Source organism: Lissotriton vulgaris, chromosome 11 (assembly GCF_964263255.1).
Source record: "Lissotriton vulgaris chromosome 11, aLisVul1.2, whole genome shotgun sequence".
Classification (NCBI taxonomy): Eukaryota; Metazoa; Chordata; class Amphibia; order Caudata; family Salamandridae; genus Lissotriton; species Lissotriton vulgaris.
In genome coordinates, this window is record NC_141699.1 from 928908541 (window position 1) to 929052719 (window position 144179).

The following is a 144179-nucleotide window of genomic DNA, read 5'->3' on the forward strand; positions in this document are numbered from 1 at the left end:
CATTGGAACCGATGCATCGGAGCCACTGCATTGTTGCCACTGCAGATAGATGATTGACGCATCCCATTGACTGTGTATAAAAAAATGGCACATTGGCTGTGGAACCAACGCATCTCAGAACCAGCACTTTATCTTTGGAACTGGTGCATCGCCATTGTAGCAAGGAGAAAATCGGCACATCACCTCGACTGCAGGATCAACACTGACACATCACTCGGCTGCACCCCACATCTAGCTGTTGCGACCACGTTCAAGACACTTTTGTTCAGCAGGCCTTGCGTGGTCCTGTAACCAAATTATGTAGTATAATGCATGCTGCTCTGTCCTTTTTCTAACAAGGGGTGGTGAGGGACAGAGTCTCTGAATTAAGCAGAAAGCTCTCACCCAGTCAAGAGATCAGGGCTAGATCCAACACCGTTTTTTAGCTCACTGCACCATCCCAGTTTCAGAACCTGGCTGTATGCAAATTAGTCTGTTCCTGTCCCAGTGCATGATGGGAACAGGGCAAACCAAACTACAAAAGCCAATTCTTACACTGGGAAGGAAACAAGCTCCCGGGGACCGGTTTCTGGCATTACAGCCGTCTTCGGCCCGGTTTGCTTGAATCCTGATGGTGCAATGAGCAAGGGTCTTACATCTGAGAATACCCTTCCACGCTTAGGGTGGACAAAAATATTTACAACAAGGGGTGGTGAGGGACAGAGTCTCTGAATTAAGCAGAAAGCTCTCACCCAGTCAAGAGATCAGGGCTAGATCCAACACCGTTTTTTAGCTCACTGCACCATCCCAGTTTCAGAACCTGGCTGTATGCAAATTAGTCTGTTCCTGTCCCAGTGCATGATGGGAACAGGGCAAACCAAACTACAAAACCCAATTCTTACACTGGGAAGGAAACAAGCTCCCGGGGACCGGTTTCTGGCATTACAGCCGTCTTCGGCCCGGTTTGCTTGAATCCTGATGGTGCAATGAGCAAGGGTCTCACATCTGAGAATACCCTTCCACGCTTAGGGTGGACAAAAATATTTACAACAAGGGGTGGTGAGGGACAGAGTCTCTGAATTAAGCAGAAAGCTCTCACCCAGTCAAGAGATCAGGGCTAGATCCAACACCGTTTTTTAGCTCACTGCACCATCCCAGTTTCAGAACCTGGCTGTATGCAAATTAGTCTGTTCCTGTCTCAGTGCATGATGGGAACAGGGCAAACCAAACTACAAAAGCCAATTCTTACACTGGGAAGGAAACAAGCTCCCAGGGACCGGTTTCTGGCATTACAGCCGTCTTCGGCCCGGTTTGCTTGAATCCTGATGGTGCAATGAGCAAGGGTCTCACATCTGAGAATACCCTTCCACGCTTAGGGTGGACAAAAATATTTACAACAAGGGGTGGTGAGGGACAGAGTCTCTGAATTAAGCAGAAAGCTCTCACCCAGTCAAGAGATCAGGGCTAGATCCAACACCGTTTTTTAGCTCACTGCACCATCCCAGTTTCAGAACCTGGCTGTATGCAAATTAGACTGGGTAAGAGTGGTCTGTTTAACTCAGACACTCTGTTCATCACCACCCCCTTTTCTAAATCGTTTTTGGCCACTATAGGTGTGGCAGGGTATACTCAGACATGAGTCCCTTTCTCACTGCTCCATCAGGATTCAAGCAAGCCGGGCCGAAGAAGGCTGAAATGCCAGAAACCGGTCCCCGGTAGCTTGTCTCCTTTCTGGTGAAGAATTGGCTTGGTAGTTTAGTCTGCCCTGTTCCCATGATGCACTGGGCCAGGGACAGACTGATTTGCATATAGCCAGGTTCTGAGCTGGGATGGGGCAGTGAGATAAATAACGGTGATGGATCAAGCCCTGATCTTTGGACTGGGTAAGAGTGGTCTGTTTAACTCAGACACTCTGTTCATCACCACCCCCTTTTCTAAATCGCTCTGTCCTTTTTCTAGCATATGTGTCTATCCCTTGTAGTTCTGAAAAGCATCAGAACTGCAAGGGAGTCTGCATCCAGGCCAGTACTCCTGGGAACCAAAGCTTTGTCAAGACCAGGCCCCACGTCTCTGTCTGGCCCCAAAGACACAAAGCTCTTGTACGTGGTCTCTGCTTTTCTCTAGATCACAGAAGGTAATCACGTGTCTGCACTGAGAAGTGAGTTGGCACATTAGAAAGCCAGCATCTTACATCTGAGTCAATCTGGCTATCTGGAGTGTGAGCATTTTCATTGTCAGGCAAGCCCTGTGTCAGGCAAACCATTACAGCTGCCGCTACGGGTGCTCTCTGCTCTTGCTCATAGAGATGGAGTGGGCAAGATCTGGGGCCTGACCCTGGGATGTCGGTGTCTTCTAAATCTTATACTCTCCTGGAGTAAAGACTGGTATGGTCCCATATGCCCACTAGTGTTCTCCCTGTAACATACAGTGCCAACCAGGCCCAAGTGGCATCAGTTTTCGTGAAGAAGTATGCACACTCATTATCCACCTTTTTCAAATCTGCTGGAAAACTGAGTGCAGACTTCAAACCCAGTTCCCTTAATTTCTTGTTTACTTCCATAAAGAATGCCCTGAAGTACTGTACTACTAAGTGTTTTCCGAGAATATTATGACCTTTTGGTCGTTCACCACAAAATAAATGCCCTTCTTTTCATGCAGCCTGCAGAAACATGTAGTTGCAGTAAGTCGGAACTTAGCTACAACTGGCCTTAGAGGGGGTGGGGACAAGTACGATAGAGTTTCACTGGGACCCTATGAGCCATCTTCATTGTAAAGTAAAAAACAAGTCCTGAGAAGCCTATTGCTTAGATAACCAGGCGTCGATGAACTGTGTGAAATTTTATCCTCCTACTCCTTCCGTCATCACAGTAATGCACTAATTGTAATACCTGGCATTCTCCTCAGCATCTTCCATATTTCCCTCAAGGAGTTTGAGCATTCCAATCCAGTTTAAGTTTTAGACTTGTTTATGCCTCTCTGTTGTTGGAGGACATAACTCCTCTATTGGTGTCTCATTCTATCTAACTTTGTCAGCAAGTTTCTGTTTGCCCTTCAGAAATGCCCTAGGTCAGATGCCACAGTGTCAACCTACCCCTCTATGTAGTTGTGGTCTCTATGATTGCCTCCAGGATATGGCCCTGAATCAACTTTTGTGAATCTGTAAGAGCTCCAGCACCCTAGTCTTTGTCTGAACAATTCTAAAGATGCCGCTCGTGGTGATTTATCAATGTTCTTAGTTCTACCCTTTTGGAGAAAATCGGAAAGGAGAAGCATCTCCGGGCAATCAAGTGAATCACGTTCCATCTGACATTGGGTGTTGTTCCCTCCAACATGTCAGTCACTCAAGTTTTAACAATGCGGGGAAGGCTGGTCTGCCTGACCCTTCAGGGCAATCCCTCTGATCTCCTTTCCTTTTGTCAGCATGTACCGTGGTGTGAGAGGCAAGAACCCTCCGTACTTCCTTCGAGAGGTCCTTCAATATTGCTGTGTCCACTGGCACTATTCAGCTGTCTCCCTTCCAGCATCGATTCATGTGCTTTAAGGGGGCTGGGTTCCTTTTGGAAAAGGTGGTGTTGTTTCCGACTACCCGGTAAACCTCGAGCAGTCAGTCATCACAATTTAGGAGAGAAATGTCAACGTGTTCATGCCACTCAGGCTTTCTTCTGCTTCTGCTCCCAAGGAGTAACATTCTAAGATGCAATTAAGGTTCCCACTGTAACCCAATGGGGTCACCCCCATTGCTTAATCCATTGCCCCAAAATTACAGCAGTCAGGCCCATTACTCTCCCCTGATGTAAAGCTCTAACTCCTCATACTGTGCACAACCGGGGTGAGAGAGGTGAGGAGACAGTAGTTATGCCATTATGCATCATGTCTTCCTTCAGAGGGGCCTGGCTGATGGCGTGGAGGGGGATTTACTCCAGTGTCTTGACCACCCATCTCCATTTGCCCCTCCTACCTCCGCCTCTGGAACCATGGCACCAGTCTAGAACTCCTGCATGAGCCACTGTGTCTCCACCAGGGAGACAAGGTATCTGCGCTCTTCACCACATCACAGTGGACGGGCTCTCTCATGGGGCTTAGAGGCAAGGTCAGTTCCCCTCCACAAGTCAGGGACCCCAGTTCCAGTCAATTCCTCTCCTTTATTGCTCTCAAGGGAGCCTCCTGAACAATCTTACAATCTACCCAGGAGAGGGCATTGCCCCCTCGTGCTGGGCCCTTTGCGGCCAGATAAATGTTCCTGGCACCCTTCCACCAACTTAGGCTGCAGCAACACCAGTGCCTTCCGCAAGGCTGTTCTCAGTCTTCAGATACTCATCTCCAGCTGTCAAGTGTCTGGGCACCAACAGAGTCTTGATTCCTCCTTCTTTGTTCCACAATCAGGTACTGACCTTTGCAACTGATGCATGTGCATTTGGAATAAACCGCTGTTTGGAGCTCTCAAGAAGGCGACCATAGAAAGGGACAGCTAAGACCCACCCCTTCAAAGTTAAATCTCATGACCTTGTTTTTGAGGCTCTGTGGGGATTCAAACTCGGCTTGTGTCCACAGATTAGAGCCTACAGAGCCAAAGGCACTTGCGAACTAACAAGTGGCAATCCAGTTAATTTGCCTATCTTCAACTTCTCTGTGGATCTTCTGGAAGGGACAATAAGGTGCAGACTCACAGATCTCAGAAATTCGACGCCCTCTAATGTAATTTGTCTTAAGACCGGACAGACGTCTTCTTGGGCACTGTCTTTGAAGGCTGCTTTGTATTTCTAATTGTAATTTACAATTGTGTCGCCTTTAACATTGTCTGCATAAGTGTTAGCTAGCTTAAACAAACTCAAATATTCAGATTTTTGTCCAATTCATTAAAGCCTGCCTGAAATTTCTTGATCTTTTTCTCTTCCTTTCCAGTTTTCCAATTATTATCAGTTGCTTTGAAGCCAGTGACCCAAGCAATAAGGCTACATCAGTAACTTCTGACAAACCTATTTATTCAATGAAGACATATTTGATCGTATGGCCTTAGGGCCCGATGTAGGTGGCCCAAATACCGGTCGGTAAGGGTGAAATTCGGTAACTGTCACCGTTACCGACCGGTATTGAGGCATTCCTGATGTAGGGAAGGATTCGGTGTTAAGGAATCAGTAAATACTGATTCCTTATTACCGATTCCTAATTGGCCTTGCATTTAAGGAATCGGTAATACCGATTCCTTAAATGCAATGTAGGAAGCACTTTTAAGAGTGCTTTTGGGCCTTAGGAATTCATTAATTACCACCAACTTCAAATTGGTGGTAATTATCGAATTCCTTTAAAAAAGCACATTTTTGCTTTTTTAAAAGTGCCATGTGGCACACATCCATGCCCTTAGGGTATGCATGTGTGCCACATGTACACATGCACTTTTCAGGGGTGCCAGAGGGTGTTCTTTGGACACCCTGGCACCCTTGAAATGCCTCCCACAATTACCAAATCGGTAATACCGATTCGGTAATACTGAATTTCTTCGCATTCATTCCTATGGGCCTCCAAGCCCATAGGAATGAATGGGTAGGTGATTCCTTATTATTCGGTAATAAGGACTATTAAAGATTCTGTATTTTTTACCGAATTATTCCCTACATATGAAATACCGATTCCTAAATACTGAATTGGTAAAATTCGGTATTTAGGAATCGGTATTTCCAACTTACCTGCATATGGCCCTTAATCAATCAATCAATCATCAGAATTTGTATAGCGCGCTACTCACCCGTAGGGTCTCAAGGCGCTGAGGGGGGGGGGGGGGGGTCGCTACTGCTTGAACAGCCAGGTTTTGAGTTGTTTCCTGAAGGAGAGATGGTCCAGGGTCAGCCGTAGGTGAGTGGGGATGGAGTTCCATGTCTTGGCTGCCAGGTAGGAGAAGGATCTTCCTCCGTCGGTGGATTTGCGGATTCTTGGGACGGAGGCGAGGGCGAGGCTGGCGGATCGGAGCTGACGGGTGGGTGTGTAGAATGTAAGGCGGCTGTTGAGGTACTTCGAGCCCGTGTCGTGGAGAGCCTTGTGTGCGTGGGTGAGGAGTCTGAACATGATCCTCTTGTTGATGGGGAGCCAGTGTAGGTCTTTCAGGTGGGCAGAGATGTGGCTGTGGCGAGGGATGTCCAAGATGAGTCGTGCTGAGCCGTTCTGAATGTGCTGGAGTCTATTCTGGAGTTTGGCTGTGTTTCCAGCGTAGAGGGTGTTCCTGTAGTCCAGACGGCTGGAGACGAGGGCCTGGGTGACCGTCTTCCTGCTTTCGGTGGGGATCCATCGGAAGATCTTTCGGAGCATGCGCAGGGAGACGAGACGGCGTTGACTTGCTTGGTCATCGTGAGTGAGGAGTCTAGGATGAAGCCCAGGTTGCGTGCGTGGTCCGTTGGCTTGGGTGCAGTGCCCAGGGCAGGGGGCCACCAGGAGTCATCCCAGGCGGATGGAGATGGTCCGAGGATGAGGACTTCCGTCTTGTCTGAGTTCAGTTTCAGACGGCTGATCTTCATCCATTCCGCAACGTCTTTCATTCCTTCCTGGAGGTTGGCTTTGGTGGTGGCGGGGTCGTTGGTGAGGGAGAGGATCAGCTGGGTGTCGTCGGCGTAGGAGATGATGTTGAGGTTGTGTTGGCGTGCGATGGCTGCGAGAGGGCTAATGTAGATGTTGAAGAGGGTGGGGCTGAGTGAGGATCCTTGCGGAACGCCGCAGATGACTTCGGTGGCCGCGTATCGAAACGGGGGGAGGCGGGATGTGGAAGGGAAACGTCCCCTACCTCCATTGGGCGATGGCTCAGCACGAACTCTCTGGTCTCTAAATCCGACCATACCGCGTCCCTGGCAACACGGACTCCTCCCCTTTCTCTTCCCTTGCAGAAACCTATCACAACAGACCGAAGACCGGAAGCACCCTGTTCTGACCCTGGAAGTCCTGCCCTCGACCCCGACCCGGAACCCGGAAAAGCAGACAGAAGCGAGGAGAGAGCGTTCAAGGCGGCGGACTCGTGGCAGGAGACAGTGTGCGGAGAACCTGAGTTGGAGAACGGAGGTAGCGGGTGCGAAGGAGAAGAGAAGACCGGAGGCGAGGACGAGGACGTTTGGACCGAAGACTGGTGGAGTCCCCAGGTGGTGGCTGGAGATCTTGCGGAGGGGCATGTGAGTACCCTGTCTCCTGGCTCCCAGGTGGACTTGTATATAGGTGTAGATCGAGTGTCCCTGGCGTGGACAAGACACAAATGACATCTGTGTCACTTTAACCTTAGAATCAGCCTTTTGCTAGGATTGGAATAAATGTGGAGCATGTATGAATGTGTCAGTGTGATTGTTGGTTGATGTGTGAATGGCAGGGATATATTGTTTTTGCTTTATATAAATGATTGAAATTCTAACAACTCTGTGAAGATCATGGTACTGTGTACTACAATTTTAAATTGAACTGAATTGAGAATGATATTTATGAACTTGATGTATATACAAAAAATGATGTAAAATATAGAATATAGAATAAAAAAATATATACATCTTTTGATACACTTTAAAAAAAAGAAAAATAAACAAAATATATAAAATGAAATTTTTGTCGTTGCCTTACCTATGCTATTAAGAAGGTGAATAAAATTGCTTGATGATACAAGTTGTGTAAATAGGAACTGGCCAAGGGGGGATTTTTGTATGCTCATATTGTCGTTTTTCTCTCTTTCCCCTGGTCATTAATCTAAACATAGAGAGGGTCCCATCTTTCATGCGATCGAGTGTCCCCTCACCTTCTTGAACACTAATGGCACTGTATATATATATTATAGACCACGTCACGAGCCGGTAGTTTAGAGAACCCCTCACTTGAACCCTCACCACTTCCACCTTCTTCCTGCCCGTTCTTCCGTATCCCTAACCCTACCGTCCCGTTCCTCACGCTCGCTTTGTCCTCCACACAACCCTGTGTCGGTGACAGTACTCAGTTCTCAGACAGTCCTGCGTTTTGAGGACTAATTGCCCTGATCTCTCTCTCCCCATATACCTCCGAGGAACACCGGAACCGACGTGGAGAAGAAGGATCTACCTAAATAACAACAAAGCCTGTAGGTCGAGTGGAGCTGAGATGTGCCCATTAACACTGGTAAGAAATGCACGGGAAAATTTGAGAAAAGACTATCAACTGTTGCTGATTAAGTCCTATCAGCCCACCTGATGGCGGAGCCTCATCATCTAGGACTTCCAAAACCAGGTCTGTGTGCAATCACCCAGTTAGATATCAGCAATGCATCACAAGACCAAGGTATGGTTACCACAGTTGTAAGTCCTGATAGTGGGACTGATATGTGCAGTGCAAGAAATACAAAAAAGTGTGAAGTGCGTTAAAATGGCTATCAAGGCAAACAAAGACCTTTAATAGTGTTTGCCTGGACGTCAGGTTAAAAAACAGTGGAATGACAGTGTGAAAGAATCACTGTCTAACTTGCTTGGTAGAAGTCAAGACAAAGATCGAAGAAAGGGCCAACATGTTTCTGCCTTATTGTGAGGTATCACTGGCATTCGTCAGGGCCAAGCTATACTCTGCTACTGCAAGGGCACTGTAGTATGTGCTCAACTAAGAAATAAAAAAAAAAATAGTGATCAATTGGGAACCATCCTACCACATCTTCTCAGTTAGTGCTGTTGATGCGATAGGTCTTTCCTGTGTGAGAACAAAACGGAAAAAGGGCATTGTAGACATTGCATATGTATCATCCTCACAATTGAATCTGCAGCAAGAAAACATTAGAAGTTGCTGTAACACGTGCACACCCAGTGGAAATATGGCATTCTCTCAGACTAGACCATCACATCTCTGTGATAGTCACATATAAATGTTTAGTACATCACGAAAAGAATATACATTCAAGGGTTTGACACTTACCCATCAATTTATGGGAAGTGGACCTCACCTCACCCGGCAACTGCTCGGACGAATAAGGCACCGCTCTAAACGTACAAAGACAAACTCAATGATAGATGCGTGTCTTGAGGATATGGCCTCAGTGTACTGTTTCATAAACCCACCTATTTTCTAATCTGTCTATAACAGGTAACCCACCGGTGTCTCTGATGGCTGCATCGGACGAATGAGGTATCTATTCCCCTTCGATTATATCCCAAGGGGTACTATATAGTTGTCCCTCTCATCTGATGATGCCTATATAAACAGCTGGTTGATATTGCTGTTTAAAAATGGAGGGAAAAAGAAGGGAGGGGGGGAATGTTAGTTATGGGGTCCCCCCTGTACTTGAGCTATTCCTCAAATAGGAAAGCCACACTTTTGATTTGTTGGTCTGTTAATCCTGAAAACCGGTACCCTAAGCATGCCAGGTATCAGGTCCCTTTCAGTGTATTCATAAGGGGGTTTGAAAGACAGCATTGTACCAGGGCCAGAGGTAATGTCTAAAGAGACAGCAGTTTGTTGTTGTTACCTCATAACTAGTGGAGCAATGTCCCCTCAGTCTTAACTACATGGAGTGGCAAAACTATAAACCAATTCCTTACACCCCCTAAGGTCTAAGATAACCCGGTCCCAACTTACCTGTCCGTCGGTACCTTTCGGCGGAATCACGAGCCGAAGGGGAGGCACCGACGGGCAGGACATGCGTCTATTTATAGCGCAGACGATTGAGTGATTGGATCCACCTGTGCCATATTACTACAGCGCTACCATTGCGCTGTGTAGGACAGTGGTCCCGCGCGCATGCGCACGATCACTCGTGCAAAAGAGCGCGCATGCGTGATGACGAGTACGCCCTCCTAAGTACACAGCGCATGCCCATTAGCGGTGTACTGTCTCAAGATTTTTGCCGAAGGCGAGACACTGCCTAAATATGTATCGCGCTTGCGTAAACGATGTTCTTGCTCAGCACTGCCTACCGCATCAATGCGGGGAATGCGAGAGCGGTATTGTTGTTGTAAAACCTGGCACCATGGCGCAGTAGTTAGCTGGATTGTAACAATAAAACATTTCTATGTTAGTACCAGTGGGCGAAATGTAATTACTGGAGTCACTGGGTGATTGCCAATCATTGGTAGCGTGAAGGACGCTATACAATCTACACCAACAGACTGGATATAAATAAGGGGAAAGGTATGCTTAACCTGCTTCCCTGGACCGCTAGACGCTATCAACGGATAATAATCAGGGGTGGGACATCAGGATGCAGGTCAACGTTGAATATGATCAATGTGCCTACTGTGTAGATAAGACTGGAAGTGGGTAAGTCAGTGGACGCCCAAGTTTTTGAACCTGAAAAGTGATTAAATTGGTGCCTGATACAGTGAGCGCCCCAAACATTGTGGGAGGCTCGATGTAAAATGGTCAGCGCACCAAGTGTGATATCGAAGAGCACCCACAGGCAAGTGTTCTACTCAGATGGATAACCATGGAATGCTGTCATTCAGTCCGTTAACATCAGATTTCAATCTGAAAATCCAGCGTTGCTCCTTAACAAAGAGGAAGTGGGAGACATCTGTAATATGTGGTGGAATATGTGGCTGTTCCAGCACAACCCAAGACAAATCCTCAACTTTGTGTTTCGCTTCCAGAAAATGATTAGTGAGGCCTGTGGATTGCTTCCTGCAACGGATTGTACTTTTGTGTTCGCTAATGCGAGACTTGATCATCCGAGTTGTATGACCCTGTCTCCTAGCTCCCAGGTGGACTTGTATATAGGTGTAGATAGAGTGTCCCCTCACCTTGTTGAACACTAATTGCACTGTATATATATATTATAGACCACGTCACGAGCCCGGTACTATAGAGAACCCCTCACTTGAACCCTCACCACTTCCACCTTCTTCCTTCCTGTTCTTCCGTATTCCTATCCCTAACCCTACCGTCCCGTTCCTCACGCTCGCTTGGTCCTCCACACAACCCTAGTGTCGGTGACAGTACTCAGACAGTCCTGCCTTTTGAGGACTAATCGCCCTGTTCTCTCTCTCTCCCATATACCTCTGAGGAACACCGGAACCGACGTGGAGAAGAAGGATCTACTCCAGAGACGTCCAAGCCTACCGAACCCTTCTTGGAACTTCCCTCTCCTGACGGCTCTACATTCAGGAACATTTCCGCATCTCTACCCTCTGCTTCTTTACCTCCCACACCCCTGACTTTGTGTACAACAATAAAACAAGCTACGAGATAGCTCACTATATACGGCCTCCACGCCTGTTATTCCGGTCCGCCTGAACCCCTAGCCCACACGGACTCTCTGGGTTCTTCCGTCGAGGAACGAGATGATCCACTCCAGGGCCGCTCCTTGGTTTCCGGTGTTGCTGAGGCGCTGTATCAGGGTGCGGTGGCATACGGTGTCGAAGGCTGCTGAGAGCTCCAGGAGGATGAGGGCAGCAGTTTCCCCGTTGTTGAGCAGGGACCTGATGTCGTCGGTGGCAGCAATGAGGGCGGTCTCAGGGCTGTGGTTTGCTCGGAAACCGGAATGTGAGGGGTCGAGGGATCGTTGGTCTCGGGGAAGGCGGAGAGTTGTCTGTTGACGGTCTACTCATTGACTTTGGCTGGAAAGGGGAGGAGCGAGATAGGGCAGAAGTTCTTTTGGTCTGTGGGGTCCGCAGTGGGTTTCTTCAGGAGGGCGCTCAGCTCGGCATGTTTCCAACTCTTCTGGAAGGTGGCGGATGCGAAGGAGGTGTTGCTGATGTTCCGGAGTTTGGGTGCGATGATGGAGTCAGCTTTGTTAAATATGTGGTGTGGGCAGGGGTCGGTAGGGGAGCCGGCGTGGATGGTGTTCATCAGGTGGGTGGTGTCTTCGGTGCTGACAGGGTCCAGGTGCAAAGGGTGGTAGTGGGGTGCGCTGGTTCGGTGGTTGGGTGCGTGGTCAGCGTGCCGAAGCTGTTGCGTATGTCAGCGATCTTGCGGTGGATGAACGAGGCAAGTGAGTCGCAGAGGTCTTGCGAGGGTGTGATGTCGTTGTTGCAGGCGCTGGGGTTGGAGAGCTCTTTAACGATGCTGAAGAGTTCCTTGCTGTTGTGGGTGTTGTTGTCCAGTCGTTCTTTGAATGTTGTCTTCTTGGTGGTGGGGATCAGCTGGTTGTGTTTGCGGGTGGCGTTCTTGAGGGCGGTCATGTATTCTGATGTCTGGTCGTGGCACCAGGCTTTCTCGAGGGTGCAGCAGGTTTTCTTGGAGTTTTTGAGGTCGTTGGTAAACCACGAGGTTTTCCTGCTGCCGGGGTCTGCTGGGAGGATTCTTCAGTGGTGCGAGTTCGTCGGCGCAGTTGGTGAGCCACTGTGTGAGGTTGCGAGCTGCTTCGTTGGGGTCCGTCGTGTTGGTGGGAGGGTTCTGGCAGAGGGCGGTGGTGAGCTGGTCGGCGGTGATCTTGCTCTAGCTTCTGCGGGGAACCTGTTGCGGCTGGTGGTCGGTCGTGGTTCTCCTGAAGTTGAAGTGGATGCAGCTGTGGTCTGTCCAGTGTAGTCCGGTTGAGTGGCTGAAGGAGATGTGCTTGCTGGAGGAGAAGATGGGGTCGAGCGTGTGGCCGGCGTAGTGGGTGGGGGTGTTCACAGTTGCTTGAGTCTGAGGTTGGCGAGGTTGTCCAGCAGGGTGGCGGTGTTGCAGTCCTTCTTGTTCTCCAGGTGGAAGTTGAGGTCCCCTAGGAGGATGTAGTCTGTGGACAGACGAAGTCTGCGATGGCTTCGCTGAATTGTGTGCATGGTCCCGGGGGTCTGTAGATGAGGGTGCCTCTGAAGGTGGTCTTGGGGTTGGTGTAAATCTGGAAGTGAAGGTGCTCGGCTGCGGTGAGGGTGTCGTCGGAGTTGGTCGTGATGCGGATGGTGTTTCTGTGAACGATGGCGATGCCTCCTCCGATTTGGTTGACGCGGTCCCTCCGGGTGATCTTATAGCCATCCGGGATGGCTATGGTGATGCCGGGGGCTGAGGAGGCGTTCATCCATGTTTCTGTGAGGAAGGCGACGTCTGGTGATGTTGTGTCGAGGAGGTTCCAGAGTTCGACGGCGTGCCTGTGGACGGAGCGGGTGTTGAGCAGGATGCACTTAAGGTGGTTGTTGCCGGAGCTCGGCTTGGCGGGTGCGGTGCAGGTTCGGAGGCAGATGAATTTGCAGGCTTGGCAGTTGAATGGTCCGTGGGTGCGTTTCGGGGTGGCTCGGTAGCAGGCGGGGTTCCGGCTGGCGTTGAGTGCGTGGAGGGTGGCGGCGTCGTAAGTTCGACGTGTGCTTTGGCATCGTTGAGGGCCAGGGGTCCTGGCGCTGGGCACAGTCCAGGCGCAGACGGGCGCAGACGGGCTTGCCTTTGGCGCGCCTTGGGCGCACAATCGGCGCGCCCGCTGCACGCGGTCGCTTCGTGGTCTCCAAAAGTAAGGAGCTGGGAGGGAGGAGCAGCTGGGTGGCGGGAGCGGGGCGGCGAATGGGCTGGAGGGGGGCGGGGCCGCAGGGAGGCAGCGGCGGGAAAATCAGGTGGTGGGCGGCTCAGCGGCGGCTGGGTCGTCCAAGGCGGCAGTGGCGGCGGGATCAGCTGGGCGAGGAGGCAGGCTGGGAGACAGCAGCGCTTGGAGGCAGGGTCAACAGTCGCTCTTGTGGGGTAGGTGTTTGATTTTGGCATTCTTACTTCAGATAATAGTGGTAAGGGGAGATACATGTCTACTTCAAAAATGCTAAGTTATTTGTGCTGAACAACTTATCATGAATACATTTTCCGACGCAGTGTGCTAAAATACTGCACTTTCTGTACATCGGAGTATTTTATCACACTGATTGCCAACCTTGACATTTTTTTCTGATATTCTGGTACAGATATTGCTAAGAGGAGACTTCCATGCCACTAAGTGCTTGTGGGCACCACTGTTTTTTTTAGCTTTTTGTATGTTAACCAATAGAACAATAAGAAATAAACATTAAAATAACTTTCATTGAGCTTGTAGTTCTTGAGAACAGAATCAGGCCAGGGACCCCACCTATTTCCAACATTTTTTTACTGGCATTTGTGAAGTTTCAGCACAGGTTCCTCAAATAACATGGACATTTCACATCTTCTGGCATGGTCCATTCATACAACAATGTGTTTCAATAATCATGGTCTTTCATGTCTGCTAGTTACACATGTATTCAAGGTCAGGCAACTGCTTTGCTTGGAGCATATGATACTCAGGTGGCATTTAAGGATTTCAAATGCTTTGCGTGGTTTCGTGATCTCTCTTACCGCTAAGCTGCCTGTTGCTGCTGGCACATGTAACGTGCAAATTAATCAATACCTATCTTGCTGGTCTTCCTCACTCTTATTGGCTGATCATGTGCTGCAAAGATCCCACTGTAGCTGCTAAACACACACACACCTTACGGGGCATACGTTCAAGGAAATATGGCAGCGCAGAGCTGTGCCAAAATTGGCAGTGCCATGCTCTGACATTTATAAAATGCAGGGATGCTTGGCATTTACAACAATACAGCGCATTCCTGTGTTTTCCCTAGCGCTGCCGATAAAATTAGCTGCCTAGCGCCAATGCCGACACCCCTGCACCACAGTGGAAGAGTGCCTGCAATGCATTGCAGGGAATGATTGTTTATGTGCTGGACGGTGTCCCTTCCTGCAAATAAACAATCAATAATGGTGATTTGTTACTTCTAAAGAATTAGCAAATCATCATTATTTAATGATTGTGCCAATAACACCACTTGTACGCCTGCATTCTAAAATGATATGCTCTCATCCCTTAATTCTACACACATGTATGATGGTTCCTTGTGTGAGATGTTTACTCAGATGTTCTGCAATGCCCCCATGCCTCCTGCTACCCACTGTTTCATACAAATGGTCCAAATGCCAAAGATCATCATTTTTGTCTGCGATTCCTAACAGATCTACTTGATTTTAGGTGCATTGAGGTGCAGTGATGGGGCACAGCGGCATAGCTTGTTTGACTAGACCCTGGGTTTTGTTGCATTTATTTGTTTACACAACTTTCCAGTCTTCTATTATAGGTTTTATTGCCAGTTTGATCCTACCGCAAAATGGTCCAGGATAATCATTGTGGTGAACCATTTGGTGACGACTTGCATACTGGCACTCGTGTGGTCTTCTTGATCATTGCAATCCTCTAGACATTTTCATCAAAATAATAAGGTATTGTGCAGTTGTTGGTACGGTTCATTATTTCTTCTCTACTTGAGAGGAGGATGCTTCCAGTTGCAATGGTGGCAATCTCTGTTTGATTGGCTTGGGCTTACTTGCTTTCAGTTACACAAGAACCAGAGTGGTGCCTCGCAGCTCGTTCTTTGTGTCAGTGATTAAAGTGATCCACTTGACTTATTTAGCTTTACCATCATGGAGTACTTCACTGAATGTGAAGACTGCTCTCACCGGTTGGAGTTCCTGGTAGTGGACATCATACTGTTGGGTTTCAACATTGCTTATTGTAGCACAGAAAGAAAGGGTCCAATAATATAACAAACATAGCACATAGCAAGAGACAAGAATACTAGTGGTAAAACTCAAACATGCTTCCAGTGGCAGCTAGATTAAAAAAGAAATGGTGGGGTTTAACGCACAACTCACCATTCTAGCAGGAGCTCCACCCGTGCAGCTCTGTCCAAGAGCAGAAAAAGGAAGAACCTCCTTCCTGCTTTGGGAAAGCAACTCCAACCAATTCTGTGGCTGCTTTCATGCTGTGAAAGCAGTTCCCAGGTTGGGGAGCAGGCTCATCCACCGCTCATTTTGAGGCTGGCGACCCGTGCGAGCAATTCCCAGGCTGTTACGCAGCCTTTGGATTGCTGGGTTTACAGTGCGCATGACGGGCTGCCTGTCGCAAGACGGCCCGCCGATCCATCATGCACACTGTAGACCAGTACTGTAATCCTGCATTTGCAAAATTCTGCCCACTCCAATCTTCATGCTGAACACAGCGCAAGCCGGTGCAGTGGCAAATAAATACAACTGCATTGACATGCCATTTTATGTATTTGTTTGCCTACTGTGCTCACAGCAGGCGGGCGATGCTCATCCGCTCCTAAGGAGAAGCTGTCCCTGCATCCTTCTGAACTTCATGTGCATCACAGGGAAGTGGACTCTCTGCTTCTGGGTCATATTTGGCTCGCAAGGACTTCTAGAAGTAGGAAATGTAAGTTTTTAAAACAGTAGAGCCCCCACAGATTTACATAACAGAGAGATACAATCAGCTAATGGCTCGATGTTCATTTTTAGTCACAGCACCACTATGGTAGTTTCAAGAGGTATGTTCAGTTCTGTCCCCTTGAAGCAAAAGAAAGTACCTCCAGTCCATAGACCTTAGTCCACAGACCATTGTAATGTATTTCTCCCTAAGAACAAAGCTTTGCTGCTGTTTTACCCCTACTTGTAGTCCAATTCATAGGTCTGAGTGAACATAAACTCTGTCTTATAGGGAAGAGTTAGCCAAATATTGAGTAAGATCTACATATGTCAGAATAAATTTGCAAGCACAAACTCCACAGTTCACCCTCCAGAGGAGAAAGAGGCGTTAAGGAGGGGAATGTAGTATCTACCATGGCCAATGGTGAAAGCATGGAATAGTGTCCATTTCTGTTGTAGGGTCAGATGCTGAAGCCTAATTTTAACTAAACATTAAACAGCAATGTTTAATTATTTGACATTGTATAAGCCAGAAACACAAATACTGTGGAGTTGATACCTCAATGGGACAAAACGAGAGATCCAGAGGGTAGTGCATGAGTTCCATAGCATTATGTTTATGGGCCAAGTTGTAACTCATGGGAATACATACTACCAGTATCTACCTATACGTTTCTAGTATTATGGCCATTCACTGTGGATGGAACCGTCAGTGGATATGTTATGTGGATTGGGGATGGTGTGGACTTTGGTTGCAATTAGAACCCTCTCTGGGCTTGGATGGCAGCCCCCAGCCTTTCTTCTTCTCCCCAGAGCACTAAATCCCTGAGTACAAAACAACACTAATCACATTTCAGAAATAAATAGGAAGCCAAATTAGGTGTAAATTGTGCATCCCACGCTATTTGTCCTCCAGATTTGTAGTTGATAAAACACAGAGAAAATCAAATTACTGTACAGCACAAATTCAATATTTCAGATCTGAAAAAATGAATGCACAACGTTTGTTCCACCCACAGTTTCAAGGCAAAGAAATCACCTTACCTTTCCATGTGGGTATCTAGTGGTTGCGAAATTTGTGCTTGAAATTGTGCATATGTGGAATTAGAGACTAGAGAGTACATGTTTCAAGCATTTTTGCCTTTGCAAACCGGCCGAGTAGCAAAATCGGCTCGTTTGCGAATGCAAAAAATGCTTTTCAGATGCAGCAAACCCTATTTTGTAAACCTGTTACCGAATCGCAACATGGGCTTGAGATTCGCTATTAGGAAGGGGCGGGTTTAGGGCACACCTTTCTAATACCAAATTGCATCAGTGTGTACGAATGTCCTTTTATTTACCGGTAATCTTCATTACTCCTGGTCCCGTTGTCCTCGTCCCATTCCTTACTAATTGGAGATGACCATCTCCACGACAGAAAAAAAGAAAAGGAGCATGCTGGGATACCCAACCCACTCCCTCCCACTGGGAGTACATAAGCGGCACCAGCCCAGCATGCAGCCTAAAAACACCAAGCCAACAACCGGAAGGCCGTCCACCAGGGAGGGAGGGAGGGGTGTAATGAGTGGGATGAGGACAACGCGACCATGAGTAATTAAGATTACCGGTAAGTAATAGGACATTACCCCAGGTCCCTCCTGTCCTCGTCCCATTCCTTACTAATTGGAGAATACCAAAGCAGAGAAACCAGCCTTCCACAACCCCACCAATGCCAAGGGCACCAGACCAAAATAAAAGCACCCCACAGGAGCAACAAGAGCCCACAAGAAGGAGAAAAAATGCAGGAAGGAGCACACAACCAAGCACGCACCCAACCAAGCGGACAAAGCCGAGACCCCCAAAACCAGCAGGGGCTGACCAGAGAAAAAAGCACAAGAACCCCCCTAGGCAAGCCAGAAGGGGGACCCCGCAGATCCAAGCTCCCAAGGGAGCAACCAGAGGGGCCAAAACCAAGGCCCCACCAAACGACCAAAGGAAGTTCAGGAGAAGCAGGCACGCCCCAACGGAGAAACAGAGCCAGAAAGGGCTACCGACCAGGGAGAAACCCACAAGGGCAAAGCCCCCGGACCCAGCCACCACCAGGCAGCCACCCAACCAGGGACCAAACAGACCAACCCAGCCCAACGGCCGAGAGCAGAGGAGAACAGACCACACAGGGCGACAGTTCCGAAGGCCGAGGAAGGAACAAAGCAGAGGCAAAACAAGACCTATCAAAGGACCACCCCAACACACCAGGGGAATCCACCAGCAGAGACAAAAAGAGGGCAGAAACGGACAAGCAAACAGACACCCACCCAGAGGAACAACCAGGAAGAGAAGGGGCAGGGAACTCAGGCAAGGCCCCCCCATCGACAACAGCAGCAACAGGGAACCTGGAGGCCATAAAACCTACAGAAGGACCAGGCCACAGGCAGGACCTACAGGTGGCCAACCCCAGCCGAGACACCGAAGAGCCACAGGAACCAAAAGGCCACCCCACTGGGAGAAGAACCCAGGTACAAGAATAGGCCAGGCCCAAGGTACACCCCCAAATCAGGAGATACAGGGACAAGAAGCCCAGCATTCCGCCCCAACAGAGGCCAGGGAGAGCAAAGAAGCACCACCCAAAACAGACTCAGCAAAAACTAGGGCATAACCAAGAAAGACAACAACAGAGGCCCCACACGGAACCGGGGAACCCAAAACCCCAGAACCGGAAAGGATGAAACCACACCAACCAGATCTGCTAAACCGCCAGGAGGAGAAATGAGGACCCCAAGGAACCACTGAAGGCGAACCTCAAGAGGCACAAGGCCAAAACAGGAAAGATCAACAAAGAGGCCAACAGCCCAACCGCAAGAACCGCAAGAAGCCAGCCGGAGAACCGGCAGGCCAGCCAGCCAGGAGGCACAAAACACAGCACCACCAGGATCCGGAAGGAGAGGAAAAGAGAACCCCCAACCAAGAAGGGGCACAGGGAAAAGCACTGCAGCCAACCACAGCCAGGCCAGCCAGAGAGTGGAGAAGCCGAGGGAGGGAGCCCAGAGCCCACACAATGGACCCAGTGCCACAGCCAGCCGAAGGGAGCGGCACCGGAAAGGACAGAAGACCAGCCCAGGACTGCGACAAAGCCCAGGAGAAAGAGCTGCCAAAAAAGGACCCAAACAGGGACCAAAAGAGGTCTCCAAGCAAACAAGGGCCCCACAGCCCAAAGCCCGACACAACCAAGCCGGAGGCGCACCAGTGACCCAAACGCACAAGCGAACAGGAGGCCAAACACAGGGACCGCAAGGGCAAAACCAACAGAGGCAGAGCCCAGGCCCCCAGAGCACACCGGAACAACCCAGGCACCAAAAACCAAAGGAGAGGAGCCCGAAGAAGCAAAAGACACACCATCCAACAAGGGAGCGGGAACAGACCCAAACAAGAGGAGAAGGAACACCCCAGAGCCAACAAGAGAGCAAGAGCCACTGACACCACAGGCCGAAAACAGCTCGCGCGGGAGCACAGGACCAATGACAGGCCCCCAAAGGGAAAAGGCCAGAGCCCAAGACTGGAGGCAAAGCCAAGCGCAACCCAAAGCAGAGCGAGAGGGGTGGGAAGCAGCAAAGCAAGCCACACACCAGGGGAGACTGCCACCCAACACCCACAAGCAGGGAAAGGGCACAGCAAACAGGGCAGGGCACAAGAGCTGGACACCCGAAGAACAAGAGGCCACCCAAGGCAGAGGCCAAGGAAGACCAACGAATCCCAGCTCCCACAGGAGGCAAACAGAGTGGCAGGCAAAAGAGCAAGCCCAAACCCCAACAAGCCAGCAAGGAAAACACAAGAGGGGGGAAGGAAACCACAACCAGAAACCAACCCCAGCAACCGAGGCAGCAGGCGAGAAGCAAATTAACACCAGCCAGAATTCACTAGAGCCACAACTAGCACTGCACCGGAGCCAACAGCCCAACAAGCCCAAGGCCCACCAGGACAGAGGGAGGACACAACCCTTCCCCACGGAAAACAAGGGGGAGAACCCAGGGGAAGGCAGACACCCCAAGCAAAAGCCCTCGGAATGAAGCAAGAAGCGCTCAACAGTGAAAACTGCAGGCAGGTACCCAGACAGGCACGCACCTGGCCCGAACCTACAAAAGGGCAGGAACCAAGGGGCGGAAGGGCTGCAGGCAGCCAGGCACACCCCAAACCAGGCCCCCACCAGGACCGACCAGGGACAACAGAAGCCCGCAGGGCAGGATGGCTGGAGGTCCAGAGGACAGAGCAAAGAGGCCACAAGAAGAAGCCAACAAACCCCGGGAGAGACCGCCAAAAGCGAGTGATGGCCCAGCAAGCAGACACCCACCCAGGGAGGAACCAAAGCCGACCAGGCCAAACCACAGGGCGGGCAGCAGGTGCAACAGAAGCCAAGGCCGCAGGCCAGCACAGGCATGCAAGAAACCACCAGGTGGCAAGCAACAAGGGGACAGGCCAAAAGCAGACCCACAGGGACCACCCTCTAGCCTAGACGCCGACCAGTAACAAGCGCCAAGCAAGGGAGAAGCCAGAAGGCCAGGGAATACACAATCCATGGAGGAAATCCCAAAGGACCCCACCCCGGCAGAAACCACCCCAAAAAAAGGTCAGCAACCCAGAGCAAACCATGGCCCAAGAAAGGATAGCGAAGGCAGGGGAGCCAATGGCGCAGCCAGCTGAAGACGCTGAAGGACGGCCAGGAGCCCGGGAGTAGGGGGCAGCGGAGGCAGAGAACCAGGCCAGAGACACCAAGGGCCCCGGACCGAGACAGCAAACGGACCGCATGCAACCAGGCAAGCACACAGGTCCTGCACGCAGAAACAGGAGCCAGAAAAGAGAAGCCCCAGCAGGAACCCACCAGCACCTGGAGAGACCAGGGGATGACAGGAGCCAACAGCACCGGAAGAAAACAAGGAACCCAGAAGGCAAGGGAACAGGGAGATCAGCCAAACCCTGCACCAGAGCAGAGAGCAAGCAGCGCAAGGAGGAAGCCCCAGGACCAAACCCCGACCACCCCCAGTGGTCCAGGCGCACAAGGTGGCAGCAAACAGAAGCAATGGGGAAGACATACAAGCCAGGACCACAAGCGAACACCCAACCAGGAAATAACCAGACCTTAACCCCGCCCACCAGCAAAAGCAGATAAGACCAGGGGCACACAGGGAGGCAAGGCTGGAGCCAAGACAGCCCGACAACCATGGAAGCACCCAGACAACCACAACACCAGGTACCCCAAAGCGGTCCCCCAGCCAGACACTACCCAGGCCAGATACTCCACAATGACGGAGACCAGACAAGAGCAAGAGTGCACAGGCCAGAAGGTTGCAAGTCGAACACGGTACCTGTAGAGGAAGAGGCAGAAACAACAACCAGCAGGCCGTACCAAAATGGAAGCGCGCATAGCAGCGGGGGAAGGGTGCTGTGCCGAACCTGGCAGCCCCCTAGAACGTCCAAATCACTGGTGATGGAACACACAGCACTTCTGAGGCATGCAATAAACAAATGCAGAGAGTACATACGAGAGTAGGGGGTTGCAACAGATAACCCCCAACACGTAATCACAGACGGCAGAGAAAAAAAGGAAACTGCCATGCGGTACTCACCAAGGGGGTAGGAAGAGCGCACAACAAGCGCACTCCCCCCCCAGCCACCCCAGGCACGCACCATGAAACCAGCACCGGGAGGAGAAGCCCATCAGAAATGGCCACCGAGGCCACTGCCTGGACCTCCAGCAGAGAGAATCTCCGTTCCACAATGCATGCCGTTTGAGCCATCCAAACCTAGAAGAAAGCCAGGCAGCACGTCCGCTAAGGCCAGCAAGGCAAGGCACAAAGTAGCAAGAAAGAAAAAACGCTGTGTGGTACTCACGCCTCGGCCGGCAACCAGCCATTGTACCACCGCCAGCCACACTGCACCCAAATGCCAGCCATCCAACACCAAATCCCAGAAAGGCAGGCAACGAACAGGATCCAAACTCCAGGCAGGAGGACCAGGAGCAGCACCCAGCTGAGCCCCAAGACCCACCAAACAGCCGCTGCAGCGCGTCCCCCAGATGGGCCAAGCCACAGGGAGACGCGCACTGCAACCCAGAAGAGACCAGGTGGAACGGCGCCCCAGCCGCAAAGTGCCGGCCGCCAAGCAACGCGGCTCCTGGCAAGCCTGGCAGGCCAGGAGAACACGGAAGAGGACGGCGAGGACAGCTCAGCAGCCTCGATGAGATGTCCAGAGAAGAATCCAGCAGGTAAGTCCCAAACACGTCTTATTCTGTCGGAAGACAGAAAAAAAGAACAGGCTGCATGCTGGGCTGGTACCGCTTATGTACTCCCAGTGGGAGGGAGTGGGTTGGGTATCCCAGCATGCTCCTTTTCTTTTTTCCCGTCATGGAGATGGTCATCTCCAATTAGTAAAGAATGGGACGAGGACAGGAGGGACCTAGGGGTAATGTTTTGTGACCGAAATACGGTTGCAAAACATTTGCATTTTACCTCCTACTTCAAGTAGTTGGTAACCCATTCACAAATGGAAAGGGGTCCACAGGGGACCCCTTCCCCTTTGTGAATGTTTGTAAAAGCAAAATGAAAGGAAAACTTTTAATTTTTGTTTTTGTAAAGCATCCCGTTTTCTTTTAGGAAAATGGGCTGCTTTACAAAAGGAAAGATTGCTTTTTTTAAAAGCAATCATGGACATGGTGGTCCCCTGACCCCAGCTGGTCACCATCCCTGTGATTTTTTACAATTCCTAGGGATTGCAAATTGCGACCTACCTTATTAATATTCATGAGATAGGTCATTTGCGATCCTTAGGAATCGCAGAAAGTGTTCAACACTTTCATCCATGCAGTTTTGCTATTTCCTAATTGCAAATGGCAATGATTCACAATTAGGGAATGGCAAAACGGTGTGTCGATGCATCTGGCCCAAAGTGTTATATTACCTAAAAAGAAGAGCCGCAAATGCCATGTGTGGCATAGATATTACAGAAGCTGATTCTCTAAACACTAATGTGTGCATGTGCAGTAGGAACCAAAATAGAAGCAAATTGCACTTTCCTCTCCTTCCTAATCTGTTAAACTTAAACTTGGCTTCAAACATGATACATGTCAAATGAAGAAAAAGAATTTGAAAGAAGCATAACGATGCGAATATTTATCTAGGTCATTTTAGGTTTCCCTAATTTAACTTATTTGAAAGTAGAAGAGATGTCGGTGGAAATTTATGCTTATTAATACTATCTTCATTTTCTTTTAGATGCATTTTAACATATATATGACGTCTTCTACATCAAGCCAATTTAAAAGGACATTTAATTAGTTGGCTTAATTTTAAACAATCAAATTTCCTTTTATTGACAGTGACAATGAAATGAAATGTAATATAATGGAGGCTTTATAATATGCCCAGCATGGTTTCATGAAAGCCTTCAAGCAAATGATGAGACATGAATATTCTTTTTCGAAATTAAGACTAAGGGCCAGATGTAGGTAAATTTTATTTTCCGACCTCTTAAATACCGAGTCATACCGACTCAGTATTTCAGAGGTCGGAAAATAAAAGTACCGAGATGTAGGTAAATGCAGATGTGCAATTACCGATTCGGAAACAGTCGGTATTTTCCGATGCGGGAAATACCGACCAGTTAATGCCCATTCATTTCTATGGGCTTTGAAGCCCATAGGATTGATTGGGCATTTACCGGTCGGTATTTACCACATCGGAAAATACCGACTGTCACAAGGGTGCAGGGGGTGTCACTTTGACACCCTCTGGCACCCCCAAAAGAGGCTCGGGTGCCATGTGGCAGGCATACATGCCCTAAGGGCAGGTCTGCCTGTCATATGGCATAGGTGTGCATGCACACATGTGCATGCACACCAGAAACGGTATTTTACCATCAAGTAGTATTTGATGGTAAAATACCGATTTTGTACTGCTTGTGGGACTCAGAAGAGTCCCACCTACATACCAATTTACCGGTATCCGTAATGATACCGACTCGGTATTTTACATACTCGGTAAATTTACTTATCGGTAAATTTACCGAGTCTGTAAAATACAGGGACCTACATGTCAAATTGCTCTTACCGGATCGGTAACGGCCGAATTCGGCCGTTACCACCCGGTAAACGCCTACCTACATCTGGCCCTAGATGTTTAATTGAGGAAGAAGGATAATATACATATAAACAATTAGGACTGAGTTTAATTTGTTGTAATGGTCAGTTCTTTTCAGGCACATGCATCATTGTCAATTGCATTCGCAAATGGTGCGACTCGCAATTTTCGGCCGTTTGCGAATGCAATTGACAGAATTGGGATGCATCATGTTTTTCGCAATTTTAGAAATCGCAATCATGTTGCGATTTCTAAAATTACGATTGCATTTAAGAAATCGCAATTTGAGATTTCTAAAATGCAATGCAAGAACATTTTAAATTTGCGAATTCGCAAATAGAGAGGGGTAAATTACCATGAAGTTGACCTTCATGGTAATTTGCGAAAACTTTCAAAAAAGCACAAAAGTGCATTTTTGAAAGTTTCATTTTACACACACACATGCCTTTGGGGCATGTGTGTGTGAAAAAAGGACTTAAAGTTATATTTCAGGGGTGCAGGGGGGGTCCTTTGGACCACCCCCTGCACCCTTGAAATTGCATTTTCAATTTGCGATTCGCAATTTGCGAATCGCAAATTGTACATGACTTCCCATTCATTCCTATGGGCCTCTAGGCCCATAGGAATCAATGGGAAGGGATTCCTTAATTGCGATTCGCAAATTGTGAATCGCAATTAAGGAATTTTTAGAAATCACAAAAAAAATTGTGATTTCTTGATGCATAGCCTTTTGCGATTTCTTAATTGCGATTCCTTAATTTTCGCAATTAAGAAATCGCAAACGGCAACAATGATGCATGTGGCCGTTTGTCCCTACTTTGAAATTTTAGTTCTGTATATCAACCAGACATCAAAATAACAGGTTAGTCTAGTTTCTGCGATGTCACTTAATGTTACGCAGGGGTGTTTTGGGTCTGCCAGACAATGTACAGCCTTTTTTTCCTATAACATAGAACAAATTATGTCAAGAAAGGGAATTCAATTCTAGAAAATAAACTTACCTAAACTTTCTGACACTGTCACATTGTGGTAGCAGGTTGGATATGTGGTGTTCAGACAGACGAAATACGGAATATGATGAAGCCAGTGTAGTAGTGTGGTAAATGAAATCATGAAAACAGAAGGTACTGTATGTAAACTGAAGACACCTGTATGTATTTAATCCAGAGCAGTAGTTCATACTACATATCCAGTTTCAGAGAAATCACTGCCCTATTCATTAAGGTAAATTGACATGTGTTGGTTTACTCGCAAGTAAATTTGCATACAACAGTAAGTTTATAATTTTTGGCTCTTAACCATTATAAGTGTAAATATACTACTTGGTGCAGACTTACATGTCTCCACCCCTTCAGTCCTGAGGGTGGAGCATGCCAGAACAGGATGTATGAGTGTAAAGTTACCACTAGTAACTTCTAACATATAGGCAGAGGTCTCTGCCACTAAGGGAGATCTCAGTGGGGTAAAGTACAGAGGGAAAAAATAAAGTTTAATAGTTTTAAGAAAAACTAAATAAAAATAATGTAAATGTAAAACATGTAGATTACTTTGACGGTTTGTCATTCAACTATCATTTGAAAAAATAAAAAGTAAATATTGCAGCACATCAGTTCATTAAATTATCTATCTATCTATCTATCTATCTATCTATCTATCTATCTATCTATCTATCTATCTATCTATCTATCTATCTATCTATCTATCTATCTATCTATCTATCTATCTATCTATCTATCTATCTATCGCCACTGGATAGTTATAATTAGTATCATGTTTCCATTAGAAGTGGGCGGAACTCATGAAATTTTACTCCAGGGAATTCCGCGGCATTACATAAAAACTCTGCAAGGTCCTGAGGAGTTCAGCAAACAACGGAATTCGCATGTTGCGCTGATTTTTAAAGCCAGCAGCTTGTTCTGCACAGCAAAATCAGCACAAACTGCACCATGTGGCATGCCAGAGCGCTCTACTTCTTTGCTGCAGCTCGAGTAGATTTTTTACTCGAGCAGCAGTTTTCTCAATGCGAACGGGCAGCTTCTCAACGCGAGCGGTCGCGAGCATACGCGACCATTAGCAATGAGAAACCTGACCCCCCGCATTGAGAAATCTCACCGGGAGTTTTATTTTCCACGCTCGCCAACTTGATGTTGACGATCATGAACAAGAAAACAACTTGCCGGGAGGTGGATTTTACTTGCTCGCGCTCGCGAACTTGACGTTGGTGAATGCGTGCGAGGAAAAAAACTACGCTCAGCTGTGCGAAGCAGAGTTTTCAGAAATCTGCGAGCTCTGTGTAAAGCAGAGTGCGGAAAACTACGCAAACTCCGTGAGCGGAGCGGAGTTCACCGCCCAGGGTTAAATATAAGAGACCTATGCAACCCTAGTTCCCACATGATATACACATAGTGCTATTTTTTCCGACACAATGGTTTATAAGCACAGTCTGCCTAATTTTTCAGATAAATACAGGGCACTTTTGTACTTATAGCATCAATCGCTCAGCATTTCTGTGTCCGTATGTCCCAAATGTAATAAAAGAGGCTAGTACGAACTCAGGTGACGATTATAAGACACCAATACAGAAACAAGGGGTACAATCAGTGAATTATGAACATTAATTGCTTGGCACTTCAATGTCTGTATCTGATATCTGATTTGTATATGATAGACTTAGCCAGCACAAATTTTGAAGACCATGATATGACCCTAATTAACTCTCAGAGTAATTCTCTAAGAAACCATTGTGATGCATGGCCACCAAACAAAGAAAAAACTAAATGTAAATATAATTTCACTCTTACGTGTCTGTATGTCCTGTTTGTTTTTGGAAGAATCTGACAGTATGTTTGGACTGCTGTTAAAAAACAATGTTAAAAAACAATGATTCTTATATTTGGAAAAAACTTATAAATGGCACTAATAAACATAATTACATGAAATATGTATTAATTATGTATTGACACAGTGCTGATTTCAGGACCCAGGAGGTTTTTCCCCCTATCGAAGTCCAGTATTCATTTTACCACTGCCTACATGTTTATATGCCATTAAGGTAATTGCACCCACTATATCATCTCAGAAATAAAGGCAACACAGTGATTTCCCGGTGGGTTGTCAGTACAATCCACACATGAGCTACATACCTTAGCAAGCATGCCGGGGTCTATTGGTTCAGACTAAAGCCATTTAACCCTGAGTGGCACATGAGAATATGGCTAAAACACGTAGACCTCACACAGGATAAAAAGTGTCACATTAACATCCTTCACATATTCTTCACTCTTTTAATGTTGACCAATACTCTGACTTATAAAATGTAGGTCAGAGTGAGTGAGAGTATCTGAGCCAAATGTTTCAAAAATGCACTGCGCTTGAGCACCTTTCATTCACTACCACTGCTCCACCCTCTAAAACAGTCAGCTCCTCTGTAATAAGGCATCGTAGCACACCCTTGAAACATTTGGGGACCAGGGAGGGGAACCCAATGATGAAGCATGTCACCTACTAGGTAGGTGAGTGAGGTTTCTTTTACAAAACCTTAGGGTTTCCTAGGCAGTACACCCACCTGATACATCCACCCAAAATTTAGGGACAGTGATAGCTATATGTCTAATACCTAAAAAAGACCTGTTCTTGTTTGTTTCTATACTATTACCTGGAAAGAGGAACTTCACTTGTCTCCCGACTTCTCACTCTCTTATTGTTGTTAAGACTAAACAAAATTGTACACATCACACCGCTGAGGATCCATGGAGCACACAGATCTCATTCTGAGATCTGATTGGCTGCCACCACCTCAACCACGAAATGGTGGCAGCCATCTTAGGACTCCAGACTCGGACCCAAATGTCCACAGAAAAGCCATAAAAAAGACATAGGAGGCAGGGTAGGGATACCCAGATTGACCCCGCCTAGTCCAAAACCTTTTTTTAGTCATGGATTCGTGGAGGATCCCTGAATCTGTGGATATTCATTTTAAATAATGACCTTCTGTGCTTTCAAAAAAAGCCCTGCTTGACCAGTGCTTAAGGGGGGGAGGTATGGCGTATATTTTTAAGGGGGAGGGGCGTACATGGGCCTCCTCCCAAGCCTCCAAGAAGCCCAGGTGATCCCATCCCTTGGGACTGTGTAACAAATGAAGGGGAATGGCACACAACCCCCTTCCAAAACCTCCCTGGGGCTGGTTTAAATAAAGGAGAGGGGACATGTTGGCCCCACCCTGAGCCATGAGATTCCTCAGAGGCCGCATCCCCAGGGATATTTTTTAAATAATTGGAGGGGGCTGCAAGACTCCCCTTCCAGAGCCAAACAATGGCCCCATGGACACCATTCCCCGGGGCTGGATCATTGATAGTGTTCCGGGGTCCCCAACCCGAGGACACCATCTATTTCTGTGCCCACTGGCACAGGCAGAGAAAGTAAAACTGTTCTCCCACTGGGAAGGAGCGCAAAGCTGCTCCCGCCCGGTGAGAGAACAAAACTTTTTCCTGCCATCTTAAGCAGGGAAAGACTTTCAATTGTTCCCGCCCCACAAGAGCAAAAGAAAGCTGCTCTTACAGTGTTGAGGCAATGACGACTTCCGCTGCACTTGCAATGGGTGCATGTAGGGCAGCTGATAGGCCTGCAGAGTCCTTGGGGCTCAATCTGAAGCCTCCAGCAAGGGACTATCTGTGGGGTGCCCCGTTTGTGCAGTGGGGCATCCCAATAAAAAAAAAACAGGACTAGTTGTGGCATGCCCTGGTGTGCATTGGGGCACACCACTTCATTATATAAAAAAAAATGCCCTGGGCCTCCCCTATGGCCCCAAAAATATTAATGGTGTAGTGTGCATAGTGTAAGGCCTTCAGACATGCAAGGTAGGGGGGTTGGCTTGTGGCCATCCCCAACGCTGCAAACAGCCTTTGGCCATGCATAGTTACAAAGACAGCAAAACCATGCTCTGTTGAGCTTTGGACGTGCAAGGGGGGAGTTGGCCACATGGCCTGGCCTGCAGGCAGGCCCTTTGACCAGCCTCCTGCAGGCAAGCAACCCAATACCGTGCACAGCCTTTGACAATCTGTGGCAGGGAGTTGATGATTGGCCAGGTGGTGTAGGATTGGTCTTTGGGACAAATATAATTTAATGGCTAAATAGCCCCCCTACCGATGTCTTATTAGGCCCTGTGCCCACATCCCAGTGCCTTTTTTTTATTTTTAATGAAGGTGGCTGCGTGGCCCTTCCTGCTGGAGCCATTATGCCCTTGGACCCCATCCCCTAGAGCTGCATCTATTTTGAAGGGGAGGAGGAGCCACATAGCCTCCCTTCCCAAGCCTTTTTAGGCCCAGTGGACTCAATTCCGCAAGGGTTTTTATTTGTTAAAGGGGAGAGGGCTGCTGGGTCCCGCTCCACAAGCCAACTGAGGCCCTGGGGACCCTATTCTACCAGGGCCATTTTTTTATTTTAAATGGGAGGGGGCCACGTGGCTGCTCTCCCTGAGACTATTATGACCCTGGGAGCTCCATCCCCCAGGGTCATATACATTTTTAAGGGGAGGGGGTCCGCATGGCCCACTCCGCAAGCCTCATTAGGCCCTTGGGACCCCATCTTCCAGGGTTTAATTTATTTTAAACGGTAGGGGGCCTGCATTGTCCCCTCCCTGAGTTGCTTACAGCTCCGAGGACCCCATCCCATGGGCCCCAGCTTTAATTAGAGGTTGGTGCCCCAGTGCCTACCCAGGGCGCCCACTTTGTTTGCACTTGTTGGGGGCCATGAGGGAAGCCCCAGGGCCCTGCGGCCTCAGCCAGCTCTCCACATTCTGTGGAAGCCAGCTACTTATTATGTTTTCTGTACACAGGAGCAGCATTTGATTACATCAGTGTGGGCAGGGAAACAGATCAAAAGTCTGCTCCTAGTTGGCGGGAATATTTTCAAATCTCCTGCCCGCTGGGAGCAGACTTTGTTTTTGCTCTTGCATGGCTAGAGATTCAAAAAGGCTCCCACGAGGCAGAAGCAAACACAGATATCACTACCCGCGCTGGTGCAGGCAGGTAGAAAGCTGTGTCCCAGGGGCAGGCTCCCCGAGACATAGCAAGTGAGCTGGCCTCGGTAGATGGGGTCCCTGAGACCATAAATGGCTCAGAGAGGGGGCCGCACAGCCTTACTCCCTTTTAATAGGATTAGTGGCATCGGAGTGGTGTAGGCAGGGAAACTACTGTGACCCAGGGGTTGGCTCCCTGAGACAGAGCTAGTGAGCTGGCCCCGGTGGATGGGCCAGTAGAGCCATTAATGGCTCAGAGAAGGGGGTCCTGCACAGCCTTTTTCCTTTTTAATCAGATTAGTGGCCCTCATAGAATGGGCTCCCCTTAAAAATACTGCAGGTTGGGAGATGGGGGCTCTGGGACTGAAAGAGTCCTTGGAAGGGGGACAGCACCAGACTCCTCTTAAAAATACTGTAGACCCTGGGGCCCCAGGGCTAAAAACTGCTTGGGGAGGAAGCTGTGCTGGCTTTCCTCATAAAAATAACTTCAGGTCCTGGGATATGGAGTCCTTGGGACTGATAAATGCCTAGGGAGGAGATGGGGACCACATGCCCCATCCCTTATAAAATGCTTTGGGTCCGGGGGGATGGGGTCCCCATGTCTGAGAAGAACCTGATAAGGGTAGCCATTCTCCTCCCTACCCATTATAAACAATTATTGCATAATTCCCATAAGCCCTGGCCCTCCCAGCGCATTTTAAAAACAAAGCACAGAAGTATGTGCCTCTTTTATTCTCAATTTTGACACGTATTTCAGGATCCCCATCGTCAGGCGTAGGGGTCAGGGTATATCCCTAACTTGCCTCCTTAAGTCTTTTTTTAGCATTTTATTAAGACTTAGGACTGACAAAAAAAGTTTTGGGCCCAGGCAGGGTCCCTCTGGGACTCCTCCACCAGACTTATGGGACAAGGGTATACCTGCCCTACCCTGCTTCCTATGTCTTTTTTGCGATTTTCCTTAGGAATATGGACTAAGTCCCGAGTCCCTTGATGGCTGCCACAGCTTCCTTGTTGATCTCAGCAGGAGATCTGTCGACTCTGCAGATCCCTTGTGTCCCTAGATATACAAAGGATTCTAGCATTAATTGCTCAAAAACTACTTAACAGATTTGCCAAATTACAAAATGCACTCTTTCTGGATCAAGCTCTAGCTTTTTGCCAAATCTGGAGTAAATCTGTTCAGCTGTTTGAGCTGTAGCTACGTCTAAAGTTCCTATGGAAAAATGAACGGTGAACACAAGCCATTGCGATTGCGAGCAGAGATCGGCACAGGATTTACTCCACGACCGCCCTTCAACCAAACACTGCCATAGCGCCATTGAACGCAACCCACGCCGGACGTATTTTGATCACGGCTGACGGAGTAAACATACTATCGATGACAAAACGGACCTTGTAGAATCAGAAGACACCACGCTTTCAAATTCATTCTTGATACCAACCCTGAACCCTCATCCATTCGGGTCCGGTGTATACCACTTCTGTGGTCACGTGTCCCCTACTCCCCCGTCCTGAGGAAGACCCCACAGCAAGATTAACACTCACATCTGCGAGCACGAGGGTCGAAACGTCGACAACAGATTGTTCTTCGCCGTCAACTCCATACCTCATTGTTCTCATTTACTGTACATCTGGAGTATGATTTATGTGTAAAAGAATTCATATGAACCTGTTGGTCCGGTTTTTTGTACACTAATATGTAACTTTGTGAAATAAGTTTTTATTCGTTGATTTTACTGTCACCTAAGAATCCTTCTCCTTCACCTAACTCCCAACACTATCACACCTCCTTCCCTATCTCCCACCATTAGGGCACTGTAAATAATTACAGACTAATGATCGTGTGAATTAGCATAACATATGCAACGTATCACCACATTGCGAATAAAACAATGTGGATTGAAGCTATGTCTGTTTGATTGTTTGTATATTTTTGGTTATTGTCTTCACCTTACTGGGACCCCTTCCAATACTTTCCTTGTTGATCTCAGGAGGAGATCTGTCGACTCTGCAGATCCCTTGTGTCCCTAGATATACAAAGGATTCTAGCATTAATTGCTCAAAAACTACTTAACAGATTTGCCAAATTACAAAATGCACTCTTTCTGGATCAAGCTCTAGCTTTTTGCCAAATGTGGAGTAAATCTGTTCAGCTGTTTGAGCTGTAGCTACGTCTAAAGTTCCTATGGAAAAATGAACGGTGAACACAAGTCTTGGGACCACCTATTTTTCTCATCACCTGCTTGATGGATTACCCTAAAGCTTTCCATGCTCAAAAAAGTAAAGAAAGTTCCACTTTCTTGGAAAGTTTGGTGGAGATTCGCTAAACAAGGCCAAAGTAATTAGCAACATAAAATATGAATTTCTTATTAAAACTCAATCCTAACTATAACTACCCAGTGGTGACCACCACTTAGTAATATATAATAGCTATAGATAGGACATGTTTTCCATTAAAAAGCTGTATTTGATTTGCCGATATCTTTGACGTTGTTTAACAAATCTTCACAAAAGTTTCAATACTAATGTAATGCCTAATTCAGCTCCTGTCTTAAAAGTTCGGGGTGATCCGTTAAGCGGGGACTGAGAAAAAGGTGTGTCCCAATTTTTTTCTCCCCGTTAATTTCCATAGGAAACTTTAGACACGGCTACAGCCCGAACTACTGAACGGATTGCCCCAAATATGGCAAAAAGGTAGTTCTTGGTCCAGAAAGCACTCTTTTATTAAATGTTGTAAAGCCGTTCAGTAGCTCCTGAGACATTTAAAGATTTCTTAGACATACAAATGTGTCCGCGGTGGATTCGCGACCCCTGCCAATCTTGTGCCTGAGATCTTATTGGGTGCCAACACTTCAAACCAACAATGGGCCTGTTCACACAGAATTCCACCCAAAACTGCGATTCCAACACTAGAGGGGTTTCATAAATGTTTTACTCCCTCACAAACTTATTTAAGTCACCGTGTTGTGGTGTATCTTAATTGAAATAATCCACCATCATCGACCCACCCATGCACAGGCAAAAGGGTGTGGAGCAGAGACAAAGTACCTCACAGTAGCAACACCAAGGGGACCGTTGGCTGGTACTCGCCAGCAGGTCCACTTATCATCATTGGTTACATTCTCTCTGGAAAAAGAAATGTATGTGTTATTGTAAACTAAATCTCAACCCCATGAAATCAACAAAAAATAGAAAAACCTAAATGTGAATGTGCTATCTATGCATGCTACTGAAGTGCATGCCCTTTGACCCCGTGAGAATATAAAAAAATAATCCTCACCGTTAAAAATTGGTAAAGATAACTGGCTCGAAGTAATTTTAGTCAGTGCTGTAAGCTTTTCAAATTAAAAATGGTTCCCATAGATTAATGATCAATCATTATGAGCCAACATGTTTTGTTGCCAAGAATCAATTCGGGCAACTTTGTCAGGGCTACTGTGGTTCCAAATTAATGCTTAATGGGAGGCTCACATCAAAACCTATGATGGTATAAAATACAAGAAAGAAAATGCCATCTGTAAAAACCACAGCGCAATAGTGATATACTCAGTCTTCACTTTAGATACATAAACTCCCGTACCATTTGGTTGCATCTATACTGCATACCTGCAACCATTATCAGGGAGAATCACGCATCAGCTGATTGCGTTCACTGCCAGCAAATCCTATCACCTGTAAGGATCAATGAGATAGTCACACATCAACAACTTACATTGTCCCATTTACCAACATACAGTGTTCTTCATTCTCTTTCCGCATCACGCATTTTCGTGAATGGGCAGACCATAAAACAAATATAGCTATTTTTATCGTAATGCAATCTACCGCGCTGCGCCATTATCTGCCTCCTCACGTTATCACAACCTTTGGGCTTTTTCTGGGTTGAGCTTAAAAATGAATAGTTACAGCTGTCTGTTTCCATTGTGACTAAAATGAAACTGGCACGGGAGCCCCCGCGCCGACAACAGCAGGTGGTGGCCCACGTTTAACACCACCCTACCTCACAAGTCCACCTGATCAAACCTCCTGCTTACCGCTACCGGTCGTGTCCGGTGGCCGAATCATCCAGCACAGAGCCCGCCGGGAGCGTACTCGGGTAAATACACCATCACGGCTCAAATCACATGGATCCTCCCCAAAGCGGCGGCCATCTTATAACGGATTAAAAACCCCTTATAAACTCTGTATAAAGTCTTATACATGGGAAATGTTGGTAAATGGGACAATGTAAGTTGTTGATGTGTGACTATCTCATTGATCCTTACAGGTGGTAGGATTTGCTGGCAGTCACCGCAGGGGACCGCGATCAGCTGATGCGTGATTCTCCCTGATGATGGTTGCAGGTATGCAGAATAGATGCAACCAAATGGTACGGGAGTTTATGTATCTAAAGTGAAGACTGAGTATATCACTGTTGCACAGTGGTTTTTACAGATGGCGTTTTCTTTCTTGTATTTTATACCCTCATAGGTGTTGATGTGAACCTCCCATGAAGCATTAATTTGGAACCCCAGTAGCCCTGACGAAGTTGCCCGAATTATTGCTTGGCAACGAAACATGTTGGCTCGTAATGATTGATCATGGTTCTATGGGAACCATTTTTAATTTGGAAAGCTTACAGGCCTGAATAAAATTACTTCGAGCCAGTTAGCTTTTCCAATTTTTAACGTTGAGGATTATTTGTTTATATTCTCACGGGGTCCAAGGGACAGGCACTTCAGTAGCATGCATAGATAGCACACTCACATTTAGGTTTTTCTATCTTTTGTTGATTTCATGGAGTTGAGATTTCGTTTACAATTAACACACACATTTCTTTTTCCAGAGAGAAGTTAACCAATGATGATAAGTGGACCTGCTGGCGAGTACCAGCCAACGGTCCCCTTGGTGTTGCTTCGGTGAGGTGCTTTCTCTCTGCTCCATGCCTTTTTGCCTGTGTATGGGTGGGTCTATGATGGTAGATTATTTTAATTTAGATACACCACAACACCGTGACTTAAATAAGTTTGTGAGGGAGTCAAACATTTATGAGACCCCTCTAGTGTTGGAATCGCAGTTTTGGGTGTCATTCTGTGTGGACAGGCCCATTGTTGGTTTGTAATGCGTTGAGTGGGGGGCGGCCTGTCTTTTTTACCCCCCTATGGCTCCTAGTGTGTTGATGCCAACACTTCAAACCAGGAAGTGTTGGCAGCATTCTTGTGACTCGGTTGAACCGAGTCACAAGCAAAAACTTTAAAAAAAGAAATGGATGCAGGGTAGAAACACCTTGACACTCTAGGCCTGGTCAGGGAGTCCCACAGGGACCCCCAGGGCCTAAAAAAGCATTTATTTTTAATCTTTTAGCAAGAGTAGTGTTGGATCCGCAAATCACACCAAAAATCTTTAAAAATCGAAGCATGTGTTGCTGCGCTTCATTTAATTAGGCCTTTTGGGCTGTCCAAAAGCAATGCCGGCTTCCGCAGAAGGTGGGGAGCTAGCAGGGACCCTGCGAGTCTTGAGGCTCCCCTTGCGGTTTCCAACAAGAGGCCATGCCCTGGGGGATGGGGTCCCCGTGGCAATAATGGCCCGAGTTGGGGGGCATCACGGCCCCCCTTCCTTTATTTTGATTATTTTTGAAAAAAATGAAAAGGCCTGGCCTTGGGAGATGGGGTTTCCAAGGTTGAAAAAGGCCTGGGGAGGGGGGTCACATGCCCCCTCTCCGTTTAAAAAAAATATATATATATGAAGGCATGGCGGGGATGGGGTCCCAGAGCTGAAATTGGGCTAAGGAGGGGGCTGCATGGCCCCTCTCCCTTTATTCAGCATTAAAAAAAATGGGTCAGGCCCCGGGGGATGGAGTCCCCAGGGCCCAAAATGGTTCTGGGAAGGAGGGGCCACACAGCCCCATTCCGAAAAAAAATAGGAAAAAAAAAACAGCCGGCAAATCTCAGATTCCCTGCCCACTCTCTCCACCAATCTGCAAATGCGCCTTCTGGGGTGCTGCTGAGTGGGGGTTGAAGTATCCTTGGCTGGATAAGGTCCTTATGGTCTAACAAGACCTCCTGTTACCTCCAGTAAGTCTCACACAGTGGGATTGAAGAGAGGTGGCCAGAGGCTATGCCCCTTTCTTCTCCACACTGCAAACGCACCTCTTGGCGCACTGCTGATGGGGAGATGAGGTCCCCCTGCCCCTGAGGGCCTCAGGACTAAAGGGGATTTCATCCCCCGAGCAGCAGTGCGCCAGGAGGCACATTTGGAGAGTGGTGGAGAAAGGAGGCATGGCCTCTTACCTTGGGGGCCAACTACCCCTCCTGTTACCTCAAGTAAGTCCCACACAGCAGGATTGCTGAGAAGTTGTCAGCGGCCATGCCCCCTTTCTCCACCACTCTGCAAACGTGCCTTCTGGCACACTACTACATGGGAGATAAAGTCCCCTTGGCTCCAGAGGGACCTTGGGGGCCAAGAAGCCTTTTTGGTACCTCCTGTAAGACCTACACAGTAGAATTTCTGAGAGATGGTTGGAGGCCCAGCCCCCTTTTTCCACCACCCTGAAAACTTGAATGCTAATTAAAAAACCTCAGAAATTCACTAAGAAAATCAATGTTACAGGGACATTGTAGTTAGGAATTAGCATTTAAAAAAACATTAAAAATTCACTTAAAAAAAACAAAGGTTACAAGGAAGTTATAGTTAACAAACAGAATAAAAAAAACTCAGAAATTCACCAAAAAAAACAAAGTTACAGGGACGTTATAGTTGGGGTCAGATTTTACTCATACAAAACCAGAGAAATTCAGCCGTTATAGTTATCTGAGTTAACAATAACCCACGCCCCTGCAAAGCACTGCTTGTGACTCACATATTACATCACCCATGACATGGTCAGTGACATCACTTATGACATCTCAAATGACATAACAGATGACATCTGTGATGACATCATCTACAGCATCTCTGATGCACTCACTCACGCCACTAAAGAATCTTTTATACACCCACAGCCACTCCCACACAACCATTCACAAACCCATTCACAGAGCCATACCAGTACTTAAACACCCATTCACTGATTCATTGATATACCCACACATTCACATGCTCACTCATACTGCCACTCATACAGCCACTCACTCACTAATACAGCCATTGACATATCTACTCATATACCCATAAAGGGACTCACTCACTGAGTCAGCCACAGAACTACCCACACACCTAGACACTCACCCATACAGTTACTCACCCAAACAGTTACACACACACACACACACACACACACTTACTTACTCATACAAATACTAACACATACACACTCACCTACACAGTTAGTGACAAAAGCATGCACTCATCCATATAGCCAATCTCCTGTTCACTCACTCACGCATACAGTCACTCATATACACCGTCATTCACTATATTGCCTTTCACACACAAAGTTACTCACCCACACTGACAAATACACTCAATCACTGATGCAGCCCTGCAGACACTCACTCAATACATACAGCTCCTGAGACAGGCACACAGTCCCCCATACAGCCACTGATTCACCCACTCACTCATCCATACAGGCAGTCACACAACTCCTCACTGACACACCCAGACAACCATAGAGGTAGTCAGAACCAATCACCCATATAGCTATTCATGTATCTACTAACATGCTCATACACCCAATTAGGCATCAACTGACAGACAGATACACTCATTTATACAACCAGTCACTCACCTATACGTTCACTGAGACAACTAATCACTCACTTATACAGTCAGTCATGCACCTACTGAGTCATCCATGCAGACACTCATACACCCACCAATGCACCATAGTATATATATTTAACACTCATAAAGTTTTTAAAAACAGTCACTAAATGATATCATCAGTGATGTCATTTGAGATGTGCTCAGTGATGTCACTTACCATGTCATGAGTAATGTAACATGTGAGGTAATAAGCAGTGCATTGCGCGGTCGCGAGTTATAGTTGACTCAGGTAACTATAACAGCTGAATATCTCTGGTTTTGTATGAGTAAAATCTAACCCTAACTATAATGTCCTGTAACCTTTGTTTTTTTAGTGAATATATCTAAAACAATAAAATACCCATCAGGCTTAGAGTGCCAAATAAGTTATGCAAAATAGGAAGCATAGAACTCTGGGTAGTTTCCAAATTTAGGCGGCGAGCAGCTCTAATATGGAGCACCCTGCAACACCAGTCCATCCACGCTGAGCTACAAAGGGACAAAGTCTTCTGCCATTTACACAGTAAAAGCTTTAAGCATAGGATTAGCAAAGTGCTATCCATGCCGAGTTGTAAAATGACAAAAGCCTTTTACCACTCCAGGCACAGTTTTAAAGCTTTGGATTGGTAAAATACCATCCAAGTCAACATGAAATGCATAAAAGCATCCCCTGACACGTTTTTGCTCTCATTAGAGCTCTTCAAAGGGGTATAGCTTTGTCCAGACAAAAGGGACCACCCAGTATAACTCAAAACAATACCCTATCAGACTTAGAGTGATGAATTCGTTATGAAAATAGGAAGCAGAGAACTCTGGGTAATATCCAAATTTAGGTGGAGAGCAGATTCTATGTAGAGCATCCTGCAACACCAGTGACACTCACCTCAAATGTCTGTTTTTCTAGCAAAGTTTTTTAAGCAATCCTATGCTTAAAATCTTTGCTAGAAAAACAGACATTTGAGTTGCTTCTTTTATCATTATTTCCCCAGATTTTCAAAATCAAGATCAAAAAAGTAAAGTTATGCCGAAGCACTAAATTCACATGCAAATGTTTAAAGTAACACTGGTAAATAAGATCTTGAAAATTCCAAGGTAACACATAAATGGTCCAATGTGTGTTGAAATACCCAATGAGTCAAAGAACATCTGGGTTCAAAGGATAAGCACTGAAAGGAGATTTATGCCAGCTGTTAGTTTGCCATAAGATACATCAACAAATGCTCATAGCATATATACATAAATATAGCAGTGGACAAAAGCTACCTGAAAACAAATATTTCCGTTGTATTTCTATACAATACAGCCAGTGTGGGCACATACTGTGATCAAAAGATATCATAACACTAGTGCAGTATTCCCTTTAGGACTCCAGCACTATGCCCCTTCTTGTTATACCAAGAGTAAATAATAATCTTTTTTTCTCTTAGTATAATAAACAACATTCTGTCAAACAGCAGCCTGAGACAGCTAGTGAGAATGTCTGATGTCTGGCGCAGGTGCACAAAGACCCCAGTCATCAGAGACTGGGGAAATACCCAGGGATTATAAAGGGCTTGTAAAATCCTCAGCCCTGGCCTCGGTCCCTAACAAGCCTCAGTGCCTTGCAATCTGTGACATGCTAAAGCGTTATAGCTGATGGTAGCCATAGTTGCTGCAAGCTTAAGCCTTGCAGTGCCTGTGGCAAAATGTCAATCAGCCAGTGTGCAAAGTGTGAGGTTAAAGAGTAGAGATTAAAACCTCGAAACTGTGACTGCACAGGTTTGAGGTTCCAAATGAGAAAGAAGCAGCAGGAGTCCACATGGGACCTCAGCAGACAGCAAGAGAAGTAAGAATGCTTTTAAAGGCTGTGACTGTATGTGTGAGACTGTATCCATGAGAGAGCGAGTGTACGTGTGAGCATGTCTCTGTGCATATGAGAGTGAAAGTAAGAGTGTCTAGGAAGGAGTGATTCAAAGTGAGTGACAATGACTTACAGTAAAGTGAGTGTAAGTGTGAAGGAATGAGTGAGAAAGAATGACATTGAGTGTAAGTGAGCGTTACTTTGTGTGAGACTGAGAAAGTCAAGTCTGAGTGAGTCTTAGTGAGTCAGAAAATGAGTCCAACATTGAGTAAATGTGAGAATGATTGAGACTGACTGAGTCGGACTGAGAGAAAAAGATTGAGTATGGGTAAGTCAGAGTGACATTGAGTCAGAATGAGTGTGAATGAGTGAGACTGAGTGTGTATTACTGAGTCAGAATGATACTGAGTGAATCAGAATCAGTTTTATTGAGTGAATCGGTGAGAGTAAGTGAGACTGAGTCAGAATGACTTACTGCGAATGTGTCAGAATGAGACTTAGTTACTCAGTATAAGTGAGGCTGAATGGCACTGAATGAGAATGAGTGAGGTTGATTAAGTAGGAGTGAGTCATAGTGAGATTTAGTGAATTGAAATTAGTGGGACTAGGTGAATCAGGAAGAATGACTGATCATGGGGAGGCTCTGGGAAACAAGGTAAGAATGAGTGAGACTAAGCTGGAATGAGTGAGTCAACGTAAGACTGAGTGAAACTTAGTGGGATTAGTGAGATTGAGTGAGAGTGCGATTGAGGGAGAATGAACAAGATTGAGTGGAACTGATTGCAGATGAGAGAAACTGACTTAGTATGAATGAGTCACATTGGGTGAATCTGAATTAATGGATCTAAGTAAATCAGGGAAAATGAGTGAGTCATGGGAAGACTCATAGAAACTAGATGAGCATGAGTGAGTCTGAGCAAGAATGAGTGAGTCAGAGTCAGCCTGACTGTAAATGAGTGCGACTGAACGAAATTGAGTGGGAATGAGTGAAGATGAGTGAGACTGGTTGAGAATGAGTGAATCATAGTGAGATTGAGTAAATCAGAATTAATTGGACTAAATTAATCAGGGCTGAGGGCTGATGAGTGAGTGATGGTGAGAATCAAGGAAATTAGATGAGAATGAGTGGAACTGAGCAGGAATGCGTGAGTCCGAGAGAGTTTGATTGGAACAGAATGAGAGTAAGTGAGACTGCGTGAGTTAAAGTGAGGTGAGATTGAGTGAATCAGAAGGAGTGAGAATGAGTGGGGCTAAGTGAGAGCAACTGACAATTACTGAGTGGGTCAGAGTGAGAATGAGTAATACTGTGTGTGTCATTGAGACAGCATGAGTCAAACTAGGTAATAGTGTGTGTGCAAGTTCAAATGAGAGTAAGTGAATGAAACAGAATGAGACTGAGCGATTAACCCCTTCCATGCTGATGACGGCCCCCATCCGTCATGCATTACAGTGCTCGTGTGCTGATGACGGCTGGGGGCCGTCATAAAGCCATTGTTTCTTTAAAAGCCTAGCACACGAGGAAAATCGGCCCAGCATGGAAGGGGTTAAGATTAATTCCAAGCAAGTGTGAACAACCACTCCAAACCCTCCAAAGAAGTGAGTCAGGTTTGCTTACTAGAATTCACGCCAAGGATGGTCACCAGTTGCCACTGTATAATACACATCTGATTGCAAAACAATAAACAATAATAAATACTACCGCCATAATGATGCAGGCTCTGGTCAAATGATGACATCATAATTTGAGATAATCCACTTGTGCAGCCCAAGCACAGACATTCTTGCCTGAAGATTAAATAAGTCCAGAATGTACAAAAACATTTCACTGCCCATGCCTTGTTTCCTTTGAGACACCTGTACTCGACAGACAACACCTGTTACAAACAATCCACAGTTAAAAACTCTTACACATTAACAAAAATTGTAAAAGAGCAAATAGGAACATCAAATGTAAAAAGAGTTAAAAGTGCACAAAAGCTCATCCTAGATGAATATTCAATTACTGTTCAGTATTAAGGCCCTCCCAGGAGTGATGGTTTCTAATTCAATGATAAATCTAGTTTTGAGACATCTCAATATTAGTACAAGGTCTCTGATTTTACCTTGCATCTATTTTACAAGGTGACATCATGTCTATGTTCTAAAATCATAATAAGTCTCCAATTATGATTAACATCAGTGATGGGCAACTGGATCTTGAGTACCATTATGATACGTTACACGCATATGTTGTAGTACTTGCTTCTTCACAGGATGAATTCTACTTTTTATATTGTCTGTTACATGGACACAGTGACACCTATAGTGCATAGTGTAAAAAAGTGGATTGCCCACCTCAAGCAATAATAACAGCAACTTGTCCGGGTGAACTCTTAAAGTCACTAAATTAGCTGAGCTAAACCCTCTGGTAGCTATAACACACAGCAGACAGGCTTAACTTAGGGCAACATCTAAAATATAAATATAAATTAAATAAACAGAATGACACTAAAATGACAAAACTGCAATAAGGGGAACCAGAGTTATGATTTTAAAAATATTTAAGTGGAAATAGAGCCAAAAAGCACCAAGCACCAATTATAGAATATGGAAGCGGTAGAATGCATCTATTGAAGATGCATTAAAATCAGATAGTTTTGTCGTAAGGTCATGCAGAACCTTCGGAGGTCTTGGAAGTCTAAAAAAATCCCAACTTTTTATGGTTTAGGGGGAGTTCCTCTGGGTCAGTTCTTGGACTCACAGGACCACAGGGACAATCTCTTAGGAGGCCACGACTCACTTCAGTAGAAGCCATCATCAGGGTCCAGTTGGGACTGGCCTTTTGCAGCTTGTTGTGTCCCTATAGCCATACAGAATGTCAGCTAACTGACTCTTGGAATCCACTTCTTTCTCCTAGGTACGAGAAGGAGCAAATCCAGTCCTTCAATACTCCTCTCAGATTACAACAAGCATGGTCCAGTCCTCTTGTGATCTTTCCCGGGAGCAGTAAGTGTTCTGAGAATGGTTCCTTCGGGTGAATTTTTATAGTTTGAATTAGCCAGTGTGTGAAAAATTGGGTTGTTGGTTCAACATGCTGTGAGCCCTTCTCAAGCAACAGCCACAATCCTCGTCAGGGTGACCCACAAAAAGTCAATAAATTAATGTATGCTTAAGACTCAGTTAGATTGCCACAAAAGTAGTCAGGCTTAACTTAGAGGCAATTTGTAAAGTATTTATGCAGCACATGAACAGCAATAAAGTGAAAAAACACAACACAAGACAAACCACACACCAATTTAAAAAAATTAAAACTGTTTTATTTGACACCAAAACAAAATAAAATCCAACCGGTAGAGCTGGAGATATGCAATGTCAAAGATTTAAGGTAAGTATAGTGCCTAAAACGTGTAACTCAAGGTTATCTAGTTATCTGGTCGAAGTCAACATGTTTCGCGCCTCTATCGCCCGTAGGTCATTGGCGCTTCACGGCGAGCTTTTGGACAGGGGTAGGTGTACTAGAGGCTACACCCGCATTACTTACCCGACTTTTCGCGGGCGTCCATCCCCTTGACCACTGGAGGAGCGCTCCAATTAATATTTGGTATCATCCAGGAGCAGCTTCTATGTAACAGCTACAACCACATAGCGGGGACACAGGTTCCCTGATCTGCCCTGGATGAGATAAGAGGGTTCTCATTTTAACTTTTATGTATTTTATTCACGTGCACTTCACTTTGTTTTTGGTCCTGACGAAGCGCCAATGACCTACGGGCGATAGAGGCGCGAAACATGTTGACCTCGACTAGTGACACCCAGGCATAGTGGGCCTTGTGGGGTCAGTCATTTTTAAGCAGTACTTTTAACTGCCAAGGGTTACCTAGACAATCTTGTCGCTGCTTCCATACCCTTGATTTTATTACACTATCATGTTTGCACGTAATTGATTTACCCTCCCTTACCCTTCCCCACACACCCGCATGCAGCGCTGGCCCTACGAGGAGCAAAATTGCCCGATGATGAAGCATGACATCCTCCGGGGTGTGTGAGGGCAGCAGAGGATGTATAATGTCTTTCTATCTCCCATTAGGGTACTTTTTACCTAGGATTACTTTCCCCCATTCTCCCCTGTTTTAATGCATGGGTGACTATTTGCACTCAGATACGTGGGTAACTTTTGTACCCTGGTATAGGATCTTTGTCCTCTTATTGTGAACAGAACTGTTTTGCTGAATCCCTTGTTTTTTGTTGATTAAGTAAATATTAGACCTCTGTCCGGCTGGACATGTCCTCTGAATATAGTAACAATTGAGTCTATATTTATTGAATACCTATTCTCCGTTCTAGGGACCGTTGTTGTTTAAAAGACCTTCTATGGTACAGCACAAAGACTTCCATCCATGGTGGATGAGGCACAGAGGAGCAGGAAGAGTGTTACCGATGTTTATCGATATAGCGCAAAAAGCAGCTTGGGTGTCATGCATGGTCCATGTAGCTCGAAGATCCTGATGGGCGTTGCAGATATTCATTGCTGGAGCTTCACATTGGTCGTCACTGCAGCTGTAGATATTGTAGCACAAAATGCATATCTTGTGTTGCCAGTCATTGCTGGCGGTTGCTATAGTGCGAAGAGTCAGGTTCACAGGTGTTTCAGGGAGAAGACAACATATTACAGGGTATGAGGCAGTTATGCTGCACTTATCACAATAGTAATGTCAGAAATTAAATGTATAGTGTATGGGACCTGAGGCTCAATACCCCAAGCCTCCTAGGATTAGAAAACCCCACAATAGCAAAACAACAATTTGGTTCTGCACTCCTTATTGTAGCATCTCAAATAACATCACATGATTAAGAACAACATCAATTCAGCAGGTGTGTTTTAACCCCAGGCATCGTATTCCGCTTCGCCAGCGGAGTTGGCAGAGTTTTACCAACTCCGCGCTCCACTGGGAATGCAAAGTTGGGCAAAGCTCCGCCTCAGTGGCGGAGCGGAGTACGAGGCCAGCCCCATACATTTCTTTTTTAAAACACCACTTACTTTGTCTTCTGCCTTCCCTCCTCCTTGCCGCAGTGTCTTCCTTCTTCCGCCATTTTCCTCCTTGCGTCCCTGTAGGTATTACGTCATGTGTAAACTGCGTGAACACTGCGCATGCGCAGTCCACAGAAGACATTATTCCTACATGAACGTGAGGAGGACGATGAGGGAAAAAGGGAGACACCGCCGCGAGGAGCAGGGCAGGCAGAAGACAAGGTAAGTGGTGTTTAGTATTTTTGTATTCCGATTTGTGGTCCCGGGATAGTCCCACTGGGCTTTTTTTTATAGTCCATGGAACTACGTGGAGCAGCAATTACGCACACTTCCCCCAGGGTTAGTGTGTTTTCACTTTTCTTTAATTTGTGACCTCTTCTTCACAACAAGTAAAGTCATAGCCAACATGCATCGTCCTCTCGGGCTTCTTCAGGGCGAAAAGTGTGTTGTGGAAGGATGCGCTGAGCCGCTCTAATACTGAAGTGCGCGCATGCTGCCAGGAATCACTGAAGGTTCGGATGCCCATACATCGGCCCTCAAAGACCAGATAGAAGGAGAAAAGCATAAAAACGAACTGCATTCATTCATTCCCCTACTCTAGCTGAGGAGAGCAGGTAACAATTCTTTCTCAGAGCTGTCGGATCCTCTACTGGGAGAAAATTAGGTGATAGATGCAGGCGGTCTCCTTGATGAAGTAAGTAGGGCACCTGCCCCGAGATCACCACACCTCCAGTGCACATCCACTTTGGTAACAATTTTATATTAACTCCTCCCCCGGGTTTGACAACAGATACCACCCCCCACTGGGGTCCATGAGGTGTCACACAGCCGCGACCGATGTAAGACAAGATAACTTTATTCACGCCTTGATTCTCTTGCCGTTTCAAACCAGAAATTGAGTTTTCTTGTTTTTCCCAATATATTTTTATTTTTCATTTCAAAGAAAAAGCACACATTAAAGTAACAAAAAGTAGACAAAGTTTTCTCATCTTACATTTGTTCACCTCACAATATCAAAGAAAATCCTTAGTCGAAACTAACAAGAGAAAAATAAGACAAATAAAAAAAAAACATATACATTCCATTGAAGGGAGCCAATACATGGACATATCATATTTTGACATTTTAACATTTTACACCCTATCATCCTATTCCTGCCCTCCATTTCTCCAGTGGTCCCCAGATCTTGAGGCCCCGAATCCTCCCGACCCTGCCTTTTCTAGCATATATATGTTTCTCAAGATTATATATAGCAATAAGATTTGCTAACCATGTTTGTATAGATGGAGGACTCTTATCTAGCCATACTCTAGCTAACATTAATCTGAACACAGCAGCTGCCATAAACAAAAACATTACGTCGCCCGAGTCCGTTTGTGCATTTCCCTCATCAACCCCCAACATAATTAAACTTACTGAAAAGGTTATCTGTATCCTTAATGTATTAACTAAAAAGTGTTCAATGTCCTTAATTAATGTATGTAGCTGCGGACATGTAGCAAACATGTGGACAATATCAGCCTCAATGGAATTACATCTGGGACATGTGATACCCTCTGTACCCCCCCACTTCGCAATCCTAGATGGAGTATAATACAATGAAAATAAGGTTTTATAATGTTGGGCTTGCAAGGGGGCAGACAAAGCATGGTCCGACCTAGTTCCAGAGATTCGTTAAAAACTTTCGGGGTAGCCTCTATCCTCTCCTCCCATTTAGCCCTATGCTTATCTAGATCATCTGGTCTATTTTTTGCCAAGGCAGCATATATTAACCTAATGGAATATTCCTCTCCCGCAATTATCCCTTCCATCAGTTCATAAGGTTGAAAACCCAATGGACCCCCTTGCTTATTTCTTAAAAAACTCCTTATCTGAAGATATTTAAAAAATCTCTTCTATTTATGTTGTATATATTCACCAAATCCTCGAATTGTACCATAGTCTCAGAGTTTATTAAGTCCCCAATTTGATGTATCCCTTTATCTTCCCAACCAGCCATTACATGATCAGCAAAAATATCTTCGGGGAAGGATTTATTTTTATAAACTTTGGTATATCTATTAAACCTGCCCATACCTGTTTTCTTCAAAAAAGAACTCCATATTTTAAGTGCCGCCCTAAGAGTCTTATACGTCTGTCTTCTAAGCTGACCCAAGTCAGTGAAATAGAGAAAGCAATTCTCCGCATTCTCTCCTAATACCGCTGTGTAGGCTTCAACTGACATATTAATAGACTTTGATGACCCTCCACCTCCCCCTATTAGTCCCTGCATATACTGAAGAGCAGCAGCCAAATAATACATCCTAAAGTCTGGTGCACCCCAGCCCCCTCTATCCCTTGGCAACGTAATAAATTTATAAGCCCTACGAGTTTTTCCTTGGGCCCATATAAATCTATTAACTACTTTCTCCAACATACTAAACCATTTATTCTCAAAAATTAGAGGTATTGACCTAAATAAATACAAAAGTTTGGGTAAGACCATCATTTTTAACACATTCGTGCAGCCAACCAGTGAAAGGTGCAAGTTGTTTATCCTTTCCAAATCACTTTTTACCTTCGCAATCAATGGCTTGATGTTACACTCGACTACCTCCTCCAGATTTGCGGAAATGTCAATCCCTAAATATATTGCACTGCTAACCACCCTAGTATCCTGACTAATTGCAAACCTATTCAAGATTATTTGAGTCTTTGTTTTGTTTAGACTATAACCTGATACCAGTCCAAATTCCTGTGCCTCTGCTTCTATACCTATCATAGCCCTAACAGGGTTGGGAGTCAGTATAGCAACATCATCCGCATAAGCGAGGGTTTTCACGGTACTGTCATTTATTGTCATAGACTGAATCTCAGGATTTCCCTCTAGTTTGCGAAGTAGTGGCTCTATATATAAGGCAAAAAGCAATGGAGAAGACGGGCAACCCTGTCTGGTCCCTCTTTGTATATGTACTGGATCTGAGTGCCCTCCATTTACTCTTATTTTTGCGACCGGGTTTCTATATAGAGCTTGTATAGCCTGTATGTAACCTGGCCCAATACCACACCACTTCGTGACCTCCCATAGATAGTCCCAGGCGACCCTATCAAATCCCTTCTCGGCGTCTAAGAAGAGAGCCGAAATAGGATCGCCTGCCACCTCTGCCGCATCAAACATAGTGATGACTGTCCTAATATGCTGTGTAGTACCCCTCCCGGGTATGAAACCATGCTGTGATGGGCTCACCAGATGTTCTATACAGCCTGCAAGTCTTTTTGCCAACATCTTCGAGTATACCTTAACATCTGAATTCATCAGAGTAATTGGCCTGTAGGATCCAGGGAGAGTTAAGGGCTTCCCTTTTTTAGCGATAACAATTATATCTGCCCCTCCCCATGAATCCGGTGCCTGCCCCCCTTGTTGTACGTACAACATAACCTCAAACATATAGATCAATAAACACTCCCTAAATACCTTATAAAACTCAATCGGGATTTGATCAGGTCCAGATGCCTTTCCTGACGGTAAACTACTTAATGCATCGGTGAATTCCTCTAGACCTAGGGTAGATTCTAAGATTTCTCTTTCTTCTCCTGAAAGAAGTGATGGGACTACATCTTAAAGGTAATTATTAATTTCCACTACTCCCCCTGTGCCTTCCCGTGTATAGAGTTTTTCATAGAATATTCTGAAAACATCCCTTATCTTATCCGGTTCTGTAACAATGTTATCCAGTGGATCCAGTATTTCCTTTATCTCTGCAGCTGCCCTCTGTTGTCTAACCTTGACTGCTAGTATATGCCCTACTTTTTCACTGCACTCATATGCTTCCTCTTTTTTAGCCATGTATTTTTTCAGCCAGCTTTCTGGACATACTTTCTACAGCTTCTGCTTTCAATACAACCAGGTTTAACAATACGTGCTCCAGGCTAGCTTTAGATTCTATGGCAGCCGCTAACTTCCCTTCCTCTATATACAACTTCTGCCGGATAGCCTCATTCTTCAATCTCTCCTTCTTCCGTCTTGTCACTACATAAGACAATGTTTCTCCTCTCACATCTGCTTTGAAGCAATCCCAAGTCTGTCCTATAGAAGCGGTGCCATGATTGATCTCCCAAAAAACCCTAATCCATCCCTCCATATGCTTCCTATATTCCGCATCCTGAAGGAGGCTCCTCTCAAAAGTCCATGTTGATCTTTTTGGCGTCACTTGCGGAACCTTAATTGTTAATATAAGCGGGCTATGATCAGAGATAATCCTTGGTTGTTTTTCAATCAGTGTCTCCATAACCAAAGATTTTGAGACTAAGAAATAATCTAATCTTACCAAGACCTGATGGGGTGCTGAATAAAAGGTACTACTATCTGTCATTGGATGTTGCATCAGCCATGGATCCACCAGAAGGTTATTATAAACCATATTAGTGATGGCCCTATTTACCTTCTTCTTTCTACCACTATATATCCCTCTTGTACTCATAAATGAGCTTGTAGGGTCGTGTAAATTAAAATCACCACAACAAAGGACAGGTTCGGGCCATTGTGCTAGTTCTGTATCTATAAATTGCCATATCTCCGGATCATCCTCCATGGAGCCATATACAGTCACTAATGTTAGCCTGCGACTTTTGAAACATAATTCTGCTATGACCCATCTCCCCCATTGGTTCTCTTTATTTCTTTTGACTATCACCTCACTTCTTTTCCCAAGAATTGCAACTCCTCTTGTCCTAGACCCTTGCCTACTAGCTGCAAGAACATCAAAGCCCAATTGATTCATCAAATATATCTGTTTTTCCTCAATATGCGTTTCTTGTAAGCATATCAGGTCTACTTGTAAAGTTCTAATATAGGCTGCTACATTTGCCCTTTTCCTTGGATCATTTAATCCACAAACATTTATAGAGACTATTTTACATGACATTGCACTTTTGTAGAAAAAGCCCTTCTTCGTATCCCAGCTATTTCTTTATTCGCTTCTCCCTCCATTCCCATCATTCTCCTCCCTTCTCTTCTTGTAAAAAATACATAGAACAAACTATAAATGCAATCAATGTGTGCTAAAGAACATGGCCAAACTATACATCTCGGTTGGTTTTTTGACCCCCCTCCCCTCCCCCTCCCTTCCTCTTCCCTCCCTGCCCCCCTCCCTACAGGCAAATAGGTCAGCAATGACCTATGTGTGGTCGCTTCCTGGGTGTGTTAGTCGCACCCCTCTCGCATCTTTTTCCATGTCTCTCCTATATTGTTATCTAAACATTTTCCGACAGGACCCTGCTTTTCTTCTCCTTTCCCAACTCCTGAATAAACTCTTGAGCCTTCATTTCCGACATGAACATCCTGACTCTGCCCCTTGTGATCACTTTCAATCTAGCTGGGAACAGCAGATATGCCTCAGACCCCAAGGCCTGAAACTGTGGAATCATTTTCCTAAGCCTCCACCTCCTCTCAACCGTCACGTGACAAAAATCTGGTCTTGTAAAGAAGGTGACACCCTCTACAGTTCTTTTACTATCCGGTCTGGCTTTCTGGATAATTTCTTCCCGGAGCAAAAAGTTCCCAACATAAACTAATAATGCTCTGGGGAGTGGTGCTTTAGAGCCTCCTTCGGCTCCATATGTTTTACGCTGGACAAAGGGGAACCTGTGTGCCCTCTGGATCTCTGCCTCCCACTGCCACTGGGATTCAGGAAATGCACCTTTTAATAGTTTGATCACAAAACCCCTAGGGTCCTGTCCTTCAAGCCCTTCTGCCACCCCCAAAATGCGAATGTTATTGCGTCTTTGACGATTTTCAAAATCCTCCATTTTCCAAAGAAAATCATCCGCCTTCTTTTCCTGCTGTGTTTTAAAATGACTGAAGCTACGAAAGTCATCCTCTATCTTGCCTGTTCTTTCCTCTACTTCAGCTACTCTCCCTGCCAATCCTTCATACAGCTTGTTTGTTTTCCGGAGCGTATTTTGAATCTTCTTAAAGTCTTGTCTTGTTTTACGACTTGTAGATCTTGCTTCAGTCTGTATTTGTTTCAACATATCAAAGACCATTCCTAGTGCCTCATCTCGCCTTGAGCCTGTCTCTTGCTCTTCCTGATATGTCTGTGAGGTTGCCGAATAATCCCAATCTAATTTTCTATCCGCACCTCTTGTGGGCGTTCTTTCATGCCTATAATGTCTCAGCTGTCTCTTTTTTTGTGTAGACTCTTTACCTATGTCTGTTCCTGAGGAAGTAGAGGCAGACCATGAATCCTCTTCCTCCTCAACTTCATCATCGTCTTCATCATCCTCCTTTTCTCCCTCATCTTCTGTAATCTCCCCTTCTTGTCGCCCAGAGTCAGAATCTTCATTAACTGAGTAACAATGATCCCCCTCCAACGAGCATACATCTTCCTTTTCCCTGGGGTAAGCAGCATCTACTTTCTCAGCCACCAGATTAACAGCACTTCCCCATGAGGAGTTAGGGGTTTTAGCCCTTATTTCAGCCTCCACCTGCATGATTGCCCGTAACATCTCTGCATTTTCATTTTCATTTTCTTTTCCGTTTTCCTTTACATGCCCCCTCGACTCCCCCTTACCAGTTTCTGTTCCTCCATTCACAATATCTCCTTCTGCCAACACCGTCATTTGCAGTGTCCCCTTCTCTTGTTTCTTATCGTCCTTTTGTACAACCCTCTGTCCCGCATTCTCCATTGCTTTCTCCATCAAGCCATTTCCAGCGTTCTGCTCGAGAATGAAGTTTGCCGCGAGGGGTTGCCTAGCAACTGCCGTCTCCGCGTCTACCACGCTTCCAGCTCCGGTCTTCGCAGCTACCGCTGCGTCCTCGAGGACGTTCCGATGTCTGACAGGCTCTGCTTCTGCATTGTCCCCTGCTGAGATCGCCAGGCCCGCTGTCCCTAGGCTGGCTGGTCGAGTAAAAGTTTCTGGTAAGGTGGGCTGTCTGAGGGGGGTTCCTTTGTTCTTTCCGCTCGGCTGTTTTTCAACTGGATTAGCGCGACCTTTCGCCGTAGCGCTCTCCTCACCGCTCGGTTTCCCTTTCGGTTCCAGCTTCTTCTTTACCGGAGGGATCACCACTTTCCTTATGGCGCCTGGGTTCTTTGCTGCCATCTGCGTCCTCTGTACTGCGGGCGTCTCAGGTTCCATGGGAGTTGATTTACTGCTCTCGCTCCCCTCTTTGACTTTTAATTTATCAGCTTTAGCAGATCTTGGGGGCATTGTTGATCTCCGCATGCAGCTCACCTCTTGGGCTCTGAATAGTGGACGGCTTTTTACTTGCCACAGCAGTCTGGTTGTAAGCCTTCTCAAGCTTTTAAAAAATCTTCTGAAATCGGCGAGCAAATTAATAGTTGGCTGTACGGCACTGTAAACTATGCTAGTAACATGGTCGATGTCGGTAGCCATCCGCAGGGCCTGACACCATCACTATAAGTCCAGCTCTATCATAGTGTAGCCACCAGATAGGAGAGAGGTTTGGTGCGACTGCTCACAGCACCCCACCGCGGCCATCTTGCCGTCCCAGAAATTGAGTTTTCAATGTTTTTATAAACCGCGCTATCACATTGTCTCTAAAAAACGTATTGAGTAGAGAGATCCCACAATTAATCGGTGACTCTCCCTCACAATGTTTGGTGGGAATATAATCGACAAGAGATTTCTCAACTAATACACATCACTGGCGTGATATGTGCTACAGAATGCATGTAAAGAATGACGAATTTAGTTCGTCAGACAGGCACATTAAGTGTCCATTATTTGCATCAATGGTGTAATAAAAGCTAAACATGATCCAGGCATGAGGATCCTTGATGGACGTAATTCACACATGACTGCTCTTGGTCAAAGTGATTAAATGTTTGTATCTTGACTAACATGTACAAAATTATCTTTCATAAAATGACGCTTATAGCTGAACTGTAAGTTTTGGTTCAAATTTCACTGAATAAATATACCTTAGCGAGTGCATTTGTTTTTCACTGGTCCTGAAGAAAGCCTACCTATTAAGCAATATAGGCTGAAACATGTAGACCAAACCACAATCATTTCACGGATGTTTGTGATCACTTACATCACACATAGCATCCCTGTTTCTGTTCTTTTTAACCTTGCACTACGAAACCACCAGTAAAAATTCTAGGTGTCCTAGAGGCAATTTTAAGTTTAATCACACTTTCACTGTCCCGCACTGTCCTCACAAACAAACCCGCTCTGCTGTAACTCAGGCGTTGAAGCACACCTGGGAGGCAATCGTCCTCTCAGGTGGGAACCCAATGATGTTGCATGCCACCAACTAGGTTGGTGGATTAGGGTTCTTTTAAAAAAAGGAAATTTTTCCCTTTGAAGCAGTCTTTGAAATCCAAGATTGTTCCTACCTTGTTATTGTTATTCCTGAAGGGGACTAGGATTAGTTCTGCTATATCCTTTCACTCCTGGTGGTGTTTTGTTTTGTGTAATACATGATGTTCATGTTGTGTAGTTATTGTGTGTGTTGCATGCAAATTTTATTTACATACTAAGTATGGGCGAAATTTGCGAATTTGCATTCCGCGAATTTGCGCGAAATCGAATTTGCAATCCGGAAAAATCAGCGAATTCGTGCAAATTTGCGGATTTTTCATTTTTTGCGTGTTGGCGGGGTTTTTTGCGTGTTTGCGGGGTTTTTGCGTGTTCGCTGGGCTTTTTGCGTGTTCGCGGGCCGCTTGCATGGCGAAGTTACCAATGCGGTCGTGTATGGGCACAGCACCCTCTGGTTCACCACTGCCACCCTCTGGTTCATCACTGCCACCCTCTGGTTCACCACTGCCACCCTCTAGTTCACCCCTGCCACCCTCTGGTTCACCACTGCCACCCTCTGGGTCAGCACTGCCACCCTCTGGTTCAGCACTGCCACCCTCTGGTTCAGCACTGCCACTCTCTGGTTCACCCCTGCCACCTTCTGGTTCAGCACTGTCACCCTCTGGTTCACCACTGCCACCCTCTGGTTCACGACTGCCACCCTCTGGTTCATCACAGCACCTCTGGTTCACCACTGCCACCCTCTGGTTAACCACTGTCACCCTCTGGTTTAGCACTGCCACCCTCTGGTTCACCACTGCCACCCTCTGGTTCATGACTGCCACCCTCTCGTTCATCACAGCACCTCTGGTTCACCACTGCCACCCTCTGGTACAGCACTGTCACCCTCTGGTTCACCACTGCCACCCTCTGGTTCACGACTGCCACCCTCTGGTTCGTCACAGCACCTCTGGTTCACCACTGCCACCCTCTGGTTAACCACTGTCACCCTCTGGTTCAGCAGTGCCACCCTTTGGTTCACCACAGCCACCCTCTGGTTCACGACTGCCACCCTCTGGTTCATCACAGCACCTCTGGTTCACCCCTGCCACCCTCTGGTACAGCACTGTCACCCTCTGGTTCACCACTGCCACCCTCTGGTTCACGACTGCCACCCTCTGGTTCGTCACAGCACCTCTGGTTCACCACTGCCACCCTCTGGTTAACCACTGTCACCCTCTGGTTCAGCACTGCCACCTTTTGGTTCACCACAGCCACCCTCTGGTTCACGACTGCCACCCTCTGGTTCATCACAGTACCTCTGGTTCACCACTGCCACCCTCTGGTTAACCACTGTCACCCTCTGGTTCAGCACTGCCACCCTCTGGTTCACCCCTGCCACCCTCTGGTTCACCACTGCCACCCTCTGGTGCATCACAGCACCCTCTGGTTCACCCCTGCCACCCTCTGGTACAGCACTGTCACCCTCTGGTTCACCAATGCCACCCTCCGGTTCACGGCTGCCACCCTCTGGTTCATCACAGCACCTCTGGTTCACCCCTGCCACCCTCTGGTACAGCACTGTCACCCTCTGGTTCACCACTGCCACCCTCTGGTTCACGACTGCCACCCTCTGGTTCATCACAGCACCTCTGGTTCACCCCTGCCACCCTCTGGTTAACCACTGTCACCCTCTGGTTCAGCACTGCCACCCTCTGGTTCACCACTGCCACCCTCTGGTTCATCACAGAACCCTCTGGTTCACCCCTGTCACCCTCTGTTACAGCACTGCCACCCTCTGGTTCACCACTGCCAACCTCTGGTTCACCACTGCCACCCTCTGGTTCATCACAGCACCTCTGGTTCACCACTGCCACCCTCTGGTCAACCACTGTCACCCTCTGGTTCAGCACTACCACCCTCTGGTTCACCACTCCCACCCTCTACCGAGACCTTTTGTGACGCAGCGGCAGCACAAAAGATGCGCCATGGTGCTGGGTATTAACAACGAGACGCATCTGAGAGATGCATCACGTTGTAAAGCCCTGCACCAACAGAAGGCGTTCCGGAGCAGGGGAGGGCGTTCCTGCGCAGGAACGCCTCCTAAAAGTGGCTGAGTGAAATCTACAAGAATTCACTCAGTCACTTTTAGGCCAATGCTGCGTCAAAACCCTGCGCCTGCTTGAAGCAGGCGCAAGGCTTGACGCAGCATTGGGGAGATAGGGCCCCCAGAGCATTGCTGGAGCTGCGTCGCAGCTCCAGCAATGCGCTGCTTTTACAGCACAGATGTGTGACGCTTCTGTGCCGTTTTTGCCACATGGTGCGCCGCATTGTAAATGCGGTGCACCATGGGTGGCGGAGCTGCGGCGCACAATAACTGGGGCATCCCTGGGGATGCGCCAGTTATTGTGAATCTGTCCCTATACATTTAGCCACCGAGGGAGCACTTACTGATTAGACAGTAGAAAGTACTCCAGTTGAGTAGAGGTATTGCACAAAAAGGGGCATCTTCGTGGACAAACACGCAGGGCGGGATTCCTTCTGCCCCCTGTTAGACTCGTTTTTTGTGCCCTTCTGCCCTCTGTTAGACTCGTTTTTCCCTTGTTTTTCTGCCCTTCTGCCCTCTGTTAGACTCGTTTTTCCCTTGTTTTTCTGCCCCCTGTTAGACTCGTTTTTTGTGCCCTTCTGCCCTCTGCTAGACTCTTTTTTTGTGCCCTTCTGCCCTCTGTTATTCCCTTGTTTTTGTGCCCTTCTGCCCTCTGTTAGACTCGTTTTTTGTGCCCTTCTGCCCTCTGTTAGACTCGTTTTTGTGCCTTTCTGCCCCGTTAGACTATTTTTTGTGCCCTTCTGCCCTTTGTTAGACTTGTTTTTCCCTTGTTTTTCTGCCCTTCTGTCCTCTGTTAGACTGTTTTTTTGTGGCCCTCTGTTATACTCATTTTTCGCTTGTTGTTCTGCCCTTCTGCCCTTTGTTAGACTGCTTTTTGCGCCTTTCTGCCCTCTGCATCACCACATCATCACTCAGCACTATCCCAGCCCAGCATCACTCAGCACCACCACATTATCACTCAGCATCACCACATTATCACTCAGCACCACCACAGCACCACTCAGCACCACCACAGCATCATTCAGCGCCACCACTGCATCACTCAGTGCCACCACATTATCACTCAGCACCACCACAGCACCACTCAGCACCACCACAGCATCACTCAGCACCACCACAGCATCACTCACCACCACCACAGCACCGATCATCACCACCACAGCACCAATCAGCACCACCACAGCACCACTCAGCGCCACCACAACATCACTCAGCACCACCACAACATCACTCAGCACCACCACAGCATCACTCAGCACCACCACATTATCACTCAGCACCACCACAGCACCACTCAGCACCACCACAGCATCACTCAGCACCACCAAAGCACCACTCAGCACCGCAACAGCACCACTCAGCACCACCCCAGCATCACTCAGCACCATCCCAGTATCACTCAGCACCACCACAGCACCACTCAGCATCACCACAGCACCACTCAGCACACCACAGCACCACTCAGCGCCACCCCAGCATCAATCTGCACAACCATTCAACAACAACTGGTTCAAATATGTTCTCTCAATGTTTCAAACTTTATTACAAATGTCACAAAAAGATGTTAATATTTCACTTCTGTTCTTGGATTTTCGTCACAATAAAATATACTGAACATAATCTTCACAAAAGTTATTTACAAAAGTTTAAGCTATTGCCATTATAAGTTAAAATCACTTTTATTTAAGTATTAATTATTTTAAAAAATTCAAAGCCATTGTAATTTGTAATATCAATACAGCTAAGTCACGTAAATACAAAACATGTTGCATTACAAATGCTATAGGTGTCACATTTGAGAAAGTTATAGCTATTGGCATTGTAAATGACAAAGCTATTAATTTAGCTATTTTCAAAACCAACACATAAATAAAAAAAATTGTCATTTACAAGACCAATAGCTCAAACTTTCCTAATGCGAGACCTATTGCATTGCAAATGCTTGTTTTTATATCTGTCAGTGCTTCCTGTTGAGGTTTAATTTTCGTGACAGGCGCCTCATTGCCTACTTGTAACTATTCTCTGACCCTGCTTCAAGGGTTAGAGCAGGGTCAGAGAAAAGTTGCAAGTAGGCAACGAGGCGCCAGGAAGCACTTACAGGCTTACAGCAGCAGGTGCCCAAGTTGAAGTTAATTTCTTTGTAACCCTTTTGTAAAAGGTTACAAAAAATTAGCTTCAACTTTTGCACCTGCTGCTGTAACCCTGTAAGTGCTTGGCTGAAAATTCGCTCCCGCTGATTTGCGGATTTTACCGCGATTCCGCGATTTTTGCAGATCGCGAAATCGCGGAAAATCCGCAAATTCCGCGAGCAGAACAAATTTTCAGCCCATGCTTATTACATACACTTAGGACCTGATTCCGATGAGGTTAGGAAGGCCTCCTAACAGCATTTGCTCCGTCCGAATCAGATCGGGAACATGTCTTTCCGACCGACTTGGAAAGGTTTCCCGCTGACCAAGTATGATGTGAGTTAGGTGCCAGGAATATCCCAATCCAAACCCAACAGCATTCAGAATGACCGAGCCATACGGAGCAGAATCATATGTCTCTACAGGCTGCGTTTCCGAACGACTGAGTACGATGGTGGATTTGGACAGCCTTTCCAAATATTGCCCTTCAACACAAATCAGCTGTCGAATTCAGACCTCGGTGGCCCGTAGTGGCCTCCCAGCACCTGGAGCCTTCCCAATCAGGCCCATAGGTGTACCCATGGATCCCCCGTACTAGCCATGCACAGTGTGGCAGGCACCAGGGGGTGCCCGACATTGGGTACCTGATTTTCCCCAGCAACCTCTTTCTTCAATGGGAGCCAATGCATTTGGTTGGAACAAAGGCTCCTGTTGAAGTCAATGGGAGTCCAACCGAATCATATCTGGAAGCATCCGGATGCATCGTACTCGGTCGGTTGGACTTTCCCGATCTGATTCGGTTGGAAACCATTCCTAAACCCATTCGGTTGGGCACCTTTCGAAACAGCATCAGAATCGGGCCCACTGTGTGAAGCCTTTTTTGTGACACTCAGTGTATGTATTTTGTAAGAGTGCTGTGCCAATGCTTTACACATTGCCTCTGTGATAAGCCTGACTGCACAGTGCCAAGCTACTCAAGGGTGAGTGCAGAGTATACAGTGAGTGCAATCACCCACCCCTGATGGGATTGGTGGGTTCTGCCTGTCTAGTATCTCACTTCAGCCAACCAGAACTTGCAGGTTCCAAAACGTACTCACTAATGTTTTGACTCTAGATAGAAATGAAAGTAATAAGGATTTATATTTTTTCGGTTTTCGACTGTAATGCCCTTAACGTAGAGACTGGTTAATGTACTACTACTGTTTTTTATTTAGAGACCTTGTGTTCTCATACTCTCTTAATAATGTCTCATTGGTGACAGAAATTCTACACATTCTGGGGACAGTCTTCCTCACAGAAGAATCTGTGTAAATTAGAAGCGCCCTACAACTGTGTCATATATCAGGAAACTGAAAAATGGCTGGCCCTTCTCCAGAAAATATAAATGTGATCCGAAATTTCTCATCACAATTGTGTCTGAGAACATACAGTCTTTTCAAAAGAGCTTCTAACTCTTCAATCATGGTGCAGATAGATCTTTTTAAACCCCCCACCTTTGATATCAAAGTGGGAAGACTTCATTGGTTCCCAAATCTAGCCTATTTAGTGTCGAACCAGAGACCATATAAGTCTGGCCACTCAGTTGAAATAGGGTAATAAGGGCATCTTTTATTTAAGGTGGCCTGATGAGGATGCAAAGGGACTTTCCTAAACACAAATGACCCTAGTCTCTTGAACAAAGAAATGGGAAAAGGAAGACAAGAGGTGGGGCAGACAACCATTTCTCAGTGAGGCAGTTCCCCATACCATAGTTATTTCTATAGCAATACTTTTATACACAACCCCTCTCATTTTTAAACTTATTTCCCAAACTGGCATTGGGAATTGTGTGCATAAATCCATCCACCATGCGCAAAGTCCTAACAAGAAAAGTACAGTACAGAAACAAGAACAGTAGTCTAAAATACAAAATAACCAGCTAAGGAAAAAGATAAAACCAGAGACCATTTACGTCTGGGCCACTCAGTTGAAATAGGGTATTAAGGAGGACATCTTTTATTTAAGGTGGCCTAACTAGGATGCAAAGGGACTTTCCTAAACACAAATGACCCTAGTCTCTTGAACAAAGAAATGGGAAAAGGGAGACAAGAGGTGGGGCAGACAACCATTTTTCAGTGAGGCAGTTCCCCATACCATAGTTATTTCTTTAGCAATACTTTTATACTCAACCCCTCTCATATTTAAACTTATTTCCCAAACTGGCATTGGGAATTGTGTGCATAAGTCCATCCACCATGCACAAAGTCCTAACAAGAACAGTACAGTACTGAAACAAGAACAGTAGTCTAAAATACAAAATAACCAGCTAAGGAAAAAAATAAAATACATTGATCTTGATAGAATTGTACAAGCTCAAATTGGAAAGAAAACTATGCACAAACACTGAGATTCACTGACGAAAACACAATTAAAATTACATTACAGTTCTGAAACAAAATCAAAAACCTCTGAAATTCACTTGTCATGCATTGCTACATGAGTCATAACTTTTATCTCCACACACTTTCGTGCAAATGACCTTGAATACCACGTACTACTTAAGTTTATGCTGATTTGGTGTTCAAGTTCTTCAAAACAGTATAAGATATTGTCAAAGATAATTGTCTTAGGTAAGGATTCCGTTTGAAGGGTGGATATAAGCCAAAGTCAAAACAATGTACGTCATCAATGTAGACCTTATTGTGTGTTTGTTAACAACATAGGAGCTTATTTATGAGCTCCTGTATCACTTTTGTGCCTCCTTTGCGTCACTTTTAGAGATGCAATGGTGCTGTAAATAATGCGCTATGTTGTGCCATATTTACGAAGTGACGCATCTAGGCAGATGCGCACTTCATAACCCCTGCGCTACATTATACCTGCATCAGTAATAATGTATGCAGGGTGGGCATTACCCCGCAAGAGAGGGTCGTAGAACTGGCAAAGTGAAATCTATAAGATTCCACTGCTCCACTTCTAGGACACCAATGCGTCAAAACCTTACGCCTGCCCCATGGCTGGCGTAAAGGTGGCGCAGGCCCTTTCACATGGGGCTCATCTCATGTGAAAGGAACTTTGCCGGAGTTACGTCACGCTTCCAACACAACTCCAGCAACGCACCACTTTTGCGCCAACTTACATGTCAGTAATGATGACACATCAGTAACTCCTTGTGACATGAAGCGTCATACAGTAAATATGACGCATCCTAGATGTTGCAAGGAGTGCAGAATGAAAAGTGTTGCATCACTACTTTCATGCAGCGATGCACCACTTCTCATAAATGAGGCCCATCATTTCCTCATGTGTTGGTACTAAACAGTGGAGTGAGAGGATTAAATCTGTCAATTGTGCTTTAAAAGTGCTTGAAATGTATAAGGTAATATTTAGTGTTGCATCATTTTAATTATTTATATTCTCAGGCCCAGATTTACTAATATTTTGCATCAGGGTCGCATCACTTTTTTGGCACAGCTCTAACACAAAATCAATTTTGGGGTTTCCAAAGTCTGATTTGTGTGATTTTGCTCAACAATGGAGTCGTATGTACTGATTTCCATTACTTTGCATCAAGTAGTCGTTCCCATGTATCCACCCATGTATTCTCACTCATACCCATATTTACAAACACTTTAAAAAATGGGTTTATGCCAAAGTAATGCGTCTATCTGAACATGTCCCAAATGCAAGGGTGCTTCAGAAGAGTAGCTGCTAGTTAACGTTCTCATCGAAGCTACCTACACCCTTGCAATGATAGCTTTAGTTGTTAGGTGAATTCAAATGCAGTTTATTTCAGTCATTCATATCGTACATAATACATCTGGCAAACAGCGTGCTGCTCACTCTTCTAAATAATTATTTCTAAGCACTGCGTCCTACAGAAATAATACAAATTAAAAATAAAAATGCACACCCTACTATGTGTAAAACAAGGCATTTAAGCAGAGCTTGCACCCACAAAATACTGTTCGATGAGCGAAACACTGTTAGATTGGCTTTAAATATACAGTGTACTACGTTTATTTTATTTTCTAGGTACTGCTCACAGCACGAAAGTGTGACTATTACAATTAATTAGGCATTCTGAACTACCTCACTAAAGCTAACAGACTGTACTGACGTCTGCGTGCATTGTTAAATAAAACACCACACTAAAATTCGAGAGGCGATACTGTAAATTAAGATGTAACACCTGAGGCAATCCGATTGTGTAGACAATGTTTGCTGTCCAGTTTGCGAGCAGCAAACCAACAAAATTTCCTCCTGGTGGTATGTAAAGCTGCAAAGTCACCTGCCTTACAACCTGACATTTTTAAAAATGTGTAAGCTTTGCAGAGCACAATTTTTCTTCTGAAAAACGCAGCTTCAGCAGCGATTACCGGCAGCCGGAAAGAAACCCTGCTGTGAGGGGCTCAATGGGCAGCAGATGGACTGGTGCCCCTTGGCCACTGTCACTCTTCAGACCACCCCAGCCAGCCCCCTCACTGGCTTCTGTCTTTTATCACAGCAATACCAGTGCTTAATTTGTAAACGAATAGGCGCCAGGGCCCAATTATTCGCACAGAAGATCGCGACTGGCACTATCAAAAGTCGGAATGCTAAATACCAATGCATATCCATCTCATGCCCCTTTAAACCAACATCAGACACTCACCAATTCTGTATCTTACCACCTGACAGTCCTCACCTCTTTGATTCTTGTTTTCTCTCTTTTTCACTGTTTTTTTCTCTTCCTCCTTCTTTTGCTCTTTTCTTCTTTTCTCTCTCTTGCTGTGGATCAAAGTCTGTAGAGGACAAATAAGTATCAGTCCCCAAAATTGAGTGTCAGTGGTCCCCACCCGCAACCACCAGCTCAAACTAACCACTGAACAACACTGATACGTTTATGGTGTGTTAGGGTGTAGCGTGACTACATCACCTCTCAGCTGCATTGCTCTCAAGAGGTAGCTGCAGCTAACAGTTCCCAGACTGCTTTTCTTCTTGATAGTAGTGGATTGATTTCTTTAAAGCTCCACAAAGCCAAAGGCGAACCTCTGTGCTTTACACCCCTTTGATTGAGGTTATGACAAACATTTTTCACATTATCTGAAGCAGCACTATTTTATGCTTCTATTTTTTGTCATGAAACAAAGAACATTTGTGAAATACGAGGCATGACATGGGGTATCCTAGTTTGTGAATCCATTAACCACATTTTTTGCTTCTTTGCAACCATTTTTCTTTGGAAAATGTTTACCAGGCTTTTCCTGGCAAATTATGCCTAAAGAAAATTGGAGCTGTGTGGGAATTGAAGAAATCCCAGAATCCTGATGCAGGCGTATATATTCACTGGTGCTAGAGTTGGTACTTACACAGCGCTCGGTTTAATGGTCTTTTCCGAAATTGCAGAGCACAATCATATTACAGAATATACCAGGGTTTTTCGTATCTTTTCTGTAATGAGAACTATTTTAGATTAATGAAAATCATCCTGAGCTACTAATATTATTAGTGTTGTAATAGTGACAACGGGCACAGGTGAAACGGTGCTGAAAACTACAGCCAAAATAAACAAAATAGGCTTGACAAAGTTGTTTTTCAGTATGTTTTAGTTTTCAAATATATTCATTCCACATATTCCTTCAATGCATATTCAAAAATGTTCCATAATGCATCTTATCTGCAATTTGTCACATTTAAACTCACAACACTACATGGTGGTGGTTAAATATGAAGTGGAAAATCCCCATGATTAAAAGCCATTATCTTTGTTTATTCTAGACATTCCCCTGATGAATGCTATACGCCGAAACGCATAGGGAAAAATTGTGACAAATTGTAGATATGATGCGTTATGGAACATTTATGAATATGCATTGAAGAAATGTGGAATGAACATATTTGAAAACTAAAACATACGGAAGAACAACTTTGTCAAGCGTATTTTGTTTATTTTGGCTGTAGTTTTCAGCACATTTTCACCTGTGCCCGGAGAGACACCCCACAAGGGTGGGGTTGCAACCCTATCTCAGTATACTTACGCTCCCGAGCAGGGAATGATTTTCTGGAGCACGGTCAACCAGCATAACCACGTTGAAACTACGCAGTTCACGACCTAACACCAATTTAGTAATAGTGACAACATCAGACAAGGTTACATTAGTGGCAACCATTTGCAAGATAACTCGCTGTGATCACTTCAGTTAATCAGGAACGGGTTCAAGCAGTAATGTAAAAAAGGGTTGTTAATGCTGTGATTGTGAGGAGACATCACCCTAAATTGGGATTCTCTTCTCTTCTGCAATGTGACAGAACTAATGGTGGTTAGGCAGGGTACTATCCAAAGGTGGATGAGTGCACAGCCCGCAGTGCTGGGCCACTGGGAAGTCAACATGAACTGGTTAACGCGTGCTGAGGTGCAAGACTATAAAGCACGCACTTGTCCCCCAAAAATTCACCAAAATCTGAGGTTCATGGAGAAATCTGGCGGCTGAGATGGCGTAGGGGGTTGAGCACTGGGCCTGACATTCGATCAATAATTGATGCCCGTGAAACAATGATATGGTTCAATGACGACAGGAATAACATTTTATATTTAATAGAGAGAAAATACCAAGAAACCGGAGGAGAAGATAAGGCGAGCTTATACTGTGGGAATGTTCTCCTGCTTTAAGGATTGCACATGTCTGCTGTCATGGGGGTGGGGATGAGCACTATTTTGATGTTCAGGTGTGAAATAATACAAAATAAAACTGATTTTTAAGAAAGTAATGTTAAAAAGGCTTTGTCATTGTGGAAGTCCTTTTTGTGTGTAATACATAACATAGTTGCAATGTCCTAGACAAATAGGTAATAATATTAGAAATATGCCTCCCAAAAGCCTCATGCTTTATCACTAAAATGTCAGCTTTAAATATATTTTGAAAATACAGGCATTTTTTTCTAAACATCAGCTATTGGGTCCCAAAAATGCACACTTTTTCTCTTGAATTTTGGTATGCATGCATTAATTTAACCAAGCAAAAGACTTTAATTTAATAGGCTGAGCTGCGCACAGGAGAACTACTTACAGATAGCTGGAGAGCCATTAGTAACACACAAACTACTCATTGGAGAAGAATGGAATAGAACTTGCAGTCCCCTTGCTAATAATATATGTGTGAGTAGAAATTAACTGTCATCTATTTGCAATAAGGAATTCACTCAAATCAAATTTCTTAAAATTAAAAATTTGCACTTCGGAAGCAGGACCTGCTGCCTTTTTGCAACTGCACATCACACAGAAGGTGGAAGATAGTACCTCTATAAGGATGGCTTTGACAGACTGCAATGCCAGTAACAGAGACCCATTGGTATGAACCAAAAGTGCCTCACCTTAACCTGTCAAGGACAAACCTCAGGCCGACTGGAAAGTGGGGCATGCATTTGAAACCGTGTATCATTGGGGAAGGTGTTTGTGTGGGTCCTTACAAGATGGCAGTTTGAAGACCAATGTGCTGCCTATAGTTAAGGATTCAGATTTTCTGTATTTACTGATGTTAATAAATAAACACTGGCAGAAAACAATCTGTTGCCCGTCTGCATTTATTTTCAAATAGAGTAAAATATTGACATGGGGGGCCCATTAGGATGTCGGGTGGATCGCCACCGCCATGGGGGCGGTGGTGATCCGCCCGCCATCCTTGTCCGCCCGCCACCTATTTCCCCCCAGCCATTTTACTATGGCCATTTTACTATGGCGGTGGACGGAAACACTGTCCGCCGCTTTTCCGCCCCGGTCGCCTTGAGGCCCGGGCGGAAAAGGGTTTAAATGGTTACGGGTCTATCAGACACCGCCAGCCATATTAGGATGGGCTTTGGGAGATGCCTTTCTGTGGCGGCAATGCTGCCACGGAAAGGCAGACAGTCTTTACTTTGGGGGCCCCCTGCGGGCCCCCATGGTGAAGGCAAGGTGGTGGTGCACATGGGGGTACCTGTGGTACCCCCCTGCATTTGCATACACAATGCGACAGGCACCGTGCGGTGCCTGCTGCTTTGTGTATGCAAATGCATACCATGCATTCATAACATTGCGACGGGTGCCGCTGTGAACACCGCCCCCCGCAATGTTATGAATCCATGATGTGCCCGCCAGTGTGGCAGACGCATCATAATGGCCATGGCGGGACCGCCGTTCAGATCACGGGCGGTCCCGCTTTGCCCGCCCGCCATCCCAATGGGGGCCTATATGTTTTTGAGAGTCTCTTAATGCTGTTACTCATGATTGTCAGGTCAATGGCTGTGCAGATTGAAAAGCAATGGAACAGAAAAAATAACACATTCCCACTTATCTAGCAGAAAATCTCACCATCTCTGATAGTTCTTCATCGAATCGTATGCGAGATACCATCACACTTTAGGCTAAGAAGTGTAAAAAGGTGAAAAACAAGGCTGCACGTTGTTTCCATCTATATACTTGGATTTAGAACATTCCTATATCTATCAGGATCATTACAATGCTGTTCCATTTTAGGAAAGCGTTGAAGACACACCTCTTGATAAGACAGTACATAACAGTGCATTCAACAGTTTACAAACAAACTACCTCTCCTTTCACTTGTTGACAATATGCTATTCTCTGACCCTGTACAGGACTCTGATCGCTTGGGACTAGGGTTGTGCTATAGAAATACCACATACATACATCATACATATATAAATACATACATTCATACATACATGCATAACTTACATAGATGTTGCATGTTCAATGGAGTTGGCTCCTTGACTTCACCCCCTCGAATAAGTCATATAATTCCAAGGTCCATTTTTGATGCACAGTGAGATGAAAGCAATTGATGTCCCTCTTTAACTGTGTGTCGGGATAAGTAGACATAGTGCACAGATGAGGGAGCAGTGTCTTTGCTCGTTGGAGTTGGGTTCTTTATTCTACACATGGAGTATTGTACATGCTAGCACTAATAACATAACATGGCTCAATATTATATGGCATTCATGAATTGAATTCTACTTTTGCTACTTTAATGCTTTCTACCTCCATGTAACCTTGAAACTAAGGGTCACATTGCAAAAATTGATGCACCAAACATACACTATTATAACGCCCATATCAGACCAGGCTATACACATATATGCAATCTCCTGTACCATACAGCTTTGTGGCATGAGACTGTCCCTTTCTTGAATAGCACACCTGTTAGAAATGGGGGTCTCAGTGGATTTGTGTGCTTGGCAAATGCACACAGCTCAGCTACTGTCCATTTTTGCTATTACTACCATGCTAGGAATCCATGGCCTTGGGCTGTGGAGCGTTCAATTATGTAATGTTTTAAGAGTGCTTCCAACTCTTTCTCTACAGCTTTTTGTAGATGAAAAGCAACTCCACTGTGCTGTTGAGCAATAGGGTAAACTTCTTCCTTGATATGAAGCTGTACTTGAATTTACTTCAGTTTTTCCCAGGACACGTAACCACATCGGGAATCAACATGTGTTCTCTGAATGCGCACAGAGGTTGTCGTTGAGGTATATCAACCCCATTTCGGAAGCGATGAGCAAACAGGAGCTTTACAAAGTCCCTTGTAGAGGATGAATGGTGGCTTACACCAAAGTCTTTTTGTGTTGCATTGTCACAGTGCCAAGCCAACCCTTAGAGCGGCAGACTCTGAAGCAGAGATCAGGCCCGGGACCAGGGTTCAAGTCCCGACACGGCAGGGTCTTGGGCTCAATGTCCGCGGACTCGATAATTCTCGCCTCGGCGCCTACTCTAATCAAGGGTCCCACGCTGCAACTCTGGGCAATAGCTTGCTTAATCTCCACAATGGCCCCAACAACACTGGGATGCCTGGCTTCACCTTGGGGGTGCCCAGGAGAAGCACCTCACAGGGAGAGCCAGGAAAGGTTCCACAGCGTTATACAGCGCCGGGACGCTCCGTTGCTGGGGCAGCTGTGTGCTTTACAAGTATATTACTTTACATCAGTGCAGATCCATCTTCTTTATCGTTACTCAATAGTGACATCAAAGAACCTATGTAAAATGAGCTTGACGACTATTGATCTTGTCTGGTTTCTACTTGTCGTAGCTGATGTTGCTTTTTGGCTTTAGGTGCATGGCGATAATGCTTCTGGAATGTTCTCGCATCTATCTTTTCATGCCGACGTGACACATGATTTTCTTTTATCTGAGCACTCAATCATGAGTTGGTTCTCCTTCCCAATCTCTTTGCAGACTTGCCCGATGGCTGAACATTTACCATCATGGAAAAATTAAAATCCACATTGGAAGCATGGCTTTGTTTTCCTTGAAGACATTGACTTGTGTGTATGTTGTTTATGCTTGCTTTTCACAATCCAAGCAGATTCATTGTGTGCTGTTCCGGCTTCTATTTCACCAGCATGTCAGTTTTCTCTTGACTGTGTGCTTCTCTTAGCATGTGCCTTCTGAATGAATCTGATAGGCAGCTGTTAGACCTAAGCAGCAATCAAAGGCTTTGAGGCCCATGGCTTCTTCATTGGTGAAATCACAGAATTTGCAATGTTTAATGAGTGCATCAAGTCTTTTAAAAAATTTGGAAAATATCTTTCGAGACAAATAAAGAGACCCTGAGATTGAAAAAAATGTCTGGACCACTGTTAATAGTTATGAAAAATGTGAGGTTTAGCCTTATCTGAAGTCTCACTTCTCAGCTTGCATGGAGCTTGTAAATAAGCCCCCAAGTTTCTGTGGTTGCGATTTGACAGGTAAACTACAAAGGATGTTATACCGAGGTGGATTCAGAAATGGGCAACATCTTGCTGTAGACTGGGTGGTTATGAAAAAGCGTCTTCATTACACATAATTTGGTTATTGCAGGATTGATGAACCCTGTTAAAATCATTATTTTTATCTGTAGAAGTGAGAATTTGCCATGAAACTGTAAAATTTTGTCTATCAGGCAGGGCAATCTTGGTAACATGCTGCCTGGTGAAGCTTTTGTCTCTCTCTGAGAACCTGTTGAATTCTATTTAAAAATGGGGCCACATATGTATGAGCAGTGTTGCGTGACGGACACTAGAAACATCTTTTCTATATGTATAGATATTATTTGTATGTTCCTGTAGAATATTGTGTATTTTTTATATTTCAACAGAATGATGACATCTATGGCGTAGCCGGCCTAAGTATTCTAATTAAGTTATGAAATTTAAAAACGATTTTAGGATGACAGTTTTAGCCTCAATGTTAGTAAATACAATTGAATTTAAACAGCTGTCTGAAATGATATTCAGTCTGGGTTTGCCCTTTGATTATTTCTTATAATAATGATCAGTCTGTATTAGATTTCTCAAGTATTTTGAGACATCAATTTAACATGCCATTAAAAATAAATGCTACATTACGTTATCTAAATTTAGATCTGCTTTTAATATTTTAAAATTGAAGTACTGTGATATGTGTGCCAACTGTCTTACCAATATATATTTTAATGAGTTTTCAACTGGTTTTAGAGCATATCGCGATGATTTTTAGTAATCAATCCATAAATCTGTTTTTTACTTAAACAAATGTGTCCATTATGTTACCAACCTGTTTTCATGCTTTGTTGTAGATATACCTTTCATAGTCAACATTGGCATTGGGTTGAACTTGGCCTCCAACGCTGCTTCACCTTCTAATATGAAAGCAAAGATTGGTAACGGTTACTAGGAGCGCACAGCAAATATCAAGGTTAATGTAGCAAAACAGATTATCAAATAGGTGCTCAGGAAGAGGTGGGGGGCTGGTTACCACAGTCCCCAAGGCAAACCTAGGTCCAAACAATAGTTGTAGTTCTCCGAGCACTCAATATTATCAAAAAGAGAGTCTTTATGTAGTTTTCATTCTTTTAATGTTCACTCTGCTCCACATCCAATCCAATTTTCCATCAAAAGATTGCTTGCAGCCAACGCGCGTTTCGTCAAGTCCGTATCGGACAATTTGACTTCCTCAGGGCTGCAACCCAAAGGATTACAATCAGTCTCTTTCTTCCAAATAAAATTACAAATGCAAAGCAATTCATATATTGTCTGCATATTAATATAAATCCTACAAAACAAGTACCATTCTAACCTAAGTCCAGGTCCAGTGTACATTAACTGTCTATACATATTATTTTCACAAGAAGGACTATATTAGCCAAAGACATAAACTCAGTATTAATATAGAATCAAAAAAGTATTTAGAACCATCAAATTTTATACAAGTCATGCATATTGCGTAATAGGTTCAAGACTGTGGTTATCGAAACCGCCAATAGTTAACAGGTCATATGTAAATAACTCACCTAACTAATGGTAATTGTCTACCCACGGACCATCCAAACGAAATTCCTTGGAAATTGGGTAAATTTCCTTCTCTACACATTCATGATCTATAATAGAGATTATTACACGTATAGTCTTATTGTCAATACTAAATCAATAAAAATAATAGATGTGTCCACCTATTTAGTTACTATCTTTTCAATATATGTACTCACCATGTAATGGTAGGTTTATTGCATATGTCAACTGCGCATAAATTATTTGTCCAAATCCTCACTTATCATCAAAGTCCCAATGTATTATTCCAATCAATTCCTAAAATGAATTGGTAACTGTATCAATAGTAGTCTCTATAGATTATTTATTTAGCCCAATAAAGTATTTATAATGTCTACTTCACCTTAACTTCCAGTGTCTGCACTTATACGTTTTTTCCTTTCAATGTATCTTCAAAATCCTCCGTGTTATAAAGAAACAGTGACACGAGTCCGTGTCTAATAAAAGAAAAGATACAGGAATAAGCCTCATATTGTCCCTAGCTGTCTGTTACTAAGTTTTGACTATATCCCAGCATTTCATTCGTTTTACTCACCACTTGGTCAGTATCGGTATCCTGTGTCTCACTCTGGCGTTCTGCGTGGGCGCCATCTTATAGTAGCAATTTATAGTAGAAAACATAGGCTCGGAGAACTACAACTACCTTCTAATATGATTTTGCATTAGTCTGTGAAACTTTCTTTAGCACTTCTTTTACTCCATCGCCTGAAATGTTTTTCAAGTATGTGATGATCTTCTTTTCATCTTCTTCTTCTAGTGCATCTATTGTTTCAATCCATGCAGCCCACCTGCCACCAATGTTTCTAAGAAGTGTCGAAAGGTGGTGGTGGCTTTAGGAACATGGCAGCATTGTATTTTGTGCTCTCCCCTGCCACCATTGAGAGAATGTAAAGTTCAGACAATACATGCCAGCATAGACAACTTCTGCAACCATAACCCTTGTGCTTGAACTTGGGTCTCCATGCCCGATCTGAGCTCGTAGAATGATTCACTTGTCTTTTATGGTGAGTATCTTCTTTGTTTCTCATACCTAGTCGCCTCTCTTGCTCTTTTTCTGCTCCATTTGCGTAACTGCTCTGTGTTCGGGGCGTAATGCAGCATTTTTTTTGGTAGCGTTTTATATAGCATGAACTAGACCCGGAGATATCAGGTATCAGAGTGCTTTACATTAGCACCAGTTTCGTTACAGATGGACACATTAAGTTTTTGTTAGGCATTTCCATTGATCACTTTACTTGTGGTTTTGGTGAGCATTTTGAATGTGCTCCACTGTAGGGCCTCCATCTTCTTCTTTTTCAGTTTATGGGCTTTGACTCCACATGTAAAATTTGCTAAGTGCTTTTCATCGATTTGAGGGAACAAGTGGCACGCACAAGTGGCACACACAAGCGGTTTGCAATGTAGTTGCATATTCTCAGGGAGAGCAGCCTTGTTTTCTTCAGGGCATGTATCCCCCACTCATTGCCAGATGTAGCATCTTTCCCCGCCCTGGATCATGCAAATGAAATATGCCCCACGAGAGCTGCAGTAAAATACTTCTTTATTCCTTAGCCTACAATCACACAATGCACATTATCTCATACTCAACATTAACCACACCCTAACAACTCCCTGCATATGACGTAGTTACTGTACTGGGTCCGCTCCTGAACCACGAGGGTCCTAGAGCATAGAACATCAATATGCTACACTTCATGTGTGTCCTTCACTGGCAGATATGTAATGCTAATCATTTGAAAGCATTCACAGTGGTAGCAGCCATATTGCAACTGTAGATTTCCACTGGCAATTGCACCCCCTAACCCTCCTGCTGGTGTTCTCTGTATGAGGAATCTGCCTGTAGGTATAAAGGGGTCCATTAGGATGGCGGGCGGGCTTTGCCCGCCCGCCACCCTAACGGAGAAGAGGACCGCCCGCTAACAGTGCGGGGGTCCCGACATTTGTATTAGGATGCGCCCGCCACACAGGCGGGCGCATCCTGTATGTCTACCATTGCGGCAGGCGGAGCAGGAATCTCCGCCTGCCGCAATAGTAAAAGTGCACGTTTTGCTTGCAACGCGCAACATGACAGGCACCACATGGTGCCTGCCATGTTGCACTCTGACATGCGGGGGGGTACCATAGGTACCCCCCATGTGCACCCCCCAAGCCACGGACTCCCAGGGGGCCCGCAAGGGGCCCCCACAGGGAGTCTCCGCATGCCTTTTTGTGGCGGCATTGCCGCCACGGAAATGCACTGTGTAATGCACATTGTAATATGGCGGGCGGTGTCTACAAGACACCGCCACCATGTTACAGGCTTTCCGCCCCGGCCGCTAGGCGACTGGGGCGGAAAACAGGCGGGCGTTGTTTCCCACCGCTGCGGTCCCCTCCGCCATCGTAATATGGCGGGGGGGAATGCAGGGAAGGATGGCGGGCGGATTGCCTCCGCCAGGGTGGCGGTGGCCACCGCTACCCTGGCGGAGGCAATCCGCTCGCCATCTTAATAGGCCCCTAAGTGTTAGCAAGAGCACCCAAATGTTACTCCAGTAATAGGTTTGAACTTTCAGTTTGGAGATAAGTCATGTAGTACCAGCCACACTTCTTCATAATTTGGCACATTTGAATTCATCTTTCCTGTATCTAGTTCAGCTTGAATGTTTCTTCAATTTTAAGTTGAAATTAGCTTGCAGGCTAGATAAACACTTTATTTATCTTGTGAGCTGCACTGTATTGCAATATTTTCTGTCCAATAAGCCTTATTTGGGTGGGTAGGAGGATGGTCTGACGGTTGTGTGGGAGAAAGATGGCACAATTTTGCACAACGTCTATGTGCCATGACAGACTCCTCCCATGCTCTTTTTTCAGAGACCATGACATGCATCAAACTGACTGTTAACAAATATGGTTAAAGATGGTGTGTTGCTATCCTTTTCCTTTTAAACCAAAGCATGAGTTCTTTAAGCATCATCCTCTATTGATACTCGATAACGAACATCCTTTCTTCACCTGACAGGTCGTGGTTCACTTTAACATACCTGCCATTCTGTTGTTCCTTATAATTTCACTATGTCTGGAGCAAAGCATCAAGAACCCCACATAGGCCCTACTGTGAGAAGCAAAGTATACCATTTCAAAACGATGTCACACCTCTGTTGATGGGAACGCCTCTAGGCACTGGTGGGCCTGAGAAACAATTTCACTTTCTCTTGGATGCCAAGTACGTTCAAGGAGAGCATTGTGGGGTCTGTCTGGAAGGTACTTGAAGTGGAGAAGGATTTGTAAGAGGATATTTATATGTAACATGGAATCCCTGTGCTGATGATCTTACTGTGGTTCAGGCACAGACAACAAAAGACAATGGATTAGCACAGCAAAGTCCCCTTCTCCAAACCAGCTAGGTAACTGCACTCTTACATGCAATGTACGCAGCGGTAAAAGGCACTCATACATGCAGCAGGACTTGTAAAATCATCGACCCAAATAATACAGACTATATACTTTAATGATGATTGGTCCTGAGGTGAAAGTGCAATAGGATTCAGCAATTATGCTATTGTCCTACATTTGGAAATACTGGGCTAAAAGATGAAATTTGGCATGCAAAACCTTTTGATGTAACTGAGGCTTAAGGGAACCCAGGGTGGGTGTCGACTATGGTGTGATGTCGTGAGACAATGCAAGGATCTTTTCAATTACAACTACACTCCAAAACGATAATCTCACAGCAGCCTTTACTAGTGCAGAAGCCTGGTCTGAAAGTGAAACAGGCAAGTTGTGTCAAACTAGGACAATTCATCTAGCTGGGAAATATACATCGTTTCCAAGCTTGCAATCAGAATTTTAGGCTGTCTGTAAGGGACAGCAAAGGGTCACATCAGAACATTGATTATTATTAGGTAAACAACATGTGAAACATACCCAAAGTGTAGATTTTGCTTTCCATTTATGGACTGGATGACAAAGTGTCAGTAGCAATTAAACTCTCGCTGGAGTTGTTGATACGTATATCATACTGAGATAATGGCCTAAAAATTGTGGACCTCATGATAAGGCCCTAGGTCGCTTCCGCTGGTATCTGTATTCCGACCTATGTGTAACGCTGTGCTTGAAATATGTCCAGGTTTATGATATCATTGGGCTTTTAAAAGATAAGTCAACTAGTCTAATTGACAATTAGGATGCACCAGAACGTTATTATGTGTGGGGTGCAAGGAAAAGTTGTAAAGGTAGTACAAAAATTGCCTGAAAGTGAATTACGCATCACACCAACAACCCACAGTAAGATTGAAAAAAGGAACTTATGGATTGATTTTGGGGGCTCTATATCTGTTAGAATTGTTTCCAGAGGGAGAGGTGTACTTAGAAATCAGATCAATTCAGTTCTATCTTGTAAGTTTGGAGCCCACACATATTTAACATTTGTGTGTGATTTGTTCAGAAAAATGAATGTGAAACTGCTATATAGTGTTTATGTTGCATGCTAACTACATTGCCATAAAAAAAAGATTCATGGGCGCAAGGTGATGATTGCAATAATATTCACTTTATGAAGTATCCTTGCATGCTTTATTTTTAGTCTCTTTATGTAGGGCTGATGTCTTTACTGTAAATTCTACTTAGGGCAAGATTTAGATCTCGATTGTAAAGCCCTCCGTACGACTAAGATCCGTAGGGCTTTACGAGTGAATAATGCACCTGGAGTAGGAGCGAGCGAGTACGATGCATTCACATGCTTACGGTTTGCTCGGACTCCCATTGATCTCTATGGGAGCCTGAATACTGGACGCGTAGACAGGCTCCCATAGCAAAGAGGTGTGGGTGGGGACAAGCATACACACTGTGGCGGGCACCCCATGGTTTCTGCCACAGTGTGCATGCATGGGAAAGGGGGACCACAGGTCCGAATCAGATGGCTCCAGATGATGGCGGGCAAGTCTTCATGCCACATCAAACTTCAACTTTACCTCCAGACATGGCAGATAAAATGTTACTTTTAAAACCTGTTTTTCTACTATGCGCAAGAGGACAATGGAGCTACATACTGAATGCTAATTTAGCAATTAAAGATCAGAAGACCATTTTATGCAGGTGGTCTAGGAAATGGGGTAAATTACATCTCAAATGTATAGTTATGCTTGCTGGCAAACCAAGTATTCTACCTTTTGGAAGTAGTCCTTTCTGCAGAGTCACCCACAAACTGTTTTATTTGCCTTCCTCCTCCCCTTTTTCCTGAAATTGTTTCTGTTGGCTGTAGAACTTTGGGCACTTTACCATTGCTAACCAGTGCTAAAGAGCATGTGCTATTTCCTTAAACATGGTAATATTTGCTTATACCCAATTGGCATATTTAATTTACTTATAAGTCCCTAGTAAAGTGCTATAAATTTGCCTGAGTCCTGTAAATTAAATGCTACTCATTGGCCTGCAGCACTAAAACTGCCACCAATTTAAATAGCTGTTTAAACACGTCTCAGTCCTGCCATTGCAGAGCCTGTGTGTGAAGTTTTAATCTGCAGTGTTGGCCTGGGTAAAATAACCCATACCTTCTGTTTTAATGCATATACGTCATCTCTAGTGTTGGCCCTGTACAGCCCAGAGGGCAGGGTGCAATATATTTAAAAAAACAGAGCATGTACTTTAAAGCTGTACACATTCTGGTAATGAAAAACTCTTAAGTTTATTTTTCACAACTGTAAAGCCTATCTCTTCCATAGGATAACATTGGAGTTACCCTGTAACATTTTATAAGTGTAACTTCCAAATAGTATGAGATGACCCCTTAAAGTTTGGTGTCTCTGGAATCTCAATTTAGAATCCTGACATATGATGAAGTAGGATTTTAAAGAGTTGTTTTGAAAATACCGCTTTTAGAAAGACGAAACCAAATCATAGACAGTTGAACAACACACATAAAAAGCATTATATAAAATTAATCAGTGCTGGTAACCCACAATATATTTGTCAAAAAATATCGCTACTAAATATACATTTATCCAAACGCAACAATGCATACTTTATGCAATCAGAAAAATAAAACATGTACCCTGTTTCTGAATTTTATCATCCACTGGGAGATACGACAAGTTGTTTCATTCAATTTGGTCCTGCCTGTTGTACTTTAACCAGAGGTGCTCACAAAAAGTTGTATACAGTCTAGTTATTAGCAAGGACCTTTCTTTTCAATCATTTATTTGGATTCCCTGTGTGCCAGTGACCTCTCTCTATTGCGCTCTCTGGTGTTCAACTCTGGTGACGCGTTTCAAACCCAATATGATTTGGGGTGTTCTCCTCAGGACTCAGAACAGCAGGATACTCAATGTGGATGCATGGACAAGTAGTCAGATGTCACAATTCTCCTTTACATGAGGGAATGTATTCATAATGGATGGGAACCACCTTACATCTTCGTATAATCAGTCTTGCTCATTGAAAAAGTCTTGTATGGCAGAGCCTTCTTCCCAAGGATGTTAGTTCCCAATGTAAATGTGACTCAGTCAAATCCCCATCTACCAAAGAAGGTGGACTGATTGTCTGGGAAGAGTTTTTACCGAGTGGCAAGCTCACTGAAGCCATGAACACCCAGTCTAAAAATTTTAAAGCAATAAGAAAAATCACTTCCCCCTCGGTTCACTGAACCAGATTGAATATGATGGCTCTCTTTCTCCCCTCATCAGTCATGTGCCTTAAAAGCATGAAAAACATTTGGAAATACAATGGATAACTTACAAGGAGTATCCCTGTAATATTATGTATAATATAACACTGTTCAACTCAATCAGTTTCCCAGGCTTCATAGGTGTGTGCTTCTGCACGTAAAAATGAGAGAGGACTGCTGGACTCCTTGATGATAAAGCAATTGAGTTCTTTGTAAAGTACTGGATTTAAATGCATGCATTTAGACTATCACAATGTAAGAAATAGGAGTGTTGTGTTTTATGGCAGGATATTTATTTTTTTAGGCATCCATATGCACAGTGATCTTTATTGCCGAAGGGTTCTGATACCTGAGGTTTCAAAAACCAAATCTCGATCCTGCTCATGTTATGGAGGATGAAGTCAGGGAGATGCTTGTTTCCCTAGAATGAAACCCTGCTCAGAGTTCAGCTGTGAACCTACCGGCTACTGCACTGCAACATGCAGTGAACAGTGAGCTGAAGTGATTTGTTGGAAGCCATGCTCCTAAACCAGGAAATAATGTACCTCCTAGGGATCCAGGGGCCTTATAGATGTCAGCAATGGTGTATTCAGTGGCATGTTTTGAACCAAGTGGGTCAAAGTGGGTCAATGTAAGAATGCATACAGGTGAGTAACTAAAAGAAATTATTCTTTGAGCAGTAAACCTATGTCCCCTTTTCCTGGGCCTTGCAGTGCTTGACCAAGTCTGAGAGTTCCAGAGGAGGGAGGGCCCTTCCCTTGCCTCAAAGTCAAGGAGTAATGCTGGAGGCCAGGTAAGGTCCTCCCTCTTGTGATCCTCGCAACTCTTAACTATGCCTTTGAGGATAACCCCTGAGTTTCACAGTCATGGTCAAATACTGTGGTGTCCAAAGAGGATGACCCTTCCTTAAGCCTCACAGCACTGTCTGAGAACCACATGTGAGTGGCTTAGTGGCATAGGAATGGGTCTAGAGCCCTAGTGCAAAAAAAGTAAATTGCCCCCATGCCCACTGGCTAGACAGTGAAATACAGCCAAAATTTGAGTGCACTGGTCCCACAACCCCACAGGAGCATGGTGTCACTGCACTTGTGGTACTGTTGAAGGCTATGCAGCGCATGGGGGCCTCATTTCATGTACCCCGGGGAGGATGGACCTATCCTGGACTTTGAAGTTCTACTCTCATGGCTGCAAGGCCTATGGTAGAGGGGTCAGTGCCTTAGCTATGGTGAAATGGACAAATAACACAGTGAACTGAGTACCCACCGATTTGATGCTCAGTAAAACAGATTTATTTTTTGGATGCATTGAGCCCCTTACATCCCTGAACACTGGTGCATGTGCACCCACTACAGTATTGAAACGTACATCCCTAGAGCAGCTCTGTCTGATGGGCTTTGCCGCCATGGTCCAGCACTACAAACCTGTGAAAGGGCACTACCTTTCTGGGCTATGCAGTGCCCCGTCCCATGGGCCCCTGCGCTGCACCTCGCCACCATGATCTAATGTTGGCGAGTTGGAAAGTGAACCCTCAATCCTGGGGCTCACAGCCATGCTCTGTTGCTGCAATGCCCAGGGGAAGGGGCCCCATACACCTGTGTCTCACAGCTATGGTCTAGTACTGGGGGGCACAGGAAAGGGAAGCCCCATCCCCTGGGCCTCAAAGCTATGGCCTAGTGCTTTCAGGCATAGAATAGAGGATCCCCAGCCATGGTCTAGCACTGAGAGGTCCAGGGGAGGGTGGTCCCATCCCCTGGGTTATAGAGGCATGGTCTAGCACAGCAAGGCCCAAGGAAAGGGAGACTAGTCTCTTAGCTATGGTCTACTGCTGTGTGCCAGGGCCAGTCCTCAGGCCTCACAGACATGATCCAGATTTGCAAGGCTCAATGGAATGGACCCCACTGCACCGGAGCACTCAGTAATACCCCAGTGCTCTGGTGCCCAGAGCCAAGTCTGCTAGACCCTGGAGAAAGGGGACCCCTTCCCTGGGTCTCACAGCCATTGTCCAGTGCTATGAGCCCAGGGAAGAGTGCCCCTTACCGTGGGTCTTGCAGTCATTGGATAGCACTGTGAGACAGAGGTGAGGAGAGTCCCTTTTCTTGGGCATTGCAGCAATGACCCAGCTCTGTGAAGCCCAGGGCAGGGGTCTCCCCCATCCCCCAGTTTTAGAACTGCAAGGTGCCGAAGAGTTAGTTCACTCTTCCATGAAGCTGTGATCAGCTATGATCTAGTGCAGGGGAGGGGTCCCCTTTCTCTGTCCTTCTGCTGGGTCTCACAGCACTGGTTGATAGCTGTAAGGTCAAGCGGAGGGCCACCTAGCCATGGGAAGAGCACGCTGAGATGTCTGTGGGTCTTTCAGTGCTGGATCGTAGCTGCGAAACCCAGGGGAGAGGGACGCATCCATTGGGTTTCATGGTGCTATTGTGTGGCTCGAAGGCCATGATCCAGTTTCGCAGACTGTAAAGGAAGAAACCCCACTCCTCTATATTTCACAGCTACGATTCAGCACAGTGAATCCCAGAGTCACCTCTGTGGGCCCAGGGATGCAGGGCCTCCTCCTCTGGGAATCACACAGCCCTGCCCTAGGTCATAGTTGTGAAATCCAAGGGAGAGGGTGCCCCTGCCCTGGGCCTCTCCGCTATAATCTAGTTCTGTGAGAGAGCAGTCGATATTTAAATTATGGTTTACTGGTGCAGGGCCCCATGGTGGTAAACGGAGTTTGGGGGCCTTTCAGCTTCCCATGCTCCTTTTTCCATGACAAAACCAGCTGCCGACGCTAAATTTGGTTGACCAGTTGGACCAACCCTGCATTCTCACTATCTGGACTTTTTCTCAAGGGGAGTGCAGGTTTCCTGACCACCTTTGCTTATTTGTTTTTCTGGATGGTATATAAGTATATTGAACTCTGATATCTATTTCACCACAAATCTAACTGTATACAGTTTGTATACATACTGCTTTGTAGTACATGTAATACACCTCCTAAAGAAACAATGACCATGTTATGACGTAATAGTCACGTTTTCAATTTGCTAGCTCTGATGCATTTCCATCAGGCGTAATTCCCCTTCAACGTGAGCATGTATCTTTTTATTGTTGATTGTGATTCCAAACCGTGCTACTACTTTGCCTTTCCAAAGCATTATTCACCATAAAACTTGATTTTCCTTCCACATTCTCACTATGAGTTTTATGAAAGTATTAATTAAAAACACGTTTAGGATAACTGATTATAATGGGAATATCACACAGATGAATTATTTGCATCTATCTTGGTACTTTCTGGACCTTCCTAATTGAGTATGTAAGAAAATTAGCAAAGTCAATGGAAGCCAAGTGACTTATTTCTGTAAAAAGAGACTTAAACATGGAGGAGGGACACTACGACTTTCAAAGAGAACAGCAGTGTTATTAATTCCCTTCAGGTAAGTAGAGCAGACGTACATGTTTTTGGAAAATAACACGAAATAAACATATTGAATGCACCCAGTTTTATTAAAATATGCTCCTTCAAAATTGCTGTATATTTTGTTCTCGATATATTATTTCGCAATATAACCAGGGCTTCATTTATAAAAATGTTAAGTCAAAACCTTCCTGGTTGTCCTTAACACATATTCAACGGGTCTACTTGCCCTAATTAAAATCGACAAAATATAAGCATTCTAAAAGACTAACAGTACATATTATTTCCTGGGCTAAACCTAAAGTCAATCCACAAGCCTATATTTCAATATTTTATTTCTATACTGTCACACGACAATTCACAGGCAATAATTAAAAGGAGAATATCTTCTTCGAGAAGGCTTTGAAATGGCAATCACCCGAAGAAATTAATCCATTAAAGTAATTTTAAGTAATCAGAAATTCTTCATAAACGACCATTTCTATTCAAGATCACAGGCAGGATTCATCTAATAAAGTCCCCTGAGTGATTGTAGACGTGGCATTGAAGTTTTGAGCACTTGCTGCGTGCATTATGTAGTGCAATTCATTTTACTTCTATAGACTGAATTTAGTGGCTGTCTGTAAAGGAACACGCACATTTTATGTGAGCATTTTTTTTTGTCTTCTGGGGCAAAAATATATTTCCACTAAATAGTTAATTTGTCCTATAAATCTTTTTAGTAAGCAAATTTGGTTTCCGGACATTTTTTCAGACCGCATTTACACTATGGACCTTAATAAGAAAAAACATTTCTTGGATTTTAGACAGGAAGTGTTGATTGAATGAAGATATTTTTCTTTCAAATGCCTTTGAAGATATAATTTTGTCCGGTGATTAAGTGCAGGAAGCATTCCCAACGAGGTTTTCCATTTCTAATTTTTAGGTCGGACACAGAGAAAGCTTTACCTGTCTCCCCTACCTTATGTATTAAGAAGAAAACCATTAATTAAAAAGAAAACATAAATACACACAGTGTGGAATTTTAGTCACCTCAGTTTATCCATTGATCTGCTCTGTCATTCATCTTTTGCTCCCACCCACCACAGCGTACATCATGGGACAATGGGTCGCTCACTTAATCCTGCGACTCTCTTGTACTGGGAGAGATGCCATTTTTCCTGGCATCTAGTGCACATCAGTCTAAAAAGAAGTCCCTGTGAGGACTATAGGCCAATATGTATGTGACCAACACTTATTTCGATACATTCGTTATACTTGCTTTTTTATTTTTTTATTCACCCTTATGTTTCTAAACTAGATCTTCAACGTACAGTAGTAGCACAAAGTCAATCTTACCTTTTTGTGCCTTACAAATAAAAATGGTTTCTAGGCCTGCTCCACACCAGCCTGCTAGGAAGCATCTGCACTGTAAAATTAAAATTATGTGCATTGGTTAATGTATTATTCCATTTGAATAATTTTTGTTGTAAATATTCTTATGTTTATTTTTGTGGCATATGCTTGCAATAAAAAATGCACACACCAGCCAATGTTTGTTATCATGTCTTTGCTTTCTCTCACTTTTTTCATGGAATAAAAAGCGTTAAAATCAAAACTATTCCTATCATGCTCAATGTTGTACAAAGAGAATGTAGCTGACTTTAAAAATTAACATAACACCATTGTATAATCTAAACAAGTAACGGACGGCAGTAAGGATTAAAAGTTGCACTACCCCCAATATACACAAGAGTCAAAGCAAAATCTTGTTTGCCATAGTTGCCCACCTCCTAGGTCCACTGCCAGAGAACCTTAATTATACAAGAAAAGAAAGAACAGAGAGGCAACAAGTAAAATACGATACATCAATAGAGTTTTTTTCAAGAAAAATGTTCATAAGCGTTCAAAAAAAGAGTAGTAGTCCTTCATAGATGTTCTTCAGATAATTTTATTGCAGTCTTCATAAAGTATCTTGAAAGCAAAACAGCCAACGCGTTTCGCCCAGTTCGGGCTTCCTCAGGGCAAATTGTTTGTAAACGCCAACAGCATGAGGGTGAGGCATTCTATGGACGGCGCAAGTGAGTCTTTAATTCAGAATTTCAAGCTATCTGTAAGTTATAATATCCACGAGCTTCCTATTCTCACTACGAACAGCAGTATACTCTGACCAAAAATATAGACGTTGCGCGGAAATGGAGGTTAGGAGAAAAAAGCCTTCAGTAGGTACAGTTGTTCTGATTTTGTAAGTGATTTCAGTGAGCTACCGCTGGTGAACACTATGATAGGTGTCCCTGGATATTATAAATTGCGATGAATAAGCCGCTCCTACATCCAGCACCAGGTCCCGTTTCCTCGTCGGCGTCCGTGTAGAAAAAAAACGCGCGGTTGGGTGGGCTAAGAAAGGGGCGATGTCTGCATTGTGCAACAAATCCTTAAATATTCAAATGTAAATCAAACCGGGTGGAAACAATCAGGCCTTATTTGTCATTAAAATGTTTTACTTTGTTAGTTCTGCAAAGTCTTGTTACATAACAGGCGGAAAAAGCAATTATTTAAATAAGGCACTCAAAGGCATAGATTTACAGAAGTTGGCACTGCGCTGCTTTACACTGTTGTGTAAGGTATATTCCCTGCGCTTCCCCGTATTTACTATATCTAGGGCAGCGCAAGCAGAGTGCCCTGACACAAGCATGTGGCACACAAAACATCGATGCGCCTTGAAAATGTTCCACAAGCATAAAAAACCAATTAAGCTAACATAGCCTGAGTGCCTTGTAATATGACTCAGGAGGGCACGGACCAGGAGGATGTACTCCAGGGATCACGGGAAAGAGAGAGTTGCATTTCATACAGGAGGAGATAGACAGTTTTCATCAGTGAAGTGAGAAGACAAGAAAAATATACCTGTCACATCAAAGCTCCCAGGTTGAAGGATATCTTATGGAGAGGAAACCTTGACAATGTCAATGCTGTTGTTCGAAAGCGCAGGACAGTGGAGGAGTGTAAGAAGAGATGGCATGATTACAAATGAAGAACCAAGGAAACTTTAGCACAGAACCTGAGGTCTATTATAACAAGTGGAGGCCCTGAATCACAAAAAGAGCCGACAAACAGAAGAAGCAGGTTTCAGCATTTTTTTCCTTTGATTTGTTTGGTGAACCTAGGACACAGACACCACTCTTCTGAAGGACATCAGTACATCTCAAGGTAAGTAAAACATTATAGACACATTGAGAATGATGTAGCATTACTTAATTGTGCAATACAAACCACTGCCAAGAGCACACATACTGACTGTGTTTGTCTTTGATATTGTACTTTAATTGTCTATTGTGGTATACTCCATTAATAATAGCACAGGCATATATAATGAAGAGTACAAAGCTGCACTCTTTAGAGTGTTTCTTAGTAACATGTGAAAACGCTTGTGGTCATGGGAGAGAGGATGATTAACCATTTGCTGAGTCCTGGGTCCTATAGTACAATTGTAAAATGTACATGGGAAGGCTGGGTGATGTTTTGTTACCTATAAGAATATTTCTATTGTTGGCAAGGTGCCCTATGCAAAGCTAAAAATCAGTTACACTCATTGAGTAATAACTTGCAACTCCATCCTAAATGAATGCTCACACACTGTCCACTGTGTCACAATCCTACTTGCCAACTGGCCAGACTACTCCTTGTCAAAACTAATCACACAAACTCCATCCAAAGACTGGCCTCTTTGAAAAAAAACATGTCTTTTATCATTCAGCATCAAAAAAGTCCTAAGCCTTATCATGTCTCATGAGTTTTAATACCGAAGAGGACTATGCCCATCGGCTACACACAAATGGAGATTCTATCTCTGTTTTTCCATGGAGAATGGTAAAGCGGTGTCTTGTGCCCCTGTGATAGGTGCCAAGTGTCATAAAATCATGGATCTCTAGATCCACATTTCCCAATGTATTCACCGACATGGTGCATTCTGGTGCTTGAAGAAAAAAAATTAGTATGCCCAAAAACAATTATCCTAACAGCAGCAAACAAAGTATTGTGGATGGACAGGATTGGACATGAGCACCTTACTGCGTCACCAGTGACTTTGACACTCCTAATACTCAAATGATTATTTTTGTTTTTGGAGGATAAATTATTGAGAGTAAGGCTGCTTTCACATTTCGTTAGTTGTCTTGGTACACCAATCTGAAGGTCACATACCAATTTCATGTAGGGAAATTTGACACTCAAGGCAACTTCTGTGTCAGGCTTTACTACTACTACATCCATAGTTTTTATCTTGTGTGCCCATGGTGTAGAGAAGGAATTGAGACATTTCCTAGCATCACGCATATGCTTAAACAAAAAAATCACGAATGCCAAAATATTTTACCATTTACGTGTTAAAATTTTTACTCTAAATAGTGATATTAGTTTATACATTGATGTCCAAATTGAAGAAGTGTAAGCAGATGATAAATAAATAGAATATTACAACTATACTTTAGTGGAGACATACAAATATTAGTTATGCTGAACATGACTCGTCTATACAGGAGTCCAAAGAACTCTGTGACAACTTTGACAACTTCTTCAATGATAAGATCACTAAAATCAAACTCTCACTGGACGTCAACAACACGCACCCCACGAAGAGCATCACGGCCGGGACGCTTGATCTTTTTGCTGGTACCTCTTCCAAATCCTGGCTAAGTATCCACCCCATTCAGGAAACTGAGATAGTCACGATGATCTCCACCTCCAAACCCTCAGCTCAAGTCCTAGACCCCATTCCTCCTTACTGAGCAAAAAACTGAAGCGCACCTTAGTTCCGCTCTGGTGCACAATCATAAATAGCTCCCTGAAAAATGGAGTCCTTCCAGACTGCCTTAAAATGGGACAAGTCACACCCCTGTTAAAAAACCCGGCCTAGACGTTACGGAGCTGAACAACTTTAGACCTGTGTCGAACCTCCCCCTTCTATCAAAAACCCTAGAAAGATGCATAATACAACAACTAACTCCAACACCTAGACAACATCAACTTTCTGGACCCCCACCAGTCTGACTTCAGAAAAGGCTGTAGCACTGAAACCGCTATCCTCAACATCATCGACAATATCCACGGATAACTAGACTCTGACCAATGCTGCCTTCTCATTCTCGTCGACCTCTTGGCAGCACTTGATACGGTAGATCACAAACTTCTCATAAGGGCTCTCCAAGAAAGAGCTGGTCTTGGCGAGGTAGTGCTCCAATGGTTGTCCTCCTTTCTACACATTCGCACACAAAAAATAAAAATCCAAAACTTCACTTCCGACCTCCAACAAGTCAACAAGGGTGTCCCTCAAGGCTCGGTGCTATCACCGCAATTCTTTAACATCTACACGGAACCTCTCTCCAAACTACTCAGAAAAGCCAACATCCGCTTCCATCTCTACACTGATGATACTCAGATTTATTTGGAAACTACCTCTCTCAAAGACATTCAAAGACTCAATGATGTACTGAGAGATGTCCAGCACTGGTTGACATGCAACCACCTTAAACTAAATCCTGCCAAGACTGAGACACTCCTCATCTCGAATAAGGAAGATAACCCCCCAATTGCTGAATGGTTAAAGGCCGTCGATGCGCTCAAAGGGAATCTTTCTCTAGCAGACTCTGTCAAATCACTAGGCATCACTCTAGACCCAAAACTGAACATGAAGAGACACATTAAGAATTCGGCCAAAAGTGCTTTCCTTGACCTCAGACTACTGAACAAAATAAAACCCTTCATTCCGCCCAGTGATCTCAAACAGGTCACCCAATCTCTGGTACTGCCAAGACTGGACTATGGGAACGCAGTCCTCTCAGGAATTCCAAAATCGCATCTGGCTCCCATCAAAACAACGCTGCATGCGGCTGCCAGAATGATCACCGATATCAAGAAATTCGATTATATCTCCCCTGCACTCAGGGAATTTAAGTGCCTTCCAGTCGAAATGCGGATTAGCTTCAGAACAGCCTGCCTCACACATAAAGCCTTTCACAGTGGCAAACTCGAATATTTGGCAAAAAAACTCAAAAAAGCCAGCCAGACCAGGAACCTGAGAAGCTCAAACTCCCTCCTTCTCATCCCACCAAAAACTAGAAGAAAAAAAACTGCGGACCGATCCTTAGCCGGAAGCGCTCCTAAAATCAGGAACTCTATTCCCCCTCCCATCAGAACCCTTACCTCCTTTGTAGAATTAAAAAGCCAACTCAACGGCTCCCTAGGGAGTGGATAGGATTACTCGGGTCAGCTAGCGGACATCGCGCTCTGCTCCAGCTCTAAGACTCCGAAGAATCCTGACGACTAAGACTGTCCTGCACTATAATGTGTCACTCTTTTATTTTGCATTCTTCTGTTAATATGTCGCTCTTCTATTTTGTATCTGGTGATTATCTGCTATGTGTGAGAAGTTAGCCTGGCATATGATGTCCACTAGTTCTAGTGGGCACCTTGCACCAGTCTAATTGACCCTTATTCATGGTGGTTGTAAAGTCAACCTTCTAGAAAGCTATCCTAGTGGTAGCATGAACCAGCAGTCTTCAGGCTAAGACTTCGGTAGGCTAGTTAAGCAAGTTGTTTTACCATATATGATCAGTTGAATACCAAATGAAAGGACACCACACTAGGTATATATCAAATATATATTATTTAATCTAAACACAACACCTCTGCACTCTTTATGAGATCAGAGGTCAAAATACAATACAAGTCACACAGTTAATATACGGTAAGTTGCACAGTATACGTTATGCCCTAGGGGCCTCACAACCCATATGCTAAGAAAGTGGTATAAGTACCACGTGAGAGTTGGAAAGCAGGCCAGGGGCCTGTGAAATCACTGGGGCTACACTAAACAACCAAAGGTTAGGAAGTAGGAGGTCCACGGGAGATGCGTGCAGTGTCTAAACACAGACGGGGGTTACCATTGACTTACTATGGAAACGAAGAAGTTACAAATATGCAATTTAAGGAAATTTCCGGATGGACTCAGATGGAACCCTTTTAAACTAGGACACTTTGAGAGTCAAGACCCACTAGAGCACCGGAGTACTCGTGTTACCTCACCCAGGGAAGCCGGGTGCATAGGTGTCTTTTCATGTCGGGCTTCATCGTTGTTTTCTATGGAGAGCTGCAAAGAAGTGCCACAGGCGACCAGAGGAAAAGTGTCTGGGTGGATCCAAGAGTGGATTGGTGATGTGAAGAAACTGAAAGCAGAGGGGACAGAGTCTGAGTCACTAGCCAGTGACCAGGAAGGTACCAGGAAGGAACCAGGCGATGTTGGGTGCTTGAAGGTGAGGAAGGTGAGTTTGTCTCTTCAGCCACGAGGTCCAGGAGACATTGACGATAACCAAACGCTGGATTAGAGCTGTCCCACAATGGATCTAGATAACTGGAAGATGCATCAAGCTCAAATGCAAAGGCGGGGCCCACGGGACGTTCGCGGAGTCAGTGTGGGAGTCTGGGCTTTGGTGCAAATGGTGCTTGAGGCTGGGGCTTCTTGTACTCTAATGCACAACTTACTGAGTCTTCAGGAAAGGCATGCAGGTAGCAAAATGTAGGACGTCTAAGATGTCTGGTCCCACGTCTCTTGTGTTGGCCACAGGTCTCAGCTTTGCTGTGCGTATGGATCAAAGTCAGAGAAGTCTGTAAATCCAGTTTTTGAGTCGCAGAGTCTTCGGGTTCCAACAGGAGCCTTGAAACTGCAGACCAGCGAAGTTGCTGTTGGTGCCTGTCTGCACAGGGTGGTCACTCCTTGACCTCAAGGGAGATGTCTTCCGTCTTCCATTCAGAATGGAATATCGAAGGTCCAAGATATGTCTTTCAAACATTCGTCCAGGATAATCTAAAGTCCCAGGGACACAGCTCCTATACTTATACAAAGAAAGGGGGCTGGATTACCTGACTATGTCCCTCCTATGGGTATACATGAGAAGGGGGTGGTTACACCCCTTTCCCTTTGTCCAGTTTCGCACCAGAGCAGGGCTGGAGAGCCCCAGCAACTGGTTTGAACTGGGCTATGCATGGAGCACCTTGTGTGCCCCAGGCAGTGTCTAGATGCATTCACTGAATGCAACCCTCCCTGCCTGAATACACAAAACGCCTGTCTGGGGAGGTGCCAGCACCTCTCTGGACAGGAAACCTATTGTCCAGGCCTCCCCTGCCAGAGTTTCGTCCAGCAACAGGAGGTCAGACTTGTGTCTGTGGCAGCAGCATCCATTTTGTTATGTTGAGGCTCTGTTGAACTTTAACCGGGTAAAGCAGTAAGCTACATGTCTTTTCCCTCTAGAAGGTTGGAATGCTACCCCCGCCACCAGAATTGGTGGGGGGGGGGGTTGTATTCCAAAGTGTTTGACACCTTACACGGCATGTTTTGATAAAGCCAAACCAAAGTTAACACTAACCGCAAGGATTATAATGCACTTAAGAGTATATGGTATGGCTATATCATGGAACAGCTATAAGGAGATGGTTACCAAAGCTGCAGAGAGGCTCAGCTCATGCTAAGGCACCCTCTCACATAAACCCAAGCACTCTGTCTCCAGGATTTCCGGGGCCTACCATAGGAGTGGCTTATAGGTGTATATGTGTCTATATGTAAAGGTCGATATAGGTATACTATTTCTAAGTAAGGGGTGATTACACCACCTTACCCAGGCTGTGTGAACAGACCATTTGGTGTCAGTTTGGAAGGCAAACCAGGGGTGGCACAATACATGCTACAGCCCCTGGTAGGCCTAGGGTGCACCTATGCCCTGGGTACCTCTGGTACACTATACAAGGGCTCACAAGGATGACCCAGTAACCAATCTGTTATGTAACTAAAGTACATGGTATCAATTTAGAGAGAGAACAGCTGGGCTGTGGGTCTGATTAGCAGGCCCACAGCCACACTAAAGTCGAAAAACCAGAGAATCACAGAAAAAAGTGGGGGTGACCATATAAAGCAGACCCTACTCTCCTACACTATGCACCTGCTGTAAAGCGCTCCGATAGCCTAGGGTCAGGCCAGCGCTATAGAAAACGTCTTAAATAAATAAATACTTGACATAGATCTACAGAACAATAGGTGTGTTTTTTCATTTGTATGCTGGTTTAATTACTATCACAAACACAATTTGTAACATAAAATTACTTAGAGAATATTGTGTCTTCAAAACTCCATATATTTAATTGACAAGGCAGAGACCATAGAGAGTACAGCATTACTATATATACATTTCTACATGCATTACTTCCTGGTGAGTTAGCACAGACTTTTGGGGTGCAATGTAATCTGTGATCATAAGAGCACCGTTGTAACTGGGCTCAAACGTCAAGAGTCAATGTATGAGCTACCAAAATAAATGAAACACTAAGGGGTCTACAAGGATGGCGGGCTGACTCCTGTCCGCCCGCCACCCTAGTGGTGCTGGAACCGGCTGCCAGTGGTACGGAGGTCCTGCACAACCAATTAGGATGCGATCACCACCATGGGAGTCGCATCCTGTATATTTAACAGTGTGGCTGACGGTGCTGCATTCAGCACCCGCCACAATGTTAAAGGGCATGTGGGGCATTTGCATGCACAAAACATGACAGGCACCGCATGGTGCCTGCCACCTTGTGCATGCAAATGTCGGGGGGTACCATGGGTACCCCCCAAGTGCAGCCACCCACCTCCCAACCCCGTGGGGGCCTGCAACGGGCCACCAAAAGTATTCTCCACATGCCTTTCCATGGTGGAGCCTTCGCCGTGGAAAGGCATGAGACCGCCAACATCGTAATATGGATGGCGGTGCCTGGAAGGCACCGCCACCATATTGCAGGTCTTTTCCGCCCAGTAGGCAACAATTACCTGATTTTTTTTCAGGTAGTCATTTTTTTCAAAATACAAAAGCTGCTAACCACTAGGAACACTATTTAGAGCAGTAGGGGCAGAAAGTTATAACACGCTACACCCAACAAGTGAATACAAATTGATTGTTTCCCCTGGTGGTGAGTATTGCTGACGCGATTCGAGGCCCATTACAATTCTAGGGGTTCTCTTCAGGGCTTAGACTGGGTATAATCTGCAATGAAAGGTCAAGAATATTCAATAATGAATTTCAAGATTCTCCTAAATTTTTTTGGGGGATTTTTACAATGTTATTGTTCTGGTTATGTCATGTGGGGTACCTGTTGTGATTTTGCTTTTCCCTTTGCCGCCTGTGCCTTCAATCATGAGAGTTTTGTGTCCTTATTATTAATCTCTCTATCTAAAATATGGAAGTTAATGAATTACAGTTTAAGTTCCCATGCTTTGGACAAAATATTGAGTGTTTTGTGCTCAAATGAACAAACACACAACTTACTTTCTATTCGCTCAAACTGCTGTCTACTTTGTAACGATTGCTTATAGAAAACAATCTAGATAGTTTCTAGTATGCTTCCAATGGAATTGTTTGGCATTTCTGTTTTCGTTCTGGAATGAAATAGAGCACCAAATATGAGTGTTATGAGCTCCAGAAGACAACCTCGCATGCTCGCTATGTTTGAAGAGTTGCCTTCTTGGATTTTGACTGCATTTTGCATGAAAAGGATTTAACAATACTTTCACAGCTTCATTTGTAGAACAAGGACTAAGTTAGAGGCCTGAACCTGGTTCTTCTGAGGTTAAGCAGAAAGTATACCTCTCGGCAGGAAGTTTTTTTAAGTTCTGCCTATTTCAGACATTTCATTCAGGCTTTTCACTGTGCGGTTGAATTTTAGTGTTAAATAAGCTTCTTTTCACAACAGTGCTACTGTAAAGTTGAATCCACACCAATTAAGTAAAAAGGTAGATTTATTGGAAGGAAGCACAGGAGCAAGGTAGGTCACATCCTACGCAGGACTTCTTTCCCAACAACTGCCTAAACAGAAGCAGGGAAAGGAATCCTGCAGTGATACAGATTGTTAAAAGAAAACAATTCTAAACAATATTTAAAGAGACAACATGACAGCTACCTCAGTATCTCCTCCTCTTGGATTTTGATTTATGACACACAGAACCATCCGTTTAAATTCCTATTCACTATGATTCTTTTCGCTGAAATGACTGACCATCGGGCGGTGACTACCTTTCTTTTAATTCTTGACCAATGTTGCTCAATACGTTGTTTTATTTCTTGATTTGACTTGCCAATATATAGCTTTTGGCATGGGCATATTGAGGAAATATAAATTTTATGGTCAAGTTGTGTTCCCTAGCGCGTACCCCACCGACTCCGTGTACCAGCTTAAAGTGCATGTAACTTCCCTCCTGTGTCAGTTATGAAGACGCAAATACATTTGCGTCCAACGTTAACTTGTCCTCTTTCAGATCCACCCTGAATGGATTAAATAGCCCGTTCCTAAATATGCTATGCCAACGTCTTTTTGTAGTGTACTTTACATGTTTTCCTGCTCTGGCAAAGTAGGCCCTGAATTTCTGCCATCGAGCCTCTTTTCTGGCTTCTGACTCTGACAGCCTCAGCCCAGGCTGCCTCTGTACCCGTGAACTCTGACTTACTTCCAGCGCGGCCCCTCGCGCTCAGCTCAGCCTGCTTTCTGCCAAGACTGACTATAACCTTCGAGTTATCTGTTCCACTCCTCGAAAATGCATTCCTGCCTACTAGTCTCAGTAAACATCCTCCCCAGCTGCAGAGCCAAAGGGCCGACCTGTCTCAGTGCAAGTAATTCATAACTTCTGTTACCATGCTTCCATGAAAGGCCCCGTGCCCCCACGCTTCTCATGCAGACACTTAGGCGCTTATACACGCATCCACAGTTAGTATAGAATAGCTTCTGCCCCAGAGACCTTTCCGCCCAGATAGCTTAGTTCCTACAACATCAGATATCAGATATGATAAAGGTACAAGTTGATCTGACATGCCAGACTTCTGTCTCTTTCCGTCAGTGTAAATGTCAAGTCCCCTGCACCATCCAGCTTCACGTCTATCATACGTCATGCAGCTGCGCGCGCATCCAAGCTTCCGATTTCTGCTGACATTGCAACATTTCTGTTAGTGCCACCCCTTTGTGACACCCATCTGTGACGTTTCTAGCACACATCTCCAGTTCACGCCTAGTCCACGCCTCTTGATTACGTACTAGTAACACGTGTATACTGTTATCTTGTCTTCTCTCAGCTGTTACGCCTACTATACTGTTTCCTATGACATGAATTAAGTATATAAGCTATCTACTGTCAATAAAATGTAGCGCTCTATCCCTTCTTCCACCCCTGCGGTGGGAAGAACATGATACTATGGTCCTGACCATTCCTTTTTGAGGAATAAAACCCCTAAGAACTCTAACACCACGGACTCTGGTTCTTTCTTTCCGATTTGAGTTATTATTGATTAAGTACTTACCTGCATAGAAATTAAGAGAGTAAATTAATTATTTACGTCATTTTGGCGCCCGAATAGGTACCCCTCCCCCACCTCACACGCCGGTTGGTGCGTTGCGAGCTCTGTCCCCTGCCATCAGTTAGATGGAAACTACGCGTACCAGCAGGATTTCCTGCATCTCCCTCTGACCCACGGAGGTGACGAAGACTGCGATCAGTACCCAGACGAGGCGGTGAGGAGTGCGGAGGATCCCGACCAGAGCCTAGCCGAAAGAAGCAAGGTCCGAGGTGTCAAGAGGCCCACCAGGTTTCCGAAGTTTTCCGAAGTTTTTCCGAAGTATCGAGTCGAGTCCAGTCGAGTTTTCCGAGGCCTTCTGTTTCCGTGCTTCCCGGTGAGTACCATTGCTGGGACGTATCTAGACGGGTTTGGGTACACAAGTCCGGTCTGCACTGTTTTTAGGCAGTGTTTCTGTACTGTTTAGCAGTACATCCAGTATAGGGGGTAGTCATCTATGTCTCAAATGTCTTTTCATGTGATTAATGTCGTGGTATGAATGTGACCGTTTTAATGTGCATTATTGTGTTTCTTGTATAAACTAGCTGTATCCAGTATTCAGTAGTTAGAATTGAGCATCCAGTATTAAGTAAACAAGATGCCGTTTTTCAACAAGTTGAAGCAGATAGGAACTAGGAAAGGGATACTAGAGGAAGAAATTCCTATCCCCCCTAGGGGCACTCCAGGTAACTTTATGTATCACAAACATGGCATAGATGCCATATTGTATCTAGACTTATGGGCCGACTATACCAAGCATCTAGACGAAAGACACAGATGGCCCGCTACCGGAACATGGGATGCCGAGTGCATCATGAAGGTAGAAGAAGCATTATGGAAAAAGAAAGCTAGACAATCTCAGAAAGACGCCATAGAATTTTGGCGTAAGGAATCACATAAGCGTGCTGAGAAAGCACTCCGTAGAGAAGACAGACTTAAAGAATCAGAAAAAGCCCAAGAAAACGAATTAGTTACTGAAGGGATCCGAGTAAAAACAGAACAAATAGACCGTGCCCGAAACAATCTCGTAAACGGTATGTATCTCGCGGCCGAGGGTACACCTGAGGCCCTATCAGAAATACCGAAAAATTTACCGCCCCCATTAGTTCCAACTAAAGTAAGACACAAGACTACTAAAGACATATTCCTAAATTCTTATCTAGAGGATGTAGCACCGGCTTACACCAATCTGCCTGTTCGTGCCATGCCTACTGACAGGGACGGGGGTGGCACCCCGCCCCCAGATCATGTTCCGCCGGTACCGCGACAGACCTCCCCCGTTCCGCCAGCCCCGCCACTTCCCGCACCCAAAATTGACCTACCGAAACCACGTCTACCTGATCCTACTAAACGACAAATTCAAGTTCAGATACAGACTCCACAGGGAGATAATGCCCAAGCCTCCGCTTCAGGAGGTGCGACCGCGGGTCTTCGGACCCCGCCATTAACACACAGATTCAATCTCAGGGATATGCAGAGCCCTCTCACGTTCAGGTCACCCCGCCTTGACGCATTAAAAGAAAACCTTTCAGTTTGCAGATATGATCCAGTACCCGGAAAAGACGACCTAATGATATTGGCATCCCTACGGTTAAGATCTGCTACTGATATCTTGCTGTGCTATGTAGGAATGAAGGACCGTCTAGATAGAATATATGAGTTTGTCCAGACAGGGAAAGACCCTGACAGTATCAAGGATGCCATGGAGAAACAGAAAGTTGACGTTCAAGCACAGATACTACGATTTTTCATAAATTGTCTAATAAGAGAACGAGACAGGCCTGGAACAGATCAGAGTGAATTAGATGCACTGAACAAGTGGGGTCAAAATATAGCTGAAGGAAAACATGACAAGGGGACTTGCATAGCCAGTATGTACAAGAAAATTAGAAAAGCAGTGATAGCAGCACACCAAAAAGAACAAGAAAAGGCTTCCTCCGAGGAGGAAGAAGAACTTGAAGAACCAGAAAGGGCTACAGATACTATAGCATATGTAGGTAAGGGAACTTACCTTAGGAAGGGTATCCGTCCGGAAAACAAGAGAGTTTTTCTCTCTGCTTTAACAAACCCGAATTCCTCTGAACATCAGTTCCAGGAGACTGATAAAAGACTACGAGAAAGAATGGGGTACCATGTACTCAATTCGATGGATGAACAAGAACTAGCCCGGTCAGCCATATTATGGGCCGAAAATCCAGACATATATAATGATGACACCTTAGCACAGACGTTTCTGAACCTTTCCCCAGACGAACAGAAATTAGCAGGTGTATACATGATTCAGCACCTCCTCACGAAATACAGAAACCAACATTCTGATCCAGGTCCCTTACACGAAACATTAGAAGCACTACTTATGGATAGATGGAGAGGTTTCAGTACCAAGTTAATACAAATAATTCTAGAACAACGACAGAAATATAACACTTTCATAAGCTCTGAATATGTTCCCGCCCCGCCTCCAGAAAGGAAGATGTACCACATGCAATGCGGGAGTGGCATTGAAAGCCAGAACCCCTTACGAGAAGTACACCCAGTTATGGGTACGGATCACCTCTTGAAACGTGTATATGTACACACGCCACTGACTAAGTTAGAACTGTTAGAAATGAAGAAACTAGTCCCGTTTCATGATAAAGACCCTGCAGGTTTTCACAGAGAGCTTAAAGATATGTTACTAATGGGGGATTACACGTATGAAGATATCATGAAAATGTTGAAGGTGCTGTTGCCCACGGGCATCTACGAGAAATTAAAGGAAAAAGAATGGGAGGTGGGGGACAAAAAGATTGCATGGGCAGAAATAGAAGACGAAGAAAGCAAACGTGTCCCAGGGGTAGGCCTTGGGGATAAGACTAAACCATTACCCGGTTTGATAGTACAGGTTCTGCCAAGATTATTGACAACTAGAAAGGAAGATTGGGACGCCATCTCGTCCTGTAAACAGAAACATGATGAAGATACTAGTGACTTCTATTCAAGATTCGAGAAATGTTTCATTATTAATAGTGGCCTAAAACCAAGTAGCGAGTCATATCCACACCTTTTTGTATCAAAACTAGTCGAGAACTCCCTACCATTAGTTAAAAACCGAGTGTACAAAGTTGAAAGTACTTGGCAGGCAAATACGCCATCCCAGATGTTACAAATGTTACAATACCATCAGAATAGAATTAGAGAAGAACAGGATCAGGAACAGAAGCGCATGAAAGACACAAAGATGAAAATGTTAGTAGCTCAGACGGTCCCAGCCGACGGTCAAAGAAAGGGTGTGACCCAGACAAGTCACACTACAGCTCCCGTTAAAGGAACGTGCAATTATTGCAAGCAGCCAGGTCACTACGTACATGAATGTCCAGTTCTGAAACATAACATAGCAACAGGGAAAACTAAAGAGAGACCGCATCCGCCTAGACAAGATCAGGTCCAGCAACAGACCTCACAAAATGTACAGCCCATGCAGAACACACGGCCTATGCATGCTCCATCTCACGCAGCACAGACAGTAGCAGTACCACAGCCCATTGCCGCGACTCAGCAAGTTTCACAACAGATGTACCAGTATGCCCAATCTGCATATCCAGATTATCCCCGATATACATGAAACAGCCTAGAGAGGGAAGGTGGCTTGCCTCTTATTGAAATTCCTGTAGATCAAGAAGGTCCTTATGTACACAGTCACGTATTGGGAAAAGACAGAAAGTTTTTAATTGACACAGGGGCAAGCCGCACCACAATCAGCCATAATGAAGTCCCAGGGGCACCCCTCTCAGGCTCACAGAATGTTTCCCTTGGTTTTTCAGGACAGCCTATTGTAAATGAAGTATCGGAACCAGTACCCCTGGCTGTGGGTCCATTATCACGAGTTACAGATTTGTTACTTACGAACTCATGCCCAGAAAATCTGTTAGGAATTAAAACATTGAAGGCTCTAGGAGCTATAATCTGCTGTTCCCCGGAGGGAGTCAGACTCTTTCTACGGGATTTCAAGGGTCATTATGTCCTGCGAGAGTTTGATATAAGATTGAAAAATGTGCCAGATCACTTGTGGGCCAAAGGCCCAACAGATGTAGGTTGCATGCATATCACCCCATACCGCGTTACACTCAAAGCAGGTATTGTTTTACCGAGAATCAGACAATACAAGTTACCACCCGATGCTGTAGTGGCTTTACTGGAAATCATTGAAGAGCTTATAGCCCAAGGAGTGGTCGTAGAGACCGACTCCAATATCTGTAATTCACCAATCATTCCGATTCTTAAACGTACTGACCCCAATGCACCGCCAGTATATCGGCTGGTGATTGATCTTCGAGAACTAAACAAATGTATTGTACCACAGTACCCTGTGGTCCCCGATATCTCTTCCCTATTGACTGCTATTGATTCAGAAGCAACGTTCTTTACAGTAATCGATCTCAAGAACGCCTTTTTCAGTGTACCTATTGATCCGGAGAGCCAATATCTCTTCGGATTCAGTTTAAATGGACGAAGTTTCAAATTTTCCCGCGCACCTCAAGGATTCACAGAAAGCCCCAGCATCTACAGTCAAGCACTGAAAAGACAACTAGATTGTATTCAAATGCCAGTTAACACCGCTTTACTGCAATACGTCGATGATCTACTGATCACCGCACGAAGTGAGCCCGAATGTGAACAAGCATCACTGACAGTTCTACATTTTCTGGCCGACAAGGGACACAAGGTGTCTCCTTCGAAGCTGCAATTCTGTGTTCAGCAAGTTGTGTACTTGGGTCACTTGCTGTCCAAAGTGGGGAGACAGCTCACTCCCGATCGCATTCAGTTAATTGTAAATATGCCACGACCCCAGACACAAAAGGAAGTGCGGGCCTTCATAGGCCTCACCTCGTACTGCAGACAATGGATTCCTCAATATGCATTTCTAGCTAAACCACTCATCCAGTTAACGACGCAGGAGGCAGCAACTTCGATTGCCCTCCCTTGGACTCAGGAACATACACAAGCCTTTGAGGAATTAAAGAAAGCATTATGCCAAGCACCAGTTTTAGCGACACCATGTTACAACAAACCGTTTACACTTTTTGTTACAGAACGTGATGGTACAGCACTGTCTGTCCTCACTCAAGATCAAGCAGGTTCACATAAGCCTTGCGCTTATTTCTCAAGTACATTGGATTCCGTAGCCCAGGCACTCCCTGCATGCTTAAAGTCAGTAGCAGCAACAGCGTTAGCAATAAGACAGAGCGATTCAATTGTTTTAGGCCATCAGTTAACAGTAAAAGTTCCACACTCTGTAGAGGTTCTTTTAAACAGAACCCAGACTCAGCACTTGACTATAGCACGACTGACAGGTTACGAATTAACGCAATTCCAGCCACACATAGAAATCAGACGCTGCAGCATTCTAAACCCCGCAACATTGTTACCTACAATTATGACAGATCCAGCCCCGCATGATTGCATAGAGATCATTAATGCAGTAACAAAGCCCCGACGAGACTTAACAGATGTTCCATTGACAAATCCAGACCTGACACTTTATGTGGACGGTTCATGCCTAAGAACAAATACAGGAGAATTAGTGGCCGCGTATGCCGTGACCACTGAAACCGAAGTTAAAGAAACACATCGTATTGATACACTGTCTGCTCAAGCGGCAGAGCTTATTGCTCTGACCCGAGCCTGTATTCTAGCCAAGAACAGAAATGTTAACATATACACTGATTCCCGTTATGCGTTCGGAGTTGTACACGACTTCGGCATGTTATGGCAAGAACGAGGTTTTCTGACCTCTCACGGTGCCAAGATCCAACATGGTCCCCTCATTCAAGCACTGCTAGAAGCAATACATTTGCCTTCAGGCATATCCGTCATGAAGTGTAAAGCACATACTAAAGTCACAGATTCTGTTTCCCAGGGTAACGACCTGGCAGACCAGACAGCAAAACATACAGCATTGACTCACACCCAGACAACTGACATGACAAAGACAACCGGACCGACACATTGTATGACAGTCAGAGATCCCACACTAGATGTTATCGATATTCAGGCACATGCTACCGCAGAAGAAATCAAGAAATGGATTGAACTAGGAGGGATCCAGACAGATCAAGGTTGGATGACGAAGGGAAAATCTACATGGTTTCTCCCTGACTCTATGGTTCAAGTCATGATAAATACAGCACATAGTCCAGCACATCTAGGAGAGAAAGCGATGTTAGACAGTTTACAAAATCTTTGGAACAATAAACACTTACGAGCAGCAGCAAAACAGAAAGTGCGTACTTGCATGATCTGTTGTCAGTTCAATCCAGGTAAAAGCGTCCCTGTAGAGCAAGGTGGATTTCATCCTCCCGATCACCCTTTTGAAGTCCTCCAGATGGATTATATCCAGATGGACCGTTGTCGAGGATTTAAATATGTTCTCGTAGTTGTTTGTGCTCTGTCCCGCTGGACCGAAGCATACCCAGTCCCAGATTACACTGCTCCGACCACTGCCAGGCAGTTGGTTCGTGAATTCTTCCCACGATACGGTTTGCCTCGTGTCGTGTACTCAGATAACGGTCAGCCATTCTCATCCGCATTAATGAAAGAAGTTTCTTTATTGCTAGGATACCAGTGGAAATTCCATTGTGTCCGACATCCCGAAGCAGCAGGCCTTGTAGAAAGGCATGACCAGACACTAAAGATCCGCCTTGCAAAAATATGTCAGGAGAAAGGGGTCGACTGGATAGTCGCCCTGCCCGTGGCACTGTTCTACATGAGGATGGTTGCCCACTCGAGATCAGGGCTATCCCCGTACGAAGTGGTTTTTGGCAGACCACCGAATATGTGGGGGACGCCCATTCCGAAAAAAATCACTGATGTTGATTGTAATATGTTGACAGATTACCTTGCCTCCTTGATGTCTGCACTCCAATCATGTCGTTCACAGGTTGCCGCAGCCTTTCCTGACAACACTGATGTAAAGCCACATGATGTCCGTCCTGGGGACCTAGTATTGGTGCGAAATTTTGATAGGAAGAGCCCGCTGGAGCCCCGCTGGAAATCGCCGAAGACCGTCCTTCTCACCATGAGGACAGCCGTGAAGATCGAAGGGAGAAAGGGGTGGGTCCACACGAGTCATGTGAAAAAATTCCATGAACTGAAACCAGACCGAGACTCGTCCACCCCCACCAAAGACTGTGTTGAGCCAAAAGACTTTACAGCATCTGAACGAGAAAAAACTCCCCAAGAGGAGTATCGGTCGAAACTCCGATCTAGCAAGTCAGACAGTTTAATTGTTTAAGTCCTCCCCTAGGTGAATCGGTTAAATAGTTTCTGACATGTATCCCCTAGATCGAGATAGAGAGAGAGAATTCAAGAAACGTACATACTGTAAATCACTGCGTAGTCACTGTATAGTGACATTGTTAATAATGTTTTTTCTAAGTCTTCTGATCATAGTTGCCAGTATACTTCTCCCTATCTACTACCCTATTTTCAGGCGTGAACAATCTGTTTACAATGTTTCTGCTGAACACACTTTTAGTGAGTTGCCTCCTCATGAACTCTCCTACAGACTTGCGCTGCGCAACAACACATTCATTAGTATGTTACACCATTCCCATCAAACTAACAATGCTACAGACTGCTGGATATGTGGCCGACTCCCTCCCTACCAGAATTACAAGGGAGCTCTGCCCCTCTTTCCGTACCCGTTCACTCACAATGGCTCCTGTGGTGCATGGTTTAAAATAATTAATTCCTTAGATCCTGATATTGCTGTTTTCGAAGGGGGCTGGGTTTAGGGAAACCTGAACTTGGTCCTGCTCGACGTCTGTTACCCTGACAAGGAGGGACTCCCCACTAGAATAGGAACTGATCTAGAAAATGAAGTGTATGGATTAGGTAATTACACAATTAGCCTTATGATTCTTACTGTTGAATCCGAAGCAGCACCTGTTCTACCCGTTATGTCAGTATTACCAGTCACTGGTGAATTATGTATCAGGAAGAAAGGTTCAGTACACTTAGGTCATAGTAAATGCACTACTGTGGTCGAATTCAGTGATCATGGTAAATCGTCCTTTAAAGCTATTAGTCATTCTTACTTTGTTTGCGGTCATACCGCATACATACGCCTACCTCCAGATTGGGATGGTACCTGTTACATTGCATTCCTTCTGCCACCTGTTTTCCTAGCTCCCCCTGATTACCATCGAAATACAAATCTAGTAAAGAATAGACCCAGAAGAGATATCCTACTTGTCGACTACACAGAAACGGCATGGGAACAGTACACTGATTTTAATAAAGGATTCTTTTTCTTTTTAGGACCTGTTCAAAATAGTAAACTAATACGCAGATTAACTAGAACTCTTGAAGCAGTAGTGAATGAAACTGCCTCCGCCTTAGGTAACTTAACCGAAGAGCAGTCCGCCATGCGGGTTGTTGTCCTTCAGAATCGTCTTGTTATTGACGTCATCTTGGCAGATAGAGGTGGAGCTTGTAAGGTCATCGGGTCAAGTTGCTGTGTTTTCATACCACAAAACACACCATCTGCATATCAAGCTATTACACGTCTCCATAAAATTGCAAATCAGATACCTCAGAATCCAGGCACCTGGACTTGGTCCGGTTGGTTCTGGACAACGTTAACCGCTTGGGGATGGAAGATCCTATCCTTCCTAGGCATTGGCCTAGTCCTAGTATTCAGTTGCTGCCTGTGCCTGCAGTGCGGGCCAGCGATTTGTTGACTGTGTGCCACCTCTTGTATTGAACATTCCAGTTTTCTCTCAAAACGTAAAAGAAAGAAAGAAGAACAAATGATGTTACAAGAACAAACTGATCGATTCATGAGGATCGATATATCATGAAGGGTCCGTAGGGAACAAGGAGGGAATGAGGAAATATAAATTTTATGGTCAAGTTGTGTTCCCTAGCGCGTACCCCACCGACTCCGTGTACCAGCTTAAAGTGCATGTAACTTCCCTCCTGTGTCAGTTATGAAGACGCAAATACATTTGCGTCCAACGTTAACTTGTCCTCTTTCAGATCCACCCTGAATGGATTAAATAGCCCGTTCCTAAATATGCTATGCCAACGTCTTTTTGTAGTGTACTTTACATGTTTTCCTGCTCTGGCAAAGTAGGCCCTGAATTTCTGCCATCGAGCCTCTTTTCTGGCTTCTGACTCTGACAGCCTCAGCCCAGGCTGCCTCTGTACCCGTGAACTCTGACTTACTTCCAGTGCGGCCCCTCGCGCTCAGCTCAGCCTGCTTTCTGCCAAGACTGACTATAACCTTCGAGTTATCTGTTCCACTCCTCGAAAATGCATTCCTGCCTACTAGTCTCAGTAAACATCCTCCCCAGCTGCAGAGCCAAAGGGCCGACCTGTCTCAGTGCAAGTAATTCATAACTTCTGTTACCATGCTTCCATGAAAGGCCCCGTGCCCCCACGCTTCTCATGCAGACACTTAGGCGCTTATACACGCATCCACAGTTAGTATAGAATAGCTTCTGCCCCAGAGACCTTTCCGCCCAGATAGCTTAGTTCCTACAACATCAGATATCAGATATGATAAAGGTACAAGTTGATCTGACATGCCAGACTTCTGTCTCTTTCCGTCAGTGTAAATGTCAAGTCCCCTGCACCATCCAGCTTCACGTCTATCATACGTCATGCAGCTGCGCGCGCATCCAAGCTTCCGATTTCTGCTGACATTGCAACATTTCTGTTAGTGCCACCCCTTTGTGACACCCATCTGTGACGTTTCTAGCACACATCTCCAGTTCACGCCTAGTCCACGCCTCTTGATTACGTACTAGTAACACGTGTATACTGTTATCTTGTCTTCTCTCAGCTGTTCCGCCTACTATACTGTTTCCTATGACATGAATTAAGTATATAAGCTATGTACTGTCAATAAAATGTAGCGCTCTATCCCTTCTTCCACCCCTGCGGTGGGAAGAACATGATACTATGGTCCTGACCATTCCTTTTTGAGGAATAAAACCCCTAAGAACTCTAACACCACGGACTCTGGTTCTTTCTTTCCGATTTGAGTTATTATTGATTAAGTACTTACCTGCATAGAAATTAAGAGAGTAAATTAATTATTTACGTCAATATAATAGCATATACCATATTAATTGTTTTGCAATTTGACAATTCTTTCTGTGGCCACTTGAGATTATGGTGTGAAAACTCAATTCCTTCTTTTGGTGTATCACACACTGATCAATTTCTACACCTATGGTTGGCCCACAATTAATTTCAGGTTCCATTGTGCTTTTAAATCTGTTTTCCTTGTGGGATAGGCAATTTCTGCCCGCACTATTTGTTGGCCAATACTAGTATTCTTTTTCACTGCGAACAGTGGTGATTGTAGTGGATGCTCCAAATTCTGTATGAGTTGCCAGTTCTTCAGTATCTTTTGCTGAAATATATTTGTATATGGGTCATAGGTGGATAGACAAACCAGTTTGTCTACCTGTTGATTCAAATTTTTCATCAAGGGGCATTCTCTGGGTGTATACCACACTCTTTTCATCGCATGTTTCAGCAATTTTTTAGGGTACCCTTGGTCTTTCAATTGGTCACATAAGGCACCAGTATGTACTTCATAATCTTCTTTGCGGGGACAGTTCTGCCTGATCTTCAATAATAGCCCATAAGGCAAGTTGTCTTTAAGATTTCTAGGATGGTTTTTATGCAAGGAAGGCGTCAGTTCATTTCAAATCGGTTTTACTTCCATGGCGAGGAATGTTAAACTTGTCTTGCTGGTGTCTATGGAATGGCTCAGAAAGAGTATTTTCTGCTGTGTCCTAACAAGGTCAGGATAACAGATAACATGTAACTAAGTCATGCACCTGCTTGCCATTTGTGGCCAAACACCCAAGAGAGTGCATGTCATCTATTGCTATTGCTTTACCAACAATTATTATACATATACATATATATATATATTACCTACTGGCGATAGCCAGTAGGTATATATAGTTAGGATTAGCTACCATAGGAAATCTGCAACATTCTATTGGGAATAACTTTGGCACCGGTTGAGGAATTTGCGTGTAATTTTCCAAAATTTTGGCCAGCTCCACTCCGCTCCTTCCCTGGAAGTTTCGGGGGGATTCGTGAAGTGGAGGCTGAGAAAAAAGGGGGGTCCCAAAACGTGTTTTTCCCATGTTAATTTCCATAGGACGGTCTGACAAGTCTACAGCCCGTACCGCTGAACGGAATAACGCCAAACTTTGCAAAATTGTAGGGACTGGTACGCAGATGTGCCTTTGCTATGTTTGGTGAAAATTGCTCCAGTGGTTTTTATGAAAATTAACTTCAAAAACACATATATATCTAGGCGGAGCCTAACCAGACATCTGATCTGATTGGCTGTCAGCACTTCATCCAAGAAGTGTTGGCAGCCATCTTGGGACCAATATACATGATAGCACCTCATTAAAAAGCATTGTAGTTAATAGAGGGTTTTAGGACTTTAGTTACATTATAAATCATTTGTTGATGGTACCATACTCATTTTAGGAATTGTGGTGTGTTCTAAGGTGATTTTACCATGTGAAAAAGCCTTCTGCTGTGATATCATGAATCATGTTTGAAAGAAAACTATTATCTCATGCTTTTCCCACAGTGGTTTGGAAGGGGATCTATAAGCTAAACTGAAAGCATATTTTCTGTAAATTCACATTATCTTTCTCAGTCATGTGAGAATGAAGTCTAACATTCTCAGTAAAATATGTACATCCAACAAGGACAGAGACTGTCAGTTGATTCCTTTGTGTTCTACTGCAGCCTCCTAGAGTGTTCTAAAGAACAACTAGAGCGCTAACAGTCCTACTTATTACAAAGGTATAGCACACCTGAAGCCATCTTGATTGGAATAAAGTGGTAACTCTTAAAACATTTAATTTAAAAAGGAACAAAATGAGGGGGTATATTTTGCCATAGAAAGTATGATTAGTGCTTCAGAAAGAAAAATTAGGGCACATTTTGAGTGACTTCTCAAATCCTCTTCTATTTCATTAAAAAAATTCTGACATGCAGACTGAAACATGCACTTTGAATACCAGCAGCAGACTTCCCTGGTGAGCAGTAGCTTCACTACAGTGATCTAATGAGCAACTAGAGTGCTAACATTCAGAATTGATGTTAAATGTGTGACACATCTGAATGCCTTCTTGATGGAACCAAAGTAAACAAGCATTGAAAATGCAATAGATCTTGCCCTCGTTTAATTTAAAGCCATTCTGTTTGTAATGAGGTGGCTTTTTAGCTTTGCTTTTATTAGTGTTTTTTAAACTTTCATGTAAATAACATGCATATGTAGGCATATATGTATATGGATGCATGCATTTATATTTGTATTTATATAGATATTCAGATTATATATGTTTATATATGTATGTATATATATATACACATACATATATATATATATATATAAATACATATGCACATATATGCATATATATATGTGTATATGTGTGCGTGTAGAGAGAGGTAGAGAGGTAGAGGTGTAGAGGTAGAGAGGTAGAGGTAGAGAGGTAGCGGTAGAGAGGTAGAGACTAGTAGAGAGAGAAGTAGAGAGAGGTAGAGATTAGAGAGTGAGTAATAGAGAGTGAGTAGTAGAGAGTAGTAGAGAGCAGTAGAGAGAGTAGCAGAGAGTGAGTAGTAGAGAGTAGTAGAGTGAATAGTAGAGTGAGTAGTAGAGAGTTAGTAGTAGAGAGTGAGTAGTAGAGAGTAGTAGCGAGTGAGTAGTAGAGAGTAGTAAAGAGTGAGTAGGCCCCAGTATGCAAGTGGAATTAGTTCCCCCTCTTTAAAAATGCACGGGGGCTGCGTTGCAGAAAGGTGTAAAAAGGGGCGTGGCTTCATTACACCTCTCTGCAATGCAGTCCCCTGGCGCATACTGGAGATTCCTGGTGGGCTTTCAGGTCTTATATAGTTAGGAATTAGCATTAAAAAAAACTTTGAAATTCACTGAAAAAAACTTAGGTTTCAGGCCTTATATAGTTAGGAATTAGCATTTAAAAAACCTTGCAAATTCACTGAAAAAACCATAGGTTTCAGGCCTCATAGTTAGGAATTAGCATTTAAAAAACCTTTGAAATTCACTGAAAAAACCATAGGTTTCAGGCCTTATATAGTTATGAATTAGCATTTAAAAAACCTTTAAAATTCACTCAAAAAACTATACGTTTTAGGGGTGTTATAGTTAGCTGGACATTTCACTCATACAAAACCATTGAAATTGCTCCTATATAGTTAGTTGTACTAAGTATATTTTGCGCACCCGCAATCCACTGCTGATGATGTCACATATTACATCATTCATGACAAGGTCAGTGACATCACTGATGACATCTCAAATGAATCTCTTCACTGAAGAGATTCCTGGAGAAAGACTTGTTACCCAGTGCTCCGGTAATTTTCTTGACCTAGATCATTTAGACGATAAATTCCTACCGCGTTACTGAGGAAACAACGGTTAGGATATACTTGTTTCTGAGGTTGAGTCCCTGTCTCGATAATAATCAAGTTTGGAATTTCTCTCACCATTTACGGCGTGTTTCGGCAAAGAGGCCTCCATCGACAGCAGCGTTCCTGTGAAGACAAGAAACAAAGAGAGATAAGTGGATTCGAATGTTAAAACTTAAGTGGCAATAATTAAATCTTGCATTCAAATTAATTGAGGTTCAGTCAAGAATAAGAAGGCATTACAATATTACTCACCAGAGATTTTCCTACCTTCGAAATCCTGTAAAGAGAAAAACTAAATAAGAATTTAGAGGAGTAGTTACGCTAGAACTGATATAATTAGTTAATCAGGTACATAAAAGCATAGTAGTTTAAACCTAGGTTTAATACATAATAAGGCATATTTTTAGGTAGTGTAGGCTTAGCTTAGGTAATTAGAATAGTGCTTAGTTTTCCATTCAAGAAAAAAACTGGAGAGAGTTAAGACCACAAAACAAGTTGAGATGGTAAGCAAGTAATTCAGTAATAAAATAAATAAGACTTAAAGAACAAAATAATATAAGTAACTCCAATCTTGTTCAATAGGTATCATCTCATCTAAGAAATAGTTAAGACCATAGAACTTAACGAAGAGAAGAAGAGAGGCAAGAATACTGGAATAATAGGTAAAAGGCTGAATAGAAGTAGAAATATAATATTAGAGTAATTAGGTGTATGTTAATCTCTCTCTTTGATATAATTCAGGTTTCTCCGAAGTTTAAGTCTGCAGGACGGACTGGGCAAGAGAAGCAGTAAGAACAGTTCCAGTGCAGTCTCTTCTGTTGTTTCTTATTTTATCCACTCCCCCTTCCCCCTTTAGGGTCACTGAGGGTCAAGTTTATAATGGGCTCTGAGGGATCCTTTTGAGGGAGTTGGGAAATATTCGACTTCTGTTCCTGTGCATGTTTTGGTGGTAAGAGTTAACTTCAGATCTTGACAGTGTGAAGTGCCCACATTTTAATACTTGCGCCCAAACAGAATGGCAGAAGGCCTAAACGTACAAACCTTGGGAACAGTCTTAGAAGCAATTCAAAAGGAATTGGTGGCCGTTAGAGAGGATAATCGGAGTCTTACACAAGAAATGAAAAATTCTAGGAATGAAACGGCAGAGCTAGCTCAGAGAATGGGACAATCGATAGGCTCTGGAAGGGAAAATGTAAATACTCTCACTCAAGGTTCCAATAGATTAACCACCCAAGTAATTAATTCCTTATCCCCAGTCATTACTGTAGCCCCCTGAGAGATTTAGTGGGGACCCTCAAAAAGTGCAGATATTCCTCACTCAATGTTCTCTTCACTTCATGTGCCGCCCTTCCATTTTCCCAGATGCGCAGTCAAGAGTGGCGTTTGCTTTGTCATACCTGAGTGGAGACGCAGCGTCATGGTCAATGCCAATTTTTTTTCAGAGATTACCCCATACTGCAGAATTATGACGAGTTCAAAAAAGAATTCCTCCGAATCTTTGACAGACGGAGAATTTCTCAAGCCGTCGACAATGAACTGCTAGAATTACGACAGGGTCATCGAGACCTGGTGGCTTACTTGGCCCAGTTTAACAGACTGGTGGCCGAAACGAATTGGCCGGAGAGTAAAAGAGATGCATTTTTTTATCGTAGACTACGTGACGAACTTAAGGATGGATATGCTCGCACAAATACCCAATAGACCTACGGAAATTTCTGAATTGATAGATTTAGTATTGGAAATCGATTTTCCTCAAGGAGAAAGAAAGGGCAAAAAAAGAAGAGATTTTATACCTGCCATACCGAGATTTGATAAAGCGAAGTCTGAAAATAGCCGAACTACAGATGGACCATCAAACCCAGAACCGATGCAGATTGGAACCATCAGGGGTCCATTAACAAAGAAAGAAAAGTAGAAAAGGAGAGCTGGAAATGTATGTATGTATTGTGGTTCCAACGGTCATTTTCTGTGGAAACTGTAAAAAGAAACCCAAGACAACACTTAAGCTGAAGGAAAACTTGCAGCACCACCTGTAGGAAGAGTTGAACAGGTGGATGCTAATGTAGAATCAACTCCAAAAGAACACCAGTTGGCAAATACCTTGCAGTCCTCATCTCCTCACTTGATTTTGTCCCTGGCAATCAAGTTTCGACAAATAACTCTGACTGAGGTTTCTATGATGGTTGACTCTGGCGCAACGGGAAACTTTTGCGATTTGAAATTCGCAGCTAAAATAGGGTTGAAGGCGATTCAAAAAATCAAGAGTGAACCAGTGCGAGCTGTGGATGGCACCAATCTCTCGTCTGGACCAATTGTGAGCCACACTGAGCTGTTGCAGATGATATCAAATGATGGGCATATGGAGATAATTCAATTTAATTTGATTGATGCACCACAGTTTCAGCTGATTTTGGTTCTGCCGTGGTTAACAGAGCATAACCCCTCAATCAATTGGAGTACACAAACAATCACAATGGATTCTACATACTGTAAGGAGAATTGGTTTGAAGAAACTGACAAGAATTTCAAGATTAATCCTGCTCATTCCTTTTGCATGGCTGACGCATCAGTATGTATTAACAATTCTCAGTAAATCTCTCTGGAATATGAAGACTTTGCAGATGTTTTTGATGAGAAAGAGGCTGAACAATTTCCCCCCCATCGTGTGTACGATTATAAAATTGACCTGGAACCTGGTGCTAATTTGCCATGCAGTAGAGTATATGCATTAACAGAACAGGAACATCAGCACTTGAAGGAATATTTAGATAAGTATTTGGCGAACGGTTTCATACGGCCGTCGCACTCTCCAGTATCATCACCTTTGTTTTTCATACCGAAGAAAGAAGGAGATCTGAGGGCTTGCATAGACTATCGCGCTATAAATAAGATCACAAAAAAAAATTGTTACCCAATTCCTCTCATCTCTGTCTTACTAGATCAAGTCAAAGGAGGACAAATATACATGAAATTAGACTTAAGAGGCGATTACCATTTAGTTAGAATGAGAAAAGGCGACAAGTGGAAGACCGCGTTCAGAACGAGATTTGGATTGTTCGAATACAAAAGTCATGCCATACGGCCTGTGTAATGCTCCAGCAGCTTTTCAGCACTTTCTCAATGACATCCTCCGCGATTACATCGACCAATGTGCAATAGTATATATTGACGATATTCTAATCTATTCTAATGACACGAGCAAGCACCCAGAATAGGTTAGAGGAATTTTACAAAGGCTCAGAGAGAACTGACCATTTGTGAAACTGGAGAAATGTGCTTTTAATGTCTCCAAAGTGAAATTTTTGGGATTCATTCTTTCGCCTACGGGAATGAATATGGACGAGTGAAAAATCCAAGCAGTAGTGGATTGGAAATCTCCAGCAAGTGTAAAGGAGGTGCAGAGTTTTATTGGATTCACAAATTTCTACAGGAGATTTATCAGCGAATTTTCACGGAAGATACTACCTCTCACAAAACTGTTAAAGAAAGGAGTTCATTTTGAATTGACGGAGGAAGCTGAGGAAGCCTTTAATTCACTAAAGAAAAGTTTTACTTCTGCCCCAGTGCTGTTACATGCATATCCATCAGAACCGTTTTATGTGGAAACAGATGCCTCAGATCAAGCTGTTGGTGGAGTACTATCCCAACGACATAAGGAGACCGGACAACTGCATCCAGTAGTTTACATATCTAGAAAACTAACACCTGCAGAAGTGAACTACACAATTACTGAAAAAGAATTACTGGCAATTAAACAAGCATTCAAGGAATGGCGTCATTATCTTATGGGAGCTAGGCATCAAGTGACAGTTTTTACTCTCCATCGAAACTTAAAGTTTTTGAAATCAGCTAAAACCTTGACACCCAGACAACTTAGGTGGTCACTGTACTGTGCCAAATATGATTTTATCATCACTTACAGACCTGGAGCTCGGAATGGAAAGGCAGATGCCCTGTCTGGAGTAGGAACGGGGATTCACACATCTTTAAAGAAAGATCAAACAATAATACCAGATTCAAGGGTAATTTGTACCACTGCACCTATTGCTTTGAACGAACAAGTTGTCCAGTCCATGAGTCCAAGGGAAATGAGGGGTGGGCCAAAGAACAACCTGACAGAGAAATTAGGCATCAACTGCCTCATCACCAAGGAGCCTGTATTGACCTACTAAGGAATTACAGCGTCAAGTAATATTTGAATGTCATGATAGCCCTCTAGCAGGACACAAAGGTGAAGCTAAGACCGAAGAATTCATCAAGAGACACTATTGGTGGCCTCAAATTGCTACGGACATTGAGAATTATGTTAAGACATGTGAAATCTGCTGTTGTATTTCTATCTAGGACCCTAATTCGATATTCCCGATTCATGTCCTTATGTGGTTATAACTAATAATACCCTTATAAAGGCATAAGAATTATATCCATATTTAGTAATAGCCCATGCAGTCCAAAACACGGCAAGGCTACTCCCATAGACTCCTAGAAAGCACAACGCGTTCTTTAAACAAACCAAGCCTCCAGCAGCCCGGGAAAACCCCCTGCTTTTGTTTTGATTTGCACAAGAACCCCTGGAGTCCAGAAAGAACTGTTAGTTCTTAGTGACGCCTTATGTCCAACCTTACGTCAAATCCGGGACCTTTCAGGTACAAATATACCAACGTTGCCTTAAGCAAACACATGGTGGTTGGGAGCAGAGCGACATTCTACTTGTCCGAGAGCCCAGCTGTTGCCAGAGCCAAAGGAAGCCGCCCCTCCCTTTTGACGCGCTGAAGAAGCTGCCTTTTCTCACGCCGAGAAATCCAGCTCCGGTGTTCCCTAGTCACCCTCGCGGGTTGCTGGGAGATCGAGTCCTGAGAAACGAGATACAAGACCTCCTTCATTCTATAACCAAGGTACGGAGCTGATTAAAACCTTAGAGAGAATTCTTGATTCCGATACTTGGCAAATAACTTAACTTAACTTAAAAACTGCAAACTTCCTTACTCCTTACCACGTATTAGGCTTAGGTCAGGTACCCTGGGGTAGGCGTATTTAGAAGCACCAGTTGAGTTCGTTAGTCAATGTTTTTATGTATGTATATATTTTATCCATTTTAAGTATCATATGGCTAAGAAACCATATCAATGCTTTTACAGTATTATTTCATAATACTACTTTTACTGTACGCACATTACTTTATAATAAGTATTGCAATTGTGGCAATTCATTTCTCTTGCATGAGAAAGAAGACTGCTCAATAAAATGACACCTTTTTATTGAAAACGCCCGTCTCTCTATTTCTCTGCATTCTGGTGGAACTAAGCATGCACGCTAGACTGACTGAGTGAAATAGCTGTCTATTGTTTTCACACAACTCTAGAGATACACTCTTTATTCTGGGGGAGCAAAGTTGTCATGTTTATGCGGTTGTCAGAAACTGAATCCCTTCTTGTCTAATCAGGGAAGTTAACTCCTCCCTGTTCATTCGAGAACGTTTCTAGTGACCTCTGAGCTAGCTGGCAAAACTAATAAAGTCTAACATAGTCAGTAGAGACCTAGATGACCTCAGTCCTACGTCTACACTGCTGTTTATGTTATTCCAATGCGCAGAGCATTTCGGGAAAATAGGAACTACACCACACTGCGCTCAGGGAAAATCGGTACGACTGGCCCGAAAGGTTGTTGCTACCCCTACCCACCCCACCTGGTCCTTGGCAAATGATTACATTAGATTTAATAGTCGCCTTGCCACCTAGTCAAAGGTATAATACAATTCTGGTGGTGGTGGATGCATTTTCCAAAATGGCACATATCTTGGCCTTGAAAGGGGTTCCAACTGCTAAGCAACTTGCTAATCATTTTAGTACACACATAGTCAGAATTCACGGAATTCTAAAGGTGATCATCTCAGATAGAGGTTTGTAGTTCTTGTCCCATTTCTGGAAGGCCTTTCTGGTGGGTTTAAGAATTGAGGCTTCGTATTCCACTAGTTACCATCCTGAAACAGACGGACAGACCGAGAGGGTGACCCAAGAATTAAAGCAGTATCTGAGGTTGTTCCTTTTGAAACAGGATGGGGACTGGTCGGATTATGTTTGGGCTGCAGAATTTGCTCACAATAACGCTCGGAATGTTTCTACAGGTTATTCTCCGTTTTATTTAAATTATGGTAGACATCCCAATTCTACAGTATCCAATGCAGAAATCACAGTCCCAGCAGTAAAAGATCTGGTAACTCATTTGAAGGTGGTTCACCAAGTTGCTTCTCAAAATTTAGAGCAGGCTAAAACAAAGTACAAAATGTATGCAGACAAGAAGAGAAGTGAAGGTCCTAGTTTACAAAAAGGAGATAATGTTTGGTTAAGCACAGAAAATCTGAGGTTGAAAGGTAACTGAACATTTTTACCTAGATTCCTAGGTCCATATCCAATTGAGAGACAGATAAATCCAGTGACCTACGGTTTGAAACTACCTACTAAATGGAAAATTCACCTTGTTTTCCATGTTTCTTTGTTGAAAAGGACAACACCAGATCTACAAAAGATTTCACCCCCAAAACCTATCCAGTTTGAGTCGGGAGTGGAATATGAAGTTAAAGAAATTTTGGACTCTAAAAAAGTCAAAGGACAATTGTACTATTTGGTGGATTGGAAAGGCTATGGACCTGAGGAAAGGTCTTGGGAATGCTATTCGGATGTCCATGCTCCCAGATTCGTGAAGGCTTTCCACCAAAAACGTACAACCAAACCAAGAAAGGAAGGACCTCCTTTGTTGGGGGGTACTGTCAGAACTCTTAAGCAGGCAATACATGTAGTATCTTCCATTAAGTAAATCCCACTGGATCAACAAAGGAAAATGCCCTTTACACAATGGATGGAGATATTGGAGTCATGAGCGAAACTCCACGATGGCCGCCGACTCTAAAGAAGATGTTGCGGTCTAGTGTTTCCGCTTTCCACAGGTGCGGGAACTCAGGTGAAGCGCGCTGTATTGGGCTAATGCGTACTTCACTGAAGAGATTCCTGGAGAAAGACTTGTTACCCAGTGCTCCGTTAATTTCCTTGTCATAGAGCATTTCGACTGTTAGGATATACCTGTTTCTGACATCGAATTCCTGTCTCGATAACAATCGAGTTTGGCATTTCTGGCACCATTTGCGGCGAGTTTCAGCAAAGAGGCCTCCAACGACAACAGCGTTCCTGTGAAGACAAGAAAGAAAGAGAGATAAGTGGATTCTAATGTTAAAACTTAAGTGGCAATAATTAAATCTTGCTTTCACAAGTCAAGTTTTATTGTTTGATTAATTAAAATCATTACAATTTCCCCCCGATGTGGATAAAAAGACATAGAAAAAATATCATTACATTTTTAAAATACACCTGATTTGAACACGAAACCGTAAATATTTGACAAAAATACAAACGCTTTTTATTAAAAACTAATGTATAGGTGTTTCTACTTACAGAGTCATTCTCCTGGCTTAAAACCCTGATAGCTCTTTGATTTATTTGGTGTAATCTCTCCACGTCTCCAGAATAAAAAACACAGAAGATGGACTATCAGTTTAGCAGGACGTTACTACTCCGGTAGGGGCTACCATTTAAAACTTGGAACAGCGTAATTAAAAATGTGGGGACCCCTTAAGGAAGACAATTATTTTGATAAAGCTCCAGTGTTCAAAACTATAATGTTCTTGACCCTCTATTTGTGGCCTACAGCTAAGCAAGGTCATTTTATGGATTAGCGTACTGTCCGCTTATTAATATGATGGGTAGACTGTTGCACGGTGGCATGGATCCTACTTATTTTGTTTGCTCTCCATCGACTTGCCGTAAGAGTCTTCTGACCGCTGTCATATATTTGACCCCCCGGCAGGCCAAGATGATGGACGTGCCCTCCAGCCAGCATATCACCGCTTGCCTTCTTGAACGAATGTTCAGGTCATTGAAAATGAGCTTTAATTGCTGTCTCCTCAGGTCCAGGACTGCTGAACAGGCACATAATATGTGGGTTAAGGATTCTGATTTAAAACCACATAGTCGACAATTCGCAGATTGAAAAGACTTTTTCCAGGTTGGATGCAGGTCTTTTGTGTCGTGCACACCCATTCGAAAGTATGTAAAGCTCTTTTTTAACTGCAAGCTAAAGTGAGCAGATAGATATGCTCAAAACCTTAGTGATATATACGAGTTAATGACTGTCCACCCGTGCCGGCGCTCGATAATTGTTTTTTTGTCAGCCAACAGGGATTTCTTTTTAGCTGCGGCGTTTGCAGCTTTGCCGAAGCATACACTAACATCCCCATTTTCCCATGCTGTTTGTAGTTCCAGCTCGGCCAAAGATGTTCCCAGGAAACTTCCCCACGAGTTCGGTGTTTCACGGGTCATCTGCTGCTTGATTTTGTCCCAGCATAATGTGTTCAAGGTGTCTGGGTTAGAAAAGCGGAATTTGTGACAAAGTTTAGCGAAGCCGCACATTCCCCAGAATTTCTGGTGGTGGAGCCCGAATTCCAGTCGGACCTGAGCAGGAGAGGCAGATTTTGGCAGGTCAAAGACGGCCTTGTAAATCCTTGTATGAAGCTCGTTCAGTAAGTCCGCTTCCTTACCGCACCAGGGGGCTAGACCATACGACAGGCTGGGCTGTATTTGTGCGGCCATGACTTTTAGCAGATGACTACAGTTCGGGCAATCCAATTTTTTACTTAGTAATCTATATGTGTAAATTAGTGATTGGGCTTTAGCTTTTAATGCCAATTTATGTTCCTTATGAGATGCACCCTGCCCGATTGTTATGCCTAGTTATTTATATGAGCGCTGCTCTTTTCCACAGTAGCATATTTGGTCGACCATTTAAACTTGTTTTTTTTGGGGTCCACTAAACGAACAATTTTTGGTTTTTCTTTGTTAAGCTCCAGTTGTTCCTGATCCAAGTAGATTGCTCGATTGTTTATTGATCTCTGTAAGCTAATGGGAATTTGGCTCAACAAAAGATGGCAACTGACTCATTGGCCATGTTCGGGGGTGGCAATCGGCTTTTTCGATGTACGATGCAATGTCTGATAGAAACAAATTAAAAAGGCTAGGGGCTAGAACGCAGCCTTGTTTCAAGCCTCGCTGTGTATGGATGCTTGGGGTTGTGCTGTACCCATCGCCCAGCTTTACTCTTGCCCAGATATCCGTGTATAAGGTAGTTATAGCATTGAGCATTGCTCTTGGCAAGCCCCAAGCCTTAAGTTTCTTCCACAGATGACTCCTGCCTACTCGATCGAAGGCAGATTTTATATCCACAAAACATGCGAATAGCCGGGATTTCTTTTTTAGCACCTTTTCGATTAAGAGTGCTAGAATGGCCAGGTTGGTTGTGGTACCCATCCCTTGTCTGATACCCGTCTGGAACTTGAGGATTATATTCTTCTCCTCCATCCAGTCTTCGAGCTGGACTAACAGACAAGAAGGGTAAAGCTTAGCCTCTACGTCTATCAATGAGATCAATCTGTAGTTGCCCGGCTTGCGGTGGTCTCCCTTTTTAAATATGGGATGGATAATATTCCCTTTCCAGGAAGCCGGGACGTTGGACTGTGTGTAGATCTCATGGAAGACAGGAGTGAGATGCGAGGACCAAAAGTCTGGGTCGTTCTTAAAGATAGCATTAGGAAGGCCATTTGGAACAGCCGCTCCCTCGGTCTTGAGTTTTGAAATAAAACCTCTTAGTTACTTTGTGTTGGTCAGGTTGTTCAGCTCATTGCTAAATGTCTCTGAACTTATTACTCTGCGTTCCGCGGGGTCCGGGTCAGGTATTGATTGTGCTACTTCTTGCTCAAGATGCTGCCCAAGTGGCCATTCTGCGGGACCTGTTGCTGTGTTGCTGTACAGGGTTTGCATGTGGTGAACCCACGTTTCTTCTCCAATTCCCGCTTCTTGCTGTAATGTTGGGCCAGTTGACAATTTGTTTATTATGCCCCAAAAGTCCCTGATATTGGGCTTTTTGCTTGCAGCCAATAATTGTGTCCAGATGGCCCCCCTGAACGCTACTTTCGCACTCCTCAGGTTCCTCCTGTAATTGCACCTCAGTTGGCACAACTTCAGTTTTTCTGTTTTTCTACCCATTCTTGCTGCTTGTGATTGTAATCGCACCTCTCTTGCAATCCCTCTTTTTTGTTCTCTTAGCTCGTGATTGAACCAGGGCTCTCTTTTGGTCGCTATCCTTGAAGTGCTACCCAGTGTGGCTGGGAATCTTTGGACTAATAACTGGGCCAGCTGTTCCCAAGTTTTGACAAAATCGTCTTCTGCTTGCGGGCCCTGTTTGCCCAGGAATTCCCTAGCTGTCTCCTGTATGGTTCTTGGCTCCACTCCCTGCCATTTTAATTTTCGAAGATTGAACTTTTCAGAGAATTGCACGATGGACTTAATTTTTTGGGCAGGCTTTACTTTGATGTTCCTTCTTAAGGTAAGAGGAAGGTGATCACTTTCGACTCGTGGGGTGATTTTAAAAGTGTCGACTTGTGAGAGCAAATTGTTGCTGATGATGGTAAAGTTTATCGTTGAAAACACTTTTCCGCTCAAATATGTGGCAGCCGCTGGAATGTCTCCAGGGATTTTCCCTTTCAGGATTGTCAGACCGAGAGATTCTAGTTCATTCACTAGTGTTCCCTAATTATCTTGCTTTTTACTTTTGTGCAGAGTACTGGCTATAAGGTTGCAATTGAAGTCACCTGAAATAACTATTTGACAGTGCTGATGACTTCTCTGCATTGATTTTATTAGATTTGTTAGAATTGTGTATTTTCCATTCTGCTTTTTTTTCAGGGTGGATGTAGACGTTGATTAATAAAAGTTGCCACTTGTGTTCATCGGACGAGTGTTTACCGCTTAATTTGGTCACTTGGACCCAACTAACCCTCGTGTCCAGTTCTTCAGTTGACCAGTCCAGTTATTGTGTGACGTAAGTTGAAAGGCCCCCTCTTGGGTGCCCAGAGCTTGAAAATCTTTCAGCCAGGATCTGGTATTCTATGAATCCTGGGATTAAAGTTGGAATCAGGTTCCAGGTTTCCTGGAGTAGGATTATGTCTTGCTGAATAAAGAGCGTTAATGTTTCATAGTCCTGCCCCATGTCTTTGAAACCGTGAACGTTCCATGAGCAGAACAAGATGTTAGCTGTGGCTTTTCTCCTGTTATGCTTTTCTTTTCTTCATTAGGTATACTTATTATTTAGTATTTTGGGCACCCAAGACCAATCCCTGATTTCCTGTGGTCTGCCCTCCATGTTTCTAGGGCTTCCCAATATGTTAGACCTATTCTCGTTGGAGGGCGTAGCGGGAGAATTGGAACGTGCACCACATACGCATGTATTATGTTTTTTTCCTGGTGTTTCCCCCTCTTTTAAGTTTTTAAGGAGGGGATACGGGTACCTTGGGCATTTATGAACCTTCACCGTAATTCCCCAGGCTCCAAACCTTGCGCTCATTGAGAATATTTTGTCCACCAAGTCCTTTGAGGACCAGGTTGTCAGAGTCTCTTCGGCTCCCATCCTTGGGTTTGTTTGAATTCTATGGCTATTAGATCTCAAGAGCGAATGCCTTTTAATTCTGGGATTTCATTAAATAGCCTCAACAGGTTCCCTCTGTTTAAGGTGTCTTGTCTTCCTTTGGTCGTGTATTCGGTAACAAATTCCAATTTCGATTCAAACCCCTCTGACTGGTTTTGGTCACTATGGCAGGAGTATGAAGTTTCCTTGCTTCCGGGTTCAGGAGTTATTCTTGATGAGATGTCCTTTTTGGATCGTGGCTCAAGCTCCGTAGGGACAGCATTTGCCTCCTCCGGTATCCGTTCCGTCGTTCCTGGTTTTTTAATTGTATTTTCCCTATTTGCACTGGCTCTAGATCCGGATGATGGAGCTTGCAATGTCGGGCTTTTCCGGTTATTGTAACCTCTATAGGGTTGATAAAGTTTTGAGCCTTGGGAGTTGTTAGTGCCTGGGGCTTCTTGGCTGGGGAGGCCTTCTGCTTTTCCGGTTCTAGCCCTTGTTTCCTCTCCTTGTGGGGGAGATCCCGTGTTTCTATGCTTGAACCTCTGTTGCACCTGAGTTCTCTTTTGCCTGACGGATGAAATGTTTTTCCTCGCTCCTCTCCTTTATCAATTACCTAATTTCTTTCTTGTTGCTGTGCTTCCTGACTGGGTTTCCGGCCAGCTGTGACCTCCGCGGAGGAACCTATGTCCATGAGGATGGCTTGGTTCTGTCTTTTAGAGTATGGAGGTAGAGGTCATACTTTGTTGATTTGAACTGGGGGACTGAATGACTTTAAGATGGTCTGTAGCAAATTGTAATGCACCACGGGGGAGGGGTTGTTCTTTTTCCCTTGGGATGGTTTTGTTGTAAATAACGGGAAGATTTTCTCCAAAGCTGTGCTTGGCTGTTTGTTATGTTTGAGCCGGGCCTTCCTTGTGCGCTTTCTTTCCCGTTTTGTAGGTTTAGCAACTACCGCTGGCTTCAAGGGGCTCTGTGAGGCATCTATTTGGAGGACGGTTGTATCCGGTTGGTCCTGGGGCTCCACTTTCTCCGTTTCATCGTTAAAGTTGCTGATTTCCTCTGTTGTTAATTTAGTACATTTTGTATTTTCCTCTAGAACGGCAGTTTTTGGGGATTTTTTAAGCTGCTTGCTATTACAAGATTGTTTTACTACCCCTAGGATATCATTTAGGATTCCAGGGAGGGTTGCCAGTTTCTCTGTTATTGAGCCGCAGCCACAGTTGGGTGGTTGTTTGTTGTTGTCTGTTAGCTGGTCCATATTTCCCCTACGTGTTAGTAGGGATGTTATTAATTCCATTTTGATGTTTAAGCCCGAGATATGGCCAGCAATTAGATTAACATGGTCTATTTGAACATCCATTTTGTCTGACTGGAAGTTCAAAACTCTTATTGCTTATTCCAAGGTATGAATCAGGGTTTGAGTCCATTGTGTGTTAGGATAGGCTTCATTGTGCTTCGCCGAGACCTCTGACCCAAGATCTATCCTACTTACGGATGAAATGGTTATTGGTGATGAAAGGTTTATTTGCTTGACTCTTTTAGGACTATGACTGTCCTCTGCTAATACAGGATGCTGATAAACTGGCTTACCTAGTGGGCTTAAAGGTGTGGATGCAGCCATTTTGGATCTACTCGGTGGTGTTCTTTTACTTGAATCTAGTTGTGGATCCTTTGCTTGGAGTTCCTTTTCCTGAGAGTTACATTCCTATATTTCCAGGATTTCCACCAAGTTAGAGTCATTTAACATAGAAAATTATTTGGCGCGAACTTCTTTTGTGGGGCCTGCCTGTACTGCAGGTTTTATTGAATTACATTTTTCGTCCTTTATGCCTTTTATGTTTGAAAGACCTTCTTCCTTGGGGCCTATGAAAAGTTTTTCATCCTTCCGACTTGTAGCGGTTATGTGACCCTCCGGGGCTACATTATAAGCTGTAAAGCTGTTGTTAAGATGTTTCTGTTCTTTCTTTTCCTCCCTGGATGTCTCAGTCCCCCCCCCCCAATACAACATTGATGACTAGCTAATTTGTATTTGAGTTAAAAGTTTTAGCAGTCGCTTCAAATTCTTTTGTATATGTTGTGGCGGGCATTTGTTGGTGTTGTCTGGTGCACCTGGGCTGTTGTACTTACAAACTTTCCAGCTTCTAAGCGTGCCTTTTTTTTTTGCGGGAATGATTCTCTTTGTGACGCGTTATTGAAATTTGGAAGTATCTGTGGGGGGGGGTAACTCTTGGTTTGTCAGGGAGAATTGGGCTTGGCAACTGGGAGGCTTCAACTGTTGGGGCGTATATAGCAGCCATTGGGTCCTTTAAAAAGAAAAAATTGTAAATCCCTGTTTCGTTTTTCGGGCTTGGCGTTGTTATTGTCAGGGTCGGTGCTGAGACCAGCCTCTCCCTGGAGCCTATTACCTTTGCTGTTCGGTTAAAGAGTGAGTCCCCCTCGTTTGATTTTTGGGGTTTTGATTTTTTATTTGTTTTTTTGCATGTTGCCACTTGGCGGACTGTCCAAAATATCATTTGAGCGGCCCAGAGCTTGGCCTAGAACCTGAACTGGTATCTTCGCACTTATGGCAAAACACCGTGACTCTGCCGGTTATGTAAAATCGGGTTGAGACTGAATTTCTAGGCCAATTAATGTTACCTGCAGGTCGGTTTGAACGTGTTTACTCAAGACAGGGAGAGTAAATGAGTCGGGTTTGATTTAAGCTAGGTTAATGTCAGCCGGGACCTTTCCTCATGAATCTTTAAGCTAAAGTGAGTTCTGACTCCAGCTGGGGACTTGCTGAGAGTTTGTGGTTAATAGGAGCTGATTAATACGGTGTCCCTTTAAAAGCTTTTTTTTTTTTCAGTTTTATGCGAGCGGTGTAACACTCTTTATACAGCAGTTCATTTCCCCCTCCGAGTTTGCTGTGTGGCGTTATGTTTCCTTCCTGGTGGATGATGTTTAACAGTGTATAGTGAACAACGGTGTGGGCTGTCTTGGCAGTGTGTGGAATGAGGGCTTGGCTAGATCTTCAACATTTGCCTCTAGCCTCTGCACTCATTGCCTCTGCACTCATTGCCTCGGTCCTCTTCCCGCTGGCAGCTTCTCTCTGCTGACAGCGCCGGCAGCCCTCGCCGGCATCCCCCACCCCGCTGCCCCAATACAGCTTGTGCGGTGGTCCGAAGCTCAAAGCAGGCTGCCGCGTTGATCCTGGGAGAGCAGGCTTGGGCAAGGCGCTGCTGCTGACTCAGGCAGCCTCTGTGGTTCCGGTGTGAATCACGGGTTCACAGGCTGTCAGGCTGCCCGGCTGTCCGGCTACCCGCAAGTCGCCTCACGAGCCCCCAGCCGCGGGCTCAGCTCCTCGTGCAGCCTGTGCTTCTCGGCTGCACTACTCGGCTCCTCAGCTCAGCTCCTCCTTCGGGTGCTTCGGGTGCTTTATGTGGCCAGCAGCGGCGGGGGTAGGCGGCAGCGGCTAGCAGAACTTGAAGCCAGGCAGTGTGTCGCCATCGGGGTCGGGTCGGGGTTTAATGCCTCCTAACCTCCCGACGTCCTTTCCGATGCTCCGCCACTACAGCTTAGGTGGCCTGCTTGAATCGGCTCTACTCTGGTCTGCCACAGTGCTCTGAACCCACCGCTAATGAGGGTTCAGATCTGGACTAGGCCTAACAGTCTTGCAGTTGAGCAACTGTTTTCAGCAAACCTGAAAATTCAACAACTGTGCTTGGCTCATTTCTGTCTCATTGCAGATGTCAGCTAACGACCACACTTGCCACTGTTGCAGCACTGGTTTTCAGCTAATTGACAGCTGATTCACAGCTGATTCTGGTGGAGCATGCTGCTGCTGGAAAGTGCGGCACGGCACTATCTGGCTCCACGGACCGAAGGAGCCGGTAATCCGGTAATCTGTAGTTCGTCGGGGCCAGGCTAAGGCTCAGCTCCTCATTTGTCCCCTTGCCGATGACTTTATACCAGCTGAATGGCTTAGCGACTGTGCAGCTTAATGGCCAGCCGCCACCACACTGCTCCGCCCTCTCTGCTCGCCCACAAGGTCCAAGAGCCAGTAGTAGCAGCGGCCCGCAAGCGGCAGCGGCAAGGATCGCTGACGCCACAGGAATCGCAGGAGCCGCAGGAAGCCGTGGGAAGCCTTGGCAGAATTCAAAACAGTGCTGAAGAGGCAGTGACGAGCGGCACGGTGTCCACCTCCACCTCCTGGCGCCTCGTTCTCACTCGCTCGCACAGCGTCTGGCAAACTGCAAAACTTGGACCAGGATTCAGCCTCAGCCTGAATCTTGTATTCAAATTAATTGAAGTTCAGTCAAGAATAAGAAGGTATTACAATAATACTCAATAGAGATTTTCCTACCTTTGAAAACCTGTAAGAGAAAAAGACATACGAATTTAAAGGAGTAGTTACACTAGTACTGATTAATTAGTTAGTCAGGTACATAAAAGCATAGTACTTTAAAACTAGGTTTAGTACATAATAAGGCATATTATTAGGTAGTGTAGGCTTAGCTTAGGTAATTAGATAAGCGCTTAGTTTTCCATTCAAGAAGAAAACTGGAGAGAGTTAAGACCACGAAACAAGTTGAGATGGTAAGCAAGTAATTCAGTAATGAATTAAATAAGACTTAAAGAACAAAATAATATAAGTAACTCCAAACGTATTTAATAGGTATCATCTCATCTAAGAAATAGTTAAGATTACAGAACTTAACGAAGAGAAGAAGAGAGGCAAGAAAACTGGAAAAATAGGTAAAAGGCTGAATAGAAGTAGAAATATAATATTAGAGTAGTTGGGTGTATGTTAATCTCTCTCTTTGATATAATTCAGGTTTCTCCGAAGTTTAAGTCTGGAGGATGGACTGGGCAAGAGAAGCAGTAAGAACAGTTCCAGGGCAGTCTCTTCTGTTGTTTCTTATTTTATCCACTCCCCCTTCCCCCTGGAGGGTCACTGAGGGTCAAGTTTATAACGGGCTCTGAGGGATCCTTTGGAGGGAGTTGGGAAATATTCGACTTCTGTTCATGCGCAAGCTTTGGTGGTTTGCTATAGAAATTATGATTAGTGCTGCAGAAAGAAAAATTAGGGCACATTTTTACTTCTCAAATCCTCTTCTATTTCATTGAAAAATTCTAACATGCAGATTGAAAAATGCACTTTGAATACCAGCAGCAGACTTCCCTGGTGAGCAGTAGCTTTACTACAGTGATCTAATGAGCAACTAGAGTGCTAACATTCTGAATTTATGGCAAATGTGTGACACATCTGAAAGCCTTCTCGATGGAATCAAAGTAAAAAAACTGAAAGTATATCCTACTGAGGAGACTGTAGTAAATGAGGAAATTAGGAACCTTCATAACAAATAAGTCTCCCAAGATGGCCACCAGAGACAAAAGAGCCCAAATGTAGCACAAATATCACCCAGATGTAGCCCAAGTATAGCCCAATGACAGAATGTCCCAGAGTGTTCTAAAGAACAACTAGAGCGCTAACAGTCTTCATTATGACAAAAAGTATGGAACACCTGAAGCCATCTTGATTGGAATAAAGTGGTAAGACTTAAAACATTTAATTTGCAAAGGATCAAAATGAGGGTCTTTATTTTGCCATAGAAATTATGATTAGTGCTGCAGAAAGAAAAATTAGGGAACATTTTGACGTCTCAAATCCTCTTCTATTTCATTACAAAATTCTAACATGCAGACTGAAACATGCACTTTGAATACCAGCAGCAGACTTCCCTGGTGAGCAGTAGCTTTACTACAGTGATCTAATGAGCAACTAGAGTGCTAACATTCTGAATTCATGGCAAATGTGTGACACATCTGAAAGCCTTCTTGATGGAATCAAAGTAAAAAAACTGAAAGTATTTCCTACTGAGGAGACTGTAGTAAATGAGGAAATTAGGAAACTTCATAACAAAGAAGTCTCCGAGGATGGCCACCAGAGACAAAAGAGCCCAAATGTAGCACAAATATCACCCAGATGTAGCCCAAGTAAAGCCCAATGACAGAATGTCCCAGAGTGTTTTAAAGAACAACTAGAGCGCTAACAGTCTTACTGTAGTGTAGTTCCTATATTCCCAATAGGCTCTGTGCATTGGAATAATATATACTGTAGTTTAGACGTAGGACTGAGGACTACTAGGTCTCTACCGAATATATTAGACTTAATTGTGAGTGCCAGCTAGCTCAGAGGTCACTAGAAACGTTCTCGAATAAACAAGAAGGGATTTGTTTCTGACAACCGCATAAACATGACAACTTTGTTTTCCAAGAATAAGAAATCAATCTCTAGAGTCACGGAAACAATAGATAGCTTTTTTACCCAGTCAATCGTGCATGCTTCGTTTCACCAGAGGTGCTGAGAAAATAGAGAGACAGGCGTTTTCAATAAAAGTATTTATTGAACAGTCTTCTTTCTCAAGCATAAGAAATGTACTGCTACAACCGAAATACTTGTTATAAAGTACAATGCATACAATACGAACAGTATTATAAAGTAGTACTGTAAAAGCATGATATGGTTTCTAAGCCATTAAAGTGCATAAAATGTATAATATACATACAGTAATAAATAATGACTAAAAGTACTCAACTGGTGCTTCTAAAATACGCCTACCCCGGTGTACCTAACCTAAGTCTAGTACGAGGGAATGAGTAAGTGAGGAGTAGCCTAAGTTTAGTAGTTCTCTGCCAGGAATCTATTCCAAGAAATCTCTAAGAGGTCTAATCAGCTCCGTACCTTGGTTTTAGAATGAAGGAGGTCTTGTATCTCTCTCTCAGGACTCGATATCACAGATACCCGCAAGGGTAGCCCAGAAACACTGGAGCTGGATTTCTTGGCGAGAGAAAAGACAGCGTCTCTTTCAGTGCGTCAGCTGGAGGGTCAGCTTCCTTCGGCACTTGCTGCTGCAGGGCGTCGGGCAAGTAGATAGTCGATCCGCTCCAAACCACTGTGTGTTTGTCTGGGCAAACCTAAGCTTATTTATACTTTGAAGGTGCCGAGTTTGACGCATGATTGGACTTAATAACGTCACTCAAAGGCTAAATTCTTTTGAAAACCCCAGGAGTTCTTGGAGAACTCAATATTCAAGCAGGGGGAAGTCCCTAGCTGCTGAAGGCGGGTTTTACCTAGAAATCGTCGTTGATTCTTGGAAATTAGTGGAAGTAGCCATGCCGTATTTGGGCTGCAAGGATTAGGCCAAATATGGTAGTGATTTCTATGCCTATATAAGGATATGATAAAGTATACCTATATAAGGGCATGAATCGGGAAAATTAACACTAGGGTCCTAGATTCATTTACAACATTACTTATAACAAAAGTATGGAACACCTGAAGCCATCCTGATTGGATTAAAGTGGTAACACTTAAAACATTTAATTTGCAGAAGAACAAAATGAGGGGCTTCATTTTGCCATAGAAATTATGTTTAGTGCTGCAGAAATAAAAATTAGGGCACATTTTGACTTCTCAAATCCTCTTCTATTTCATTAAAAAATTCTAACATGCAGACTGAAACATGCACTTTGAATACCAGCAACAGACTTCCCTGGTGAGCAGTAGCTTTACTACAGTGATCTAATGAGCAACTAGAGTGCTAACATTCTGAATATATGGCAAATGTGTGACACATCTGAAGGCCTTATTGATGGAATCAAAGTAAAAAAGCTGATAGTATTTCCTACTGAGGAGACTGTAGTAAATGAGAAAATTAGTAAACTTCATAACACATAAGTCTCCCAAGATGGCCACCAGAGACAAAAGTTCCCAAATGTAGCACAAATATCACCCAGATGTACCCCAAGTATAGCCCAATGACAGAATGCCCCAGAGTCTTCTAAAGAACAGCTAGAGCGCTAACAGTCTTACTTATGACAAAGGTATCGAACATCTGAAGCCATCTTGATTGGAATGAAGTGGTAACACTTAAAACATTTAATTTGCAAAGGAACAACATGAGGGGCTTCATTTTGCCATAGAAATTATGATTAGTGCTGCAGACAGAAAAATTAGGGCACATTTTGATTGACTTCTCAAATCCTTTTCTATTTCATTAAAAAAAATTCTGACATGCAGACTGAAACATGCACTTTGAATACCAGCAACAGACTTCCCTGGTAAGCAGTAGCTTTACTACTGTGATGTAATGAGCAACTAGAGTGCTAACATTCAGAATTTATGGCAAATGTGTGACACGTCTTAATGCCTTCTTGATGGAATCAAAGTAGAAAACTGAAAGTATTTGCTACTGAGGAGACTTTAGTAAATGAGGAAATTAGGAAACTTCATAATAAATAAGTCTCCCAGACATGGGTCCCGTGCTCTCATGCAACTGGAGTATAGTGTCACGTACCGTAATGCGCATGTGTTGCGAATGCCCAGGAGCAGGAGTTGCGGACTGGTCGCATACCAATCGCGCACATCACATAATAATAAATGTATATGATGTAACTGAAAAACACGCAGCCGTCACACACCTTAAGTGGATCCTTCACGACTTTTCTAAAATGGCGGCTAGAATCTGTGAACCCACCATGATGTGTACCCTTTGGGTGCTCGACTCAGAAAAAATTGTAGAAACATTTTTTTTTTAAAGAAAAAATTATAAATATATGAAAAGAAAAAAATAAAACAAAAAGTTAAACAATATTTCAGTTTGATTTAAAAAACATTTTTTTTGCAATTTTCAGAAAGATATTATACATGTTATTTAATGAATGAAATATTTATTAATAAACAGTTAAAACAACTGTAGAAAATCAGTACAAAAAATAGGTATAACTACTATTACACTTAAAAATTAGCATTTAAAAAACCTTTGATGTGCACTGAAAATCCATAGGTTTCAGAGACGGTATAGTTAGAAATTAGCATTTAAAAAAGCTTTAAAAATTTACTGAAAAAAACATAGGTTTCAGAGACGTTATAGTTAGAAATCAGCATTTAAAAAAACCTTAGAAATTCACAGAAGAAAATATAGGTTTCAGGGGTGTTATAGTTAGCTGGACATTTCACTCGTACAAAACCATAGAAATTCCTCTCTTACAGTTAGTTCTGATAACTATAAATCACGCGCCCGCAATGCACTGCTGATGTTGTCACATATTACATCATTCATAACATGGTCAGTGACATCACTGATGACATCTCAAATGACATCACTGATGACATCACAGATGACATCATCCACATGACAATCTGATACACCTCATCATACACTAGTATAACCTTTCATCACTCACTGTATAATACAGAGTACCATATTTGTAACCATTGACACACCAATACCAGTTACTACATACCCACTCACTGATTCTTAACTCTACACACACAACTACCCTTTCAACAACAGAATCACTTATACATGCAGTCACTAATTAATAGAAAACTATTAAATGCACTTATACACATATATAGACATTGACACATCAGCAGTCATCTTAGTCAGTTATTCAGTCATCCTACTCACTCATGAAAAAAATGTATCACACTTACATTTATTCACTTACACAAATATACACACACCTCATTTATTCAAACCTATAGTAAATCATAGTTAATATGTTAAAAAATCAGCATTACATTTATACACTCATTCATATAGTTACCCTCACAATCACTGACTCTTACATATACTTATTTATATACACCAACTCCCACATACAATGCCATTTATTTTTTTACTTTGTTGAAGATGTACAACTAAAACATATATTCGCTCACCAACACACAAATAAATACACTCAGTCACACAAACAACTTTTTCCACATGCAATCTTAAACCTATACACATGGTCAATCAACCATTCACACATCTATGCATAGAGTTACACACACCTCATCCAACCACACACAAACTAAGTATCCCACACAAATACTCACCCAACTAATCAATAACTAATATACACACTCATGTAGTTAGTGACCAACTGATGCTGCATGTTATACAACAACAGAGAGAGTGATGCACACATTCACATAGTTTAGTTACTAATCTATGCATTAAGTGAGACACTTTTAATTACTCACTTAAACAGACAGTCAGACAGCTACTAAATCCTCCATCCAGACCGTTATATATCCATTCAATCTTCATTACAGATTGGTATATATATAATACATATTTAAATTTCAAAGTAAACCACATTCACTGGATGATGTCATCAGTGATGTCATTTAAGATGTCATCATTGATGTCACTGACCATGTCATGGATGATGTAATATGTAAAATCATAAGCAGTGCATTGTAGGCGCTTGAGTTATAGTTAGTAAAACTAACTATAACGGAGGAATTTCTATGGTTTTGCACGAGTGAGATGTCCAGCTAACTGTAACACCCCTAAAACCTATGTTTTTTTCTGTGAATATATATATATATATATATATATATATATATATATATATATATATATATATATATATATATATATATATATATATATATATATATATATATATATATATATTCACAGAAAAAACCATAGGTTATAGTGGATATATAGTTAGGAATTTGCATTTACAAAACCTTGAAAATTCAATGAAAAAACCATTGGGTTTAGGCCATATATAGTTAGGGATTTGCATTTACAAAACCTTATTTTACTCGCATAAAACCATTGAAATTCCATATATAGTTATAAGCGCTAACTATATATCGCGCACCCGCAATCCACTGCTGATGATGTCACATATTACATCATTCATGACATGGTTAGTGACATCACTGATGACATCACTGATGACATCTCAAATGACATCACTGATGACATCACTGATGACAACATCCAGTGACTGTATGTAAAGTTAAAATATGTCTTACATATTGAAGAATGAGTGGATATATAAGTGTCTGGATGAAGGATTTAGTAGGTGCATGACTGACTGTATGAGTGAGTGATTAAATGTGTCTCACTGAGTGCATGGGTTAGTGACTAAACTGTTTTAATTTGTGCATCATTATATCTGTTGTTCTACAAACTGCTGCATATGTTGATCAGTAGCTATATGAGTAACTGTATGGGTTATTCATTGGTTGTCCAAGTATTTGTATGGGAAACTGAGTGTGTGTGTATGGGTGGCTGGGAGGTGTGTGACTCTGTACATAGATGTGTGAGTAGTTGATTCACTATATGTATGGATTCAAAAGTGTATGTGGAAACAGCTGTATGGGCGGTTGACTGTGCATGAGTGTATTAGTGAGTGAATGGATATCTCAGTGCTACATGTCAAATTAAGTACATATGTAAAACACAGTACATGTGAGAGTTGACATCTATAAATAACTGTGCATAAGAGCCAGTGAATGTGTGAGTGGCTGTATGGATCATTGTGAACATGTATCAGAGATTGTATAAGAGAGTAAAGTAAATATGTGTTAGTATATGTTTGAATAAGTAAGGTGTGTATAACTGTATAGTTGAGAAAATGGAGGTGTGATTGATTTTTGGCATAACTGACTAGGTGTGTGAGTAACTCCATGGATGAGTGACAGTCTGTGACTGTCTGTTTACACTGATTGTATCTAAGGTTATATTAGAGTCTGAAGAGGTTCATCGTATTATCACATGAATGATATCATCAGTGATGTGATCAGTAATGTCAAATGAGATGTCATCAGTGATGTCATTTGAGATGTCATCAGTGATGTCATTTGAGATGTCATCAGTGATGCCATCAGTGATGTCACTAACCATGTCATGAATGATGTAATATGTGACATCATCAGCAGTGGATTGCGGGTGCGCGATATATAGTTAGCGCTTATAACTATATATGGAATTTCAATGGTTTTATGCGAGTAAAATAAGGTTTTGTAAATGCAAATCCCTAACTATATATGGCCTAAAACCAATGGTTTTTTCATTGAATTTTCAAGGTTTTGTAAATGCAAATTCCTAACTATATATCCACTATAACCTATGGTTTTTTCTGTGAATTTCATTGGTTTTTTAATAGCAAATATGAAAAGCTTTAAAATGTCAAGTACGTGATAGATAAAAACATTTTCGTATTTATGCACGCTGATGTGCTTTGAACGCTGCCCCCCCTCCCCTCTTTTCTCTTAGTAGTACTCTCTCTTTGCAGATAGTGAACGGTAGTTAACGCAGGCCTTTGCCCCCGTTGTAATCCGTCGTGCCTGCTTGTCTCTCCATTTGATTGATTGTTATCCAAGCATTTACTGTTTTAGAATTGGTTCTCTTTGGATCATTCTCTATTTACAAACAAGCACAAAGTCGCAATACTCTGTTTAGTCTATGCAGATAGTGAAAAATCGTGTAAAAAAATAAAAGTAATCGAGCAAAATCAGTAGGCCACTAATTGGATCTCTTTTTGACCTCGCTAAAATAGAAATATTAGGAACAACCCTTCATGAGAAATACGAAAATAGTGAGATGAACTGAGCTCCACACCATGAGGGCTGCAAGACAGCTCGACTCCGTCACCCACCCCGCCCAAAATAACGACAAACCCTATGCAAATATTAAAAATATAGACAACACACCAGCAAAGAAACAGGGTAAAACATTTTATTAAATAACTATTTACATAACTATTTTATACTTTTTATTGCCCGATCCGGCTAGCTCAATCGATCGAGCATGAAACTCATGCACTCTGATAGCAAGCGTTGCTACTGATGCTATGCAGACCAAAACTGGTTTTCAGTTTGTACATTTTTCTAGATTTTTCAATCCAAGGTTGGTTGACTTTGTAGAACGATGGCTTCAGATTTTCAACATACGGTGTGGTGGCGCGGACTGGGAGGGGGCGCTTCGCTCCTGCCCCCTCCCCAAGTAAGATTTTCATACGTGAAAGTACGTTAATGGTTTTGGTCCCTGAGTTGCTTCAATGTCACTGCCATTCTCAAATGGCATAAGTTCTGGATGTTGGGTGCCATAGTTAAGAGTTCTGAGCAGTGCTTGTAACACTGTCTGAAGCTTATTTCCACCTACTGCAGCTTCACTATTCTCAAAGTAAGTGAGTGTCGTTTGTGGACCTGACTGCATTAGAAAACAATGTGATATGTTACCTTCCTAAACAGCTTGACGGAGGCCCCTGAGGGGCGGTGTGATGGCCATGGACTCGGAGAAGACGCTTGGCTCCGACACCCTCCCCAAGTCTTATAGCACTGGTGTAGCCTGAGATCGCCCCCGACATAGGCGGCCGGCTCCCGGGGTCCGGCGGAACTTTTTGCCTTTTGATGACTCTTCAATTCTGGACCTTGTCCCACAATCCGTTTGACCTGAAGACACGCTGTAGTGGGGCGCCCCTTTACCGTTTCAGTTGCCATTCCGCCCGCTTTTGCTACACTGTGCCTCTTCCGCCATTCAGCTGTTTACCGCCCGCTCTTGCGACTACAGCGTCTCGCTCATCATGTAGTTGAGTTGCTCCCGCTCTTGCGGTGCAGCGATAGGCGGCTGCCACAAGACTCTCAAAATGGCGGCCGGCTCTTCGGTTTTGGGCCTGGTCCACTAAAATGGCCCTGGGACACCTTTGAACTCGGACGCTTCCCTGATAGGGCTTGGGTCCCATTCTCGAAAGCGTCCCCTCAGCCGTGAAGATTCTACAAAAGTCTTGGGGGCCTCCGACTCCCGCAGGCTTCTGTTGGGGAGCGGCTGCCATGATTGCTCGTGGAATGGCCACGACGGAGCTACGAGATGGTAGTGCTCTCATGCTGACGCCAGCTTTAGTCTGAAACATCCAGAAACACTGTAGACTACCAATTCGATCAGTTCCGGTAGCGCCCCAACATGACCCGGAAGAGAAGAACTTGCCCTCCCCTCTTTGACTGATGGTTCTTGTTGCCTGTCCCCTCTGTTGTCATTTAACAGAACTTTTTGGACTGCTGAAAGGGGTTGTGTTCCGAACGCTGGTTGGTGGAGACATTTTGACTATATTCTTGACCTACGTTGTCGCGTAATGCGTTATATGACACGCCGCGTTAGCGCACCCGGAAGTGATCCGAGGCGCGGCGTGCAGCGCGTAACGTAAGCATAACAGGTCATGTGACTTGTTAATAAAACTTTTCATTGGTTCATTTTGCTTTTGTTATTTTAATGATGAAAAGCTTGGTCATATGACCTAAAAATTACGCTTTTTATTGTTTTCGAACATTATTTTTTTTAAAACATATATGTTATAATATTCCAGGCTAATGTACTTTCCCGGAAAATGTACAACTGTCCTGCAAGTAAAATATATTCCTTTTTCGAGAAAAAGGGCGTTTCTTCCTTCCATGACGGAGCCGTTGAGTAAAAGAGATTCGGCCTGCTGTCTTAGTCGCCGATACGCCTGATTATCAGATTCTTATCGATCACTTTATGTTGCAGAAATGAAAAACACAACTGCCCTTGACCATTTATCTTTACTGCGTTCCTACATATTATACCTTTTATCCGTCATGTAATTGGACTGCTTTATTTCACTTGCCTTTTACTGATTCGAAAACAGTGACTAAAAGTAAAAACTTTACCAATGTAAATACTACTACCGTGTTTTGTTTTAAAAACCTTTATTGTGAAAATGTCAGTATGCAAATACGGGCCTATAACCACGTGGGCCGGCCACGGAGCAAACTGAAATCGTATATGATGAGGAGACATTTACACTGTAGAGGAACGTAACGAGCGGGCCATTAGGTTGCAAGAACAAAGGTGTCTAACAGTTGCGGAATCGGTGGACGTACATTTTGTAATTAAAATACGACAGGGCCACTTACAATAACATTTTCTAGATATACATTTGCGGGCAAGGAGTTACGAGTCCCATTTATACCGGCGCCATTTTGTGCGAGGCCGGGCAGGTCCAAGATATAGTCAAAATGTCTCCACCAACCATCGGCCAGACCAGAACCCCTTTCGGCCCTTTATGCTACAAGATGGTGTCTTCCATTCAGAAAATATTGTTGGCAGCATTTTGAAAGGAAACAGAAACAGCAGTTCTCCTAGTGAGTTTCACATTGTTACATTTAGGAAGAATGTTGAAGAGTAGTATGTGGAAAATCTGAAGCCATTTTTCTACAAACTCTCAATCAGACTTGGATAGAAAAAAAAATCCTGAAGAATGTACAAACTGAAAACCAATTTTTGTCTGTATAGCATCAACAGCAACGCTTGAGTCAGCTTTGTGTCAAGCCGCCATTTTCATTCAATCAATAGCGTCCCCCTGCACACATTCAGGGACCTGGTCGTGTCTTCAGATGAAACGGATTGTAGGAAAAGAAGCAGAAAGGAAAAGGAAAAAAGTTCCGCCGGACCTCGGGAGCCGGCCGCCTATGTCATGTGCGACCTTTGGCCACACCAGGGCAATAGTGAAGCTGCAGCAGGTGCAAATAAGCTTCAGACAGTCTTACAAGCACTGCTCAGAAATCTCAACTGAGGTACTCAACATCCAGGACTTGCCATTCGGATCTTGGCGCCTTGTGCTGGTTCCGACCTTTTCACACATCGGTCCACTACTGACATCACCTCATAAGCCAACGGGGCACCCCACGCCGACTTTCGGCGCAGCATTGTAGGATGGCCACACCAGTGCGGCAACTTGCTGGACACAACCTCGGTGCCATCCGGATCTCGGTGCGTTCGACTCACTGTACCGCAAGAGTGACCGCAACTCAGCTGGACACGCCGTCTTTCGGCGCAGCATTGTAGGATGGCCACACCAGTGCGGAAATTTGCTGGACACCACCTCGGTGCCATCCGGATCTCGGCGCGTTCGAGTCACTGTACCGCAAGAGTGACCGCAACTCAGCTGGACACGCCGTCTTTCAGCGCAGCATTGTAGGATGGCCACACCAGTGCGGCAATTTGCTGGACACCACCTCGGTGCCATCCGGATCTCGGCGCGTTCGAGTCACTGTACTGCAAGAGTGACCGCAACTCAGCTGGACACGCCGTCTTTCGGCGCAGCATTGTAGGATAGCCACCCCAGTGCAGCAACTTGCTGGACACTAACTCGGTGCCATCCGGATCTCGGCGCGTTGTGCTGCCTTCGGCCTATTCGCACATCGGTCCGCCACTGACGCCGCCTCACGTGCCAACGGATTTTCTACGCTTTTTGTAGCCCTATGCCGCATAACAGGTCATGTGACTTGTTTATAAAACTTTTCATTGGATCATTTTACTTTTGGTTTCCTAAAGATGGAAGGCTTGGTCATATGACCTAAAAATAACACTTTTCATTGGTTTAGAACATTTTTTTTTCCCAAACGATGAAAGCCCCACCTTGTTTCTGGATCATTCAGACTGAAGCTGGCGTCAGCATGAGAGCACCACCATCTCGTGGCTCCGTCGTGGTCATTCCGCGAGCAATCATGGCAGCCGTTCCCCACCGGAAGCCTGCGGGAGTCGGGGGCCCCCAAGACTTTTGTAGAATCTTCACGGCTGAGGGGACGCTTTTCGAGAATGGAGCCCAAGCCCTAGCAGGCAAGCGTCCGAGTTCCAAGGTGTCCCAGGGCCATTTCAGTGGACCAGGCCCAAAACTGAAGAGCCGTCCGCCATTTTAAGAGTCATGTGGCAGGCGCCTATCGCTGCACTGCAAGAGTGGGAGCAACTCAACAACATGGTGAGCGAGACGCTGTAGCCACAAGAGCGGGCGCAACTCAGCTGAATGGCCGCCACCTGGGGAGGCCCGTTCACGCCGCCTCCCCCACGCGCCCCCCCCCCCCCCGGGCCGCCGCACGCAAATTTTCGGAGCAGCATTGTAGGATACCAAAACCAGTGCGGCAGTTTACTGGACATCACCTGGGTGCCATCAACATCTCAGCGCGTTCTGCTGCCTTGGGACTATTCGCACAACAGACCGCTACTGACGAGGCCTCCCCCCGCACCACCCGGGACGCCCCACGCCAATTTTCGGAGCAGCATTGTAGGATCCCAAAACCAGTGCGGCACCCAGGCAACATCACCTGGGTGCCGTCCAGAACTCTGCACGTTGTGCTGCCTTGGGACTATTCGCACACAAGACAGCTTCTGACCATTGTTGCTTTTTTGGGTGAAAAATGTTTAAATGTTTTTACAGTTTTTGTTCCGTTCATTATAGTTAAATGTTAATAAAGTTTTAAAATCTAACTTTGTTGGAGTGCTATATATGTTTAAAAAATCGGGTGAATGGGGCCTTGAATCGGATTATTGTCATGTGTGGGCTTTGCAAGTGTACTGCTACAAGATCGGACATTTCAAACTCAAATGCACGTTCTTTTTCTTACCTTTCCGAAGCATGGAGCGCAATAGCAGGCAGAGAAAGGGTGATGCACGTGTTGAACACTGCCTGGCCTGGCAAGTTGCTGGCAGTGCCCCCCCCGCCCGCTCCTGAAAGAGGGCACACACACACCGCCGCCCCGAGTACTTCACAAATCTTTAAAAGACCATGCGCTTGTTCATGAGGCTTAAATGGTTTATCACCCCTTCTAGAACCCCTGCATCGACCCTCTGACGTTTCCTGGAAGAATTAGCACGTAACACAATACCAAGCCCTGTCAGCTGAAACCCCCGAGAAATCATGGGGCATATTATCAAGGGGGTTTATTTCCGCTTTTTTGGCTTTAAAAGCCAAAAAAAAAAGATAAAATGATCTCCCTATTACCAAGCTGTCGCTAACACCAGTTAGTGACAGCTAAAAGGAGATAGCGACCATCTTGGGCCCCGCTTTGCATATCAGTGATATTTATCACTAATGACATGCAAAGTGGGCGTGCCAAGATTTTAGCGACTGGAAACAGTCCCTAACCATCGCAATCTCCTATTACCAACTTTTGGAGATATTCGCGCTAAGCGCGAATATCTCCAAAACCTAACACCTGCCCTAAGCAGTTTTAGCCATGTTATCCAATGGGAAGTGGATAACATGGCTAAGAGCATTTGCTGGATAATGCATGAATATCGCTGACTTTTCAACGATATTCATGCATTGCGGCCGTTTTTTATCGCATTTGCGATAAACCTTGCTAATAGCAAGGTTTATGTGCGATAAAATTCGCCGATGTGCGGCGATAATTTTTGTCTCTAAACAAGTTAGAGACAAAAATTATCGCTAGTTGTTGGTAATATGCCCCCGGGTTTTTGCTTGCAGGAATCGGGAGGCGGGAGACTAGCACCGAAATCAGTAGTCTCACGCCTGAATCGGGAGGGTTGGCATGTCTGGATACTCTACAGCTGGGGCCATAAACTACATCCGCAGGGCTAGGTGATAGCCTAGGTCCGGCCTGGACAATCAGACACAGAGGAAGAGGAGTGTCAGAGGGTGCGGTAGTGAATAGGGTGAAAGGGAGGTGTCGGGCGGGCACAGGGTGTGATTCTCAGAGAAGAGCAGCGCAGATGGGGGGAAGTATATGGCCCATGCATGAGAGAAAGAGCGGGGGTGACCAGTGCGTGGGGGAGATGCTTGCGAGGGTGGGGAGCCATGCTGAGGATCGGCGGCGTGCAGAGAGTGGCCCTGGTCAAGGCATCTAAAATGGCTGCCGTGCACGACAAAATTGTGGCATTGGACAAAAACGCAAGATGGCGCAGACAATGTTTATCAATAAGGATTCATTTATAACAAAATATTTACTCGCAGTGACAAAATGGTGGTCAACACTTCCTGATTTCCATCGAATCGAACATTAACAAACGTCACGCAGCAAAAAAAAAAAAAAAAAGCTCACGCACAGAGCAGTTTTTAGCCATGTTATCCAATGGAAGGTGGATAACATGGCTAAGAGCATTTGCTGGATAATGCATGAATAACGCTGACTTTTCAGCGATATTCATGCATTGTGGCCGATGTGCGGCGATAATTTTTGTCTCTAAACAATTAAAACGAAGCACAAAATGGCGAATTCCCGTTTCGCTACGAGTTTGCGGCCCAGTTCGCGGCCCGTGAAGCGCTTCTACCGTGAAAAATCATTTTTTTTTTATTTTCCCCACGGGACCCTTTAATAACCCCAACAACATTCCTAGGGGGTCAAGAGGGGTATACCTTGCCCCCTTTCAATAAATTCCCCCTTCGTTTTTCACCTCTTCTTCTCTCTCGATCCTACCGAGAGATAAGATGGCGGCCGCTCCGGACTGTTTAGAATGTTGACAGACACCGGAGAGCCAATCAGCTTTCTGCGCGCAAAGTTCCGTTTCGCGAAAAGTAAGCGGACCGGATCGCTGCCCGGAGCGCTGTTACAGATATATATCTTGTTTTGAACGTTAATTTCTCAAAAACTACTGGAGCACATATATTGAGACCTAGCAAAGGCACATCGGGCTAACAGTCCCTACAATTTTGCCAAGTTTCGTGCAAATCCATTCAGCCGTTCGAGCTAAAAGTGAGTCCAACCGCCCTATGGAAATTAACATGGGAAAAACGCGTTTTGGGACCCCCCTTTTTTCTCGGCCCCCCCTCGACAAAACCCCCCCAAATTTTTAAGGGCTGCTCAGAAACAAAATGTGCCATTTTCCTGAAAATTTCAGCCGATTCCATCCACAAACGCCAAAGTTATTAGACATAGAATTTTCAAAAATCCCATAGGGAAAAAATCCTAACTATATATACCTACTGGCGATAGCCAGTAGGTAATATATATATATATATATATATATATATATATATATATATATATATATATATATATATATATATATATATATATATATATATATATATATATATAAATCCAAAAGAGTTGCCCCTATGGAAGGGACGCCAAGGTGGAACAGGTATTGCACTGATCTAATGAAGAACTTTGGCGCCGGTGGACGATTCTTCGCAAATATCTCCAAGAAAATGGCCTGCTCGGTTCCGCTCCTTCCCTTAAAGTTTGGGGGTGATTCATCTAGCGGGGGCCGAGAAAAAAAGGGGGGTCCCAAAACGTGTTTTCCCCATGCAATTTTCCATAGGGACCTTTAGTCAGGGCTACAGCCTGAACGGCTGAACGGAATTACACAAAATTTAGCAGAGAGGTAGAGTTCCGTTCGCAGATTGTGCTTTTTGTTAAATTATGTAAATCTGTTCAGTAGTTTCTGAGAAAATTACAAGTAACATCATAGCGATATCTAGAGACGGAGTTCAGCACGCGCACTGAAATCTGTTCAATTACGAGCGCGAGCTGCATGCTGATTGTCTGTGAACTGTCTGTCAACACTCGACACCAGGAAGTGTTGGTGGCCATTTTGTGCCTCGCTAGAACCGAGTCACAAGTAAACAGTAAAACAAAGTTGAGATATAAGGGAAGGGGTTAGGCTAGAGACATTCTGACCCTTTAGGCTTGCTCCGGGGGTCGTACATGGATGTTTAGGCTCTATTTTTTAATTTTATTTTTTAAAGAAAAATCGCGGCGTACGTGTATGGAAATACGTACAGTTACAAGCAGGAGCTGCATGCTGATTGGCTGTCAATACTCCAAACCAGGAAGTGTTGGCCGCCTTGTTGTTTGTCGGGAGAGGAGAGTCACAAGAAAACAGTAAAACAAAGTTGAGAAATTAGCAAACGGGGCAGGGTGGAAAGATTCTGAGGCTATAGTCTTGGTCAGGGGGTGGTACATGGATCTTTAGGCTCAATTTTTATTTTTTTTAAATAAAAAATGGCGGGTTACTCGTGCAGTACTTGTACGCGGTGGAAAGGGTGAAAAAAAAGTAGAAGTCCGTTTTATTCATTAGGTCCCGGGGGGGTGGCAAATTACGGGGGCAATTTTTCTGCATATTGGGGGCATGTAAGGTGCCCCGAGCACTGGGGAACGACACTCCTCTGGTTTTATTTTGAAGTATGCGGGTGGGGGTTACGGTCCTACTCCCCGCAGTCTCCGTGAGCGGCACCCCTCGGGTTTTTTTTTCTTTATAAAAAACATGTTTTGAGCTCACTCTCTCTCTCTCCCTGTACACGTCGCGGGGAACGCCACATTTCTGGGGCAGTGATATGTAAAATGACCTTCCAGCTAAGGGTACCTGCATTGTCTGGAGTTTTCTATTAATGTTGGGAGGGTGGGCTTGATATTACGTCCTTGTTAATTGCCATAGAAGCCTATGTTCCGGTGTTAACATGGGCTTCTATGAGAAATAACAAGGCCGTATTATCATGGTCATTATCGCCATTTTATTGGCTGTTTCTTGCCAATAAAACGGCGATAATTTTAACACCGGTCCTTGATAATATGCACCTAAGTTTACTGGTCAAAATAAAGAGCAATGGGCCATAATATCAACAAAAGGCGATACAATATCGTCATTTGTATCGGCAGGAAACTGCGGATAAAGCAGCAATAATGGGTTTGATAATATGCCCTTGTGAATAACCATAGAAGCCCAGGTTAACATCAGAACTTGGGCTGCTATGGGAATTTAGAAGGGCCTATGGTTTTTTAATTAATGTTGGGAGGGTGGGCTTGATATTACGTCCTTGTTAATTGCCATAGAAGCCTATGTTCTGGTGTTAACATGGGCTTCTATGGGAAATAACAAGGCCGTATTATGATGGTATTTATCGACCGTTTTATCAGCAGTTTCTTGCCAAAAAAACGGCGATAATTCTAACACCGGTCTTTGACAATATGCACCTAAGTTTACTGGTCAAAAAAAGAGCAATGAGTCATATTATCCACAAAAGGCGATACATTATCGTCGTTTTTATCGGCAGGAAACTGCCGATAAAGCGGCAATAATGGGCTTGATAATATGCCCTTAGGAATAAGAATAGGAGCCCAGGTTAATACCAGAACCTGGGCTGCTATGGGAAGTTACAAGGGCCTATTATCGCCGCTTTATCAGCAGTTTCCTGTCGATAAAAGCGGCAATAATGTGTCGCCTTTTGTTGATAAAATGCTCTTTCATTTTTATGATAGTATGTAAAGCTTTCCTTTTTTTTGGTGAAGTAGGTGTACTCTCTTCGCATGCTCAGCGTGGTTTCGAAGCCCACGTTTTCTTTTTCTTCAAGTTCATCAAGCAAACCTTTCTTTGTAACAGTTAGTAAATCTGTTGCTTTCTTTTCCCGGTTCGTGTGTGTCATCCGCTGCTGTACCTTTGTACAGTATTAATAGTCATATTTTTTAGATATTTATTTGAAAGGTAGTGCTGAGGCGCCCAACGTTGATTACGTACTCCGTCCATTGCCATTTTCATAGTTTCTCACCAATGTTTTTATTATATCTGTTAGTTAGAACTCAGTAGTTTTCAATCCTAGTCTTGAATATCTTACTATAGTATTTCAACATTATTTTTATTGTGGGCCATCATACCCCTCCCCCACAAAATAAAAGAAGTAAGTAGTTTTTTTTATTAACTTTTATTAAACAATAAATATAAACAAAACTCTATTATAACTATATTAGAACTGGAAAAATAACTTAAACAATGTTATAAACAAATTGTGAAATGGAATCCAAAAGGTGTCCGATTGGTAATCTGCAAAAGAAAAAAGAAAATTAGAGTTTAGAATTATGTAGATGTGAGTAAATGAGCTGAAGCATTACGGGACATATTATCAAGAACGGCGATAATATTATCGCTGTTTCAGCGGCAGGAAACTGCAGCTAAAGCGGCGATAATGGGCTTGATAATATGCTGTTGTGAATTCCCATACCAGTGCAGGTTCTGGTGTTAACCTGGGCTACTATGGGAATTTACAAGGGCATATTATCAAGCCCATTATAGCCGCTTTAGCTGCAGTTTCTTGCTGCTGAAACGGCTATAATTTTATCGCCGTTCTTGATACTATGCCCCTACAAGTTTTGGTAACTCTATGGTTTTACGTGTGCAGTGTTATTCGAACATTCCAGTTCTGTTATAGTGCTGCGTTCAAGTGGTGTCTATATGGAAGTGCCTAGTGCGTTACTGACGCCCGTTAGGGCGACTTATTTCTAATGCATTCCTGTGAAGTCTTTGTAGATCTAGGCCTCTGTGCTTACCGTTGTATAAACCTTGCGGGTAAACATTTCAGGAAGTTGGTGTCACAACTTATTCTGAACAATTCTTCTACACGTCTACACGTCGAAGACAGCAGTGTCTAAGTTTAAGAGAGAAAGAGAAATGTTGTCACAGAGAGTGGGAGAGAGAAATAGAGAGAAAACAACATTAAAACTGTTGCCGAGTCTGGAGTTGAGATTTTTTCCTTGCGTCACTTTACTCATGTTAAAGGTGACTCAAAAGTGGCGTAATAAGGTTGTAGATCTGTTTGTCAGACTGTTGTAACCTATCTGTTGTCAATGCTCGGAGGTAATTATAGATCAAACCCATTATAGCCACTTTAGCGGCAGTTTGCTGCCGATAAAGTGGCGATAATTTTGTCGCCAAGGCTTGATAATATGGCCCTCTCTCGTTTCACAAATAAAGCTAATACTACAGTTTTACGAGTGCAGTGTACCTGGTACATTTTACTTGTTACAGTGCCACATTCAAGTGGTGTCTATATGGAAGTGCCTACTGCGTTACTAATGCCCGTTATGCCGAATTATTTCTAATGCATTCCTATAAAGGACATTTAGATCTAGGCCTCTGTGCTTACCGTTGTATAAACCTTGCGACCAAACACATACGGAAGTAGACTTCCCAACTTCACTTCAACAATTCTTCTACACGTCCAACCAGACAGCAGTGTCTAAGTTTAAGAGAGAAAGAGAAATGATGTCACAGAGAGTGAGAGAGAGAGAAAACATTAAAACTCTGGTCCATACTATCAAGCCTGGGCGACAAAATTATCGCCACTTTATCGACAGGAAAGTGTCTCTAAACTGGCGATAATGGGTTTGATAATATGCTCTATGGAATTCCAATCGAAGCTCATGTTAGATGTTCTTCACATCTAACATGAGCTTCGATTGGAATTCCATAGACCATATTATCAAACCTATTATGGCCACTTTAGCGGCAGTTTGCTGCTGATAAAGTGGCGATAATTTTGTTGCCAAGGTTTGATAATATGGCCCTCTCTCCTTTCATAAATAAAAGTTACACTACAGTTTTACGAGTGCAGTGTACCTGGTACATTTTACCTTTTATAGTGCCGCATTCAAGTGGTGTCTATATGGAAGTGCCTACTGCGTTACTAACGCCTGTTATGCCGAATTATTTCTAATGTATTCCTATGAAGGATTTGTAGATCTAGGCCTCTGTGCTGACCATTGTATAAACCTTGCGGCCAAACACTTCAGGCAGTTGGATTGACAACTTGATTTCAACAATTCTTCTACATGCTTAAGCAGACAGCAGTGTCTAAGTTTAAGAGAGAAAGAGAAATGATGTCACAGAGAGTGAGAGAGAGAGAAAGAGAGATAAAACAACATTAAAACTGTGTCGCTGAGTCTGGAGTTGAGATTTATTCCTTGCATCACTTTAACCATGATAAAAGTGACTCAAAAGTGGTTTAATAAGGTTGTAGATCTGTTTGTTAGACTGTTGTAACCTATCTGTTGTCACTGCTCGGAGGTAATTATAGAATTTTAAAAGAAGCTGCTGTACAGTATGCACTCTGGGCCATAATATCAAGCCTGGGCGTCAAAATTATCACCACTTTATTGGCAGGAAAGTGTTGCTAAAGTGGCGATAATGTGTTTGATAATATGCTCTATGGAATTCCAATCGAAGCTCACGTCTGATGTCCTTCACATCTAACATGAGCTTCGATTGGAATTCCATAGAGCATATTATCAAACACATTATCGCCACTTTCCTGCCGATGAAGTGGCGATAATTTTGTCGCCCAGGCTTGATAATATGGCCCTCTCTCGTTTCACAAATAAAGCTAACACTACAGTTTTACGAGTGCAGTGTACCTGGTATATTTCAGTTGTTATAGTGCTGCGTTCAAGTGGTGTCTATATGGAAGTGCCTACTGCGTTACTGACGCCCGTTATGCCAACTTATTTCTAATGCATTGCTATGAAGGCATTGTATATGTAGGCTGCTGTGCTTACCTTGTATAAAGAGTGCGGCCACCGGAGTTCACCACTCCACTTGAACTCTGCTTCTATACGTCAAAGTATATTCAATAAGTTGCAGAGAATTCCATTGCTGTTGCTCGATAGGCCGAGGTTGCTTCTGAACGATGTTTGCTGAAGGAAAAAAAAGGACATTTTGATTAGTCATCGTAAACTGAGTTGCGTAACTACTATCAAAAGTGAATTTTAATGTGGGTTCCTAATATTCCGTAGTTAAGACTGTTGCAGCTCCAGCAAACAAAGGAAGATCAATAAGTTAATAGGGGCCTGGGACGGGCTTGAGACGCAGAAAAAAAATACTATCATGGACACACAATTAATAATGATAATAGAGGCCTAAGCACGCGGCGTAGTACAGAAATACGACACAGAAATTTATGCACGCACAATTTTTAAGATTAGAGGTGTATAGGACCTCGTGACTTAAAAAGGAAATATTTCAATTATGTAAGTACAATTTAAAACCATTGAGGGGTAGGAAAGCCATATGATGGATAAACAAATATTATTATGCATATACAATTTACAGTGGAGGCTGATGTTGTGACATCTTCTCTTACCTTTGTTTTTGTCGACTTTTGTCGTGTCTTGAAAGGCTGTGGCTTCACTGAGTCTGGGGTGTTTTCGACAGTCTGTGTGTCATCGCAGCAGAGGCAGGCAAAAGAGAGCGGGCTCACATCAGTGCCCGCATTATATGGGAACCGCAGGGGCTGACCAAACCAAGCCCTGGGCCGTTATTGGTAGCGCTTTCGCGGTCTGCAAGAATGGAAAGGGGCGACCACTCGGTCCCCCCGAACGTATGGCAGAGTGCCTCGATCCCCCCGGGAAGACATTTTTGGGCGGGAGGCGCGTCTCGGCTGGTATGCCCAAAGCGGCGTAGCCGGGGCGCGCTTTTTCCCGCCCTTGAGTGGGCTGGCCTAGACACGGACGCCGCCGGCCACGCCCTCGGGGCAGGCAGGGGCGGGTTTACGCCCGCCCTGAAGATGGATAAAAAGAGACGCAAGACCAGAAGACATCCTCTTGTTCCTGTGCTCTGAAGCTGCACCTCCCCGCTGCACGTGAGCTCGAGACGGAACGAAGAGCCAATTTTGAGCGTTTTAATCGTTCTTGTTTGTTTTTCAGTTACTTTGTTGGAGAATGCCGAAGAAGGTTGGAAAGCGCATGAATACCGACCAGATGCTGCGTGCTCTCATGAAGGAGATGTCCGAGCTAAGGAAGCGGGTGGATATGAATGAGGAAAGGGGTCCAAAACGTCCTTTGGCGGGAGCAGCCCCGGGAGGGAAAAACAAGAGGCCCAGGAGGGGGGCAGCGGGAGAGGAGATCCCCGGTCCCAGTGCCCCGCTCGAGGCTCCAACGCCCGTGCCAGAGGAGGGGAATCCGATCACCCCCGTGTCCGAGGATGATATGCCGCCCGAGTTGGCAGCACAATTGGCAGCGTGGTTGGGAAAAGGTAACGAGGGCGCCACAGCTATCGAAGCGCAGGAGCTGGTTAAGCAATTGCGTGAGAAGCGGGAAGCAGCCAAGGTGCCCGTGCCGGCTGCAGTGGGGGACAAGACACCAGGGACGGTTGCGACCACAGAGGCAGCGTCAGGTGCAGGTAAGCGGCCATTGCCGATTGCGAGGGATGAGTCAACACCCTCTCGGAGAGAAAAGTTGGGGCAGCATGTTCCTTTGGCAATTAAGGAAAAGATTTGGGCGGGGGAGTATGTGAACATTTTTTCGTTACTTGTTGATCACTATGAGGTGGAGCATGTAAAGAGTCAGAAGGACTTAATGCATCCGAGTGTTTGGCGCGCAAAAATGGCCGCCTTTAAAGTGAATGAGAATATCGCCAATTGGGGCAATGCCTGGGGAATCTTTACATCAATCCTGGGCGAACGTAGGCCTGAGTTGCTTTCCGAGTTCCCAATCTACCAATCACGAATCATGGGGTACTCGACATCGCATCAGGGGAATCATTGGTTTTGTTACGATAATATGTTCCGAAAAGAAAAGGAGCATAATAAAAGTTTAACCTGGGATTGTTATGATGCCTTGACCTGGGATAAAATGAAGGAGTCAGGGATGTTAAAAATGCCATTGGTGGGAAGTAATGTGGGTGAATCCTCCCGACAATATGCGGGGACGCCCTTTCGGTCAGGTTCGGGGGCCGACGATCACTCGAAACCTACCGGCAATACCGGAAGAAAGGGTTTCTGTTTTAATTACAACAGAGGAAAATGTACGAGACCGCAGGGATCGTGTAAATTCAAACATGAATGTAGTGGTTGTGGGTCATCCCATCCTGAGGCCTCGTGCAGAGCCAGAACGGGTGATAACGGGGGGAGAGGAGGTGCCAAACAGGTCTAATATAGTCCGAGGGGCGCCTTTACCCACTCCCATT